Below are 142,352 nucleotides of genomic sequence, written 5' to 3'. Positions count from 1 at the left end.
TAGGAATTAGGAACTTCATATATAGTGACTTACAACGACATGCATGCATGCATGCATGCATTCAAGCTAGTCTTTTCAATCATAATCGTTGTTAACATATGTTACGGCCTGGCCCAAAACTCGCACGGGTCGACCCGACCCGAGTTTTCGCCGGCCCGATGGCTCGCCCTCCACCCGACCCGAACACGTGTCCTGTACGGCTTGTGCACAGCCGTGTGACAACACCCTCGAGAGTGTGGGCCTGCCCACTGGAAGGGCCCACTACTGACATGTATATAAGGGGAGACTGGCTCTCCCCCCAAGGTACGTGACATTCACACATCATTCCCTCTCCGCCTGCACATATTCTGACAAGGGCGTCGGAGTGTCTTTGCAGGTGGCACCCCCCCTTTTTCTCATCAGAAGTGCTCGGGACCTCGCTCACCCGGAACCAGGAAACCACGGCCAGACGAGCTCCTCCACCATCCGAAGCATTGACCTCGGGATCCTAACCCGAACCGTCCGGTACCCGACCTACCGAACATTGGCGCCGTCTGTGGGGACCTGACGTTCATGGATTTCGTACTGGTCCAGACTGGGACCGGTTCCGAGGTAGCGCCTCCCATACTCGGGGGAGGCACCGTCGCGATGGAATCCCGGCAGCAGCAACGATCGCCCACGAGGGATGCGACGCAGACTCACGAGAGACGCCCCTTCGGGGGGACGGGTGACAACCACGCCAGGATAATGCAAGAACTACGCCACAGAATGCAAGACTTAGAGCGCAGATTAGCAGAAAGAGAGCGCGACCAACGCTCCCCAGAGCGGAGCCCCACCCGTTCCCGTTCGAGAAGCCGCTCGAGGCGCACGCCGAGCCCCCATTGCGAGTCGGAGAGCACTGAGGAACGGATACGCTCCAGAAGAAGAAGCCGCGACCCCATTATCTACGCCCGACACGAAAGGCGGCGCGCGTCGAACAGAGGCGACGAGGAACGTCACCGCGAGAACAATGAGTCGAGAAGAACTGCCCGAGGACCTGTCATAATAGGAGCGACCCCTTTCCACCGCTCAGTACTCGAGGTCCGATTACCAAAACATTTTGACAAACCGACAGACATGAAGTATGACGGAACACAAGACCCTCTAGAACACTTGACGGCCTTCGAGGCCAGGATGAACCTAGAAGGGGTGGGAGACGAGGTCAGATGTCGCGCTTTCCCGGTCACCTTAGCGGGCCCGGCAATACGGTGGTTTAACAACCTCCCGCAAGGCTTGGTGACCCAATTTACCGACATCAGCCGCGCCTTCTTGGCTCAGTTCACAACTAGGATTGTCAAAGCCAAACACCCAATCAATTTGCTGGGGGTGACACAGAGACCCGGAGAGCCGACCAGGAAATACCTGGACCGTTTTAATGACAAGTGCTTGGAAATTGACGGTCTGACGGACTCAGTGGCAAGTTTGTGCTTAACGAACGGGCTGTCAAATGAGGATTTCAGGAAACACCTCACCACGAAGCCCGTCTGGACGATGCAAGAGATCCAGTGCGTGGCCAAAGAATACATTAATGACGAGGAAGTCAGCCGGGTCGTGGCTGCCAATAAGCGGCAGCCCGCCTACAACCAATCCCGGCACTTCGAAGCCAGAGAAAGACCAAAGGAACACGCCAAGGACGGCGGTCCGAGCAAACCATCCAAACCGTTCCCCCGAGTTGGGAGGTTCACCAACTACACCCCCCTTACGGCATCGATCACTGAAGTTTACCAACAGATAGCAGAAAAGGGGATACTGTCGAAGCCCCGACCACTGAAGGACAGGACGGGAGGAAACAAGAACCTCTACTGCGAGTACCACAAGGGTTACGGGCACAAGACCCAAGACTGCTTTGACCTAAAGGACGCCCTCGAGCAAGCTATCAGGGACGGCAAACTCGCCGACTTCTCCCACCTTATAAGAGAACCAAGGAGACGCAACCGGGACAACGACAACGAGGACAGATCCCGACCAACAAGACGGCGCCAGGAGCCAGAGGGTGACGACCACGGCCTCACGGTGGTAAACGTGGTGACGGCCAGGAATACCGCCCCGAGGTCGAAATCGGCGCAGAAGAAAGATGCCAAGGTCTTAGCGATCTCCGCCCCACCTGGTAGAGGTCTTAAGGGTCTCCCACCTATCTCTTTCGGCCCGAAGGACCAATGGTTCGACGAAGCGTCGGAAAGTCCGCCCATGGTCATCACGGCTAGGGTCGGAACTGGCCTCGTCAAACGAATCCTGGTAGACACGGGGGCGGACTCAAACATCATGTTCCGGAACGTTTTCGATGCCCTGGGATTGAGAGATTCCGACCTGACGACCCACCAACACGGTGTGGTAGGGTTAGGAGACCACTTCATAAAGCCGGACGGAATCATCACACTCCCGACCTCTGTGGGACAAGGGCAAAGACGAAGGACAATCATGGCAGACTTTGTAATATTACGAGATTCAACGGCCTATAACATCATCCTGGGGAGAAAGACGATTAACGACCTGGGGGCAGCTATCAGTACGAAACTACTGGTGATGAAGTTCATCACCGATGACGGATCCGTGGGATCCCTCCGGGGCGACTTGGAAACGGCAGTCGCTTGCGACCATGCCAGCCTTTCTCTCAGAAAAAAATCAAAGGAGGCGTCAGGAGTTTTCCTGGCCGACCTGGACGCCAGGGTAGACGACAAACCCAGACCAGAGCCAGAAGGAGACTTGGAGAAGTTCAGAGTCGGCGAGGAGCACGATAAGTTTACATTCATAAACAGGAACCTCCCGCACGAAATAAAGGAGCCTTTGATGGAGATGATCAGGGCTAACGCCGACCTCTTTGCCTGGACGCCTGCCGACATGCCAGGAATAGACCCCCAGCTCATGTCACACCACCTGGCCGTAAAAACAGGAGCCAAACCAGTGGCCCAGAGAAGGAGGAAAATGTCGCAGGAAAGGGCGGACGAGGTAGCCAAGCAAACGGCCAGCCTCTTAGAAGCGGGATTCATCCGGGAATTGGATTACTCGACTTGGTTGTCGAATGTGGTTCTGGTTAAAAAACACAACGGGAGGTGGAGAATGTGCGTAGACTACTCTGACCTTAACAAGGCTTGTCCCAAGGACTGCTACCCCCTACCTAATATTGATACGCTCGTTGACGCAGCGGCAGGGTACAGATATCTGAGTTTCATGGACGCCTATTCAGGGTATAATCAGATACCGATGCACCGACCTGACGAGGAAAAAACGGCATTCATAACGCCAGGAGGCATCTATTGTTACAAGGTCATGCCATTTGGCCTAAAAAACGCAGGAGCCACATACCAAAGGTTGATGAATAAGATATTCAGCGAACTCCTGGGCAAAACAGTGGAAGTTTACGTAGATGACATACTCGCAAAAACCGCCCGACCTGACGATCTTCTGAGGGACCTTAACGATGTTTTCTCGTCCCTACGACAACACGGCATGAGGCTTAATCCACTCAAATGCGCGTTCGCCATGGAGGCCGGAAAGTTCCTGGGCTTCATGATCACTCAAAGAGGAGTGGAAGCCAATCCCGAAAAATGCCAGGCTATCCTTCAAATGAAGAGTCCGGGTTGCATCAAAGACGTCCAAAGACTCGCTGGGAAATTGACAGCTTTGTCCCGTTTCCTCGGCGCATCGGCGGCAAAGGCCATACCTTTCTTCAACTTAATGAGAAAGGGAGTGACGTTCGAATGGACACCAGCATGCGAAGAAGCATTCAACCACTTCAAGCAAATCTTGGCGGCACCACCGGTCCTCGGGAAACCCAGAGCCGGAGAACCACTCTACCTCTATCTATCAGTAACCGAGGAAGCGCTTGCCGCGGTCCTCGTCACAGAAGAAGCGAGGACACAACAGCCCGTCTACTTCGTGAGCAGGGCATTCCAGGGACCAGAGCTGAGGTACAGCAAACTGGAGAGAATGGCGCTGGCACTCCTGGTATCCTCCCGAAGGTTAAGACAATACTTCCAAAGTCACCGTATAGTTGTAAGGACAGATCAGGCGATTCGGCAAATATTGCAAAAACCTGATTTGGCTGGAAGGATGATGACCTGGGCCATCGAGCTCTCACAATACGACCTGCAGTATGAGCCTCGACACGCAATCAAGGCACAGGCAATGGCTGACTTCTTAGTGGAGGTAACGGGCGATCCTTCCGAGGAAACGGGCACACGGTGGAGGCTTCATGTGGACGGAGCCTCCAACCAAACGTTCGGAGGAGCAGGGGTCATCTTGGAAAGCCCAGCAGGGGTCATCTATGAGCAATCGACCAAGTTCGAGTTCCCAGTGTCAAACAACCAAGCTGAATATGAGGCTCTCCTAGGCGGATTAGTACTGGCTCGGGAAGTCGGGGCGACAAGGGTCGAAGTATGCAGCGACTCCCAAGTCGTCACCTCGCAGGTAAACGGAAGCTACCAAGCCCGGGACCCCCTCCTCCAAAAATACTTGGAAAAGGTTAAGGAAATGATGAGCCAGTTCCAGGAGGTCGTCATCCAGCACGTTCCAAGAGAAAAGAACACACGAGCAGACCTTTTGTCGAAGCTAGCGAGCACAAAGCCAGGATCGGGTAACCGGTCGCTCATCCAGGGCATGGTGAAGGAACCAACGGTCGCCCTCCACCTGACGGGGGCGAGCCCCTCATGGCTGGACCCCATTACCACCTTCCTGGAACTCGGCAAGTTACCCGAAGATGAGAAGGAGGCCAAAGCTTTAAGAAGGGAGGCGGCCAGATACGCAATCATACAAGGACAACTATTCAAAAAGGGACTCAGCCAGCCCTTATTGAAGTGTTTGCACCCCGACCAAACGGACTACGTGCTTAGAGAAGTCCACGAAGGGTGTTGCGGACATCACATCGGGGGCAAAGCCCTAGCAAGGAAGCTCGTCCGAGCAGGATACTACTGGCCAACAATGATGAAGGACGCGAAGGAATTTGTCACAAAATGCACAAGGTGTCAACAAAACGCCAACTTTCACAAAGCACCAGCCTCCGAGCTAAGCTCGCTAACGACTACGCGTCCTTTTTCACAATGGGGAGTCGACCTCCTGGGACCCTTCCCGGTCGGCCCAGGACAAGTCAAATACCTCATTGTAGCCATTGACTACTACACCAAATGGGTAGAGGCCGAACCACTAGCCACCATATCGTCCTCCAACTGCCAGAAGTTCATGTGGAGGCAGGTGATAACCCGTTTCGGCATCCCAGAGGTCGTTATCTCGGACAATGGAACCCAGTTCACCGACAAGAAGTTCATGGAATTCCTCTCTGGCCTGGGGATAAGGCAAAAGTTCTCCTCAGTAGAACATCCCCAAACAAACGGGCAGGTAGAGGCCGCAAACAAAGTCATCCTTCTTGGTCTAAAGAAGCGCCTAGACAGCAAGAAGGGAAACTGGGCCGACGAACTCCCCTCCGTCTTATGGTCCTACCGGACAACCGAGCAAAGCGCCACGGGGGAAACCCCCTTCCGCCTAACCTATGGGGTCGACGCGGTAATACCAGTTGAAATCGGCGAACCAAGCCCCCGACTACTACTCGCGGGCATGAGCGAAGCGGTTGAAAAAGACTTAATCGAAGAAACAAGGGAGATGGCTCACCTAACAGAAACGGCGCTGAAACAAAGAATGGCCCTGCGTTACAACGCAAAAGTCCTCAAACGAGACTTCGAAGAAGGGGACCTCGTCCTACGACGCAACGACATCGGCGTCCCGACCCCAGGAGAAGGAAAGCTGGCGGTAAATTGGGAAGGCCCCTACAGGGTAAGGGAGGTACTCGGCAAGGGCGCTTACAAACTTGAAAAACTGGACGGCAAGGAAATACCCAGAACATGGAACGCAAGCAACCTAAAGAGGTTCTACTCCTGACCCACCGGCTCAACGACCAGAGAGCCTAGCCGGAGAGTTAGTATTCGCCCTATCCACATGTTAATTCAACTTGTTTACTTACCTTGTCAAATACTTACCCAACTGTCGAGTAATTTTTACTTGTTCAAATTTTTTATCTTTCGTTAAAACTCTCTTACTTGATATCTGTTCCTCGTGACCAAAATCTAAAACGGCACCCCGGGACTGATCACCCCGGGAGCCAGACGGCTCATGGGCCTCAACCAACTCAACGACTACGCGACCGAACCGGTCCGAACTACTACCAAATACGAAAACGGCAAGACGGGCACAAGACATAAGCCCGCCCAGATTAAACGGTAGCACGAAAACGACAACACGACAAAATAATGAAACGATGATAACTAACAAAGCATCAAAACGTGCAACGAACACGTAAAATTGTTCAAAGCAAACAAAACGACAAAGCATCAACAGGTTGTTCGACAAATACATTACAAAATATCCTAAGTTATAAGACCTCACTTCCTCGGCATATCGACAATTTTCCCGTCCTGGATAGTCTTAAAAACACCAATTGACGAGATCTCGAAATCGGGAGCAGCAATCTTCAGCTGGGCCTTCAGGGCATCCTCGGTCATCAAGATGGCACTCTTCCCTTGCTCCTTGGCCACCTTAAGCTTCTTCTTAAGATCAACGGCCTCTGCCTTAGCGGCCTTCGCTTCCGAAATGGCCTGCTCCCGTTCCTTTTCCAAAGCGACAACTCGACCCTGAGCGGCGTTCAGTTGATTTTCTAGTGTCATCTCACGCTCAAGAAGCCGAGCCACGGTCTCATCAGACGCCTTCAGCCTCTCCGCAACAAACGACGACTTCTCCTCGGCGGCATTAAGCTTTCCCCCCATCTCGGACAGCTGACCCTGGAGGAGCTCAACTTGAGCCTTAAAGTCATTATTCGCCTTAACAGAAGACTCAAGCTTCCTCCGAAGCGCCTCCATACCAGATAGCTCAAACTCAGCCTTCCGAGCTATCACGGCCCCACGAAGCAAGGTGCGATACATCCACCTCGCCTGTCCGGACAGCTCGGTCGAATGAAAATGCTCTTCCGTCCCGGGTATCAACTGGGAGTCAATGAACTTGGAGGCATCAAAATTCCTCTCCATCACGGTAAGGACCCCTTCCGGGCTGGAAGACATCTTTCGCTTCCTAGGAGTATGGATAAGCTCCACATCGCTATCCGGTTGAGGGGTGCGAGTCACCTGCTCGTCAGCAGGTCCCTCCTCATGAAGAGGGGAAGCCTGATCCCCCAAGCCCTGCTTTCCCGACTCTTCGGCATCCTGAGCAGGGGAAGCTTGGCCCGTTTTTTCCCCCGATGGACCCTCCGACTTGCCGGCGTCTTTCCCTTCGGCATTCTCATCATCACTAGCATCAAAAAAGGTCTTCATCAGGTTCTCAAGACCAGTCACGGTAGCAGACATTTCCATTGCGATAAACAACAAAAACGTTAGCCGTCAAGCCGACAAACAAATAAAGCAAGAAACATACACAAACAAGAAAAGGAACTCACGAATATAGCTCCGACCGGCCTCCCGTTCACCCATGAGAAGGTGGGGGTTCACGGGATTCTTTTCAAAGATAGCAAGAAGAACGTCCGCTATCTGCCTATCTACAGCCGACAACCTCTTGTACGACACTTTCACAAAAGGATTCGACCCCGCGCCAAAGCTCCAGTAAGTCTGGATAAGGCGCTCCCCCTCTAACGACAACCAGAACGGATGGCGACCCTTAACGGGACGAACCTTGAAATACTTATCTTTGAAGCCATGGTAGGAATCCTCAAAGAGGCTAAAAATCTTCCTACCCTGAGCAGCACGGAAAGAAAGAAACCCCTTTCTTGCTTTCCCCTGCTTGGAAGGATTGGTAAGGTTGAAATAATAGAGAAAAACGTCCACCGAAGCCGGTAGCTCCAAGTACTCGCAGACCATCTCGAAGCAGCGGATCGAAGCCCAGCTGTTCGGATGAAGTTGAGACGGACAGACGGATATCCGGTTCAGCAGCGCCATTTGGAAATCGGAGAACGGTATCCGAACACCGACTTGTGTGAACATGGACTTGTAAAACCAAATCCAATCGGGAACGCGAGGAGAATGGAAATTGAGCTCATAAATACGCTCACGAGGAAGCGGGACAATGGCCTCGTAGTTGGCCTCCTCGTCAGTCCCCCCACATAGGTAACCGGCTTGCCGGAACTCCGTCAATTCCTCTAAGTCCATCTGGTTGGGTGAACTCCTTATATCATCAGTTACCCAAGCATACGGGTCGTAAGCCGCAGCAGATCCGGAAGACCGGGAGACAACACGAGGCATACCTACAGCGGGGTACCACTCCGTTAGTCTATGAGGTCGGAAGCTCGAAAAAACTCAGAAACTACATCTTTCCAACTCAATCACAACCAGATACGGCTAAAGACTGCACCTACTTCACAAACCACCCAAAAAGCCTACCCTGGAATGGTACCCCCTCTCCTAACCCACCTATCCCAACACTGAAAAAACCTCTTAACAAAAATAAAACCAGCCATGCAATAGATGCAAACAAAAATCACACAATAACAGAGCATAACGCAGACAACAGAATAGAGAAATCAGAAGATTACCTGGAACGATGAAAGAAATCTGGGCTGGAAGTTGGAGCAGGAAGGAGTTCGCGCAAGAAACTTTGGATGTTAGGGAGAGAAGAAGTTGGAAATGATAAGAGTGGGGGGTGGATAGGGCGAAAACCACTTAAAAACCACCCCCAAAGAAGCGCGAAAGGAAGCAGGGGTAAGATAGTCTTTACGCACGGGTTTTTTCAAATCATTATGAGCATTAAATGCCCAGCGCGGAAAACGAAACGGCAAACAAATGCCACAGCAAATCAAGGGACACGCGCACAAGAGACGCGTCCCTCTTACGACCAGACGACCCAGCGACAACACACGAAGGTAAACGTCACGCGCCACCCATGGCCCTCACGACCATCGCTGACGCGTCGGGGGCACTGTTACGGCCTGGCCCAAAACTCGCACGGGTCGACCCGACCAGAGTTTTCGCCGGCCCGATGGCTCGCCCTCCACCCGACCCGAACACGTGTCCCGTACGGCTTGTGCACAGCCGTGTGACAACACCCTCGAGAGTGTGGGCCTGCCCACTGGAAGGGCCCACTACTGACATGTATATAAGGGGAGACTGGCTCTCCCCCCAAGGTACGTGACATTCACACATCATTCCCTCTCCGCCTGCACATATTCTGACAAGGGCGTCGGAGTGTCTTTGCAGGTGGCACCCCCCCTTTTTCTCATCAGAAGTGCTCGGGACCTCGCTCACCCGGAACCAGGAAACCACGGCCAGACGAGCTCCTCCACCATCCGAAGCATTGACCTCGGGATCCTAACCCGAACCGTCCGGTACCCGACCTACCGAACAACATATACATTATTATTTGATAAAGTATTAGGAGGCAATGTATATAGTGCACAATATATATAATGAGAATTAAATTAAAATTAAAATTAAATTATAGTTAATTAATTAATTTTAAATCATTTTAAATTTAAAATTTAAAACAAATTAAGATTGTCTTCAATTATACATACATAAAAACCTATTATATGAAAGAAATCTATTCTTTTTGTTTATTACTCAATCCCTCCCTTTCAAATCCTAATTCCTCTCCGTCAAACTCTAAACGTCGTGCCGTCCTACTCTTAACAATTTGACCGCCGCCACAACCACTACCATTGACGCAGGAAGGGGTGCGAAGGGTAGCAACATGCCGTCATGCCACCGCGCCATCGTTTCTTCTTTACCCAACCCTCCCATCGACGACGCCCACTCCCTCACCAGCAACATGCTGTCATGCCGTCATGCCTCCCTCACTGCCATCGAGTTAAATCATTTAAACATAGTGCGTGGGAGGTATTTTGATCAATTTGGTAGTTATTTCTTATTAACTAAAGAGAATGTTTATTTTACTATGTATGCGAATGGTTCATTCATATGAAAAGTGGATGTATATTTGGATTATACCATTGCTCTTTTGCTTGATTTGATGAAAAGACCATCTTCATTTTAAGAAAGTTTTCATCCAATAATTAGATCATATGTTGCTAATGTTTTTATCCAAGGAAGTTTTTATTAATAATTTTGTCTGTGTTTTAAAAGAAGGAGCATCAGATCTTGAGGATGTATAGCACTAACTCTTCAGCTCATAATCAGAAGCACAAGTTTTTGGAAATTTAAGATGAACAATAGCTCGCAATATTTATATCCATGAATTAATTTAAATTTTGTTTTCAACTGATAATTGATGGTTATTTTTTTCGTCTGGCAAGTATGTCATGATTGAAAGATATTCTACCAACACACTCACTCAGGTTCATAAAATGAATGAACAACCACATGTTAGTCCTTATCAACTCTCATAAACAAAATATCAAGACTAGTACTCCAATTGGTGAATTAGTTCAATAAACATTTTGCATTGGAAAAATAAAATTCCTATATATAGACATAATATATTGGATGGTTATTTAAATATGGAATCGGATGGTCACTTTCTTAGACAAAATAGATGGTTATTTTTTATGCCTGATAAGCAAGTCATTATTGAAAGATATTCTACCAACACATTCAGTCAAGTTCAGAAAATGAATGAGCAACCACATGTTACTCCTCACCAATTTCCTAAAACAAAACCTCAAGACTCCAACCAGTAAATAAATTCAATAAGCAATTCTATTGTAATAAATAAAATTAAATATGCTACTTTTTCTCCTGTAGACATTTTTAACATGTAGTAATCCTTCGGCCCGTTGTCTCAGTGTTTTCGTGCTGGGTGCTGTGAATGGTGAAGTCACTTTCTTACGCTTGTTTCGTGGTATGTTGCGGCATCCAGGTTCAACTTTGTCTTCCAAAATCGAAATCACCTGATCAGCTCAATTCAGGGTGCATCACAATATCAACAAGCGCACAATATGTCACAATCGACCAGCAACACAAATTGTCCACTGCAAACACCAACAAGACTCCTAAATTCGCGTAATTCATGACAAAACTACGAGTTCATTAAAGAATCTAAAAAAGGCATACACAAAACACTAGCTTAATTGGAGCTTTAAATGACACAAAAAATCAATATGCCCAATTGCTATTAACAGGTATATAGAAAAACTATGTTTCTAAAAATCCAAAAAAAAATAAAAAAAAATAAAAACGATCACTTGAGACAAAAACAACCATCCGGATACATTTTAAAGTAACTATATGTCTTATGTGCACTAATTAAATAAGCTCAAATAGGGACGCATCAAGATAACCACAAGCGCACAAAGCGTCATAGTCATCCATTAGCAATCGTAGGTCGTTACAAACACCTAGAAAACTACTTAAATTATGTGGTTCATAAAAAAATTACCGAATTCTCAAATGAAAGTAATAATACAAAAATACATAATTGAACTAAATAAAGGCTTTAAAGGAACTCAAATACCAATCTGCAAATTTGTTTTTTAGGGAAAAAAAAACAAATGAAATAACACTAAACAACAAAACAAATATGAACTATTAAGTCATCAAACAATGAAAAAAGTAAAAAAAAAAATACAATCCAGCACAACCATATAAATGACATACAAGCATATGAAAATCATATTACTCAAATCAAATAAGCACAAGCCATTTACTTCTACAAGCAATACAAGCACGTTCACTTATTAAACTTATTAGATGAATTGTCACAAACTACCATAAGAAATGTCATACATTTAACTTGATAAACATTAAAAAAATCAAAATTAATTAAAAGTGATCATAGAGCGTTACAATTAGTAACTATTCCTAACTATGATTCAAACAAAATCTTACCTAACAAAATCATAATTAACAAAATCTACATGATTCAAACAAGCCAAGAAAAATCAAAACAAACACAAATCAATGGCTTGAAAACCAGGACCACTGTCCTTACTTATTCGAGCATGAACAAAATTTTTCGCGCTAAAGAAAACACTAACGAAGCCATCAAGAGCATCAACTTGAACAATACGTTTCCAAAAAATTCAAATCCCTACCATGGTGTTCTAATTTAGAAAAACAACTTGATCAAACCCAGCTACAAATTCTACGCATGAACATCGAGTTACGAGCAAAATAAAATTCATCAGATAAGCATATTCATTAACCAACCTTATCAGCAGTGGGAGATGGTGCCGTTGCAGCAAACAGGGTCGAGCTGTTCACCGTTAACCTCAAGGATGAGATGGAGGCAGAACGGAATCACAAGGATGGTTGCTGCCGTGGGAGAGAGGGTCGAGCCACTCACCAGAACGCGCGACCAAAACGACGACAGCGGGAATTGAACTGCGACACCGACAGATGAGATTGAAACCTGTGATGGGAAGAAGGCCGACGTGAGGGAGGAGAGGCGTGTTCCACAGGCTGAAACGCGCATGTAAGAGAGGCCGGTTGATTGCGGCAGAATCTACACTTTGATGGGGGCTGGATGTTCGGTTGAGAATGGGGTGGATCAGGGGCTGAAAGGTGATGCAGGAGACGCGGTGTCAGTCGGCAGGGCTGCGGTGGGATGGTTATCGAGGGCAGTAGATGGCGATGACGTTGGCGCCCCAACTATCGTTAAGATAAGGACCAATTACAATGTAACACATAATGAAAGTTAACTTACATGTTATTTTAGAGGGGGTTAGGTAGTATTCACACACACACATATATATATATATATATATATATATATATATATATATATATATATATATATATATATATATATATATATATATATATATATATATATAATAATTAAATTTAGTGCACACCTATTTTTTTTGTTTTCAAATACATGTTTGCAACTTTTATTGATATTTTCTAATAATAATAATAATAATAATAATAATAATAATAATAATAATATCACTCAATCACTATTAAATAATACAATAATGTATATGTTTAACAAGGATTATGATGGAAAAGACTAGTTTGAATGCATGCATGTCGTTGTAAGTCACTATATATGAACTTTCTAGGTGTATATGTAGAATATATGTATTTAGCCGACATATCCATAAATAGGGCACACTCCCAATTCACATCCATCCAGCCAATTTGGCAAGTTGCTTAACAAGCATTAGCTATTGGCTAATTATTATTCCAAAATATTTAATAAAAAAATATTATTTAAAAATAAACAAAATTTATTTTATTTAAAATTATTATTAAAATTAATAAATATTAAATAAAATAATTTTTTTTAATTTTCCTAACATTATTATTAGTCACCCTCGGATGATGAGTCATTCAGAGAATAGATATATTTCCGCCTCATCAGTCACTATACTATTATTAATTGGTCATATGTATTAATTATTATGTTTTTAATTTGACTTTTCTTTTGTGTCCAAAAACAAAATTGACTTTTCTTTCGTTTATTAGAAATGCTCATTGATAAGGAATATACGCTTATATTAGAAAATCTCATGTACTATATATATCCCCTACTACATTCATCTTTTAAATTTATTGTAGATTCACGCAATAGGGAAACTCTCAATAATATATAAGATTAATATTTACTATAACAAAATTATTTATTCTAAAAACTTAAAAATAAATATTCAAACTCTAAGTATAATAATTCATCATATTTAATTTAAATTCAGTCAATTTTTCATTCAAAATATTTTAATGATGTAAATCTTTTAAATGACTTGGTTGATACTCATCAAAAATAAATTACGCCAGAATTTATTATATATAAATAAATTGATTACAATTTTAATTGAAAATAATTACACTCATATCTTATTGAATAATAAAATAATAAAACCTAAACTGAATCCTAGTTAAACATCATAGTAATAATCATAAAGAGAAGTTAGTTGTATGGGTGAACAAAACATGACACTAACTTGCTATATATAGTGTATAATTATCTCAGCTATATGTCACGGCCTTGGATACACTCCAATGCTACTGTGTCGACACTCGGACTTACTCAACTTCTTGAGTTGAGACCAAATCAGTCAAACCCTCAATACTTAGCAAGAAAGCTAAGAATGCAAGAGAACACAAGAGAAATGAAGTTTTGGTGGAAAGAAAACTTTATCACTCAAATGTGGTTACAAATGATTCACACACCCTTACACTAACTCTCACCTCCTATTTATAGCCATCCACCTCCTCAATGGATGGTTAGCATTAAATCTAATCAACGGCCTAGATTAATCATCTAGAATCTTCTTTACAAATATCCATCATACCACAACTTTCTAAATACTTATAGATTCTTCCATACTACTTTTTATACTCTTATATACATCCACACTCTTCTAGAATACTCTATGGTCTTCCAGAGTATTCTAGAACCTTCTAGAGTATTTCGGAACCTTCTAGAACATTCTAGAAAGTTCCGGAACCATCTAGAGCATTCTAAAATACTCTAAAAAACTCTACCAACACTGTTAAATTTCCTCCCTCCCACACAACCTCTCTTCCCAGTATAGCCAGCGCTTCTTTTTGCTATGGATCACTTCTTACCCACATAATTAATGGGTTAATTTGGTTATTAATTTTTTTTTTAAAAAAATATATCTTTATTTAATTACGTGATGGAACATATATTTATATGTAAAATATAATATAATAAAATAAATCTATTCAAAATATTTAAAAGTATAATTAAAATCATGAACATACAAATATAATAATAAAATTTGTACTCCAAACAAATAAATATATTTTTTTATCATACATATATTATTTAAAAAATAAATATATTATTAAAATTAATAACATAAATTTAAAATGATAAAATTTAACTTTTTACTGTATTTTTTATAGTATTTTTATTTTTTAATTTTTAATTTATTAGTACTTTATTATTTAATTAATAATTAAACAAATTATTTTTATGAAAATTTATTTTTTGTATTATATTAGAGAAGAGGCCAATATAACAGTTTAAAAAATAAATTGTATAAATATTTAAGAGATAAATATGAAATACATACCTAAGTAATGTTTAGTTTGGTTATTAAATTTTTTTATTAAAACAAATCTTTATTTAATTACACGATAGAACATATATTCATATGTAAAATATAATATAATAACTCTATTTAGAGTACTTAAAAGTATAATTAAAATCAGAAAAAATATATTTTTTATCGTACATAAATTATTTTTAAAAAAAAATTGTTAAAATTAATAACACAAGTTTAAAATGATAAAATCTAACTTTCTTACAAGTATTTTTTATAGTATTTTTATTCTTTTAATTTTTAATTTATTCGTACTTTATTATTTAATTATATTTTACATATAAATATATGTTCCATCACGTAATTAAATAAAGATATGTTTTTTTAATAAAAAAATTTAATAACCAAATTAACCATTAATTATGTGGGTAAGAAGTGATCCATAGCAAAAAGAGGCGCTGGCTATACTGAAAAGAGAGGTTGTGTGGGAGGGCAGTAGATGGCGATGACGTTGGCGCCCCAACTATGGTTAAGATAAAGACCAGTTACAATGTGACACATAATGAATGGTAACTTACATGTTATTTTAGAGGAGTTAGATAACATTCACCATATTTTATATATATATATATATTCGACACTGATAATTAATTTTAATATACACTCGTTTTGAAAAGTATTATTGCTGCTTTAAACAACATCTTAAATAATGTCGGATTGTACGTCTCAAGTCTCAACTAATTGTTCTTTTGGCATATATATATATAAAGGAAATTTATATATATTGCGTAAATTTTTGATTGCGTAAATATATAATATTTTTGGAAAGAAAAAGATAAAAAGATATTTGACTTTTTAATTTAATGAGCACTAAATTTTTAACTAATTAAAAATATAAAAATATTTTTTATTTTTAAAATGTGAGATTTTTTTAAAAAATTTAAATATCTCGCACTTTAGAAGATGAATGATATTTTATATTTTTTATTAGTAAAAGATTTATTTGTTTTTGAATTAAAAAGTTAGACACATTTATTATTTTTCGATTCTCTATTTTTATTTTTTATTTTTATATTTTTTAATCCAAAAGTGTTTTCTCACGCTTGCATGGAAGTGTTGTGAAAAGTGGTCGAGCTGGTTGTAGAATAAGGGAGTGACTCAAGAATGAATATTGGAGGAGAGAAATTTTCTGCAGTCTTTTCTTACTTTGGCAGAGAAGACATAGAGAAAATAAAATTGATTGATCAATAATCTTTGTTGATCTTACACTACAGCTATATATACATTGGATAGAGCTACCACCTAGAGGATTAAGTTATGGTTAGCCTAAACTAATTCAGTTAGGAAAACTAGCAATCAGTTCTCACGTGTTAGGTTAGTTGCAAGTCATACCAGAAGAGAGAAGAAAAAAGAAACAGTTAGCCAACTAATTAAGCTTGATCATATGGGTTAAGTCACACCCTCTCTCAAGCTGGGCGTGTGAATGTCCAAGAGCCAAAGCTTTTGTAAGAATATATGTTGTTTGCTCTGTAGTTCTAATAGGCAATAATTTTGTTACATTCTCCTTCGATTTGTTGTGCACAATGTGGCAATCTGCCTCTATGTGCTTCGTTCTTTCGTGAAAGACAGAGTTAGCTGCGATATGCAGAGCTGCTTGACTATCACAGTATATGGCTATTGGTTTTGCCAAGTTTAGTTTCAATTCCTTTGTCATGAAGGTTATCCACTGAGCTTCACAAGTAGCCGCTGCCAAGGCTCTATACTCTGCTTCTGCTGAAGAGCGTGCTACCACGCTTTGTTTCTTGCTTTTTCATGTGATCAAGCTTGTTCCTAAAAAGAAATAGTAACCAGATACTGAGTACCCTGTCACTTCAAGGTCTGACTTTGTAGAGAAAAATAGTCCTTGAGCTAGTGCAGATTTCAGGTAATGCAGCACTCTTAATCCTGCATCAAAATACTTGTCGGTGGGGCATTCAAGGAATTGGCTTAGCTTTCCTACTGCGTAGCTTATTTCTAGTCTTGTATTTGCTAAGTAGAGTAATCTCCCTATCAGCCTTCTATACTCAGTGTTGTTGGCAAGTAGTGTTCTCGTTGATTTAGAGAGTTGTGTTGAGTAATCCATGGGTGTTGTAGCCCCTTTTGCTGCTAGCATTCTATAGTTCTCTAAAAGTTTCAAACAATACTTTCGTTGATACATGGTAATGTCCTCCCTACTTCTTGCAAATTTGATGCCAAGAAAATATTTTAATTTACCAATGTCTTTAATATGAAATAGTTGATGAAGTTGCTTCTTCACAGACTTTATCTCATTCATGTTATTTCCTGCTAGCACAAGATCGTCGACGTAAACTAATATGGCAGTGAATGAATAAGTTGTACCTTTAGTGAAAAGACAATCATCATGTCTATACTGTGAGTATTCATTGGCTGTGACAGTGGATGCCAATTTTGTGTGCCATTGGCGACTGGCTTGCTTGAGACCATAAAGAGAATGCGTAAGTTTGCAAACTAAGGAAGGATCCGAGACATGAAGGCCAGGTGGAACGCGCATGTACACATCTTTAGAGAGGTCACCGTGGAGAAACGCCGTATTTACATTAAGCTGGTGTACAATCCAGCATTTTGCAGCAGCAATTGCCAAGAGAAATTCAGGGTGTTCATTTTGATCACATGACTAAATGTGTCAAAGTAATCTTGGCCAGGCACTTGTGTGAAGCCCTTAGCAACCAATCTCGCCTTATACCTTTCTATCGTGCCATCAGCCTTTAATTTTGTTTTGAATACCCATTTAGACCCTGTAGCTTTCTTCCCCTTTGGTAGAGTAGTAAGAAACCAAGTGTTGTTCTGCTTTAGAGCTTCTAATTTTGTATTGATAGTTTGCTGTCAGCAGGAATATGTAACAGCCTCTTCATATGTATTTTGTTCAACTAAGGCTAACAAGGCTAGTGATAGGTTCCTTTGTGGACATGACAGAGAATTATAGCTAATGACACTGGACAATGGATACTTATAATGAATTTCAGGATTTGAAGAAAATTGGAGAGTTGAGATTTTATTCATCAGTGAGCAGTAAAAATCCTTAAGATAAGAGGGAGGTCTCCTCTCCCGAGTTGACCTTCTAGTAGGAACATCAGCATTGTGTCTAGTTTGTGTTTGTGATGCATGTTGTGTTGTAATGTCAGTTTTAGTATCTTGTGTGTGAAGGGCAAGAATGCCTATGAGTGATGGTTGTGGTGATGTGGTGGGTCTGTCTGTATGTGGCTGATTACCATTTTGAGTTACTGGTTGTTGCAAAGTGTATTGTGCAGTCTGCTCATTTTCAAAAGGATCTAAGAATGCATGCTGCGAATTTTTAAAGACTGATGCATGATAGGTATGCTGTGAATGTTGAATATCAGATGTATGATAAGTATGTTGATTTTTATTTTGTATTTTGAAAGGAAAAACTGATTCATAGAAGTGTACATCTCTAGAGATGAAGAATTCTCTAGTATTGATACCATACATGATGTGACCCTTCACTCCATCCTTGTGACCTAAGAAAACACATTTTCTTGCTCTATGATCTAACTTTCTTCTATTTGTAGAAAGTGTAAGCAACATAGGCAAGGCATCCGAACACTTCAAAGTAGTCAATAGAAGGCAATTTGTCAAATAGGATTTGATATGGGAATTTTTCTTTTAAAATTGGTCTTGGAATCCTATTTATGATGTGAATGGAATGTGCAACAGCATAATTCCAATAGCACTGGGGTACATTTGCTTGGAACATAAGTGCTCTAGTGACGCCAAGAATGTGTTGGTTCTTTCGCTCAACAATGCCATTTTGTTGAGGGGAAGCAACACAACTTGTTTGGTGTACAATACCCATGGCTGCATAAAATTGTGGCATTTTGAATTCTAATCCATTATCAGATTTATTTTTTTTTTTTTACAGTTTTGTAAAATTGTGTTTGAACTAGTTTTACAAAATTCTTGATCAATTCTGCCACTTCAGATTTTGCTTTCATAAAAAACAGCCATGTGTATCTACTCTTGTCATCAACGATTGTGAGAAAGTAATTATGTCCAGCAGTTGATACATGGTTTATTGGTCCCATATGTCTAAATGAATTAGATCGAATATATCATTTGTCTTTGACAAACTATAACCAAATACTAATCTTTTTTGTTTTGAAGAATGACACGAGTCACATGGATTATTATAAACAGAGTTGTCTATGAATGAGTATGATTTTTTTATTACATCAATTCTATTTTTTTAGGTAGATGCCCTAGCCTATTGTGCCATAATGTGCCTAATTCATGTATGTTGTGTGAACTTGTGTTGTGCATGCATAAAACCTTTGCTGGTGCTGTGCTCGATGTGCCAACTAGGTTTAGATCCTCAAATGCATAAAGTCCATTTCTTTACTCAGCTTGACCAATTATCTTCTAAGAAAAGCAATCTTGAATCTTGCAAGTCATATCATCAAATACCAATCCACAGTGAAGAGATTTGATTAGTTTTGAAACAGATATTAAATTGAATTTAAATTGCGGTATGAACAAGACATCGAAGAAAAGAAATTGTTTTGAGAAAACTATAGTCCTTGCAATGAAAGTAGAAGTGTAGTACCATCAGGCAATTTTACAATTATAGGTTTGATTTGATGATACGATTAATATGACTCTAGAGAAAAAGAAACATGCTCTGTTGCTCCTGAATCGATGACCCAGGAGTTAGATTTGAAAACATTTAGAGACATCACATAAGCTATACCTTAATTAGATGGAAGTGCAACTATTTGGTTTGTTTGATTCTATTGCATATCTGGCTGCTGCAGTAATGATATCAATGCGCATTTTTGCTCTAGAGTGAATTCTAACTCACCCTTACTGGCCTCTCCTTGGGTGTTGCTGAATTTTTCATTATTCTCTTCAGCAATAATGTTATTGATCAGGCTCTGACTACCTTGCTTGAGATGATGAGGCATCCCATGCTTTTTGTAGCACACATCCACTAAATGACCTAGTTTGCCACAAAATGAACACTGCTTTATAGCTCCTCTGTCCCTTCCATGGCTTCTTCTTAGTGCTCTGCCTCTTCTCCTTTCTCTATTTGGGTAGCTGGAGTTATTTGAAGCACTGATCAGTGCTTTGCTGTTATTTATTGGTTCTAGTGTATGTAGTTGCCTCTCTTGTTGGAGCATCATTAAGAGGACTTGATGAATTTTTGGAAATGGCTCCATCATCATGACTTGTGATCACACGTTTGAGTATGCTTCATTCAATCCCTTCAAGAACCTTACTACATATGCATCATCTTGATATTTTTTGACCTTCATCAGTCCACATAAGCAATTGTTTGAGTCACACACTACGCATTAAGGAATTGGCCTTAGGTTTTCAAGTTACTCCCAAATCACCTTTAATCTTGTGAAGTATGCAGTTATTGTAAGGTCTCCTTGCTTGATTGATGAGAGTTCATCATCAAGCTCAGCAATTTTGAAAATATCTCCCTGACAGTACCGGCGCTTGAGATCTTGCCATAAATTGAAAGCTACATTGTGCCACATTACACTCTGTGCAATTTATGGACTCAATGCCAAATTGATCCAAGAAACTACATAATTGTTGCAACGATTCCATACTTTGCTTAGAGGATCACCAGGAGCTGGTTTCACAATTGTTCCATCCACAAATTTTTCTTTATTGTTGGATGTTAATGCTTTCTAGATTGCTCTTTTTCAGCTGTGGTAGTTGTTAAAACTCATGATGAAGATTAATGGTGTTCTTCGACAATTACCAGGATGCAAGTAATACGTATCATTCGGATCGCTGAGGGGATTGCCATTGTTTCTTGCCGCCTGTGCTTGCATAGTGCTGATTTGATTAATCAGATTTGCGATAGTTCGCAAGTCTATGTTTGTGAATGTTTGATTCTGTTCTGGCTCCATGACTGGACGTGAATCTCACAAATTTTTCTTGAGTTTAGGGAGTTATCTATGGATCTCGGTGTCGAAGATCCATATCTTTTTCTCTACGATCTCGTTTGATCGGAACTTTCACTTCGACCTTGATGTGGAATCGGCGAAGCGATCAAGTTCTCATCAAAACTCTATCGCGTGAGTTCGGGAGAAGAGGGAAGAAAAAGGAAGAAGAAGAACGATTGAGTGAAGAATTTGTGAAAGAAAAGAAAAAATTCATAACTTTGAGAATTTTTAGATTAACCTACTCTCTTGATTACATAAATCTCTCGACCTTGATTCCCAGCACCACGCTCACCGTACCATGTGAAAAGTGGTCGAACTGGTTGTAGAACAAGGGAGTGACTCAAGAGTGAATATTGAAAGAGAGAAACTTTCTGCAGTTTTTTCTTACTTTGACAGAGAAGACATAGAGAAAATAAAATTAGTTGATCAATAATCTTTGTTAATCTTACACTGCAGGTATATATACATTGGACAGAGCTACCACCTAGAAGATTAAGTTATGGTTAGCCTGAACTAATTCAGTTAGAGAAACTAGCAATTAGTTCTCACATGTTGGAATAGTTACAAGTCATACTAAAAGAGAGAAAAAAAAAGAAACAGTTAGACAGTTAATTAAACTTGATCATATAAGTTAAGTCACGAATATTGTATAACGTAATAAAAGTGTATGCGACTAAGATTGAACCGAATTTAATTAAATTCCAATCTAATCTCAATATTTAATTTTAATAATTCGCATTATTTGTAATAAAATAAATTATTTTAAATAAAAAACACCAATATAAAAAATATTAATAATTAAAATTAATATAATATTTTATTATTAATTTTATCGTAAAAAATATATTTTAACCATTAAAAATAACTTTAAATCAGATCAGATATACTGAATCTGGCCCAAAAAATATATCAGATAAAATAATAAATTCGAATCGACAAAATATGCGTTCAATCTAATACGCAGCGGGTCTTGAACACCCTAGAATAAATCATTGGAAAAATCATCATTTTCTTAATAATTAACCAATTGGAAATTATAATTAAAGTGTTCAAAAATAAATATCTAATATATATATGTATTGTATTAATTATCAACTAACCAGAATCGGTTGGGGGTTTAATTTAGATAGAGTTGATGATAAGGTTCCGTGCAAGTGGAAGTGTTCATTAGATGGGTAGACTTTTAGAAGACTCTCCTTCTAATTAGTTAGATAAAGTAGGTCGCACAATTAATCTTGTGTTAGGAGCCTTAATTTTTTTCGAGGCCAAGCAAGACAAGTTTTTTTTTTTTTCTTTTTTCATATAATAATGTTATATATCCATTTTTTTAAATTAAATTTAACTAAATTAGTTTAATATAATAAAAATTAATTATGATTAATATTATTTTAAATTTTATTATTTAATTTGATTGAACTTAGTTTATATTTCATAAAAAAATTTAGATGTGTAATATTATTCTTTTCATAATAAATAACTATTTTTTTTCTTTTTTTGAAAAGAAAGTTTAAAAAATTCATGGATACTTAACTCAAAATAACACAACATTTTTTAGAAATATTTTTACAAAAAATAAGTATCATAAAACTACTCATTCTAAAAATTTAAACTAATAAAAAAAATAATATTAATAATTATATCTTAATCTGTAGACCTAGGATTAAAGTACTTTAGAAATAAAAATAGTGCTTCAAATTAATTTCTCTGTGATAAGTTGTCGTTGTCGTGTTGTAACTTGTAAGCTTGACTATTTTATATAATCGAGTTCTTAAACTCTTCTCTCATTTTATGATCAAGAGCTTTAACCAACGTTTGAAAAAAATATATATATATTGGATCTTCTATTACTTATATTGCCAAATATATAAAAAAGTATAATAATTTAATTTTTAATTAATTAATATTAATCAATTCTTTTATCATAAGATATTTTTTTTAATTTTTTTATTTTTGAAAAATTTAAAACTAAAAAATAATTTCAAAAAAATAACTAATACCAGTGAAAAAAATTAACTCTCTAATTAAATTCATATTCTCTTAATCAAATTTATCACTCATACCATTGGAAAAGATTGACCTTATTAATTAGGTGTGTATGTAGGTGGAAGCAATGGAAGATTGTGAATTCGCTATCGATCATTTATTTTTCCCTACTTATTTGATCTTCTTCGTTTACTAAGGTGAATAAGTAGGAAGAAAAATAATTAATATTATCTCTATATTTCACTCTTTCTGAAATGAACAATTGATTATGAAAAAAAAAAATCAATTGGATAACTAAAACAAAAACAATGATACATATACATGTTGAAAATTCAATGCTATATTCGGACAATTTTTTTAAGAAAAAAGAAAATATAGTAGTCCTAGCTATATAAATTATATTAAAATATTATTTCAATTAAAAATATATAAAAATAATAATACCTATTAATTTTAGTTAATATTTAAATTAATCTCTAAAATTTGATTTGAATCTCAAATTGACCTTTAAAATTTGAGGAGCAAATTAAAGATTAACTCTTACTAATTCCTCCAAATATCAATATCAATGCAGATAATTAATAAACTCTGATCTGTGCTAAGGATGGCAATATGTACCCTACTCGCGGGTACTCAATTCAACCCCACCCAGTCGGCGGATAAGGTTGTCAACTTGATCCACAACAGGTAAAGTAGGGTGCGGGTAGGATTATCGTGCAGGTCGGGTAGGGTGCGGGTTGCCTCAATCCTACCCGACTAACCCGCACCCTATATATGTATAAGTTATATACTTATATAAAAATATATTTGAAGTGGATGTTGAACCAAAGACCTTTCACTAAATGCAAAAAATTCTTAGTCATTAAAAAAAGATCATTAATTGATAATTTAATATTTTTTTACATAAAAGTCAGTTCTATTTTAAATTATCATCAAATTATATAATAATATTGCATCTTTTTTTTATAACCCACAGATAAATTTAGAATTGACTTCAAACCCTACCCTAGCCTACCCATTTCTACCCCTATCTGTAGCATTCAAATCAAATAACGCTCCATCACCCCCTCTTAATTATCTTACCTATTCTTAGGTAATGAACGAACAAAAAATTCCAAAGGTTGACTTCTTCATATCATTCATGGTTGAAATTAAAGCTTGTTAATTGAGTCATACTATGACTTGACTATTTGAGTATTGACTTTTTTAATGTCTTAACTCTTAAAAAGTTAAAAGTGGAGTTTACAAAAATAAAAAAGAATATTAATAGTTAAATTTTCAATACATTTTTCTAGAATAAACGGTTATTTAATTTCTACCCATAATTTTTTTGAATAATAACAAATCTATAAATAAAAAAATAAAACTAAAGACATACCCATAAATAGAAAGTGGAAATAGATCTATAAGAGATCTACACTCTGTTACAAAATGAGTTCAAACTTAAAGTATTTTAAAAATCTAAATTTATTAATAAATAAAATCAAAATTTATAAATTAATTTTATTGATCCGTTAGGTTTATTTAGGTTTGTTAAAACATAAATAGATATAAATATCTTTTATAATTATAAATTTTATTAAGTATTTTAAATTTATTATAAATATTTTTGCATATTTTAAATATAATAAAAATTTAGATATTCTTATAAATATTAAATTTGGTATTTTATATATAAATAATATTTTATTAAAAATAATTTTTTTAATAATATTTTAAATATTTTTTTTGTAAATATAAATATCAAAACCTTTTTACAAATTTTAAGTCGGTCCAAATATAATAACAAACTAAACTTAGTACTTAAAAAAAATTGTTAAGTATGATTTTGGTCTCTAACGTAAGGGCCAAAAATTAATTTTGTCCCTAGCCTTTTTTTCGCAACAAAATGGTCTCAAAGGTTTCAGTTTGTTTTAAAATCGTCCCTCGGACGATTTTACCCTTGTGGTCGTTAGCTTCCATTATGACCGTTTTAACAGATATTGATAATGTTAATTAATATAAAGAATAATAAAAGCAGTAAAGAAAATAATGAAAGTGAATGAATGTGAAGTGCAGGGGCGGATGAACGGCGGCGGCTTCTGCTGAAGCTCGAGGAAGAGTAGCAGTGCTAGGGTTCAGGAGACATCGTCCATGGCTTCCCAGAGCTCAAGAGCCTCACGTTTTCGTTTAGTTGCAAAGGAGTTGCTCTGCGGCCTAGTGAGAGGCCAATTTTGCAAACTTCATCCACGAAAGATAACTCGGGACGAAGATTTTGGGGTTGCGTATACTATGAGGTAAGGTGTCCTTCCTATTTTGTCATTGTGGATCTGAGAATTTGGAGTTTGTTCATATGTCTCTGTGGTTTCTATCAGGTTCAAAATGGCTGAGATTTCTTCAAATGGACAGATCCGGAACCTAGAGGTGCTCAGCAAGAGGTTGAAATTGCAAGAAATAGGAGGAAGATAACGAAATTAAAGACAAGATTGAAGGATGTGGAGAGGAAGCTTTGGGTTGTTGCTGCTCTATGTATTGCTGGCTGGGTGGCATTTTTGTTCTTATTGGTGCAGAATCAATATAACTTAAAGCACTCAAATGGAATTCATCTAGGTTATAGATGATTTGGTAGGGAATGTTATGAGATTTGTTGTGTTGTAGGGGTAGAATTTGAGGGTATTTTGTGATGTTACAATGGTTTAGGTGTGTAGCATGTTTGAAGCTGTTTGAATTAATGAAGGAAAGTATTGTTTAGTGTTGCCCAAAATGTCACCTTGTTTAATGGTGAAGTTGTGTTATTTTGTAATCTAAATGTAGTTCATAAGTAAAGCACAAAAGCATTAAATACACGACCTAAAAATTCAGTAATTAACTAATGGCATATTTCATTTGATGAGCAGTTATAACAAACACAAGTTAACTGTTTTCTTCCACAGGCCTAATACCAAAATACAGAGAAGCAACACTCAACAAAAGTGTCCTCAGACACTTAATACCAAAATACAGTAATGAAAGCAATGTAATTAAGGTAATGTTCTGAGACTAAATAGCCAATACCAAAATAAAACACTGCTTACAAAGTACTAACACATGATTAACAAAAGAGTTACATGCAAATCCTAAAGATTTCTCCACTGAAATGGAGGTAATTTGGCCATCAACCTCAGCTTCTGCTTGTCCTCCAATTATATGGTCCTGCTCCAATTCATCATTGTCAATTGCATCCTTATCATCCAAATCACTTGTCACAACCTTTTTGCCCTTCTCCGCATTTGAGTCCTTCGGCACAGCATTATCTTCACCAAATCCACTTTTATAGTCATAGACCTCCTCACTGCCAGTGAAGTGGATGTCTTCGACACTATTTTCCTCTTCATTAGATGGCAAGTATGTTGGGTCATCACTGTCTTCGCCACTACTATCATGGTCACTATCCCCCTCCTATCCCTCTTGGCCTAATTCCATTCCACCGTCCTTATTCTGGCATTCGGCTTCAGCCGCAATCCCAACTCTATTAGTCTTTTGTACGTTCCCTTCAAACACCACTAACTCCAAACCACCACATAAAGGTTCCTCACTCTCGCCGCCTCCAGTTTCTCCCCCTACGTCCAGAAAATCGACTTCCGGAAACTCCTCGGCATCCCCAACCTCATGCACCACAAACAGATCAACAAAGCCTTCTCTTCCCTGCTATGGTACACATTTTAATTGCCTCTGTGTCACCTTTCAACAGCTTCAACTGACTCTCATAATCATCCGCAGCTGGGTCTTTGTACCATAACGCGGCGATGGTCGACTTCAAGTATCCAAGCTGCCTCAGCTCCTCGTATGCCTCAAACACACTCCACAGATCGCCGTCAATGTCTTCAACGACTGTAGCTTGACCCTTCAAGTACTTGAGCACACCGTTCTCATATCCGAATGCCCCACCATGGTGCACCCGCATATTAAAGAGCGCCATCTCCTTCCCGTACAACCCTATTAATCAACACAGGGCGTTAGTAAACCAACTAAAAACAACAACAACTACAATCAGTGCAAACCCTAGCCTTCCACACAGCTTCCCACGATCCACATTAAACCCCACAACCGTTACGTCCATCAACAAAGGAGAAATTGCATTCAAAAAATGCTTACCTCGCCAAGAGCTTTCTGTAGAAACGAAGGCAAGTCAACAATGCAGGAAGTTTTTCGGCAACCTCGCTCGAGCTACCAACGTCGGACAGTCCTGGGAAGGCCTTCGAAGGGTTTCACACACACGTTTTACTCTGCAATCCTTTTCTCAAACAATGGGTTGCTTGGGGAAGGCGAAATGATTTCGCGCGAAGGAATAGCAACCAGCAGAAAAATTTTTGTCTTAAAAATTTATTTTTGGGCGTAAAGGACGATTTTAAAATAAACTAGAACTTTTGGGACCATTTTGTTGTCAAAAAAAGATTAGGGACGAAATTAATTTTTGGCCCCCTACGTTAGGGACCAAAATCTTACTTAACCCTAAAAAAAATTATATAGCCAACTATAGGCCAAGCCCAAGTTATTTAACTATTTTACATATCTAACCTATTAAAGATGAAGCTTAGCCTAGATTAGTCTATTTTTACACTTACCTATAAAAAAATATGCTCTGTTGACAAAACTTTGCAAACACTAAATTTTTGTTAAACCTATTAAAAAAATATTTGAAAAACAAATAAACATCAGCCAAAAATTATTTTATTTGTCATTCATTAATTATCTCTGAAATAAATAAATAATATTAGATATAATAAGTGTGTAATTATAAATATTATATACATAAAATTATACAGGGGTGGAGCTATATATTGCGAAAGGGGGCGACAGTCTCTCCTAATTTTAATTTTTTACATGTAAATTATATGTAAATTTTAGTTTAGTCTCCCTCAAAAATTTATTTTAATATTATTTTATTGTTTAAATATTTTTAACCCCCTCTAATATTTCTTCTAGCTCCGCCCCTAAAATTATAGATGTTAAATTAAATAAAACCTAGCATTATTATAAAAAATTACTTAAATTTTTTTAAATACATCCCCTAATCTAAATATAAAAATAGCTTTCCATTTATAACATTTTTATTGATTTGTGACCATATTTTGTTATAAAATATAAAAATAATAACAAACATCTATTGAAAATTGACTCTTTTAGCTTCAAGACAAAAATTGTATATATGAAACGATAAATCTACAATTTCAGGCGCTTCTTAATTTTATTAGGCACTCATAGAGAATATGATGTTTGCCAAACCAAAAGTTTCATTAATAATGGAGAAGTACAACCATACAAAGAGGCTTGGTTCCTTTCCCTTTCTTCGGAAGGTGTAGAAGATCACACATAACTAAATATGAGAATTAACTTTTTGTTTTGGGTAAAGAAATCATGAGTCCATTGTGTGTGCTTATGTAATTTAAGCAAGAAATCTATATATATGGGACTTTGATAGCTACATTGATTTCGCCACAGATAATGTTGCTCCCAGAACACTGCTGGCTTTTAATTATTTCTTTCTCCAATTCTTTATTTTATTTTAGAACTCTATGTACTTTCTTTTTTCGAATATAACTTGATGACCCTAATATAAATAGGCTAATATAATTAGGTAACGTCTTGTGATGGGGGCACCTCTTTATTGATAATATATAATTCAGATAAGATATTCCAAAAAAATTTGTAACTCTAATAATATATACTGCGCCAAATCCAATCCCGACGCCCATATTCATGGCGGTCCGGTTAATCGTCGATATTTGATTTTGTGGCGGTTTAAAATCGCCGCTAATAAAAAAAACCGCCATCAATTCATACCTCCCTTATAATGTGATGAATAATAATTATGTTACATGTATATTATAAATAATCAACAATTAAATCAACTATTTATATAAAATAATATATATTAAAATATATACACAAATATATAGTGATCGATTTTTAGTTGCAAATAGCATTTTTAATTAAAAAATAATTATATTAAGATTGTTTTGATATTTGTTAAGTATAATCTAGTATGTTATGAAATTATTTATTTTAAAAATTTAAGTAGTTATATAAATAAAAGTGCAATAATATAATTATTTATCTAATACGTTCTTTACATATAGAAATTATTTGCGTGAATTTTATATGGATTTTTTTATTTTTTTAATTTATTTTATTCTAATATTTTTTGGAACAACAAAAAATAAATCCTAAGCATTTTCTCATGTGATACCATATCTTATCAAATCAACCACTTATCTTAGAAGTAGTTTCCTTACATGTGTTTTTTTATATATAGAGACAGGAACAGTAGCACTAGCATTTAATTTCTCCGAGTTTTATAATGAGCAATTTTACATGGAGCAAATATTACTAATATCTATATTTATATAAATTTTGTACATAAAAAATATATAATTTATATTTATATATATATCAGAATTTATACATATAAATTAATAAAATTTATTTATTAAAAATAATTTAATATTTATACTAATTAAATAATAAAAAAAATATTAAAAATCACTAGTCCAAAAATTTTTGTTTTATATATATATAGAAAGAGATTATAGCATGTATTAACAAGAGTTTATTAGAAGATTTACACATTCTTGTCTTTTTTTTTGTTGCCCACGGTATCTTCCAATCCTATAGGCTAAGGACTAATTCATTGCAGATTGGAGTTCCATTTAAGAGTCTGTTGTTGGCCAATGGGTTGCTGGATGCACAAAACGAAATTCGAACCCCCGACACTTATTTAAGCGGACGAGTGAGCTGAGCACTCGACCAACCCAAGTTGATTTTTTTACACACTCTTGTCTAGAATTTGAATAGTGAAGGATTATGGCATTAAATGAGACAAAGCAACCACTTTTGATGCTTAGCCAGAAGCACGTACGAACTTTCCTTCATTATCTCACACTGCACCCATCCCTTCTTATAAATGACACTCCCCCAAATCAAAGTTCTAATCCCAAAACACAAACACACTCTCTCTTTCTTTCTCTCTTTATACATGGATCTCATCACTTTACTAACCCTCCTTCCAGCATTGTACTTGTGTTTCCTGATCTGGAACTTGTTCGATCAGAAAAGGGACCAAGAGTGCTACATATTGGACTACCAATGTTACAAACCTTCTGATGATAGAAAGCTAGGCACAGAGTTCTGCGGGAAAGTCATCAAAAGATCCCAATCCTTAGGCCTTGATGAGTACAAGTTCCTCCTCAAAGCCATTGTTAGCTCCGGCATTGGTGAGCAAACTTATGCTCCAAGAAACGTCTTCGACGGCCGCGAATCAAACCCTACCCTTATCGACGGTACAGACACACTATCAGACTATCTGTAATATCATCTTTACATAAAGACGTCTCCTGTCACTTAGATTATTAAATAACTAACAAGTTAAACTAATTTTTATTATAATTGACGTATATTAAAGTGACTAACTAATTACAATTGAGTCTATGGTACGTACAGGTATTGTGGAAATGGAGGAGTTTTTCAACGATAGCATTGAAAAATTGTTGTCGAGGACAGGTGTAAACCCATCGGAGATTGATGTGTTGGTTGTTAATATTTCAATGCTGGCGGTTCTTCCTTCTTTGTCGTCCAGAATCATCAACAAATACAAGCTAAGGCATGACATCAAGGTCTACAACCTCACCGGTATGGGGTGTAGTGCTAGTCTTATTTCTTTGGACATTGTAAAGAACATTTTCAAGTCGCAAAGGAATAAGCTAGCACTCTTGGTAACTTCAGAGAGCTTGAGTCCAAATTGGTATTCAGGTAACGAGAGATCAATGATTCTCGCTAATTGCTTGTTTCGCTGCGGCGGTTGCGCGATTTTGTTGACGAACAAGAGGACATTGAAGCACAAATCAATGTTCATATTGAAGTGTTTGGTGAGAACTCATCATGGAGCTAGAGATGAAGCTTATGGTTGTTGCATTCAAAAGGAAGATGAACAAGGTAGACTTGGTTTTCACCTTGGGAAAACCCTCCCAAAAGCAGCAACAAGAGCTTTCATTGACAATTTGAGGGTGATTTCACCCAAGATTCTTCCAACAAGGGAATTACTAAGATTCTTTGTTGTATACCTAATAAAGAAAATCACAATGTTGGGAAAAAATAACAATTATAACACTCTCAAGGCTAGTTCTGGAGTTATCACAACGACGAAATCGCCGTTAAATTTTAAAACCGGCGTGGATCATTTCTGTATCCACACCGGAGGTAAAGCAGTTATAGACGGAATAGGAATAAGTTTAGATTTGGCTGAGTATGACCTCGAACCGGCGCGAATGACTCTGCACCGGTTCGGGAACACCTCAGCCAGTAGCCTTTGGTATGTTCTAGGGTACATGGAGGCAAAGAAGAGGCTGAGAAAAGGTGAGAGGGTGTTCATGATAAGCTTTGGTGCTGGCTTTAAATGCAATAGCTGTTTGTGGGAAGTGATGAGAGATCTCAAAGGTGATCAAGAGAATGTGTGGGCCGATTGCATTGATAACTACCCACCAAAATCATTGTCTAACCCTTTCATGGAGAAGTATAGTTGGATCAATGATGTTGAGGATGAAAGCACCGCTGAGATCCCTGATTTTCTCAAGTAAGCTCGTCAATCATTACAAGGTTTTATTAATTTATTTTCATATTCGGTTAGAATTGTAAGCATAGGTGTATTTATTTTGTATCATACATCGTCTGACTCTTGTTAACACTTCCAACGTGCATATTGGTAAATATGTGAGTGGATTCGATGTATGATACAAAATGAATATTTTATATATTTAATTTTTCGATGTATTTTTAAAGAAAGGACAAATTAAAGGATGGGGCGAAGGGGAGGCGCTTATTTTTTTGTTTACTTTAGATTATTTTTTCACAAGCATTGATGTTAATGTGTATTTTTTAGTAAATTTTTATGTAAACTATATACTTGCTATTGTTTAATTATATATTTCTCTCTCAAGGAATGGTGGTTATAAATCCAGAAGAAGGAAAGTGGTGTTGTGTTGCTTCTATATATACATTAGAAGGGTATATACTATATATGTATTCCTCTCCCCCTCTCCTTCCCTCCCTCCCTTTTCTTTATGTAGCTTTTGTTTGTTAGTATTTAATGTGTTTGTTTTGGGCAATGTGACAACAACAAAAGGAAGAAAGAGAAAAAGAAAAAATAATAAGAAAAAAAAGATAAATAAATTTTTTATTTTTTAATTTAAAAATACATAAATTTTTAATTAATCAAAAGTATGAAAATATTTTTCACTTTTTAAAATACAATATATTTAAGTTTTTTCATCTAAAATATACAAGAACAAATCAGTCTATCAGATGGATTTAGATGTCTTGCGTTTTAGAAAGTGAAAAACCTTTTTGTATTTTTAATTAATCGATGACTTATTTATGTTCGAGATAAAATGTGATAGACATATTTATTTATTTAGTCAAATAATAATAAAAAAAATTAAATCATTAGAATATTTTATATAATCTTTCAATGACATTTGTTTTTAATTAATAAAAAATATAAAAATATTTTTCACTTTTTAAAATACAAAATATCTAAGTTTTTCTATATAAAATATACAAAAATAAATCGGTCTATTAAATGGATTTAGATATCTTACGTTTTAAAAAGTGAAAACTGTTTTTGTATTTTTAATTAATCGATGATTTATTTATCTTCGTGATAGACATATTTGTCTATTTAGTCAAATAATAATAAAAAAATTAAATCATTAAAATATTTTATATAATCTTTTAATCACATTTATTTATTAGATGATGATTTACATATTTAATAAAAAAAATAATTATTTTTACTAACATGACATTACATAATTTAATATATATAAATTTGTTTTAAATTAAAAGGGCATCAAAATTAAATAAGTTTCTACCATCCTACATATATATGAATAAGGATTAAATTTCTAAGATATGAAATTATGGTGAGTGAATTGAAGAATGGGCAGAGAGGAGATGGAGTTGGAGAGAATTGGGCCACAGGGTTGATGATGAATTTGCCTTTTATTCACAAGCACCATCAGAGGGGTTATGAAAGATTCACATACATGTGACAAGAACACATATACATAAACATATAAATGGACCACCACCACCTTCAGCGCCAAAACAGGCCTCAGCACTAGACAAGCATTCAATTTCTAACACTGTCTCATAATTAATTTTACCGTGTACTACTCTTATAATTATTATCTTTTTAAAAAAAAAAAATTCAAATGTATAGTACTAATGTACTATAGTTCAATTTGAAGAAATTTCATCTCATATTAAAATTGAATCAATAAAGTTTTTAGAAATCAACTTTTTTTAACTGGAAGATACAATTGAAAGGTATCTCTCATAAATTTTTGGACTAAACTCTTTTAAAGTGAAAAAAAAAAAAAGAGATTAATTATTCTTAGACCAAGACACTGAGATGCGATTCACACGATAGATATTATAAAGTTAATTATAATCAATTTTTTACTTTATAATTTTTTTATTTTAAAAGTTATTTTCCAAAATTTTTTTAAAAGTATATTAAGTATATAAAAAAATTATTCATATAAAATATATATTAAAAAATAAAATATATATCGAAAATAAATAATCAAACACCACATATATTTATAAATACACGATGATTTATTTTGTGTGTACATAATAATTTTTTATTTTTATATGTATATTTTGGTGGAAACTCAGGTGCAGTCGACTTCACGTGAAGTTGATACCTGAGAGCCGTTAGATGATTTATCTGATTTGACTAAATTTTCATCTAATGGCTCTAAAATATCAACTTCACATAGAGTCGACTTCACCTGAGCTTTTACTGTATATTTTTTCAGTTAATGTTGTTGGTGGTGATGGAAATTTGTTGACTTTAAAGTGGATATAGCATGACCGAACACGCGATATTTTATAGAAGCAGACAATTTTACATCAAAGTACGTATTGCGTAAATAACATGTATAGGTGAGCCTAATTAATTATGCGTGAACAAATTAAATAGTAAATACTATACTATATCAATGACATTCGATTTTTTTAGAAAACCTACTTTAAAAAAAAAAAAACAACATTCAATCAACAAAGTAGTAAACTTGTCAAACAGTAATGGTGAAAATAGTTACAAAAAAAAAATATTAACTAAAAAAAGTTGATAATCTTTTCTCAATTACATATATATATATAAGGGTAAGTATGGTTTTGCTCCCAAAAGTTTAGCGTCAAAACTAGAATACTGATTTAGAGGAGGTAATTGTTGGTAGTGGTGAGGGTAGTATTTTTGTCTAAAAAAATTAAAAAGAACGATTTTAATACGAAAAAAACGTTAAAGACAATTCTAAATCGAAAATTAGATGAGGAACGGTTTCGATTTTCAGCCTCAACGTTAGAGACCAAAACAATACTTACCCCTTTTTTTAAAGCAGGGGTAGTTTAGGAATTAAATTAAAAATTTAAATAAAAATGATGATTTTAATACGAAAAAAAATGTTAAGGACGATTTTAAATCGAAAATTAGATGAGAAACGATTTTGATTCTAACACTAAACTTTTGGGATCAAAACCATACTTACCCCTATATATAAAGTAGTTCTACAGTCCTACTAATTAGTATGAAAGAATATTATCGCTAATTAATGAAAGTTAGCACAGGTGGTTAAATGTTCGTTCGAAACAAGTGAATAGTTATTCGTAATTGTTGTAAAGGATTCTTTCTAGAAGATCTATAACTATTTTCATTAACATCAATATTATAGAATTAGTATAATTTATTATTTTTTAATCAGTCATTAACTAGCAGTATTTAAAAGTATTGGTTAAAAACATAATGCTAGACTCTTCGACTAAAAATGGTGATTTCTTGACAAAAAATGTTAGCCGATATAAATTAAATTTGTTGATCCTTAAACTTTTTTTTTTTCCCTAAATGTTCGAAAGGTATGTACTGTGTTTTTCCTTAAAAAAATATTATGATTTATCCTGAAAAAAGAAAAAAAATATGAAGGAAAACATAAATAAAAAAATTGATGTATTTATTTTTATGAAAAATTAATAATTAAAATTATTAGATAATAAATTAGTAGTTAAGTTTATTTTTTGTTTTTTATTTTTATTTTTATAGTTTTTATGACGTGATGAATAGTTAGTTAATCAGAGCAGTTAGGTACGTAGCATTAACACGATATTGGCTTTCTCAAACTCATTGATCCAGCTAGCTTTGTAAAGCAGGGAATGCATATTATATTGTAGAACATTACTGGCACATTGGAACAGCATATATATAAAGATCGGATTAAATATGATGCATGGACGTTCAAACAGACACGAAATCTGACACGATATAAAATATAGACACACAAAATTTTATAAGATATGGAGACACAAGATATATATATATATAATATAAAATATTTTTTAAATAAATTATAATAATATTTTAATAATTTATTAATTTTAAAATATAAAATAATTTTATAATAATTTTTAATTTTTTTTAATTATATAAAATATTTAAATATTTTTTATAATATATATTATTTCTAAATTTATTTTAAAAATACATATTAAAAATAAAGTTGAACATGATACGTAATGATATTTAAGTGTATTTAAAGATATCTGACGAATAATTTTTTATTTTTTATTACAACATAATTGAACTCAACAAACACATGTATCGAACAAATATCAATAAATGTTATTTTAAAATATGTGTGACACGTAAATATAGTAACTTAGTGAAATGGCAGAACTTCATAAATTAATACAATTTGTTAAATTAGTTGGGGGGTACAGTGATGAATAATTATGGTTATTATTGTTGGCCTGATTAAAAGTGGAAACTATTAAGAGATTGTCAGTCTCTCACTTACCATAGTAATATCTTCTATTTTTATCTACGATTTAATTTACAGTTTCAAAGACAAAATAAGATATGCTACCTAAAAAATGATATAAAAAGTAAAATAAAAATATTATATATACACTAAAAATAATTACCAAATTATTTATTATATATTTGTATATAAATATATTTTTTAATTTATTTTTAATATATATTTTATACTAATAATTAGTTTAGTAATTATTTTTTGTGTATATATAACATAATTAAAATCAGAAACATAAAAATTAATATTTTTATATTTTATTAGTAATATGCTAAATATAATCTAAAATAAATTATAAAATATCTATTTTTTTTTTTATTTTCTTTCTCATACAAATTTAAATAAAAAATATAATTATAAAAAATTGAATATAATAAAAAAAATTTGTTAGCGTCTTTATTTTTTTATTATGAATAAAAATATAAAATATATAATTTAATATTTTATTAAAATATATTATTTTTATTTATCAATTTGTATCTCAGTATCTTTTGCTGATTGTTCTAAACAAACAAAGCTTATAAATAAAAAGGTAGAAAAAGTAAATGTAAGGTATTAAAGTTTGAATGAAGGATGAATGATACATATATATTTGTGGTATGTATATCACAACAGGTACACGCACAAAGCGTGAAGAAAAGGGAAATAATAAAGAAAAAGAAGCACAATAATGAAGAATAGTAGCAGCAGTAGTACTGTTAAAAAGTGTTAATCATTAAAGTAGAGAGCAATGAAGAGGAAGATGAAAGATGAGGCATGATGAGTTGCCTAAATGAAATGATTCAGCATCTGCAGATGGAAACAAAGGCCACAATAAATGTATGCAAAAGAAAGCTCTCAGGGGAGTTAGTTGGCCAAACACAACACAGACTAATTAAAGTGAATGTGATGCTAATTAAAGGGGTCTATGGGAATTTGGTGAGGATAGGTATTTACTACTACGGTTGGTTTTAGTTTGGAGATAGAAGAATGAAATTTAAACCGATTAAATTTTAATTGGTTTTGTTGGTTTGAAATTGAAATTTTTTGTGAATAAACCCGAATTGATTAAATTTGGGTTGAAATCGGTCTGAATAGTCAAGTATCTGATTACATATTTTTTTAAACAGCAAACTTTTGAATAGAGTTCAGTACCGCGTGATAAGTGCTTCAAATGCTTGTGACATGGAGAGTTCAAGAGTTATTTAGAATATATTTTAGTTTATATTTTTAGAATATTTTATTTAATATATTTGTATTTTGTTTATTTAATTACTAGATTGGGTCTTATATTTATGGATTTTAAGTTTTTTCTTTGTTTTAATCTAATAAGATGTTATAAATATCTCCTCAGCTATTGTAGTCATAGCATAGAATGATTTAGAGGTTTGAAAACCCCCTTTTTTTTAGTTTCGTGATGAAACTATGGTGTGGACAATTGAGGTTGAGGAGTCCCTCTCTTGTTGCATCGGGGAATTGGGTAGAAGGTTGAGGAGTCCCTTCGATTCAATTCCCAAACTATGGCGTTGACAAGTTAGGTTGAGAAGTCCCTTTTTTGTTGCGTCAAAAAATTGGGTAGAAATATAGTGATTTTCCTTGTACTCAATTTTAATCTATCTTTTTTGTTTATATTTCAATTATAATTTATCTTTTTTTTATTCAATTTTAATTATTATCTTGTTTATTCTATTATTTCTTTATCACCACAACAGATTCCTCTTTGACCTGTTGGATTAAGAGATATAGTCAGAAACCAAAACAATAATCAAGTACCTCATTAAAATAAAATTAAAAAAATATGTAAATAATATATAATAATAATAAATAAAATAAAAAATAAATACATCATAAAAATTATACTTAAATAAATATTATAATTTGTATTTGAGAAAAATAAATTTGTATATATATTATTATATATTTTTTAAATTAATATAAATCTAATTAAAGTCAAATTTAATCGAATATATATCATCCAATTACACTTCATTAGCTATTAAATATATAACCAATATAATTGGTTCGGGCTAGTTTATCGTTTCAATTACCCGTAATCGTGACCATCCTAAATATATTAAACATATATCACATATATATAATATAATATTAACATCCAATTCATATCATACACATGCCTCCATAATTATTATTACTAATATATTGTTCCTGAATTATTCGCCGAATGTTTAGCTGAGAGAGTACTACTTCAACGATTCTACTCCTCCTCCTTCCATTATTGGTTGTTGTGTTTGATTTTTATATTGTTTGATGATAAATTATTTATAAAAATTTAATTTATTTTATTTATAATAATACAAAATGTAATAATAAAAAGTAATTATGAAAAATGAATATTAGGTTTTGTAACTTTTGTTAATATTTTTTATAAAAAATAAAAAATACATTAATTTAATGTTTCAGAACCTAATATTTCTGCTTATATCTTGTCAAACCTAATGTGTATATCCATATACAATAATTATAATAGTCAAATATAATTTATTGTATCTGAAAACAAACGCATATACAATTACAAGAGTCAAACATCATGTGAAAAACATACAGCTGAAAATTAAAGAACTAGCCACTAGCTAGTCAAGCTTTGCTATCATATATATATATTGGAAGTAAAGCTATAAATTATGAATGAATTCATTTCAAAAACATTTGGAGAATGGTAAAAGTCAAACAGAAAACTACCTTATAGAGTTATAGTCAAATTAAGGGAACATGAAGAAACAATTGTTAATAAATTGTACGTTCAACTATATTATTATTCATTTTTTATTTTTCAGAAAAATCACTAATTAAACAACTAACACAATGCTCAACCTGGAAAATAGACCACATCTTCATTATTGTACAACAATTCTAACTGAACATATATTAATTATATAAAAGTCCATATTAGTAGTTCTAACCTATATTATTATTATTATTATTATTATTATTATTATTATCAACTAGAATACCAACTAATTCGTTGAAAAAATATATCGGAAACCTAATAAAAAATCCAAACTCATCAAACTCGTTGAAAAGATCGAACATCCAAAATTTAACCCAAAAAAAATCTAAAATTATTGTATAAAAACTTCTAAAGCAAAGAAAAAGAAGAGAGATGAAGGGAATAGTAAAGACGCGTGTTTTTTTAGCATAAAATTAATTTTTCAAATTTAAAAATCAAATTTTTTTTTAAAATTAACTGCTTAACTATATATATATATATATATAATTGGTTCTTTAGACTTTCTAGCTATTATTATTAGCATGTTTAATTATTTTATTGATTCCTACAGTTTTGCTGAATTTTTAATTAGGTTTCTATATTTTTTTTTTAATTAAGTTTTTCAATTGAGTTCCTACATTTTTGTTTTCTTTTATTTGAATCCCTACACCAATTTTTTTTTTTTTAGTTGGGTCCCTATACAATTAAGCCAATTACTACCAAGAGGGACCTAATTGAAAAAAAAATTTGGTGTATGGACTTAATTAAAAGAAAAAAAAAATATAAAGACCTAATTGAAAATTTCACGAAACTATAGGTACCAACAGAGTAATTAAACCTTATTAGCATATTGTTAGGCATGCACTTAATCCATTTTTGTTTGCTTTGGTATATATCAATCAATAATGAATAATGTGGGTAGACTTCAAAATGCAGCTATCCAAGATAATCACGGAAAAACCCATGCTACTTTGTGGGCGTATTAAGGATTAAGGATATGCTACAATAATATCAACAGTTATGTTAACATCAATACACATCTTCACAACTCAAGAAAATGAAAGGCTGTTCCCAAAGAAATTAAAGTCAATGATATTAAAACAATGAAAGGACGACAATGACAATCAAAATGTATCACACAAACTTGCATTGTTTAATTAAGCGCCTCTTGTTGCCAGAATAAAGGTCAATCGATTTAATGCATGCATTATTTTTGTTATGTAAAATGATTGAGTAATCACCATTTATACTCGCTCATGCATTATCACTCGAATAAATAGTTATTCTATACCTAACCAAAGCTTAATTACACTCTATTCATGATTATGATGAGTATACATATTATATAATAGAATCTAATTTTCAAACTCGTATATCACTTTCATGGTGATCTATTTGCATGTGGCATTAAAAACCATGTTCTTGTTCATCGATAGTATCATTTAAGTGGGTGATGTTTTCATTTATCTAAAAAGTGCAGCATATGTTAATGTATGAGGGTTTCTATAGATGTGTAAAGAGCATAGTAAGAAGATTCCAAACTCATTTTGACGTCAACCATTTAATTACTTAATTATCAAAATAGTTCCATTTATATGGTATTTAATTATATTTTAAATAAAAAATAAAAAAGAGAAATATATTTTGTTTGAATAATATTAGTTAAAAAAATTCTTTTCGTATGATTATATTACTAAAAGAAAGTGCAAATTAAAATAATTGTTTATATTCTTAAGTATATATATATATATATATTTTTGTCCATATTCTTAAATATTTGATAGTTAAAATCGTTGATTCGATAAAATCAAAACATTTATTTAAAAAAAATTATTTGTACACTAAAATTAACTATCAATGTATTTGTATATAAATATATATGTGATTTAATTTATTTTTAATGTTTATTTGTATTCTAACATGTATTTTATAGTAGCTAATTTTGGTGGCTGATTTTAGTGTATACGTGATATAATTTTTTTTTTCCTTTACAATATCCGTTTATCCGACGGACAAGGAGTAATCCACCGCAAAAATTAAAACATATATCAAATAATAACATATTACACTTATAATCATATGTATTTTAAAAAAAAAATGGACAAACTTATTTTCATGGCCTTTCCATCTAACATAGAAGCTCCTTCATTAAGCCCAATTAGCAAATAGGAAGCCCAGTAATAGAGGCCCAATAGGAAGCCCATTGTATACATGAGGCGCAAGCGCAAAAGCCCAATCAACGTCAGTCGCATTCTGAATGTGCCAGCCACATGTCCAAAAAAAAAAAACGTGAAAGCCAATATCTTTCAAGTTTCAACGAAGAGCAGAGTGACACAGAAACGGAAACTGAAAAATAAATCAGAAAAACGACACCAACAGAAACTCTAACTTGAACTCTGTGACTCACTGAGTTCGTTCGTTCGGAATCGTTAACCGTTGTACTTGCCATGGAGAATGAGAACAGCAACGAAACAACGAGTAGCAGCAGCAGCAGCATCGTGGATCCTCTTTCCTTCAAGCTCCTAGTTTCGTGTCCCTCTCCTCTCTCACCATCACAGGTTCTCTCTCTCTCTCTCTCTCTCTCTCTCTCTCTGAAACAAACCATTGAAACTCTAAAGCAATGTGCCTCACTTGGATCCTTTTCTCATTAAGGTTTCTGCTTCATTCAGCGCCGATTACGACCGGGTCCCTCACCCTGACACCATCTTGGAGAACTCCATCTCTCAGGTCCATCACACACTCTTCTTTATTTTGATTTGATTCCTTGTTTAATTGTTATCGCTTTTCGGTTGTGTAGATATGGGAGCAGAGAGCTCAGAATAACAAGTCACTCTTCAATGGAAACAAGTTCAGGGTATGTTTTAGGGTATAGACTATAGATCAGGTCACACGTCGGAATGGATGCTATGTTAATTGTTAAGTGTAGTAATTTTGAGCATATAGTTACATGAATTCGCCAATTAGCTGACATATTACATACTAATTCATAATTTATATGTGTACTAGAACGCCATAACTATACTTTTCATATAAATTATTTTACATTTTGGCTTGCTGCGTATCCGTATTGAAACGTATTGTGTTTTATGTAACTATGATTTTGAGGACTTATCTATGTGGTTTGTGGTTTTTTTTCCTGGACTGTTCCTAACAGAGTGTGAATTGCAGTATGGAGGGTATGAATTGAAAGATGGAGGTGGATCCAATCATGAACCTCATTTGTGCCTCCATCTAGGTTTGACAGATTATAGGTCTCTTCTCAATGCCCCCTCTTTTGTATGTTACATTCTTAATTAGCATGGTTAGTGATTAAGAAACTAAATAGTTCTGTAACTTTCTTGATGTTGATCTGCATTTGTTTCAGTGATCATATTAACATTACCTTTTTAACTAGCCTGATTCAATCTTCATAGATTGTTATAGAAGAGTAAACAAATGATGTGTGAATGTGGTGAATTAGTTGTGCAAGGGCATAAAAGCGGTATTGAACTGAAAAAGCATGTGAATGATGTATTTCCAGCAAATACAATGCATTCTGTGTTTGTTTGACACCACTTCAAGCGGAGTTTAATCTTAATGCTATTGTTTCTTTGTATTTCTATTTCAACTCTACTTTCCCCCTTTTCTTGTAACTATTGGCTAAACTGCTTTCAGGACTTTTGTGGGAACAAACTTAAGTCCTCTGTGGGAAAGGTTTCTGGTTCCATCAGAAGGTAAATCATTACAGTTAGTACTAGTTTATCATGGAGACGCTGCTATATCTAACTTCCGTGCTGAAGATTCATCACGTTAATGTCCAGTAATTTATAGGGAAGGAAGCAAGGAGATGAAGGTTGAGTTAGTGTTTGAAAATATGATCTCTCCCTAGTTAGCCAGAATTCCTTACAATTAGTGTTCAAACATGTTGTCTCTGTCTAAGGATTAGATTAGATGTAATCAAAGGCTTTATTTTCCTCTGTGCCTCTTCCTTCTTCACTTCTTATCTTTTAAATCAAAATTAATCAATTTGTCTTGACCTAAGTCGTCACATCTTTCTTTTCCATCAGATGATCCTATTCGTTGTCAGCATACCTCCAGTCCGCTAGGAAATGGTGCAGTGGTGGAGACAATAGACAAGAAGATAATTGTTTTACAACGGAGTAACAATGTTGGTGAATTTCCTGGACATTTTGTGTTTCCCGGAGGCCATCCTGAGGTATATAGTAGTGAAAGTTGCTTCTAACTGGTAGAGCAGTGGTAAATTTCTTCTCAGCGATAATTATGAAACCAGAAGTTAGTTATGAAACTAGTTTTTGATTTGTTTCTCATATTATATGCACGATGTATTCCTTTTGTTCATGTAATCATTTTATTAGTATGTAATCATTACTGATTAGGAGCCAATAACTTATCCTAAATTATGAAAAATTCAGAAACATCAGTCCTTGGTGCACATGGCTTTACATGGTTCTCTTTCTTAATGATCCACAGCCTCAAGAAATTGGTATAACTTCCCATCAACATGGCAAGGAATCAGTCAACAATGAAGTTTCACGGGAGATGTTTGACAGCATAGTTCGGGAAGTTGTTGAAGAAATTGGAGTGCCAGCCTCATCCCTTGTAAGTTTCATATGTACTTCGATATAATTATGAACACAAATATATAGCTTTTTCCTTTTGAGTGAGTGAACTTTAGGGATTGAATAGCTTGAAAGACTAAGTATCCAATTTATATCTTTCGACTGCCATGTAGAGCATTCCAGCTTTTATTGGCATATCTCGCAGGGACTTGAATGTGAGACCGGCTGCATTTTTCTTTATCAGATGCAATCTTGATTCAGAAGAAGTTCAGAAGCTTTATTCTAATGCACAAGATGGCTATGAATCAACTCAGCTTTATGCTGTCTCAGTGGTAAATCTAAAGCTTGTTTTAAACTGTTTTGCCATGAATTCCACTCATGATAATTATGTGACTTCTCTTTTTCACAATTTCGGTGTTGCCATTTAACTTTAAGAGCATTTAGTCTAATGCATTGAAAACTATGACACAGCTACTTGATTGGTGTTGAATTGAATACTCAAATGATATTTCAAAGCTTACCATTTAAATTATTGTTGCTAAATTTTTAACATTTGAAAACTTCAACACTTTACAACCAACCTTGAAGCCAAATTCATTACTCTTGACTTGTTTTGATGGATAGTTAATTAATTCTAGTTTCTTGCTTAACCTTGAAGCTAGCATTCATTCACTGATTATTATTGTATTTGTTAGGTTGAGTTAGAAAGCATGACTTCTAGGATGCCTGGCTGTCATCGCGGCGGATTTGCTCTCTACAAATTGATGGTTGAAGCTGCCAACACTACTTCTTCAAAGTTTTTGAGCACTTACAGTTTATAAAGCATGTGGTTGAATCAAGATGGCTTCTCAAGTGTATTTCTTGAGTAAGTTGAAGTTGGTATTGCTGAGTTAAAGCTACCCTAGTGCAGTAGTGCACCCCAAAAAGAAAAACTGCATAATTTAACCAAGCTCAATTCGTTCAGCATAATTTTATACAGATTTTGTATTCTTGCCGAAATAATAAAAGCCAATCTAATTTTGTATCTATGTACACCGAATACAAAAATGCTGTGTTCATATCCCAGTGTATATACCTAAAATTTTGATTGAGAATACTGTAATAATCCTTGCCTTCATCACCACTGAGTGACATCAATGTATTTGAAAATAATATTTAATACATGACTTCTCATATCTCAATTTGGAGCATATTTAATATGCATTTTGAAAAAAATGTATAATTTATAATGCTTAAAAGTTATATATAAAAAAAAAAAACAAACAAAATAGTTGCATAAGTTTATAGAATACATATAAAATGTTCTTTAAAAACATACACAAGTATTTTATAGATTTTCACTTGGTGTAAGGAAGAACCTACATATGGAACTAGGCTAGGGTGGATGTGGCTTCTCAAATCCAACAAAGTTCACTTTTCACAAGAGTTCAAATGTCTCTCTTAAATTTATTATGTATCTCACCTAATAATTTTGTAATTATGCCTCGGATAAATTCTCCCCGTGATATGAACATTGATTCTTATGAATAGGTATGCTAAATATTGTAAGATTCTCAGCATTATTTTCACTGCAAAACCAGTGTTTCTTTCACGTGGATGGCTGGATGCTGTATATACTATATACCACTTCACCTATGAAGTAAACATAATTTGAAATAGCATTCTTCTGGCACCGGATTAATTTAGCGGTAATGTTAGAAAGACAAAAAACAATTAATTCAAATAATTTAAATTTGTCTTATATAATATTTATTTATTATAAAATGTATTAAATAAAGTCAAAAATAATAAATTTTAATCGTTTTTTGCTAATATTTTTTTGTTACCAAATATTTTTGTTAACTTAAACCATATACTATTTGTTCATACCCTGGCCCAATAAATAGGACCCAGGATCCAAGCAAAGAAGCCCAACCCAAAGGGGTTGGCCCTCCCCCAGTACCGGCCTTCATCCTCAGAAGTCGGTACTGAACACGACCTACTCCAAAGAAGTCGGATACGAGGGTTAGCTGGCAGATAACACTCATTCGAATGAGTAACCGCCCCTAGAAACTCTCTAACCACTTCATAGAGCCATATCTTAACCTCCCTAAGATATGAGAACGGTTATCCACCTAAAAAGGTGGCACTACTTCAGCGGTGGTTATTGGTTCACCTCCATAAATACCCTGACATCCCTCAGGTATCACTAAGTCCCAATACATCCTCAACTTGCTCACACTCTTGCTAACTTAGGCATCGGAGTGTCATTGCAGGTACCACCCCCATTCTCCCAGACGCGCAAGTCGAACGGAGGAACATTGAGTTTCAGGTGCACCAGTTGGCCACCTCCCTCACACGTTTGGGTCAACCAACGTCATTTGGCCCACTAATCTCCGGTTACCCATCGTAACATTGGCGCCGTTGCCGGGGACCCGAGAGATCGACCAGTGATGGCGGAAAGATTCCCTGAAGAAGGTCATGTGGAGACAGATTCTGATCAAGAGAATTTGAACACCGGAAACAATGAAGCAGATCAGAACCTCCACCAGGAAGCTAATGATCAAAATAAGGAAGGTACTTCCGGAATCAAAAATCCGAAGGCAAACTCCTCGGAGGGGCGCGAGTCAGAAAAAGAAGGACCCCCTCTCGCTAGTGAGCTTATGGGGCTAATTCACAGCCGCCTCGAGCAGCTAGAGCAGGAGCGGGAACGACAAAGGGAAGCTGAAAAGAACCTAAAAGAGGAGATGGAGCGACGAAAAGAGTTAGAAAGAAAACTCTTAAAGTTAGAATCCTCCCTCAAGGGTCGGAATTCCCAAGGCGATAGAGAAGATTCTCCCATAGGAGAGAAAGATCCGTTTAGCGAGGACATAATGAGGGCAAAAGTTCCGAGAAACTTTAGAAGCCCCGATATGGACCTCTACGATGGAACCACCGATCCAAAGCATCATCTGAGCAACTTTAAAAGTCGGATGTATCTGACCGACGCTTCAGACGCTACGCGATGCAAAGCTTTCCCGACAACTTTGTCCAAAGCAGCGATGAAGTGGTTCGACAGTCTCCCTCCGAGGTCAATTACCAGTTTTGAAGACCTCTCAAGAAAATTCTTGATGAGGTTCTCCATCCAGAAGGACAAAGTAAAACATGCACCAAGCCTCCTGGGAATAAAACAGGAGGTCGGGGAGTCCTTACGGGCCTATATGGAAAGATTCAACAAAGCATGTTTGGAGATTCAAGACCTGCCCACCGAAGCGGTCATCATGGGGCTAGTCAATGGTCTTAGAGAAGGTCCCTTCTCACAGTCCATATCAAAAAGACACCCCGCCTCTTTAAATGATGTACAGGAAAGAGCTGAAAAGTACATCAATATGGAAGAAAACGCTAGGCTAAGAGACCCGAGTTTGCGAATCGGACCCCCTCCCTCAACGAAAGAAAGGGAGAGGGAAGCGAAGAAAAAGGAAGAGCTCGGCCTTGATAGGCCAAGAAAATATCACTCTTATACTCCATTGAAAGTTCCTGTAGTAGACGTATACAGAGAAATTTGCAATACTGAAAGACTGCCTCCCCCCAGACCCATCAAGAATAAAAAAGGGGGGAGCCGCAGTGATTACTGCGAGTACCATAAGATATATGGACACTCCACAAACGACTGTTACGACCTTAAAAATGTGATAGAAAAGCTAGCCAGAGAAGGTCGGCTTGACAGATATCTCATAGAAAGGTCGGATGGTCATGGAAAAAGAAAGCGAGAAGATGCGGATAGAAGAGACCCACCGCCACAAACTCCGGAGAGACATATCCATATGATCTCAGGAGGATTCGCGGGAGGGGGACTCACAAAATCCTCCCGAAAAAGACACCTCAAGAGAGTCTACCAGGTCGAAGAGGGGTCCCCCGATCTTCCGACCATTTCATTCACAAAGGAAGACGGGCGAGGAGTAATCCCTGGGCACGATGACCCAGTGGTAATTACTATGATCCTGGCAAATGCCCATCTACACAGAACCCTAGTAGACCAAGGAAGCTCAGCAGACATCCTCTTTAAGCCCGCTTTCGACAAGCTAGGTTTAGATGAGAAAGAGTTAAGAGCCTACCCCGACACCTTATACGGATTAGGCGACACACCGATAAAGCCACTAGGGTTTTTACCCCTCCACACCACCTTTGGAAAGGGGGAAAAGTCAAAGACTCTGAGCATAGACTTCATAGTCATCGATGTGGGGTCGGCTTATAATGCTTTAATCGGCAGGGCTACCCTTAACCGACTTGGAGCGGTGGTATCGACGCCCCACCTGTGCATGAAGTTCCCGACCTCGTCGGGAATAGCGACGGTGAGGGGAGATCAGAAGCTGGCAAGGAAGTGCTACAATGAAAGCCTAAACCTGAGAGGAAAAGGCAGAGAAGTCCACACAATAGAACTCGGGGGAGCAAGGGTTAAAGAAGAGCTACGACCACAGCCCGGGGAAAAAACTGAGGAAATTCAGGTTGGCGAAGAGGAAGGAAAAAACACTCACATAGGAGCCAACCTAGGGGAAACCCTAAGACAAGGGTTGACTAGGCTCCTAAGAGATAACTCCGATCTCTTCGCCTGGAAGGCCTCCGACATGCCTGGGATAGATCCCGAGCTCATGTCTCACAAGCTCTCGGTCAACTCAGGGTCTCGACCTGTACAGCAAAGAAGACGCAAGCTCGGCCCAGAGCGAGCCCTAGTAGTAGAAGAACAAGTGCAGGCGCTCCTAGAAGCCGGCTTCATTAGAGAAGTCAAATACCCAACATGGCTAGCCAATGTAGTGCTAGTCAAAAAACAAAATGGTAAATGGAGAATGTGCGTCGACTACACCGACTTAAATAAGGCATGTCCCAAGGACCCCTATCCACTACCAAGCATTGACGCCCTAGTGGACTCTAGTTCGGGGTATCAATACCTGTCATTCATGGACGCCTACTCAGGATATAACCAAATCCCGATGTACGAACCAGACCAGGAAAAAACATCATTCATCACGCCCAGGGCCAACTATTGCTACGTGGTCATGCCATTTGGATTGAAAAATGCAGGGGCCACATACCAGAGGCTGATGAATAAGGTGTTTGCCCCCCACTTAGGGAGCTTAATGGAAGCCTATGTCGACGATATGCTGGTAAAAACCAAGGAAGAAGTGGACCTCCTATCCGACCTCTCACAAGTCTTTGATACCATAAGGTTGCACGGGATGAGACTAAATCCTGCAAAGTGCGCCTTCGCGGTGGAGGCAGGAAAATTTCTAGGATTCATGCTAACACAAAGAGGGATCGAAGCCAACCCCGACAAGTGTAGAGCTATCCTAGAAATGAGAAGCCCGACTTGTTTGAGAGAGGTCCAACAGCTGAATGGCCGACTAGCAGCTCTCTCCAGATTTTTGGCAGGATCAGCACTAAGATCCCTTCCACTGTTCTCCCTATTGAGAAAGGGACACCAATTTGAATGGACTCCCGAATGCGAGGAGGCGTTCCAGGAGTTCAAAAAGTTTTTGAGCCAACCTCCTATTTTGACCCGACCTATAGCCGGAAACGACCTCGTCCTCTACCTATCCGTGGCAGACAAAGCTGTCTCAGCAGCCTTGATAAGGGAAGACGAGGTCGGTCAACACCCAATCTACTTCATCAGTAAAGTTCTACAGGGCCCTGAGCTAAGGTATCACAAATTAGAAAAGTTTGCCTACTCCTTAGTAATAGCCTCTCGAAGGCTACGGCCTTACTTCCAAGCTCACACAATAAGAGTCCGCACGAACCAACCCATGAAGCAAATCCTCCAAAAGACGGATGTTGCAGGAAGAATGGTTCAATGGGCAATAGAGCTCTCCGAGTTCGACTTGAAGTACGAAACTCGGGCGGCGATTAAAGCCCAATGCCTCGCCGACTTCATTGCAGAATATGCAGGGGATCAAGAGGATAAACCAACCACCTGGGAACTCTACGTGGATGGATCCTCCAATAAAACAGGAAGCGGCGCAGGCATAATATTGGTAGATGAAAGGGGAACCCAGATAGAAGTTTCCCTCAAGTTCGAATTCCCAGCTTCAAATAATCAGGCAGAATACGAAGCCTTGATCGCAGGATTGAAGCTCGCTGAAGAAGTCGGTGCTACGAAAGTGATGGTATACAGCGACTCCCAGGTGGTGACCTCTCAAATAAGTGGGGAGTACCAGGCAAAAGACCCAACTATGAAAAGGTACTTGGAGAAAGCCTCGGAGCTCTTGGGGCGCTTTGCAGAAACCGAGGTGAAGCACATAACTCGGGATCTAAACAGCAGAGCAGACGCCCTATCCAAGCTATCAAGTACCAAGCCCGGAGGCAATAACAGAAGCTTGATCCAAGAGACCCTCCAGGAACCCTCAGTGTTAAAAACAGAAGATACACTAGAAGTCTTTGAAGTGGTCGGATTAAACCTCGGATGGATGAACCCCTTAGTCGAATACCTAAAATTCGACATCCTCCCTAAGGAGGAAAAAGAAGCCCAGAAAATCCGAAGGGAAGCACAACATTATACTTTGGTGAAAAATGTTCTCTACAGAAGGGGGATATCAACGCCATTGTTAAAGTGTGTACCGACCTTAAAAATCACCGAGGTGTTGGAAGAGGTACATAGCGGAATCTGCGGGAACCATCTCGGAGCCAGGTCATTGGCCAGGAAAGTAATCCGAGCTGGATTCTACTGGCCAGCCTTACAGAAAGATGCCACAGAATTTGTGAAAAAGTGCCAGCCATGCCAAATGCATGCAAATTTCCACGTGGCTCCCCAGAAGAGCTCATTAGTATCACTTCTCCATGGCCCTTTGCAAAATGGGGAATGGATTTGTTAGGTCCTTTTCCCCAAGCGCCAGGACAAGTTAAATACCTAATCGTGGGAATAGATTACTTCACAAAGTGGATAGAAGCAGAACCACTGGCCACCATCACTGCACAGAGGAGTCGGAGGTTCCTCTACAAAAATATAATCACAAGGTATGGGATACCTTATTCCATTACCACAGATAACGGAACCCAGTTCACCGACTCCACCTTTAGAAGCCTGGTAGCCAGTATGAAAATTAAACACCAGTTCACCTCGGTGGAACACCCATAAGCCAATGGGCAAGCCGAAGCAGCCAACAAAGTCATTCTGGCAGGACTGAAGAAAAGGTTACAAGACGCGAAAGGGGCTTGGGCTGAAGAGCTCCAACAAGTACTATGGGCTTACAGAACAACTCCCCAATCCGCCACTGGAGAAACACCCTTCCGACTAGTCTATGGCGTAGAAGCCATGATCCCAATAGAGGTCAATGAGCAAAGCCCAAGAGTGATTTTTCACGATGAGATCAAGAATATACAGGGACATAAAGAAGAACTCGACTTGCTCCCTGAAGTCCGAGAAGAAGCTCAGATAAGAGAAGCAGCATTGAAACAAAGGATGACTACAAGGTACAACAAAAAAGTCATTCGAAGGAGTTTCACCCCAGATGACTTAGTCTTAATCAGAAACGACATTGGGGTCAACAAATCTGGGGAGGGAAAGCTCGCCGCCAATTGGAAAGGACCATACAAAATCAAGGAGGTCTTAGGAAAAGGCTATTATAAGGTGACCGACTTAGGCGGCACCGAGTTACCAAGGTCATGGCATGCTTGTAATATGAAAAGGTACTACAGTTAAAAGCAAACCCTACTCCCTGATGTACTCTTTTCCCAGCTTCATGATTTTTTCCCAGAATCAAAGGGTTTTTTCTGAAGAAGGGTTTTTAACGAGGCATCACAGTAGGGGCTAAGGGAAATAAATTAGCAAAAGCCCTTAGTAGCAATAAGGTACCTCCTCAATTAATAAAGAACTCTTCCATTTTAAAAATCTCTTTCAAAATTCCCTTTTAAATTTTCTTTCTACGAAACGCGCCGATTTAAGCTCGACAAAACGTAAAAATCCCATGAACCGACCTAGATGGTCGTCAGGATAAAACGACGAGGTACAAGTCGGTGTAAAGAGGCTATAGAAGTCGATCATGATAAACTCGGGATCGGTCCGACTGACAGGGCGGAATGCGAAACCGAGTACAATTAAAATGAATCGCAAAAGTAGCCTAAGTCACGAAAAACTCAATAAAACAAAATTGAGTACTAGGAATACCAAAAGAGATAAGGAAAAACTAAGAAAAAAGGCTGCTTTAAGAATCAAGGGAATTCAGAAAAGCAAGCAGGTCCCAAAGAAAAGATTTTCTCCACAAAAGATCAAAGAGTCAAATAAACCACGAAAAGCATGCGCGCATAAGGTAACTCAAAACCCTTATCCAAAAAGGGCATTTATTTAACGCTAAATTAAACCCCTGTTAAAAGGGGGCATCACTGTTTTGTTTACGGCCTTAAAAGGCCAAAATTGTTCAAAACACCAAACAAATAAATATAGAGAGTTCAAAAAAAAAAAAAAAGAGGGGCCCACAAGCCGGGCCCCGATAGCCAAAAATCACTTTTTTAGATCACCACCAGCAGGATCAGGGGGAACGCCAGGGGTAGGAGTTGAAGAGGAAGTCGGAGGAACGGTAGAAGAACTCGGAGCGTCCTTAGAGCGAGGAGGGGACTCTACGATCCTCTGCCCCCGAGTCTTTAAATCAGACTCAGATTCCACTATGGGGACAGGAGGATCCACGATGGCACCATCAATAACAACCTTATCAGGGTCCAAAGGAGAAAGGTCCAAGTCAGGAGCAATAACCCCGACCTGTTCCTTGAAAATCCTCCAGGCTTCATCAGCACCATCCGCAATAGAGTCCTCCAACTCGGTGTAGGCCTTCCGAGCGTTCAGTAAGTCGTTCTTTACAGACACAAGATCAGCAAATAAACTATTGTAGCTGGCTTGCGCTGCCTTCCTCAACTCCACCTCCATGTTGCATTGGGCTTGCAACTTCTGCCCCTTCTCTCGGAGGCTGTTCCTCTCCACCTCCAGTTTGGCGACTTTCCCCTCCAACTCCTTCTCATGCTCCTGATATATACGGAGCCTACCCTCCAGCTCCTCGACCCTCGAGGTCGTCCCTAAAGAGCTGATGGGAGTCTTCTCAAATATATCCAAGAGTTTGCCACAAAACCCCGCCGTCTTGAGACTCTCCTCAACCACAGTAGTGAGGTAGTGCCGAACAGAAACATCATCCATACTCATACGAGCATGAGGATAGATGTTCTTTCGGACGAACGCAAGAGCGTCCGCCTCACCAGAAGCGCCAGACTCTAAGGTCTTGCGCTTCTTTGGCTCTGGTTCGGGAGTAGATCGGACGGAAGGGGGTGGCAGAGAGGAAGTAGAGGAAGAAATTACGATAGGCTGAGAAGGAGTCCCAACGTTCCGAGGAGGAGGAGGAGGAGAGACAACCATCCTAACACCCCCAGACCTGGCTCGAGACTTTGCCTTGGCTTCCTGAACCCTCTGGTAAGACTCTTGAGCGTTTTTCTTTGCCATCTCTACAAAAAAACAAATTGGTAGCCGAAATCAGACAAAGTCGGTAAAAGAAATTGCAAGTCGGAAATAAGCAAGAAACACAAAAAGCTACCTAATTGTGACTGGACAAAGGACGGCGACCCCTGGAGAAATTTTTTAGTATCCAAGTATGGGGCCCTCCCCCACGCTTCTCGGAGGAACCCCACAATGGCTGCTTCTACCTCAGTTAAATCATCCAGACCATATTTCTCGCAAGGGGAGGCCTCCAGCCAATATAAAGGAAATCGGGGAGAAGAATGATCATCCAGGAAAAAGGGGTGGTGACCCTCTACAGCTTGCACTTTGAAAAAGTAGTTCTTGAAGTCATGAAAGGACTCGTCAAAAAGGGTAAAAAGTCTCCGACCTTGTATGGCTCGGAACGACACCCACTGTTGTTTATTGTTTAGCCCACTGAAGGGTTTTGTCATATGGAAAAGATGGAAGAAAATCTTTAAAGAAGTCGGGAACTCTAAAGCCTGGCTGATAAATTGATAAATTTTCAAAAAACCCCAAGAGTTGGGGTGAAGCTGGGTGGGAGCGACTCGACAGTGACGCAAAACAGATATCTCAAAATTCGAAAAAGGAAGAAAAACACCCAAACGGGTGATCATGCACTCGTACATAAAGAAAAAATGAGGGGCCGCCTCATCGACTCTTCCAAAACAAACCCGGTCTTCAGGACCCGGGACTACCAATTCGTATTTTGGTTCGTCATCCTCAGAAGTACAAATTCTGTGATGAGTGCGAAGGTTGGTAATGAACTCAGAATCGACTGAGGGCTCCTCCCCTAAGACCGTGACATCAACCCAATGAGAGAGAGCATCTACAAAAGCCATTTCTTTTTATAAAAAAGGGGGGTAACAAACCTACAAGGGGAAAAGAAATGTCACCAACACGGTCTCTAAAGGGAGGAGGATGCGAAACTAAAGTCTACAAATCAAATTTATCTACAAAGGCATATTAAAGAACTAACCTTTATCCGGAAATAAGGGTTGGAAGCAAAAAGCCTTTGAAGACGCAAGAACGCAGCACGAACGAAGGCAAGGAAAATTTGAAAGATCGCAGAAACGAAACAACGAAAGAGAGGGAAAATATTTATAAGAACGTTAGGGGCATAACGGTAAAATCGGGGCAATCATTAATAAGGATGCACCGTTACCAAGGCTATTAAATCCCTACGCACACCCCTAACGGACACGACGCTTGATTAGACGTAACTGTCAGAACCAAAAGGTCACGAAAAATCACGTCGGTTTTCAAACCATCACATCGGTCCTCTCACAAATCGGCTACGACCCCGAGTTGAATACTCGAACCCAACTCTTAAAAATAAATTGGGCTCGAGTAGGGGCACTGTTCATACCCTGGCCCAATAAATAGGACCCAGGATCCAAGCAAAGAAGCCCAACCCAAAGGGGTTGGCCCTCCCCCAGTACCGGCCTTCATCCTCAGAAGTCGGTACTGAACACGACCTACTCCAAAGAAGTCGGATACGAGGGTTAGCTGGCAGATAACACTCATTCGAATGAGTAACCGCCCCTAGAAACTCTCTAACCACTTCATAGAGCCATATCTTAACCTCCCTAAGATATGGGAACGGTTATCCACCTAAAAAGGTGGCACTACTTCAGCGGTGGTTATTGGTTCACCTCCATAAATACCCTGACATCCCTCAGGTATCACTAAGTCCCAATACATCCTCAACTTGCTCACACTCTTGCTAACTTAGGCATCGGAGTGTCATTGCAGGTACCACCCCCATTCTCCCAGACGCGCAAGTCGAACGGAGGAACACTGAGTTTCAGGTGCACCAGCTGGCCACCTCCCTCACACGTTTAGGTCAACCAACGTCATTTGGCCCACTAATCTCCGGTTACCCATCGTAACACTATTATTAATTCATATTCAGTACCTGCTCAATAATTGTTGGAGTCAATGGTCAACAACCGGAAACATAAATAAAGTGGACAATTATATATTGTCTTTGGAATACATATAATTATCTCATAGTAATTAGGGTTTAATTAACATGTACTTTACACATGTTAAAATCATTAGTTATAAAAGTTTCTATAAGAAAGGATATAAACTTTAAATTTTTAGCCTTTTTGTTATATATTTATTAAAATAAAAAATTCATTTTTTTACTAATAATAATAATAATAATAATCTTAATAAGATATATTAGCTAACTAATTAATGCACACTGCTTTGTATTCTATAATATGCAGATTGCAGAAATCAGAATGCTATTTCTGAAATGTGAAATGGGAGTGAGTGAGTGAGTGACAGCATTCTCTAAACTTTATTCAGGCCCCAAAGACCAATGGATGAGCATATAAATTAGAAAGTAGTTGAATCATAACGCGCAATCCATGTTGCACGTGCACTGATTACATTGTATTATTTTTTACCAAGATAGGAGACTCAAATCCGCAACCTCTTAATTGAGTATGGGGAGACTATGCCATTTGAAGTATAACTCATTGGCGTATTATTGACTACACTTGTTTTTACATTTACAGGATTTTAATTATTTGATGAGCATATCTGTAATAAACTTTTTATATTTTTATAAGTTTAATTTGATGGTTTGAGAGTGTAAAAATATTTTATAGAATTGTTTAATGACATCAATTTTTTTTTTATGATTATTAATGCGATCAATAAAAAATAATTATTTTTATTGACGTAAAAATTCATAATTAGATGCGGGTGTAAAATTTTTTTATACTAATAATGACCAAAATTAAATTATATTTTTATTTAGTCTTATATGGCCACACATTTCAATTAAATTTTTCATCCATGTTTTAAACAATAGTGATAATTAAAGATAAAAACAAACAAAATCTGTAACAAGAATTTTTCTCTTACCCACCAGTTGTTTGTCTTGCATTTAGTTGTTTTTTGCTTGTTTTAGTGTTTTATGCATTATTCATTATTTTTTAACTAAGTTTTCCAATTTCCACAGAATAATAATAATAATAAAAGTGTTTATTCGGCGATTTCGTTTGGATGCTTCTTGTGCAGCATGTCATGTCCATGTGGGCTTACTTAGCTCTTATTGTGCTCTTTTTTGTTCTTTTGGCTAAATAATTTTATAGTAATTATTTACTATTAAGTAACCAATAATATACATAGTTGTCTTCGCCGCCCAAAGCAAAATATACAACTTGGTCATCTTAAATTTCTTTCCCTTTTTGTCCATTGCATGCTCCTAAAATGTCGTTTATATATTGAACCTCATTGGTCATTTTTGTTAAGAATAATAAAACATGTAAATATATCAAAAAATATTTTTATTTACTAAGATTAATTGTTATGTAATATTATTTTTAATCATTTTATATTATTTGAAAATAATTAAATCATTGTTAAAAAAGATTAAAAATATTGTAATAGTTAATTTTTTAAAATATATTATTTTATAATATAATTTTTTATTCAAATATTTATGAACATGTATTTTGTTTAAAATATTATATATAATACATACAAATGTTAATTTTTTTTTATTTTTTCACACTTTTAAACAAATACTTTTAAATTTTTTATTTATATTCTTAAAAAATAGAAACAGAAAATAAACAACATTATTTTCACTTTTTTAAATATAAATAAAAATTTATTTCTACAAATATAAAAAAGTATGAAATGACATGAAGATTATATAGTTAAAATTAACATTTCTATATAATTATATATAATTTTATTTTCATGAATTATTTTTTCTTTACATGAAATCAATATTTCAGCTATTATTACAAAGTAAGATCCAAATAGGTAAAACTAATTATTTTTATTTTTCACACAATGATCGATGTTATTTTAACAACGTGGTTGTTTACAAAAAAAAATGGAACTTATACAAAAATGTTTTTATTTAAAATTAATAATTAAAATATTAACATATATTATATTAATAATTAAAATAAATATATTAAATTATCTAATAATTTTTAATTTATACAGTAATACAATGATGACATCATTAGTAATTACTAATTAGTACTATTGTTTTGCATATTTGCGAGTGAATTGAAATACTAGTGTGTGAAAGTCTCTAAAGTTGGATTTTATTTGACTTAATTTCTCCTCTTTATTGGCAATAATATAATTAGCCTAATATTATTACATTTACACGATGATATTATTCAACACGATTACCCTTTTTGAAAGAATTTCCTTGTGTTTATAATTAAACTTAAGAAATTAACAAGCCCGGGGCTGTGATACACGTTTACCATGTACTTCGTCACTGAAATAATTGACCACTATTCTCCCTTTGTTTTAAATCTAATTGAAATGTCAACTATTATAATTGGAGTGTTGAAATTTGTTTATGAACATAAATTGATGGCACAAAAGAATGGTGGAAAATTTCTTAGATGAAAATGACAGAGTTTGGCTTATATGTAATTTTGTGTGTTTTAATTTTGCATCTTATCTCATTGTGGGGTAGTGCTTATTAAGACTATTTAATTTGATATTTGTAATATTTAAAATGCTAGTAATTTCAGTTACGCGCACAAAACCACTAGAAAGCAAATGAAAATAATAATACTAAATTACTAATTGGTTTTGACCCTTAGCTTGTCCATCAACCATTTACAGCTTTGGATGTTTGTATCTTATCATTGGTTGGTGGTAGCCACACGTATTGGTGGTTTCATACTGATGATTTTATTTATTCATTATATACCACTTAAAAAATTACGGTTATTACTAACAGCACAAGCCCATATATATATATATATATATATATATATATATATATATATATATATATATATATATATCCAAACTTAGAACAATTAAAAGGTGTTAAAAAATAGCTAAACCCTCTATTTACTACTTTTAAGCTTAATATTGATAGCCAAATTATTTACTACTTGACTATCTCAAGCAAATTATTATTATTATTATTATTATTTTTGAACAAAGGAGCTCAACACAAAAAAATGGAACGAGAGATCAAACAAACAGAAAAATTTGTAGAGACTATAAAAAGATAACTATCTCTAGTGTCATCTCCGACATTACCATCAACAACAAAAGGGATTCAAGCTACTCCACTCTCTAAAATTGATTAAAGATTTTTGGAACACCTCCTTCATACTCCCTTCCTTCTTATTGAAAAGCCACACATTTCTTTCTAGCCAAACGTTCCAAATAACCGAAAAAAAAACATATGAGCCACTTATTGCGCTCTCCCTTCCTATTAGCAACACCTGTTCAGCTCTCAAAGTGTTCTTTTAGCGAGACCAGAAAGGACCATCACAATGACACAATCTCCCAAAGTCACATAGCCAATAACACCACACCTGCCAAGTAAACTCACAGCCCAGAAACAAGTGGTGAATATATTCAACGTCTTTTTTACACAAAACGCATATGTTATCCACCTGGCTAATTATTATTATTATTATTATTATTATTATTAAAGGAAAAAAGAATTAATAGGCACTAAATGTGATTATTAATCCACTAATTAAAAAAAATTGGATTCCCCATTCACATAATAATAATAATAATAATAATAATAATAATAATAATAATAATAATAATAATAATAATAATAATAATAATAATAATAATAATAATTTATTGGACATATGAGCACCAATTAGTAAAATTGTTAGTTAGCTATAACTAATTTAGCTAGAGGTTGTTAATTAGCTCTGATACCATAATAGAAATGGAAGAATACAAAGAAGAGAGAGATTAACAAGAGATTTGAATTGAAAATTGAAATAGAATAATTATTGTACTATTTTTCAGTTCTTTACAACAGAATCATAACCTTCTATTTATACAGCAGAATTTGTTAGAGGACCTTATTTCTAAAAAGTTAACAACCTCTAACTAAATCAATTATAGCTAACTAACAGTTTTACTAACTGTTACTCATATCTCCAATATAACAATTTTTTTATTTTTTAGTTTTGTTCCTCTTTATTTATTTATTTCATTATATAATAAACATAACAGGATATTCCGATATGAGTATTTCTATTGATTTTGAAATGTAAAATAGTGGGTTAATGTTTAAATTCGTCCCTGAAAGATCACGTGATCTTCATTTTCGTCTCCGAATGATTTTTTTAATCAAATTAGTTCCTGAAAGATAAACTGTTAGTTAAATTAGTTCTTCCGTCAATTGGATGATGACATGTCACGTTAAGTGCCACGTGGCATAATGACGTGACATGCCACGTGGCAGGTCAGTAACACGTGGCATGCCACGTGTCACTTGACATATAAAAAAGTTTTTTATTAGTCAAAATAGTCCTTGAAAGTCCAGACGTAAGTCATTTTCATCCTCTAAAATTTTAAAAATTAGTCAAACTAATCCTTATATAATTTTTTTATAATATTAAATTTATAATATTTTTTTATACTACTAATTTTAATATTATTTTTTAAACCTTAATAAACAAAATTATCTTTACATAAAATAATAAAAATAATTAAATTTTTATAAAGTTATTTTGTCATTTGTATTTTAAAATTTTACATTTTCAAATTGTAATTTTTTATGTGAATTTTTTTTATTTAAATGAGTTTATCAAATTATTGTTGATTATATATTTAAAAATTTAATATTTTAAATTTTACTGAATAATATAGTAATTATTTTAAATTTTAAATCTTTTAAATTTTTTAAAATTATAACTTTATTATTATTTAATTTATACAGTAAAACTCAATAATTGAAAAACTGGTTTATGATATCACTTTTTGAATCTTAATATTCTAATATAATTTTTTAAATATTTCATTTAAAACAAAAAGAATTTTATTTTAATACGAAACATATCTATTTATATAATGTACTAGTGCGGAGTAGCCTGTGTTATGCATAGGTATATAATCTATCTCATTGATTTGTAAAATTAAAAGAAAAATTATATAATCTATCTCAAACATATGAAACACAAAAATTTATTATGATGTTTGCACGTATTACGCTTAAGAAGCAATTCGTTTATAATAATAATAATAATTAACCAACAAATTTTCAATATTTTGTAAAGTTTGGAATTGAAGCAAAATTTGTGGATTTTCTTGAATTTTGACTCTAAGTATCACTACCATTACATCCTATATATAAGTAATATCGTAATAGAAAAAAAAATATAGTAGAAAAAAAATAGTGGAATAACTTTGTTTAGGTTAACGTACATAAATTTTGATTTTGAGCATATAACTTTGTTTAGGTTAATAAATATATACATTTCAATTTTGAGCATATATATATATTCCAGCAAAATGTAGTAATGTAAGAAAAATATTTTAGAATAGAAAAGAATAAGAGAGATTTTGAGAAGAATTAAAGGAGAGAGATAATTTTATGAAGAAAAAATAAAAAAAATTATATAAGGACTAGTTTGACTAATTTTTAAAATTTGAGGGATAAAAATGACTTATGTCTGGACTTTCAAAGACTATTTTGACTAATAAAAAACTTTTTTATATGTCAAGTGACACGTGTTATGCCACGTGTCACTACCTGTCACGTGGCGTGCCACGTGGCACTTAACGTGACACGTCATTATCCAATTGACGGAATGACTAATTTGACTAACAGTTTATCTTTCAGGACTAATTTGATTAAAAAAATCATTCAGGGATGAAAATGAAGATCGCGTGATCTTTCAGGAACAAATTTGAACATTAACACGTAAAATAGTAGATAATTCATAACTATTATTTTCTTATTATTTTGAGTAACATAGTCCATGTTGAATATTTTTAACAGTCAAGTGCCCCATATCTTAATAGATTGGCGTAAATGATTATTAAAATTGAATATGATGATGATGATGATGAATTGATGATGATGACGATGAGGCCTTGACAAATGACAATATCCCCACCTTATTTTACAATGCATAATTGAAGTCAATGAGATGCAGCAACCACAGAAAGTCTTCAAGTGTAGTAGATACTTTATATATATGAAAGTCTTGGTTATATATCTAAATCACATTCAACTACCTCTCTGTAACGGCTGCATATATCTCTTTATCATTCAACTAGGTTACTTACTACCCTATTAAACTCATTCTAGAAATGTATTTTTTTAATTTCCTAATTTTCTCTTTCCCCTTTTTAATTTGTAGTTACTAATTAATGCTGTAAAAAAATTACACAATTATCTAAGCAAATGTATTAAGATTTTTAATTAGTAAATATTAGAGTCATATATATATATATTCTCTCTTAATTCTCTTATATCAAATATATCATTACTATATTATTTAAATTGTTGTATATAAATACAATTTCTCATAAAAAGAGATTATAATAAGGAACTAACATTAATGAGTTGGAAAACCATTCAAAATGTGTTATAAAGCGGAATTGAGCCACATCAAGATGCAAAAAAGAAACCAATAATAGGGACTTTATAATGTGTATTTAATTAATCTTTTTCTATCCAAAATATAGTTCATAATCAACAAAATTCTACTACCAAAATCGACAAGTTGAATTATCTTATAAGCTCTTATATACATGGGGGTGGCATGCATTATTGAAGGAATTTAATTTGATGGGCATGACTACAAGAATATACACATAGATTTCTTATATGCAAATTGTGATGTAGAGATTATAATTTATAGCCGTAAATTATGGCAATTATTCTCTTAGATGAACAAATCAAGGACATGCTATAATATTACTTAGGATTATGTTTTTTAAGTTGTCTATGGTATTCTCTAATTCGATAAGTCAAAGATTAATTTATTGTAAATTTGAGTTCTTTTTGAGAGTTTGTGTTAACTAATAAATTACTGCATATACAAAAAAAGATTCGAATATCTGACATTTGTTTAAACGAACGAATGAATTGATCATTTGATCGACCTAAATTGGTTATTACTTAGGATAATGCTATGTTATGTTATGCTATGCTATGTAGTAGTATATTAGTAACACAAACTTAGCATCACATGGGAGTTTAACTATATAGTATACTTTTTTTTTTTCAGTGTTTGTCGGGTAAGGTCACAAAAATGGAGTAGTGGAGCATCTTAATTTCTCAACCACCATTGCTTAATGCTTGGTAGTACTATAAATCAAGTCGCGCGTGTGCTTCACGCGGATAACGAGTTCTATGTGTGTCAATTGTCACTATCAAGGCCATTATTATTGACCCGAATTAATATTCAGTTAATATTTCTAGATGATAATATTTTAAGGACAAAAATAATAACATTTTACTTTTCTTTTAAAATATTCAAATTCCAATTTTTTTCTTTCGGTTGATACTGCCATTCAATTTATCACTCCGGATTTTGTAAACTTAAAATATTCATCTCCATGAATTTCTTTCATCTCAATCTTCATGCCACTATTATTAAATTTTTGTCATAACTCATAAGTTTTATTTCTATAATTATGCTATCATAAAAAAATAATTATTAATCATTTATTGCATATAAAAATATATATTTGACATTTTATAAAAAAATATTATTATATTAATGTAAATAAATTTAATTAATTATTTATTAAATATTTAATTATTATGATAATTAATTATTTAATTTAAAAATATATAAATTAATGTGCATAAGTATATATTAGTGCATAATAAATATTTTAGTGATTAATTTTTAGTGTAATAAATTATTTTTATTATTTTTATGATAAAACTATGTACAAATTAAATCATAACCCCTTTCTTGGTAAATTTTTAAATCTTAACTAAGTTAATCAAATATTTTTTTAATAATTGCATATTAATTTATTGGATGTGGGCTGCCACGACCGTCCAAAAACGACCATTGGAAGTTCAATTGAGTGGGCCATATTTGTGACGTCACTTCTCTTTTCCTTTCACATTCACATTTACTTTCACTAATTCTGCTTATCCTTCATTGTCACAATGGCCCATTCAATGACATTGTCAAGCAAAGTTAAAGATTATCAACCGAGATTGAAATTACCACCCTAGAAAGAAAAAAAAAATGAGACAATTAATTTATCTTGGTCTGATTAATTTATTCATTTATTTAAATAAATGTTAGATTTAAATTTCATTTTATACATGTAAATTAATTGATTAATAATAAATTTTTAAATAAAATTTAAATTCGTAACAGATTAGTTAGATTATAAAATACCATGAAAAACTCTTAAAAAAAATTGAGGAAAAATATAATGTTGTTAAAGTTTGTAATCAGCTATGATGCACGGAAACAGGACACGACACGACACGGGACACGTCGACATGCACATTTTAAAATTTTATAAGACATGGGGATACGCATACATATAAAATATAAAGTATTTTTTTATATAAATCATAATGATATTTTAATATTTATTGATATTAAAATATAAATTAATTTTTTAATAATTTTTAATGTCTTATTTTAATTATATCAAGTATTTAAAATATCTTTTTATTTTAATAAATAATAATATATACTATATCTAAATTTATTTTAAGAATATATGTTAAGAATAAGACTGGACACGCTGACACGTGATGGTATTTAAATGTGTCCAAGTGTGTCCGAAGAAGAATTTTTTATTTTTTTATTGAGATACGATTGAACACAATAGACACGTGTGTCGGACAAATATCAATGAGTGTCGTGTCCAAAATGTGTCCAACACGCGGACACGACAATTCAGCGAAATATCTGTGCTTCATAGGAAATCACGTCAATGCAATGGGCTCCCTTTTTTATCGAGTTTAATTATATAATTGGATCGCTATCAACATGTCATAATATGAAGTGCACCTTTAGCTACTTGCATTACATTGTGCTAAATTACTAATAAGGTTGACATTTTAAAAGTAAGTCTTAACATATTTATATTAAAATATGAAAATTGCACAAGAAATATTAAAGTAATCGACGGTATTTTTTCTCAATTCTCATACGATGTTAAACATTTTAAGATTATAATGTAAGAAATAATTTTTTGGTGTCTAAACATAATCTAACAAATATGTTAACAATGTTTTAATTTCAAAAATACATATATTCGAGATTTCAATTGTAAAAAAAGAATAGCTACAATTATTCATTATGCACAAAAATACATATATAAAAAATATTTTATCCATTGTAAACAAATTTGATTATTTATTTTAAAAAAATATATAAATCAACATATATAAAATTATAAATATATACAAATATATAATAACTAATTTGGTAATTGATTTTTTATATATTAATTTTTTTTTGTTAATTTTAATTATTTACTAATAACATAAAAAGTGTTATTTCATCATTATCATGGATGACTGTTTAATTAATAAATATGAAATTTAGTTGTATTTATGCATGAGCAATGTTACATGGTCAATACTTATATTTACAAAAAATTTGCACACAAAAAATATATAATTTGTAATTATATTTACTAAATTTTTGTACATATGAATTAATATAATTTGTATTATATATTTTTAAAATGGAAAAGTATGAGGAGCCAATGAAATATTTGTACAATGTACACAATGGAGGATTAAGGAGTATTAGAGATATAACCATTAGTGTCACCTTTTGCCATCAATTGAAACTTTTGGGATGAGTGATATCATAACATGGTATTAGAGTTTTGGATCCGAAAGGTCAGAGTTCACCCCAAAATAAGTTTAATGAATGATTATTCTAGATAGTATGGGGATGTTCATTTTGTAACTCAATAGTCCATTGTACAAATAATCTATTGACTCCCTAACAGAACTCTTTTAAAATTTATACACATAAATTAATAAAATTTACATATTAAAAATAATTTAATATTTATACTGATCTAACAAAAATATACTAAAAATTACTGCCCTAAAAAATTCTAATATATTTATTGATATCACAATATATATGATTAACAAAATTTCGCGTAAAATTGTTTGTTCTAAATCTACGAAAATAACAAAAGTAAAGTAAAAAAAGATAAAGATTTGGATAAGGAAGATAACAGAAGAAGAGGTTCAGTTACAGAGTCAACGGCATATAACTGTTCGGTCAAGCGAAAGAGAGAAGGAAATAGAAGCCACGCGCGTAAGTGTGCGCGTGGATCTGTTATTTTCAGTTTTTTTTCTCATTCATTGGACACACTCGTTTTTAGTCCATTACATAATAACAACACAACCTTATGTATGTTCTTGTCTTTGCCCACCACTTTCTCTGATTCTCTCTCTCTAAATAATTTTCATCATATCATATACTCTCTCCTTTCATCATCACCAGCTTTTAATTTCCCTTTGATTTTGATTTAGATTCACATATAAAGTAGTTGTTGTTGCTTACATGTGTCTTAATTCTTACTAATCTTATTATATAAACCTCTCATAATTATTTATTATTATTGGTTCTTCTTTCAGACATTACCTTTTTTCTTTCTTTTGCTTCAAACCTTTGTATATATAAATACAATCTCTTCCTTTCAATTCCCGAATGTTCGTTACAGGGTGTATGACCAACCTCCCCACCATGCCACCCTCTAATTTCAACCATCAATCATGGTGCTAGAACAAGAACAAGAAGAAGAAGAAGAAAAAGAAGAAGCACAACGAGGTTAGATTCTTTCTTTATTATTATTATTATTTTTTTATAAATTTTCCTTTTGTATAAGTTATGCAGCTTTATGGTTCCTTTTATATATACAATGTTTGGTGTGAGTAGTTCTGAACCCAGGTTTTTTTATGATTCTGGATGCAGGAAGAAGTATCAATTAATCAACAGTTTCTGGAACATATTATGAGAGCTAAGAATTGATCTGTGGAGCATTTTGATTACTTATTTGGTTTTGGTGATGGTTGGGATTATAATCTCTCCTTTGAGTTGCTTCAAGGAGATGATTCTTGCTATCTGGGATGAAAGATGGTAGTTTTGATCTGGGTTTTTGCTGGTAGGAAGAAAAGAAGGTTCTGAAATTCTATAACACTAGAATTAGTTAGGGTTCAATTTAGAAAGGGATTCATTAAGGTTGTTGAATTCAATGGCTACACCAACAGTGCAGCAGGAAGCTGCGGCTGTGGCCGCTACTCCAAGGAAGAAAATGACCAAGCAATTGACCGGGAAGCGCGACGACACGACCCTGCACTCGGCAGCGAGAGCAGGGAACTTGGCTCTCATAAAGGACACACTTAGTGGTGCTGAAGAGGGTCAACTTCATGAGTTGTTGGCAAAGCAGAACCAAGCTGGGGAAACAGCCCTTTATGTTGCTGCTGAGTATGGTTATGTTGATTTGGTTAAGGAGATGATTCGGTATTATGATCTCGCTGATGCCGGAATCAAGGCTAGGAATGGTTTTGATGCACTCCACATTGCTGCTAAACAAGGGGATCTAGGTATATTTCTTTGTTGTTTGTTGTTTTTGTGTTCAATTTGGTTTACATGAGACCTTGTTTTGAACCTTTTTCTTGATTGATTTTGCAGATGTGTTGAAGATCCTTATGGAGGCTCATCCTGAATTATCAATGACCGTGGATCCCTCGAACACCACGGCTTTGCACACAGCCTCGACACAAGGGCATACTGAGATAGTGAAGTTTCTATTAGAGGCAGGTAGTAGCTTGGCAACCATAGCTAGAAGCAATGGGAAAACAGCTCTGCATTCTGCAGCAAGAAACGGACATTTGGCTGTTGTAAAGGCACTTTTAGAGAAGGAGCCTGGGGTTGTGACACGGACCGATAAGAAGGGCCAGACCGCACTTCACATGGCGGTGAAAGGGCAGAATCTTGAGGTGGTGGAGGAGTTGATAAAAGGGGATCCCTCATCAGTAAACATGATTGATAATAAGGGTAATACGGCTTTGCATATTGCAACCCGGAAGGGTAGAGCTCAGGTAAATTAAGATTATCCTTGCCATTGTTGTTCTAAATTTTATACAAATAGTTCATATGGATTGTTCTGAATTGGGATGACAATAAATAGATTGTGGTTTATATCATCATCTCCCTTATATGTCCTTGCATGTTTGGAAATTCATTGGGAGGCCTAGAATTGATTTTAGGAGGAACTGAGAATTGAGGAAGTTAAATTGAATTTGTTGGTTTTAATGTTGTTTGATCTCTGACCCTCATGATCAACTAGAATTGATTTTAAGAGAAGCGAAAATTTTTAAGACAGAATCATGATCAACTTGGGTTGGTCGAGGGGTTAGCTCACTCGTCCGCTTAAGCAAGTGTTGGCAAACCTTAAATGGAGTTCAGATCCGCAGCATATTAGTTCTTGGTCTGTCGGATTGGGGGTTACTAAGAAATAAAAGTAAAAATAATGCAGTTCTAGTTAAAGGCAGGGTCTGAACTATGAGTTTTTGTTTGTGCAGATTGTGAAGTTGCTTCTTGGACAAAAAGAAACAGACACCACAGCAGTTAATAAATCCGGCGAAAGTGCATTAGACACTGCTGAGAAAACTGGGAACTCCGAAATCAAAGCCATACTTTCGGAACACGGTGTTCAAAGTGCCAAAGCCATGAAGCCAAAGCCAACAACAGCAGCTAGAGAGTTGAAACAAACAGTGAGTGACATAAAGCATGAAGTCCATTATCAATTAGAACACACGCGCCAGACCAGAAAGCGCGTCCAGGGAATCGCCAAGCGCATCAACAAGATGCATGCTGAAGGACTCAACAATGCAATCAACTCAACCACTGTGGTTGCTGTCCTCATTGCCACAGTTGCCTTTGCAGCTATCTTCACAGTTCCTGGCCAATTTGTTGATGATCCAAAAAACATTCCTAAAGGGATGTCCCTTGGGGAAGCAAACATAGCCCCTACGGCTGCATTCATCATTTTCATTGTCTTCGATTCCATTGCGCTGTTCATCTCCCTAGCCGTCGTGGTGGTGCAGACCTCGATCGTGGTCATAGAGAGCAAAGCTAAGAAGCAGATGATGGCTATCATTAACAAGCTAATGTGGCTGGCTTGTGTGCTTATCACTGTGGCATTCTTGGCACTTTCATTCATAGTTGTTGGAAAAGATCAAAAGTGGCTTGCAATTGGAGTCACAGTTATAGGAACAACTATAATGGCTACAACATTAGGATTAATGTGTTACTGGGTCATTAGGCACAGAATTGAGGCATCAAATTTGAGAAGCATAAGGAAGTCTTCAATGGGAAGCAGGTCAAGATCATTTTCAGTTTCTGTTATGTCAGATACTGAGATACTAAACAATGAGTATAAAAAAATGTATGCGATTTAGAATTATTTTATAGAGAGCTGCTAAGTCATGTTCTCTTTTTTTCCATGGCTAGTTGGAGCTATATATCAAATACAAAGTGAAGCCTTCTTAATGTATATATATCACTTTGCTCATCCATATCTATTTCTGTCTCTCAATATAATGGGCTCATTTCTTTTTCTTCTAGTACTTGTTTTATAAAAATAATTATTTATTTCATTTTCTGAATTATTTGTTTGTGTTTCCCAGAATAAAAAGAAAATAAACATTTTTTTTTTTTGCATTTTTTAGAAGTAAGTAGAGGCTTGCTTCTATTTTTGACAAAAGTAGTTGAAAAGGGAGATAATTTAAAGATTTGTTATGGTTAATGCTTACAATAAATGCTTTCTTAAATTTATCTTTATAATTTTTTAAAAGACAATCTAACCTTATATTATTAATTAAACTAATATATACACACACACTACAAAAATACTATTTTAGCTTAAATTAAATATTTTATATCTTAGTAAAATTAAATTTATATTCAAATATTGAATACTATTGTAAACTATGAACATTATTAGTGTTTTAGTAAAAATATTTAGAATATTTTATTGATTATTGATTATGTGCATGTTTGGGCGCCATTATTTTGTTAAGAAAAGATCTTTTTTCAATGAAAAAAGATCTTTTTTTATTTTTTAACGTGTTTGGCAAATTTCTAGTAGTAAAAGTAAAAGCACTAGTAAAATAAAAAAAAGATCTTTTTTGAGAAGCTGTAATTTACATCTTTTTTTAAAAGATCTTTTTTCCTTAAAAAAAATTGTTTTTCATGTAATAAATGAATAAAAAAGTACTTTTATATTGTTATACCCAAACATAATTGATAGATAAAAAGACCTTTTTACATAACATATCCAAACATAAAATTACTTTTACTTCTTTATAAGATCTTTTAAGAAAAGATAACTCGAAAAAAGATCTTTTCTTAAAAGCTTACCCAAACAAGCCCTATGTAAAGAATATTAAATAATGAGTTATCTAAAAGTAATTATTAATATAATATTTTTCTAAACATAAGAATAACCTTTTGAAAACTCTCCAAAAGAGAGAAGAAAAGCAAACTTTGGCACCAAAGCCCCAATCTCCATTATTCGGGGGATCATCAACACGCCGAACTGAATTTGAAAGCTTAAAATTCGAAAATCGAAAGCAGTTTGTGCGTGTAATTGAGAACAGCCATGGACGAAGAATTGCTTGAGCTTCAGCGACAATTCCAATTCGCTCAGCAAGCCAAGTCCAGCATTCGATTATCTGAGCGAAACGTCGTCGAGTTGATCCAAAAGCTTCAACAACTCCAAATCATCGATTTCGAGCTCCTTCACACCGTTTCTGGCAAAGAATACATCACTCTCGTAAGCTTCACAGTTATTCACGAAGAAACAAAACACCGATTAGTTTCCATTTTTCAGCATTTTTTTCTTCTTAATTTCAAATTAATACTACTCTTTTGTTTATTTTGATGCACTGTGATGTTATAAGTGATGTTAATCGAATTCAATTGATTTTATGCGATCGCGAAATGTTATCAGGATCAATTGAGGAACGAAATGGTTTCTGAGGTTAGAAAATTAGGGCGCGTTTCGGTGATTGACCTTGCGGACACTACTGGTGTTGACTTGTACTATGTTGAGAAGCAGGCTCAGCGCATTGTGGCGGATCACGCTGAGTTCATGCTGAATCAGGGGGAAATCATGTCCGAATCGTACTGGGATTCGGTCGCCGAAGAGGTTAACGAAAGGCTTCAAGAATGCAGCCAGATCGCGCTCACGGAACTCGCTGCACAGCTTAATGTTGGATTGGACTTGGTTGCGTCCATGTTGGAGCCGCGACTCGGCACTATGGTGAGTTCACTGAGTGTTTTGTTAGCTTCGGAATGGCGATAGATGTTGATATGTTCATTGAATATCTTGTGTCTGTTCTGTCAACTTTAAACTGCATTGGAGCTGTTTTGATTAGATCAGTGAGTGTTTCATGTTGTGTTAACTTTGGAAATTGGAATGGCATTGGAGCTGTTTTGACAAGTTCCCCTAGTGTTTCTCATGTGTTATGTAACCTTTGGAATGACATCGGAGTTATATTTTATGAGTGTTGTTGATCTTTGGGACAGGTGAAAGGAAGGCTTGAGGGAGGGCAATTGTATACTCCCGCCTATGTGGCCCGCATGAATGCAATGGTTCGGGGGCAGCAAGGGGAATCACAGTGCCAACAAATTTGACGGTGTTGTGGAGCTCATTGCAGCAGTTACTGCAGGAAATGGGCGGAACCGGTGGTGTGGCGGTTGATGGATCTTTCTTCCAATCTTTGTTTAATGGACTTGTGAAGGAAGGCGAGATTCAAGGATCAGTTCGTGCAGGAGTACATTGGACACCAGCTGTAAGTGACATGTTTCAATCGATTATGCATTGTCAAAGTGATGTCTAGATTAAGGTTTTATGGTTTCTTTCTTGGGCCTTTGTTTTGGTTGAACCCTTGATGATCCTTCTCTCAATGTTTGGTTGGCAACAATTGGAAGCATTTTTAAATTCTTTTGATGTATTGCATTTCCAGTTTTTACTCTTAATCCTCTGATTGACAGTGTCCAACGTGGTAGTATTAAATTGCTCTGCTATCTACGTTGGTGCTAATAACTTAGTTCCTCTTTCAAACGTTAAGGGAATTTATTATGGTTTTCACTTCTTACATCACATTACAGGTGTTTGCCATTGCTCAGAAGGAATCTGTGGATTCATTTTTTTCACAGGTATGACTCACTTCTCATTACTCTGTTTTGTTGACCATATTCAATCTTTTTTATATTTATAGTACATCATCTGAGCTAGATGGCTGTATAATCTTTTCCAGTTGTATTCTTTGTCTTTATCGTTCATGTTGTGCTGCCTTTCATTGCATGCTTTAGAATTCTTTTATCAGCTATGAGGTTCTGCACAAACTTGGAATCCCACAGCCCATTCAGTTCTTGCAGGTAAGCAACTTGTCACCATTTCAATTCTTTTTTCCAAATAAAGAATACAATGATCATGCACCCACTCCTGTTTATTGAGTTAAAGTATACACTCTTTATAGTGCCTTAATCTCTTAGTCTGCTGTCCCTTAAAGACTGACACATGTCATTCTTTATTTATCTTCACAAATTGAAGTTCTTTTGAATTAATTATCATGTTGCTCGTAGTTTGTTATTTTATTTTATTTATGAAAATATTTTTGTTTTCGTATTTTTAAAGATTTTATCTGAATCTAAAAATACCATGCAGTGTATAGGATATAACATATGTTACATGAATATCTTATATTATACCATTTGTTTGCCTAGCTTATGTGATGAAGTCTAAGTTTGTGCAATCCAATTTAGTCCAGATATCCTGAAGGAAAACCTCTAGTCACAACATTTGTTCACCAATCTATGATTGACATGTTAGATGCTGCTACTGAGGATGCTATTGAACGTGGTAGTTGGTAAGGTCCTTATTATGTTCCTTGTGTACCTTTATAGCAAGTCATGTTTGTTCCTTGTGTCCTGACATAACAGTGTCGCAGGAGTGATTCTCTTTCCTTGTTGCCCTCATCTTTCACACCTCAAGATGCAGCTAAAATGCTGTCCCTCTGTCAATCTGTTCAATTGGCTCTCAAGGTAATATTTGAGTTTGATTACAATCTACATCGTAAAATTTATGCTCCCCTCATCTGTTGATAAACATAATTTACCTTGCAGTCTAATAAAGCGCACATTTTTGGAGAATTTTATGTATTAAGCAGCAGCTTTATGAAGGTATGGTGATTAATATAAGTAATAAAAAGGTACTGATGAATAAAAGATCACTATCTGCTGCTATTTTTCTCATTGGTTTCCTGGTGCCATTTTTTCCTTTCTATAGGACATATGTGATCGCGTGGTGAAAGAGTTGGAGACATTAGGCGTTTCAGGGTCTTTTGGCTCTAAGATGTCTGATGATCTACAAGTAACCAATGAAGCAAAAGGATACGATTCAGGAAGGTTGAACGAGTCCAATGAAATGGCAAGTGATGCTGGGGCCAACAAGCATTCTGATAAAGGGTCCAAGAAAAAAAAGGGGAAAGCCACTGGAAATGCAGCAGCAAATCTATCTGAAAGTGGTCCAGATAACCAGGAACAGGCATCCACAAAATCTAAGAAAAACCAGAGAAAGAGCAAGGATACATCGTCACAAACATCAGATTCAAAGTCAGGTTCAAGGAAAGAATCAGTTAAAATGAAGGACGACCATCTTAGTAGTCCCTCAGAAGAATGGATCGTGCAGAAAATTACTACCCTGTTTCCCGAGTTTGAAGAACAAGGTCTGTTGATTCTGACTTCAAATCTTTCCTTTCTTCCTATACAAGTTATTCTGTATTCTCAAATGCAGTGCTATAAATTTGACAGGTCTAGATGATCCTGAAACAATTCTTGAGCCTTTGGCTAACAAATTAAGGCCTACAATAATCAGTTCTTGGATGGAGAAAAGGAAGGCATTACTAACAGAAAATGCAGACAGAATGAAACGATTGCTTGATAATTTGCAGAAGAAACTTGATGAGGTTTGCTAAAGTGGCACAAACACAACTTCTGTGGTCTTTTATACATACAGTTTACTATCTTAATTGTTTTTTCTGTGTTTCCCTGGTGGCAGTCTTTCTTAAACATGCAGCTCTATGAAAAAGCCTTGGAATTGTTTGAAGATGATCAATCAACTTCTGTAAGTTCTGTTATGTTTTTTAGAAGTTCAATTCTTCTGTTTTCATTGTTGAAATGTGCAAATTGACATGTAAATGATGGCAGGTTGTTTTACATAGGCATTTACTAAGAACAGTAGCAGCTCCTATGGTGGATATGCTTCTTCATGATCTGGTAATTCTACACAATGAACTGTTTGTAAACGTAATATATATCTTGAGGGTTTAATATGGTCTAAAGCAATAGATTCATCATCTGCAGGATGAACACAACAAATTGAAGAATGGTGTTGAGGTTCAGGAGGCTCCAAGTTCTGAATCTATTTCAGTTAGTCCTGGAGACAGAGTTGCAATTGTAAGAATAAGATGTTATTTGCATCAACGTCTGTATTGGTATTGTGTTTGCTGCTGAGCATTAGCAGGAGCCATAGAATGAGTACTTACATTTTGTTTATTATTTCCTTTTGTAGTCCAAGAGTTTTCCTAGACCTCTTGCAAATAAGGCTCTTGCTGTTGTAGAAGCATTGGAGGGAAAGGTTGGCATTTCTAATTTTGCAACAAATCTTGTTGTTAAGGTTTATGTAATTCATTGTCAACCATTTTTCAATTTACAGTTGCAACCAGTTGGGTGAAAATATCGTTTTTCTTAAGCATCAAAACTATTATCCTCTCTGATTTGTGAACAGTATAATTAGAAGTTGAATTTGAATGTTCAAAACAGAATGTTGAAGTATTCATGGACGCATTTAGAGCAGTAACTGAAGAGAGGTAATGTGTCTATTATTTTGTTGAGCTTCAGGAATGATTTGACCTCCAGTGCTTCTGTAGTGATTCAAGCCTTGCAATGTGATTTGATCTTGAATATTCTTTTTTTCCCTCAGTGCATTGCCTTTGAAAAGACTCGACAAGAAACTCGAAAGAACACTTTTACATTCATATCGTAAGGTATTTATGCTTTCACCCGCATAAAGCTTTATCAGAATTTGTTTGAAGCTACTAGATTCACAAATATACTGTCAATAACACTGGTAATGTATTAAATATCAGATTGGTAGATCAACTGAAAATTACCCAAAATATTTATGAATAAGTTCTTTTCAGCTCAAAGGAAAATTCTAATTTAAGTCCTGAGGAACAAATTTCCAATCAGGGGAAAATATTTATCAGAGTTGGCCTACCATTAACTTTTGTTATTGAATATCAGGAATTAACATCCCAAGTTTCTGCTGAGACTGACCCTGTATCCCTTCTGCCAAAAGTTGTGTCATTACTTTATATCCAGGTAACTTTGGTTGCTTCCACACCCCCTCTCTCTTTCTGAAGCCTCCCATCTCCTTACTGTTTTCTTCCACTTTTGTACAGGTTTACCATAAAGCTCTTCAAGCCCCTGGAAGGGCGATCTCTGTTGCTATTTCCCAATTGAAGGTATGTTCTCTCTCTGTGGGTTAACATCACACTGAATATGAATATTTTAGGCTTATTTAGATTGTATGATTGTATCTATGATGGTAATATAGACAAATTTTGGCACCTTTGGCAGGACTGTATTTCATGCAATCATATAATATTTTACATTATCATATTTCAAAAGTCTTCGGAGATTTATTTTTTCACGTCTTAAAACCTTTCAGGATAAGCTCGATGAGTCAGCACACAAGGTATTGACGGATTATCAAGCTGCTACAGTGACTCTCTTAGCACTGTTATCAGCTGCACCTGGTGATGTGAGTATTACTTATCAAGCTTGCTTGCATGTTGCATTTTGTACATCTATTGGCTGAGTTCATTTAAAATAGTTGTCCCCACTAAATGAACTTAGTTCAAATTAGTAAGTAAACTAAGGGAGGAAATTTTTTTTATTGAAAAGGTTAAGATTTTAAATTTCGTAGAATAATATATGTATATAAATTTTTATCTGTAATAAGTAAAAACCTTTGCATTCTTGGTTTCTTAACAAATGTCCTGCTTGTTAGGAAAAAACTTAAATTTTCATCGACATTTCAAAAAAGCTAGATAAGAATTCTAGTTTTCATCCTTTTAATGAACTCTTTGCACAAACGTTTTTAATAGAATCTTTTATCTTTAAAAAGTAGAAACAGAAACCACTTACTCAGTTAACTTTACTCTGAAAAGCCGACCATGCCGGCAATCATGAAGAAGCAAAATATTCGTTTTTCTTTTAATATTATGATCACCTAATTTCAATATCACTGAATAATTGGAAAATGTATACATTGTAAATTACCATGTTTTCGCCCCCATGTTTTATAGGAAGACGATTGTGCATCTGATAGAATTTTGAGTAAAAGGGAACTTCTGGAGAGTCAAATGTGGGATCTCAAAAGCTTAGTTTTGACCAACACACAACAATCTTCATAAATAACATATCACACCTCAATCAAGCAGGGATGCATTTCACACAACAATTATTCAGTGATGTCTAGTTCCTTAAGTGAAAGCTTATGACAATTGTGTAGACTAGAGAATTTTTACAATTTTATTTTAGACAGTACAAAGATCATTTTTACTAATTCATCCCGCATAAAGTTCGATACTCGGGTGTTTTCCATACTTAAATTTCTGCTTAACAAACTTTAGATATTCTGAGCCAGAGCCTCATTGATATACTACCAAATAATTTGGAACCTAAAGACAATTTTTCATACCCATTTGTTATGGATTAGATCACTTAAAATATCAAGCAATATTCTAATTGATTTAATATGAAAGCCGAAAGAGCTATATAATCCGAAATGAAATAAATACTTTTACCACTCCGATGAGTATGATGTAAACCCAACTACAATCGAACAGGGGAAAGGGCAAATTATGTCATGCAATGGGAGCGTAAATTTGCAAAATTAAACAATCCTATAATCAACTTCCACTTTGTACACACAAATCATTGGCCAAAAACAAACTCTTAAATGAAATTCTAATTCGCAACAGATTAGTCTTTGACTGGTCAGATTGAGATATCCTAACAAGTTAAGATTAATTAAATCATTATTCAGCTAGCTGTGAACTCTGAAGCATAATTCCTAGGAACCATATCAAATATTGACAAAGGTGCTTTTCTTTTCTGTGCATTGGAGCTAGGGGGCAGACAAAATCCGTCAGATAACTAGGTTATCGAAATACCTATGTATCATAATTCTTTTGTTCAAATTGGGGCAGTTAAAGATGAAATGCTTGGATCACTCAAGCGACATATAGTACGAGAAAGCCCAAACTAAAGGAATACTTATGCTAATGACTTTCTGAGGAATTAAAATCCAGAATGAAAATTTACAGTTGAAACTCTACAATAAAGGTTCTGATTCCTACTCAATGCTGTGGTAGAGGCGGTCTCTTTTCCAACATTTCATAATGTAGAACAAAGTTATCCTGCAAGGATTTTTTTTTCATTAGAGGCCAGGGATAAAAGGAAAACAATTAAACATTGGAACACGAGAAATAGTTTTAAGAACACTACGAATACTATTATGTATAAAGCTAACCTTGCGAACAGTTTCAAATGTGTTTGGATCGAAACAGTGATAAGATCCTCTCTCGTATGTGTTCGTTTTAACAAGGGGCTCCATGTTGGGAACTCTTATAAACCAGAAACGATTCTCTTTGTGATAATACCAACCTCTATTGTGCCTGAAAGCAACAACCACCTACCTTGTTAGAAATTATTGATCAGAGGAAAACAATTTAGATTTTAATTCAGGAGTTCCTGCCAATATACGTTTTGCAGTAGGAATACTCAAACTCCGTGACTGATTAACAAAGAAAGGTTAGCAAGTATTGACTGAATTAACCATTAATTGCTCCCAAATTGTAACAATCCCAACATAATTGGGAAATAAGCCCTAACCACAGAAAATAAAATATAAATAACAAAAAAAGGATGAATTGGAGGGTATGTGCATACAGCTCATTTGCAGCATATAATTGTGCTTCGTCTTTGGGCATGCTGCAACCAAGAAAAAAAAGTGGTTAATTATAATACTAAGCAAGCCAATTAGAAACCGAGTAAGATGTAATTGCAAACCTGTAGAATATGTAAAACAATGTTTCCACCGAAAACTTTGAAAAGTAACCTTGCTGCATCATGCAATAAGCAGTAAGCCTAATGAAGGATTTGCAAATAAAGAAATCGATTCAATAGCATAATTTAAAAACCTCACATGTAAAGCAGGGGGCTGCTTTGCGTAATAACATTGTGGCACATTAAACTCTGGATCACCCTTTGCAGGTTCATCAGACCATGGAGACCCAAACGTCTTGTGTAGATTTTCCGATGAATTCAAATTTAATCCAAGTGTAGTAAGATCAATTCCAAGTGCAAGAGATGTCAAGTCTGGATCACTCATCCTGATCACACTTAACAAGCCAAGCAAACCAAATGGATCTGGTGTGGATTGTGCAGTTTGCATAGCTTTCATGCCCTGATCCCGAAACGACTGATTTACGGCTGACATTTGAAGGCGGAACTGCGACTGATTCTGGTGCTGTTGATACTGCTGGAGGATCTGGTCATACTGACCCATACTAGAGACTGTATTTGGAGAATTTAGTGGCCTTAATCCAATCCCAGGAGGTCCACTTGCCTAGAACCAATCCAGAAGTGGTTAGGATGGCTGAAATCTTGCTTCAGAATGAATATTAAAGTCAAGCAAACTAGAGAAAGAACGAGGCTTATTCATTACAACAGCAATTTAGAGAGCATGCAGACCTGCGAATGATAAGTTGAATGTGTAGATGGAAAAATATCTGATCCATGTAGATGGAGAAGATCCTGGTTGTTTACAGATGAAAATGAGACACCACCACTACTCACCGAAGGAGCATGTTGTTGTTGCTGTTGTGTACGATGTGATGAATATGTTCCCCCCAAGCTAAAACCAGCAGACCTCCCCATCTGCATATTACAAGGATAGAATAATAAGTGAGGAATATATATATATATATATAAAGATTTCTTAGTCTTTAAACATGCAACTCACCGGGAAATGTTGAGATTGCATCATTGGTACAGCATTGTCATGAAGCTGTTCTTTCTGGTGCATATCCATAGCATAATCAGCATTGCCACCTGTAAAAATAAATAATATAATATGGTTACTGAATTAAAGATCTGCGAACTAAGGTAACCAAAAATAAGGAGAATCACTAAGTTGTCATTTAATCAAAGCAATCAAAGCTCCAACAGTGTGGCATCACGAATTCGTCTTAAGGAGAATCACTAAGTTGTCATTTACGAGACATTTTAGCATCCTCACTAGATCTATAACCGATCATTTAATCACTTGATGAGATACAAACCAGGAAACCATATGCTTATTTAACACCTTACACGACTTATAATGTCAGAATATAATAAACAAAGCAATAAAACCAAGCACCAAAGGAACTAAGGTAGATATGCACGTAAATCCATCAAACTTTTCAAAAGAGAAAGTGCATAATTCAGTCTATAACTCAACTCTCTAAGAAGAGACTCTTTAAACAACAAATCATAATGCAACTATACAAAAAAACTATTTGATAACATAAAACAGCCAAAATTGCTAGAAAGAAATGCACAACAGCCAATCAGGTCACATATCTTCTCCAGTTACTACACCTTTGAATCCTGGCAAAGCTGGGAAATCTTCATTTTGAATACTAAACTCTTGGTTTTGTTGAACGATGGGACTAAGACCCTGCTTCCGTAAAGAACCTGAGACATGTTTGTACAATAAATCATCATAAAAGAAAGTGGACAAATGTCTCAAATGCAAAGGAAAATTTTCGTTTGCATACCCAATTGTCCTTGAGGCCCTCCAGCAGAACTAGGTCGACTAGTCAGTTGAGGGAAGTCATTCATGTCAAAAGGAGAATTATCACTCGAGTTTACATCATTCAACATACCCATAACATGGCTTTGTGAAAGTGGACCACCAGCATTGGGATAAGAGTTCCCTAGCATTGAAATCACCTGCGGAGATCCTGAATCAAGAAGCTCTTGTCACCACTAAAGAAATACTTCAAAACCTATGGTAAGCTCAAATGAGTATCAATCATAGGAAAAATATTTATGCATTCAACATGCATAAAAACAAATATAAATGATTTCATCAAGCATATTATATACAAATCTAAAACAACCAGCAGTTCTTTAACAGTTTTCAACATGTGGAAGCGAACAATGTGGTTGCATAGAAGAAGGCCAACTAGTTGGACAAGCTGAACCAATGCAAACAGAAAATAAAGTCATCTTCTATATGGCTGCACTTGGACACTCATCATGCACAAAGCAAATGCAATTAGGGGACAGGGGTCACTGCATGAGAACATCTTTGTGGATAAGTATTGCTTCAACACCATTATAATGGACATCCATAAAAATACGTACCTTGTGGAAGCACACCACTCATCAATCGATTCTGTCCCTGTACTCCTAAGCCAGCAGATCCACTGTTTGCACTCAAATGACGGGATGTGAGACCAGGTACAGACAATCCTCCACCAGTCCTTCCAAGGTTCCCCCCTCCAACCATGTTTCCCACAGAACTTGTGATTCGAGGACCTGCATTTCCCAAAATTTGGGATACTCCCAATCCTGGAACAGCATTTCGGTTACCAATTGCAGCGGATGTTGGAAGAATCCCAGGAATAGAACCTCCAACTCCATTTGTGCTACTACTAAATCCAGGGTTTCCTACAACATTTATACCTCCTCTATTGGCAACTCCCGAGTGTCCATGGGCACTTCCATGAGATAGCTGCAAAATTTAATTGAGATAAATGAACCCCTGATAAATTATGTAACAGTAGGAAAAGGATGATAGGAAGAAGAGTTGATATTATGCACAATATTCTATTAACTACTCTACCAATCTATAGTGTAAAGAAACAAACAGATGACATAACAAATACCTGAGATAATGCAACAGGCAGATTGTTGGAACCAAACCTTCCACTAGAAAGGCTACCTGTTTGTTGCTGAACACCACCGGATGGGACACTATTTATTGTTGAGTTTCTTGATGTGAGTGTACCAGGCATGTTGGGTACATTAAAGCTCCCATGAATATTGTGCAGTCCTTGAAGGGATCCTGCACCAAGAACCTAGCAATTATACAACTAAATGGGACGAGAAAATGAATTAATGCCAGCAAAAGCTCCCCACCAGTATGATGAAAGACAGGGGAGGCTGCACCAGACTGACCAGAGAATGAAGTAGCAAAAGACCTCCCAGCACCATCTGGAAGATTTGAAGCAGAACCGTTCAGAGAAGACTGCAAGGAAATCTCAGTTAAAATTTACTTTTGTGATAGACATGTAGTAAAAGGAATAAAATCAAGACATGGGAACCAACATCCTAGGGAAACTGTACTAGACTGGAATTTAAGCACCTTCAAGCTAAACAACATGCATACAAGAAAGCGACTAAGTTCTAACACTCATTAAGTAACAGAAGTTAATCCCCAGTATAAGCCAGCTAATAGTCTGTCTGGTCAATTCCTAATAGAAAAACCCTAGTTTTCCTAATGCAACCAAACAAGCAGTTATTCAAACTATCCGAGAAAATTATAGTAAAAAGATCTGGTAGCCATGACAATGCAAAGTAATAAAAAGGGAAAGAACAAAAATTGAAAATCTTCTCCAAATGACAAAGAACAAAATGGGAAGCATTTCAAGGTATAAGGGAATACATTAAGTAGCCCTGACATTGCTCGAATTTCAACAGGCCAAACTATAAGTCATCCCTTTCCTGAGTCCTCCCCCTTGAACACCAACCTGAAGAGCGTTTTCCTTGCAACAAATCAACACAACCTATAGAGGATAAAAACAATAACTCGTAAGAATGAGCAAACTCTATATTTGTCCATAGGAGACACCAATAACTTACTGAAGCAGAAACCACAGTTAAAACTTAAAACTAATTATCAACACAGGACTGTCATACTAGAAAATAAAGAATCAAGAACAATGACTTAACCAAACACGTGGCAACACTGAAAAGTAACAATACATAAAAGAAATGACAGTGTTGAATGAACACACATTAAAACCAAGAAAATCCGCCAGATTCCTAACCTAAAACACTTAAACCAAGCTCGCAAGCTAAAAACACACTTCCAAATGCACATTAATCAGACATCATCCAAATTGCAGATTCCTCTATCATCTCACATCTTAAATTGAAAACAAAAATAAACCAAACGACAGTTCAATTGACGACAAATAGCTTCAGTTGCACGAACAAGAATTAGCATTAATAGCAGAAAATTAAATTCGAAGCTTAAGCACTGGAACCGTAAGATCTAAAACAGTAAAAATGATGAGTAGCGCAAACGCGAAGATCTAACTTCTAAGAGAATGAAATGAAGGAGTTGTAAGAGAGAGCACAGTAGATCGAAGCTGCGAACGAGTCGACTCGGCGATACCTCAAGGAGCAGATCGGAGCTGCAAGAAGGTTCTGAGTCAAAGAGCGAGTTCGTGAGCCCTAAATCGAAAACCAGAGAGAAAGATAGAAAGCGATAGGTATGAGCGAGAGAGAAAGAGAGAGAAAGGAAGAAGAGAAAACAAGATAGAGAGATAAAAGCTTCGGGTTGGGTTTGGGTTTGAGTTTGGGTTTGTGAAGACAGAGACAAGCGTTTGCGAATTTCTGTGATAAGTGGAAAAACGAAGGGGGAAAAATAAAATTATATATAATATATAATATATATTCAAGTTATATATATAATTAAGTATTAACTGCTGGTGAGGATTCTCCGCCAAGTCACCAACACCTTGGGCCTCATTTTTGAAAAGTTTATGCCACTTGAGAGTTGAGACTTGTGAGATTCCATGGAGTTATTCAAATTCAATTAAATCCAATTAGAATTGCTAAATAAATTTAATCTAATTGAAAAAACAAAAATACAATATGCAAACTAAAAATTTGTTATTAAATTAATTACTATATATTCATGTATAAATATAAAAAAAGTATTGGTAATCAATATTAATTGTGTACAATGTGTACAATAAATTAAAAACAGATAAAATTATAATTAAAAATTAAATTATTAATAAATTATTTAATTTTAAATTTTAAAATTTGAAAAATTAGAATTAGTATTTAAATCTATTCACGGTTATTCCTAATCTTACTGTAACTTCATATACACGTTCAAAACTCACAGTCATCTTTTCTGATCCTCACCTCGCATCACTTGCTATACCGACGCCACCGCATCCTCCCACCGACACTGTCCTCACCTCTGCTGGTCAGCTCCACGCGTCTCGCCCTCCGACGCTCAGCCTAACGTTGTTGCCGCTTTTTCGCGCTTCTCTCTTCCGAACCGAATTCACTTTCTCCCATTCCTTCAAGCCTCTTCTCATCGATGATACCATGCTCTTCTTCTTTGGATCCAAGCATGGTTAGCTTCTTTGAGATTTGAGCCCTATGCTTCACAACAGTGCCGCTTTCGTCATGCCTAGTCTTTTAAAACTATGTTTCACCCCAATAGTTGTTTCGTCTGTTTATTCATCATCTTCTTCTTCTATTTGAATGATCAATTTATGATGGTCATTTTAGTAGGTATGCGGATAGTTATTTTAATTTTTATATAGATGATTATTTTGCTTGGATTTGGTTTAGTTATATATAATTGAAATATGTTAGATGTTCAATTCATTAGGTCCTTAAGTGGATGGCTATTTTTACTAAGGGTGAGTGGCGTGTGGTAGCGACGGTGAAATGAGATGATTATCGGTGAAATGACTAACGGAATTTTTTAAAAATTTAAAATTTGAAATTGGAGAATTTGAAATTTGAAATTTGATGTGAAATAATTAAATGAGAATTTTTGAAGTTATTATTCATTTTTATTAAACTAAATAATCAACCCATTGTACACATTATCAAGATTTTTCATTGGCTCTCTAGCGAGATTCATAAATATATATTATTTAACTCATTTTTAATATGTATTTTTATGGTAAGAATTAATTTGGTGTCTATTTTTTTGTACACGTTTAGAATGATTGTTAAAAAATTTAATCAAAATTATAAATAATGTATTTGTATTGATTTATTTTTTACTTAAAAGTATGATGATTTGGTGAAAGAAACAAGTATTTGTTATTCCTATTAACGTTATTTTTAACTGTTTTAAAAATATTTTACGTATTAAATTGTGTGAAATATTAAATGTTTATGACTTAATATTTTGTTTTAAGTTATTGTTAAATGTTAATACTAATAGCGTTTGTTGAATACTATATTAACTTTACCTTTAATTTTATAGAAGAACCATTTTTAGAAAGTCAAATTTTGCTTTAAAATTATAGTGTCGTTCAGTGCCATTATGGTAGTATTGAATTTTTTAAGAAACATATACTCATATATTATCGTAGAGGTAAATATCAAATCGGTATTCGAAAGATTTTGACACTAATAAAATAGTACTTGATTTTTGTTATTAACAAAATAGCTCTTGAAAGATTTTAAAATTTGATAAGCGTACCCGCAAGTTCGCCGGAGTACATCTCCGACAAATACAATGCTGACATGGCCACTACGTTTTGATGACATGACAAAAATCCTCTCCAACCCTAATCCTTCTCCTCCCCCTCCTCCCTCCCTAACCCTAATCTCCCGTCTCCAATGCACTTTTTTCCTCCCTAATCCAAAATCTCAGTTTCTAAGCTCTAATTCCCTTCCCTTGCCCCTTTGAACCCTAATTCCCCATTCCCAATGCATTGTCTCACACTCTCAACTCACTCTCCTCCAAAACGGTAGTGGAGCTCAACCTTCTCAGTCTTACAGAACTAGTGTCACCGACACCGCACTGTCGCTATCTCGTCGTCGAGTCTTCTGCGTATGCCAGCGTCGTCTGTCTTCTTCGTCGGCCTCGTCTCCATCACCTCTGCTCGCTGCTCACCGCCAGTTGCTGCTCGTATCTGCTTGCTGCTCGCCCCCAGTTGCTGCCCTGCCTCCTCTGTTTCTGGTGTTCTTCTTCTGACCTTGTCTAAATTTACTTCTTGCTTCGGTGGTGTCTGTATTAAGCTTTATTTTATTTTGATTATTGTACATGAATTTGTTTGCTTTCTCTGAGTTTTATTGTTATTAATATTTTTGAATTATAAATTAATCTAAAAAGTTGGGACAATTCATGATCTGGGACAATTCTATTGATGTTGAGGTTATTGTTGCTGCAAGTGATGGTGTTGAGGAGAGAGAGAGGAGTGTGCGTTGGGAAATGTGGAGTAGTGGAGATTGCTGTTGCTGTTGCTGTTGAGATTGTTGTTGCTGTGAGTGGTGGGGTTGAGGGAGGGAGGGGTAGTGTGCATTGGGGAGGGGGAGTGGTGGAGGTTGTTATTGCTATTGATGTTAAGGTTGTTGGTGCTGCGAATGGTGGTGTTGAGGGAGGAAGGAGAGAGTGTACGTTGGAGGGGGGTTGTGATGGGGCGGGGGCTGCGATGGGGGAGAAGTGTGTGTTGGGGATGGGGTTACGACGGGGAGGGAGAGGGAAGGGGAGGGAGTGTGCGTTGGGAGGGGACTTTGGGGGTGGTTTGCCAGGTCACCAAAATACGGTGGCCACGTCAAGATTGTGCTTGCTGGAGATTTGCTCCGGCGAGCTCGGGGACACACTTGTCAACTTTTAAAATCTTTTAAGGATTATTTTGTTAATAACAAAAGTCAAGTACCATTTTGTCAGCGTTAAAATCTTTCGGATACCGATTTGATATTTACCTCATTATCATATAATATATATTATACAAAGAGCTCATCTCTAAGTTATAATACAAATATGCCAACGAGTCATAATTTAAATGACATAATCTCTCTATTTTCACTTAGATTTTTTGAATTCGAGTCTCACTCTTAATTTAAAAAAAAATTATAATACACGTATGCAAATACCTACACGAGTGTATTTTTTCAATAGTTAGAGCTTTCCCAGAGAAAAAAAAACGGTTTCTTCAAATGTGTTTTTCTTTGTAGAAAGAAAAGATTTGGGGGTTTATTTTAGATAGAACTTATCATTATAGGAGATCGAGATGGTGGTGGTGGTTGAGACGATGTTCATGGCTGCGGACCTACGGTGGTGGCAGAGTCAATGACGAGTGGTGGAAGAAATAAGAGATATTAGAGTGTATTTAGTTTTTGTTTTTATTTTCTGTATTTTTTGTTTTATAAATTTTTGTTTTATTTTATGAATTCTGTTTTCACCTCTTATTTATTTTTTTTTTTACAAAATTCAAAAAACAAAAATCTACCACAAATAAAAATGCTAAGCGTACCTGATATAGTGGAGCATATTTCTTGGATATTTTGGTGGTCTATACAATTTGTTTAACCATAATGATTAAGGTATAAAACCTTTGCCCTTTTTTTTTTTGGTCTTGAACCTTTCCCTTAAAAAAAAAATCCATACTTTTTCTTTTTGGGAGACAATCCTTACCGAATATAGCAAACCTAACAATTTCTCTATTTTTGGACCGTGAGGCTTTGTAGCTTTGCTCATGGGTGATGGGTCATGGCTCTTATAATAAAATATCTTCTTCCTATTCTTTTTGTATATAAATAATTTCATGACAACATATGTTGAAAGCCCACTCAGAACTCTCAGGAATGATGAAAGGACGGAGAGACCATAACTTGATCCATTGTCAGTTTATCACACTAAAGGAGGCTTATTTGTGCAAAATGATAGTTCACTAAACAGCAATTGACTAACTTGGCCCAAAATAAAGCTATCTCCCAACAACAACAAAACTAACTCGACCAGAAATTTTTCTCTCAACTGGAGAGCAAATTTCTCTCAACTGGAGAGAGTTGGTACAAGCAGGAGTTCTCTGTAAGAGAGATTATGTATCACAAAACACAAAACAACCATTATGAACTAGAACCTGTTTTATCAACACAAAACAACACATACAGAACCTACACACATAACAATATATCTACATTCCGCAACATCCACACACAAGACCATCAGCTTAGCACAGCTTCGAAGACAAGAGCATCAGCAGAGTTAAATTCAGCTAGTATGGCATTGTTCATCAGTGACTCTATAGATGGAAAAATAATAACAATCAGACAGGAAGAGCAAAAAGGTTTCAAGCCGGAGTGCATCAACATAGTTGAAAAAGTCATAACAGATAAAAAGATTAATTTCAAGACAATCAAGAATGCTTTAATGGGAATATGGAGAAACCTGAAAGGATTATTCATCTCTGAAGTGGCACGAAATAAAGTGTTAATAAGCATTGAAGACAAAAGAAGAGGGCAACAGATCTTAAAAGGGGGCCATGGAGTGTAAGGGGCTATCTGATTAATCTAAAACTGTGGACACAAAATGAGTCAATACATGAAGTGGATCATAGCTTTCTAGAATTCTGGGTACAGATTCATGGCTTGCCTTTGGAATACATGAATGTTGAAACAGGCAAATTTATAGGTGAGAGAATGGGGATAGTGGAGGAGGTGGAGGATCCGATCAAAAATAATATTTTGGCAAGGTCTTTTCTCAGAGTGATAGTGGCCATGGAAGTGACGAAGGCATTACCTACTGAATTTTGGATGAGAAGGGATAATCTTTCTGATGCTAGGATTCACTTCAAATACGAAAGATTGCAAGATTCATACTGCTTGAACTGTGGAGTCTTAGGGCATGGAAGAAAAGAGTGCAACAAGGAAAGGGTGACGGCCTCATGGAACTCAGATATGCCTAAATACACAGCAGGAATGGGGTCAGTCAAGCAAAAGCAATATATGTTGTAACGGAGAAGGAGGAGGAACAGTGCAATGAAGGAGAAATAGAGAAAGGAAGGGAGGCGCGTGGAAGAACAGAATACAACATGCATGTGGTAGAGCTACAGGAGTCTGCAGCCAGTGGAGTAGGTATTGACCAGGCAAAAAATACTGAGAATAAGGGAGAGAAAAATTCTGGAAGTCAGGAAAGTAGAGAAAAAGTAGGAATGAAAGGAGCGGAGCAGGTGGGAGAAATCCCAAAAAATCAGCTGACTAATGGAGGAAATCAAGGGAAAGAAGATCAGAGACAGATGGGGATATTGGGTAAAGCTACACAGCAACAAAGAGGCAAAGAGGCCAAGTGGAGTATAGACAAAAATGGGTCTGGCCCAAAGAAGGCAGGACAAGACTTAGGAGGCATAAAATTATTTCAAGAAGGAGAGCCCACTAAAAAATGTCCAAGCAATACAGATTATGAAGAAGAAAAAAGCTACTCATGCACTAAAGGCCCAAGCAAGGGTAATACAAGGCTGCCAACGTATACTGGGTATGGGAGTAAAGAAATAATGCAACAAGAAAAAGCTACCGAAATAAAAGGGGCCAAGACAATCAGGGAGTTATTAAGGGAGAAATTTGGGAAGAGAAATGAAGCCAATATAGAACAGAGGATGATTGAGCATATGGAAGTCACAGTAGCGGGAACTAGGAAGGAGACACAAAGTGAAAGCATATGGAATTATAGAAAACATAATATGGAGGAAATGGGAAAGAAGAAAGCCAGGAAAACACAAGTCCATAGAGATGGTAAGGGAAGCTTCTACTTGGTGGAGTTGGCTAGTGAAGATGATGAAGAGCAAAAGCAGCAACACGGTAGGGAGAGTACAGAAAACTGGGAAATTGAATTGGCAAACAAGATGCAATACAAATTAAACATTAAAAGGAAAAGGGATTCGATAGAGAGGCTCATAATTCTGGATTCAGATGAGACAGAGATGGAATAGCAGACCATGATAACGAGAAGCAAAAGGGGCAAAGTTGAGTACAAGACCGAAGGGAGAAGCACCAGAGAACTGACTATCAGAGGTGATCACAGCAACTTTTTTTTTGATATGGCTGAGGAGACGGGCCAACACATGCCCCACCTAGAGCTATGAGTGTTATAAGTTGGAATTGTCGCGGGGTTGCAGCCCCTGCGACAACCTTAGAGGCTCAGAACCTCTGTAGAAAATTTAAACCAGATATTTTGTTCTTGATAGAAACAAGGGCCATGGAAGGTAGAATTATGAAACTTAAAAGGAAGTTACATTTTGAGAAACACTTTTGCATCGAACCCCAGGGCTTGTCCGGTGGTCTATGTCTTTTGTGGAATAAAAATATTGATGTTAATGTTTATGCATGGTCTAATTATTATATAAAAGCTAAAATAAAAAAAGATAATAACTATGACTGGAGCTGCTGTTTTCTGTATGGGAACCCAAAATTTCAACATAGAAAGGCTTAATGGAAGGAATTGTCAGCACATAATAGGTCAACAGATGATCCACAAATATTTATAGGAGATTTTAATGATATTTTAGAACAAGAAGAGAAAATAGGATTGCACCCAAAGCCTCGAAGTCAAATAGAGGAATTTAGAAAGTTTATTAATTATAACGAACTGATGGATGTAGACTTAAAGGGTGGTAGATTCATTTGGTTCGGCAACCCGAGGAATGGATTTGTCACCAGAGAGAGGTTAGATAGAGTCTTGGCAAACTGGGCTTGGCGTATGATATATCAGAATCCTACGTGAACTGCTCTACCGGCAATTAGCTCAGACCATTGTCTGATCCTTCTACAGCTAAAGCCAAAGGGAAAAAGCTCCAAGCAGTTCAAGTATGAGGTTTATTGGGAAAACCATGAAGAATGCAAGGAAATTATCAAAAAAGGATGGAATAATAATGAAAATCAACAAGGAAAATGGGAAGATCTTTCAGGCAAAATAAAGAATTACAAAATTGAATTGAGCAAATGGAGCAAAAAAACTTTTAGAAGAGCAGATAGGAAGATTAATGGGCTGAAGGAAGAGCTAAAGCAGCTTCAGGAAAGAGACCTAACTGAGGAAGTTCAGCAATGTATTATAACTGAAGAAAAAAATTGAAGACTTATGGAGGAGGGAGGAAAAGTAATGGGGCCAATGATCCAGAATCAAATGGTTGACGTGGGGTGATAAAAATACTTCATTCTTTCATGCTTCAACAATACAAAGAAGAGATCGTAACAGAATTGAAAGATTAAAAAACCAAGAGGGACAGTGGATCTGTGGAAACGAGGAGATAATGTCTTTAATTGAAGAACATTTCACAAATCTCTTCACAACAACAGGTGGAAGGAATTTCGAAGAAATCATAAGGAAGATTCCGAGGAGAGTAACTCAACAAATGAACGAGGAGCTACTACGGGACATCACTGATGCAGAAATTAAAGAAGCGGCATTTTCGATGGGTAGCCTAAAGGCTCCAAGTCCAGATGGTTTAAATGGACTCTTTTTTCAAAAGCATTGGGATGTAATTCATAAGGAAGTTATCGTCGTGGTGAAAGAGGTTTTTACAACCGGAACAATGCCAAAGGAAATGGGAGAAACTACAGTTGTGCTTATACCGAAAATCAAACAGCCTGAAAATTTGGGTCAGTTGAGACCAATAAGTTGCTGCAACTTTGTCTACAAGATCATAACAAAGGTAATTGTAATTAGGCTGAGAAAGATACTAGACAAGATAATCTCTCCAATACAAAGTGCATTTGTCGGTAGAAGATACATTCAAGATAATATTTTGATCGTGCAAGAAGTGTTCCACAGCCTTGGAAAAAAGGGGAAAGGAGGATCACAAAGTCTAGCAGTCAAGTTAGATATGAATAAGGCATATGATAGACTAGAGTGGGATTTTTTGGAAATGGTGTTGCAAGCTTTGGGCTTTGATCATAGATGGGTCAATATTGCTATGGAATGTGTAAAAAGTGCCTCTTACATGATTAAAGTAAATGGAAACCTCAGCAAGGTCATTAATTCACAGAGGGGCCTCAGGCAGGGCGACCCACTATCTCCGTATCTTTTCATATTAGCAGCTGAAGTTTTTACCATTCTCATGGAAGAGGCATACAGCAAAGGAGAAATTACAGGTTTCAAGGCAGCACCTAATGCACCTGCCATTACACACCTTTTGTTCGCAGATGATTGTATAGTTTTGGCTGAAGTAAGAGAAGATGAACTTTATCAAATCATACAAATTTTGAATCAGTACACGAAGGCATCGGGACAGATGATAAACTTGGAGAAATCGGGGATTATATTCGGAAGCCAAGTTCCTATACAAACAAGGGTAAATATTGAAGAGATATTAGGAATGCCTACCTGGGAGGAACCAGAAAAATATCTTGGGCTACCGGCACAGTGGGGAAGATCCAAAAATAAAGCACTGACATGGATAGAGGAGAAGGTGATGAACAAGTTAGAAGGCTGGAAAGAAAAATTACTAAATCAGGCGGGTAAAGAAATCTTGATTAAGTCTGTGATACAAGTCATTCCAGCATATGTTATGAATGTTGTGATGTTGCCGAAGAATTTCTGTCAGAGGATTTGTGCAAGAATAGCAAAATTCTGGTGGGCAAGCTCCGAAAAGGAAAAAGGGGTGCATTGGAGGAGTTGGACAAAAATCAGCATGAGCAAAGAGGAGGGAGGCTTGGGGTTCAGGGATATGCAAAGTTAGAAACAGATTAACGGGAATCCTGATGCCACTTGGGTTAAAATACTGAAGAGTATATACTTTTCAGAAATAGATTTTTGGGAAGCGAAGGAGGGGAAAGGAGCATCTTGGGCCTGAAAAAGCATAATACAAGGAAGAGACTTTCTAAGAAGGAAAGGAAGATGGAGTATCGGACAAGGCAAATCAATTAAAGTAAGGGAGGATAACTGGATTATGGGAATGACCAGAATTCAAGCAGCCATAAACACAACGGTGGAAAGAGTGAATGATTTAATGGAGGAAAGTGGAGGATGGAATGAAAACAAGATCAGACAAATTTTTCCACAAAACATAGGAGATATGATTATGAATACACCTATAAGCTTGATCAATAAAGAAGATCGAATAATATGGCCCTACAGATATGATGGAACATACACAGTGAAGACAGGCTATTATGCGGCTAAGATGGAGAAAAGAGAACATGAAACAGGTTCAGCATCATCAAGTACAGATTTGAAGGAACTTTGGAGAGGAATCTGGGGAATGCGAGTCCCAAAAAAAATCAAAATGTTTGCTTGGAGGACTACACATGATATAATTCCAGTAAACTACAACCTTTATAAGAAGAGAATCATAAGAAGCCCTATATGTCAAATTTGTGGAACTGAAGTAGAAACAACGGAGCATGCACTATTACTATGTCCCTGGATGAGGGCTGTGTGGTTTGGAGCTCAAAGTCAATGTATCCCAACACCAGAAAAATGTTACTTCATATGGAGAATGGTTACTAGAGAACATGAGGCAAATTAACAAGGAAGGTAAAGAATCGAAAGAAACTATGATAAGCAAATTGGGATACCTAAGCTGGGAAATTTGGAAATCTAGAAACTGTGCAATTTTTTGGAATAGCAACATAGAACCAATGGCAACGATTACAAAGGCGAGAATTTCGGAAACAAAATTTGTAGAGGCAAATAAAATAGATGAACAGAAGCAGCCATTCACAAACAAAAGAAATAGCATTGAAAATAGAAATCTGTATAGAAGAAGGGTTACCTGGAGGCCGCCAATAGGAGACAGGCTCAAAGCAAATGTTGATGGAGCTTTCAGGAAGGAATCCGGAAAGGGTGCAATAGCTGTTGTAATTAGAGATAATGAAGGAAAGGTGGTAGCAGGATCAGCTGAAATAGTTAGAGCAACATCAAGTCTATCAGTGGAATCAATGGCATTAAGGAGTGCTCTTATTCTAGCAAAAAATTTACAATTGAAAAATATCCTATTTGAATCGGATAGTTTACCTCTCATCCAAGCAGTGAAAGTGAAAGAAACTATCGGTGAGATAGATCCGATTTTGAGGGATATCTATGTCCTGATGGAGGGTATATCAAATAGCGGTTTTACGTGGACACATAGGGAGAGCAATCAACTAGCACACCAAGTGGCAAGCCTTGCAATAAATGGCAGACTGAATCGAAATTGGACCTGGGACCAACCGGTGGAAATAAGAGGGATTGCAAGAAGAGAAGCACGTATTACTTATAAACAGGCCATGACTGAGCAGCAACATTTTCAACACAATTTTCAAGCTCTGCAGATAGTGAGAAGATAGTAATATGACACCTGAAGTGTCGGCACTAAATATCTAAAGACTCTGAACCAATCTTGCATCATGGCATCCTTGGAAGTAGCAAGAATCAGACTTGCGGGAGAAGATGGATTAGAGCTGTGAATCAACTTCAGAATTTTTTTGGTTTGCTGTCTTGGTGCGATGAAGGCGTCATTATTGAGGACACGATTCCTCTGCTGGCTGGAGGTCCTTTAAACGGCTGAAGAAGATGGAGATCCAGCTACACCTCCCCTAGTGTCGCTAATCAGAGATGAATAAGAGTGACTGCCACATATGAATTACAACATACCAGCTATCAGGACAACACAACCAGGAAACTAACTCTTACTGAGCCGGCGGCAACTTACCCGGAGAGGATGACATCTGCCGAAGTCCAAGTGAAGGCGCGCTTCCCGTCTTTGGCTTGGCATTTCAAACAGCGCGAGTTCGAGGGGGACATAGTAGTAGTGATGATAGTGAAGACTCAATAGTAGTGACGATGTTGAAGACCCAAGTGAAAGCTCCGGCGAGTAGATACAGGGAACGAATGGCATGAAGATAAGATTCAAAAGTTTGGGGAAGGAGGATGCATCCAGCGCCGGGTCCAAAATTGGGTCGTGCATAGGGTTGGGAGTTCTGGTTTTCTGTGGTCTGGACTTTTTGTTAGCCTGGAACCTGACCAAAAAAAAAACTAACTCGACCAGGAGCATCTTCAATGCATCGCCTTTCGGCTATCAACTTCACGTGAAGTCGACTGCACCTGAGTTTTCACCTTCAAACAATTATTAGGAAGTTTGAATATTATCTTATATATATAATAACTCATGAATTTTATAACAGATTAGTCATTAACCTATTTATACAAAACGAACAAAAATATTTATCTTGTATCCTATAAATATGTTAAAGTTATAAATTAAAAACATTTTTATTAGAAACACAAAAAAATTAAATTTTCAATACATTTATTTTGTTTACAATAACTGCAGTGTATATACAATAACATACGATATATTTAAGATTATACATAATGATGAGAAATATTTCCTTTATTTTGATTATAATACCCAATAACGATTTCAAAATTTTCAGAAATAAAATAACAATTTGTCCAAGAAGGTATAGCATTGTAGGGTAATCCACAATCTACTTTTAGCTCTTGCCAAGCATACACCTCATTTTTTATGTTCTGCAATAACGAATGAAAATATTTCAATTATTTTTAACTTTTAGGCTTTTAGCGTTGGTGTATGTTATGATGAAGAGAAAAAATTATGAACAGATAAAAAATTATTTTCATAAATAGATAGATATATATTTAACTAAAAAAATATTCTTTTATTAATTTTTAAAATTAATTTACATACTCTTCTTTATTCTTTTCACACAACTTTTTCATCATAGAATTATTTTTTAGTATTTTTTTTAATAACTCTCAAAAAATTCATTATTAACCAAACCCTTAACATAATAACTATTGGCCTAAAGTCTATAAAAGTCGAAACACACATGTTATCTGATCCGATGTGATCTAATCTTAATGAAAAAAAAAAAAAAAAAAAACAATTTTTTTTCCAGGCTACTGAAAACATTAAAACAATGTGAGAACTGATGTGGAGTGAAGACAGATTAATTATCAATTATATATTTGGAAAATGCATGAAAGTGGCCATACGATATTTAATTAAAAAGTGTCATCACTATCTTAGAATCTCATGCTTATCTTTCGTTATTTCTTTGCCCTGAACAAATGGCATTATTATAGCATGCATGCTTCTACTATGGTCCACTACTCACCAATGGCATTGCAACCAATATTTTTATTTATTTGTTTATTAGTTTTCGGGGTAGATCCTTTTCAGTGAAAAAAAAACTGGATAGTGTGTAATGTTTAATTTAACTATTTATTATTATCTTTTTTATTTATTTTTGATCTCACTTATAAAATTAAAGATAAAAAATAAAATAAAAAATAAGAAATCACACTGAATTTTGTCAAGTGTTAAAAAAACTGGGTAGAAACTATTTCCATTAGCTTTCTCATAATAGTGATAGTGGAATGATCAGAATTCAGAACAAATTTGTTAAAAAATATATATTTACGAATGTTTGGTTCAGAATTAAAGGGAAAAAATTAATTGCGCTTCAGAAAACCATATGCAATCCAATTATTTTAAAAAAAATGTTGCTTTCCCTATACGACATATAATATAATTGTTGCATGCCACGACATTTTCCAATAAAAATATCACCTTACCTTATCTCCTTCGAATAAGAATTGCTTATCTTTGTAATCTTCGACTTTTACAATACGTGCATTTTAGTATGTGTTATGGCGTTCCAAAAAATATTACCAAAGTTAATGTTTTTTAATTATATTAGGTGTATATATTTATATTAATTATTAAAATTAGTTATTAATATAAAATATATATTAAAAATAAATTAAAATACATATATATATTTATACATAAATATATATAATAATTAATCTTAGTACACATTGCATATAATAATTTTTAATTTTTTTATTATTTAAAATATAAAAAAATATAACTTTAATTTTTTAGTAATACTTATATATGCATCTCAACCAGACATACTGATGAAATTCACTTTTATAATAATGATCATAAGTCTTAAAGAATATTTATATATTTTTATATATGCATTATTTTAAACATTAGTTACACATTCATTTATAATTATATGGTAACTTCATTGGATTCATTCTTTTACAACATCTGAAGAATGTTAATATTTTACTTACCAACCTCCTTTATAAATAAAGAGTAAAGTAATATTTTGGTGGTTCAATATTTCGATTAAATTTTAATTTGGTTTTTAATATTTTAAATATTTTATTTTAGTTTTAAAATTTTTTAAATAAATTTAATATTGTCTTATCGTTAAATTTAATTCGAATAATTAACGAAATAACTTTTATATTAGTGATAATTAATAATCTGATTTTCTTTATATACTAAAATCGAATGTTATATTGACTCTTAAATATGTTAATTGTTCGTATTAAATTTAACTGTAAAATAATATTGAACCTATTTAAAATTTTTAAAATTAAAATAAAAAGTTTAAAAGGTTAAATTTTAAATTAGGATTTGTATTTTTATTTTATTTTCTTTTTTCTGGTCAAAGGCTGCAAAGTGCAAAACTGTAAACCAAAGTCCAAAAACAACCGAAGATATGAAAATGAAACGTTTATATATGTTCATTGTATAACAAGTTACAAAACTTAGCAGTAACACATCTTTTATTGCTTTCCCAGCCAGATATCATTATTACCAACTCACCTATCTTACCTTATTGCATTTCTCTCTCTTTCCTCTTCTTTTATTTTATTTAATTTGTTGATATTTCTTCACACAAAATCACCTCAGAAGTAGTCTTAGCTGGTAGTATTTGATTTCAATTTTGTACCACCAACCCTTTGACCATGTTCTTCAGAACTCTCTTGCAGTTTTGCTTTTTGTTTTTTTTTTCCCCTCTGCTTGTTTAAAAATAAAATAATAAATAAATTGAGTGCATAGAAGAATCTAGTACTAGTACCATATTTATGAAAGGGAAAAGTTAAGGTTGTCAGTGTTAAGTTTCTTTTTCCATACCAGCTTGTCCTCTCATATATAGATTCTTGTTGAACATGCTTGTGATTGTGATTGTGATTGTGATCGTGATCTTCTCTCTTTACCATTTCCACTTTCAATCCTTTTCAAAATAAATAACAAAAGAGTACTCCAGATTTGTGCCTTCTGTGCTATCTGCCTTGTGTTCATCATCATCATCACCATGGAGGAGCTGAAAGCCGTTAAATTTAAAGGTGCCATCTTTCACTCTACTTACTATTGCAGTTTCAGATTAGTTTAGTAGTTTAGAAACTAGAACCTTATTATTCTTTTTCATTTGTTTCTATTATTGCATGTACCAGTGTGAATGAAGTGTTCTTCCTAGGATTAAATTACAAGGCTGCAACTTGAAAAACTGGGGTTTTGTTTGAATTCCTAACTGGATACTATGATGTGGAGTTTTAGAGAACTTGGTTTATTAACATGTGCCTTGTCAATCTTGCCCTTATTTTGTTCTGCTGGAAAGTTTGTGCCTATAGATAATTACCTTATAGACTGTGGATCACCTTCCAATACTACAGTAGGTAGTCGAAATTTCGCAGCAGATAGCTTTTTTAAGAATTTGGTTTCCACCAATCAAGACATTCTTGCTAATACCTTGAATTTAAATGGTGATTCCCCTCTCTATAGGACGGCGAGGATTTTCGTCGGATCCTCTGAGTACACGTTCCCTATTAACCAAAAGGGGAGACATTGGATCAGGCTTTATTTCTTTCCATTTGATTTTGGAAAGTACAAATTGAGTACTGCAAATTTTGCTGTTATCGGACAAGATACTATACTTCTTGGTAACTTCAGTGTCCAGAAGAATCCTGTTATGAAGGAGTTCTCTTTGAATGTGAGCTCAGACACATTTGTGATCACTTTCATGCCATCAAACAACTCAATAGCCTTTGTCAATGCAATTGAAGTTGTTTCAGTTCCAGATGACCTCATTGTTGATGATGCTTACACCTTAAAACCATCATTAGCACCTTATTATGGGTTGTATTCACAAGCATTAGAGACTGTTTACAGGGTTAACATGGGTGGTCCCAAAGTCTCTGCCGACAATGACACCCTTCAACGAATTTGGGTTCCGGATCAGAGCTTCCTTATAAACTCAAACCTTGCAACTAGTAATTCAAACATTGCTGCTGTTAAGTACACAGAAGGTGGGCCAACCGAAAACACTGCTCCACCAGTTGTCTATGGTACTCTTAGACAGATGAATTCGATGTACGATCCCCGGTTTATTTTCAATGTGACATGGCAGTTTGATGTGGATCCTGGATTTGAGTACTTTCTTAGGCTTCATTTCTGTGATGTAATCAGTAGAAGTCTTAATGAACTCTATTTCAATGTTTACATTGACTCTTCTTATGCTGCCAAGGATCTTGATCTCAGTACAGAAACTAATAATGTTTTGGCTGCTCCATATTTTAAGGATTTGGTTACTCTCCCAACTGTTAGCAACCGAATTCGTGTGAGTATCGGTCCATCACTGACAAATACAGAGTATCCTAATGCCATATTGAATGGGCTGGAAATCATGAAAATGAACAACTCTATGAACAGTCTTAGTACAGCTACAATGGTGCCTGTAACAAGTGGTTCTGGTTCGAATTCTAAGAAAGTTGGGGTGATAGTTGGTTCGATTCTCGGGGCATGTAGTGTGATTGTCTTGATTGGAGTTTTATTTGTAATATACATGAAAAGGAGGAAGTTGGCACAGCAAAGACATTCAAAAACATGGATTCCAATATCTGTCAATGATGGAACTTCTCACACCATAGGAAGTAAATATTCTAATGGCACAACAGCAAGTGCGGCCACAAATTGTGGCTACCGCATTCCTTTCTTGGCTGTTCAGGAAGCTACAAACAGTTTTGATGAGAATTTGGTTATCGGCATAGGTGGTTTTGGCAAAGTATACAAGGGAGAATTGAGTGATGGAACTAAAGTTGCAGTTAAGAGAGGGAATCCTCGGTCGCAACAGGGTGTAGCCGAGTTTAGGACTGAAATCGAAATGTTGTCTCAATTCAGGCATCGACATTTGGTGTCACTGATTGGATATTGTGATGAAATGAATGAAATGATATTGATTTATGAATATATGGAGAAGGGAACTCTTAAGAGTCATTTGTATGGTTCCGGTCTTCCAAGCTTGAGTTGGAAAGAGAGGCTTGAGATATGCATAGGAGCTGCTCGGGGACTTCATTATCTTCATACCGGCTATGCAAAGGCGGTAATTCACCGCGATGTGAAGTCTGCAAACATCCTACTTGATGAGAACCTTATGGCAAAAGTAGCTGATTTCGGGCTATCAAAAACTGGTCCGGAAATTGACCAGACTCATGTTAGCACAGCTGTCAAGGGGAGCTTTGGATACCTTGATCCGGAGTATTTCCGAAGACAACAACTAACTGAGAAGTCAGATGTATATTCATTTGGGGTGGTACTCTTTGAAGTTCTTTGTGCAAGACCGGTCATAGACCCTTCCCTATCGAGGGAAATGGTGAACTTGGCAGAATGGGCGTTGAAGTGGCAGAAAAAAGGTCAGTTGGAACAGATCATAGATCCTACATTGACCGGGAAAATAAGACCGGATTCTCTCAGGAAGTTTGGCGAAACAGCCGAGAAATGCCTAGCTGAATTCGGTGTTGATAGGCCTTCTATAGGAGATGTCTTGTGGAATCTAGAGTATGCTCTCCAACTTCAGGAGGCTGTTTTTCAAGGTGATCCGGAAGAAAATAGCACCAACATGATCGGCGATCTCTCGCCCCAGATCAACAATTTTAGCCGCGAAGAAAGCGTTTCGGCCGCCCAATTTGAATTTCCAAGCCTTAATGATCTTTCTGGTGTTTCTATGAGTAAGGTGTTCTCACAGCTGGTGAAATCTGAAGGGCGATGACTTTCAAATATATATTCTACACGTCTTTATAAGTTTTGCATTTCCTGCATTTCTTAGTATGTTTTTTGGAATTGAGGCACTTCGTAGATTTATAAAGTAAAAAAAGACCAAGTCTACCAAGCATATTTTGCTCAATTAGTAACAAGTTAACAACACATCCTTACTATGTTTATGTATATGGTTTTGTGGGGCTTTGGAGTGGATTATGTTGATAATGAAAGCAAAGTTGTGTTACCGTATTTCTCTTATGCCTTCAACTATACTTTTTGTGAAGTAAATTATGGGAAATTGAGAAATCCAAAAAAAATTACCATAAGCAAGATAAGCTAAAGTTAAATTTCTCTAAATCATTTGGGTGCTAAGAACTAATTAATAAATAATAACTAAGAAAATCGTCAGTGGTACTTGTTTCCTGCAAGAGAATACATGTATTATCAAGATTTAGACCAAGTCAACATCTAACGCTGAATCAATATGAAACACCAAGGGGTTCAAACTAACAGAGATGAAGAAATGTCTTGCTATCGGAATGGGAATACTAGCGCTCACTCCTACTGTAAGGTTTCGAGCGAGAGAAACCTCAGATCCTAACTACCTGGGAACCAAGAAAGAACACAAAAAATAAGAAAAACGAACAGAGAGAAAGTAGTAGTTGCAGAAGATCATCACCTAATTCTCATGTTGGAAGGTAAACAACGAACTCAGGATTAGCAGCTACTTTTGAGTGATTATGTTTTGGTAATGTTCGAGCAAATGTGTTAAAGGTGTTTTTTAATTAGAGTGAATATTGGTTTTTTATTGGGAGTACATGACACTTTGCATGTGTTAATTCTCCCTATAAATAAGAGCAATGCTAGGGAACCAAAAGGGTATTAGCCAAAAATCAGCCAAATAACTTTGGGTGAATTCAAAATCTTTACGAATTAATATATATGGATGTTTCTTCTGCTAAGTATCAGAATGTTTCTTTTTCATGCTAAATGGATGTTATTTTATATATTTTTCGAATTTTTTTGTATTGCAAATGGGATAAAAATTTCATATTTTTTTAATTTTATAGATATTTAATTATTTTTGCTAAAATATAATTGGATGTTTCTTTTGTTAAGTATTAGGATGTTTTTTTTCCATATTAAATGGATGTTTTTTTATAATTCTATAATCGTATAATTTGCAGAAAATAAAATTGTTTAATTTTGTATCCTTTGTTTTATTCAACATCAACAAAGTCTTATTTCATTTAAAAAAAAAAAACCCGCCTTGCTATTGACTACATTGTGTGCGATGAAAGCAATGTATTTGTCACTAACAACAATGGCAACATGGCCAAGATTCTTGCCGGTCGAAGGAGGTATATGGGTCACAAAAGAACTATCAGACCAAATGCCAAGAGGCTTAGCACTTTGTTCGTGGAGCGGCATCAGATGGACTGGGACACTTTCGCCGAAAAGGTTAAGGCATCTCAACGAGGATTCATGGGAGAGCCAGATGAGATCAGGAGGATTCATGGGAGAGCCAGATGAGATCAGGCCTGGACGTGGCGGCACCTCCAGCAACATTGGTGAGAGAGAGAGAGGTTTGTGTGTGGAGGTGGGTAGGTTAATGTGAGAGAAGAGAAAGGCTTTATAGATTTTAATTAGGTTTACTTAATTAATTTTAAATTTTTTTAATTTTGAATTTAAAAAATTTAAAATTAATTATTAATTTAAATTAACATGATTTTGTTTAGTTTTTGGCTAATTCCCTTTTGGTTCCACATACTTTTCCTATAAATAATTATGTATATGACTTGTGTAAACGTCTTGACTTAGCATATAGCCATATACTTTTCATAAAAACAATTTTTGTACTTCCTCTTCAAAATACATGTAACAAACTAATTCACAACAACTTAAATAGATTTTGACTTGGTCTAAATCTTGATAATACATGTACTTCCTTACACTTTCTTACATTTCCTAATAATCCACTCTTATATGAGTTGAATGTTCCTAATCAAATATGAAATGCCTCATATTCCATTTTATTATTGGGATACAGCAATTATTAAGAAAAATGCTGTTAATTCATTCTTCAGCTATTAATTGTCAAGTTACTTATTTGTTAAATAAATTTACAATTCAAATGAAGTTAAGAAAGGAAACCAACCAAAATGCTTATTAACAATGATACATAACCAATAAAATTTATTATTTTTTTATCAATACTTAATTGAATATAAATTCTAAATATTCAATTATAAATCCTAAATCATATGGTAATGTTAAGCAAATAATAATAATAAATTATTTAATTTAATTTAACATCTATATATATATATGCAACATTTATAATCACACATGTATTACATTTAATGTTATTCATTTATTACAGTTAATCAATACAAAATCAAATAACTTTGGATTGATTTTTATTGTCTCCTAAATATTTTTAAAATTTTAAATTCTAAATTATAATAGTATAAAAAGAAAATGAAAAAATATAAGAAAACAATGGTTTTTTGAAATCTAAACAATAAGTTAAAATAGAAAAATTAATTTTAATTTAAAAACCTAACTTTTGAATTAATTAGATATATGAGGAGTGATAAGAGACAGCAGAATTTGTGATGTTTAGCCATCAATTAGCCATCATCAATATTTTTAATGGTGTGAGATGAGATCTAATAGTGTAGGATTAATTATTTTTCCCTTAATGGTTAAGTGCTGGTCAGATTTTAACAAAAGTGTTGTCCCCTAAACTTTCTCTAGATATAATTCTGATTTTCAAAATGTTGTTCATGCCGTTCGTATCTTTTATTGTTATATTTGACGAGATTGAAATAAAATATTGGTACAAAAAGTTGGCTAATATTAATAAAACAATTCTCCTATGTTACCAATAGCATTCTGCCGCCAACTTCTGCCAACTCTTGTTTATGATTGTGTTTAATGAGAGTGTTTTTGTCGATGTGTCTAATAAAAATATTTTTTTTATGACTGTGTTTAATGAAAGTGTCTTTATATATGTATTTTCTGAATGTGTCTCTTTATACATATATTTAAAATATAATAATTAATTATTGTTAGTAATAAGTTGACAAATAATATATTAGTACCCTATATTTTTTCTTAATAAAAAGTGATGGTATTTCTATCAAATTTATGTATGTATATGTATATACAAGGTAAAGAAAAAATTTATATATGTATATACTAGGAAAAAATGATCGTAGAACAACCGAATAGTGGTCCAAAAACATGTTTCGGAACACAATCAGTCAACAAAAATAACAGCCCAAAACAATATTGAACAAACTCCGTGATTGTTCTCCAGCATAGCATGCTTAGCATTCCAAGGAAAAAAAAAAACATGCCTAGCTAGCATTCCCCTGTTATTGTTGACCCAAAAACAGTCATTCCTCTAGATTTCATACTTGCTTATTTTTCATAGTAGTGATGAGGATGCTTAAGAGAATTTATTATTTAAGAAGATACGGACATATATTGTTAGGATGTTATATTTGTTGTAAAAAAATTATTAACGAATACAAAAATTAATTACCCAATCATTATATATTTATACAAAAATATTATTCGTATATTAAAATTAATCATTAAAATCAGTTACTAATGTATTTATATATGAATATATATGTGTTTTAATTTATTTAATATATATTTATATTTTAACATATATTTTATATTTGTGGCAAATTTTGATGACTAGTTTTAATATATACATATTATAATCGATATTTATATATATTTATACATATTATTACACACATTTTTCAATCACAAAAATTGATCAAATTTGCCAGAGTCGAATCAACTATTCTTTTATAGTAGCATAGCGAAACAAAAAATTAACGCCAAGTTTATATTTCTCTAAGGTAGTTGATTTTTTTATACATATAATTAGTTGATATTTTTACAAAAAAATGGGGCTAATTTTTCATCTAGATATAAAATGAAAAAAAATTGTTGTATTGGAAAATTATAAAAAATAGTCCTGCTATATATTTAAGTATTTTTGTCAATTAAATTAGCAAATTTAACCAAAATTATTCATACAACGTGTATGTGAATCACGCACTTCTTATTTTTTATATTCTTTTTTTTGTATGATTCTTTTTCATTATCGTTCTTTTGTTACAACAGTTCTTTTTTTTTTTCTCCTCCTCTTCTGATTATTGCACAGTATTTTTTTATATTTTTTAATTCTTATTAAGTGGATAAAACAAGAATAATTATGAATCGGTAACATAAAAAGAATAAGAAGAATAATATGATAATAATAATAATGAAGAAGAAGAGGACGAAGAGGATGAAAAATTTTAAATTGAGCATAAGTAATCTAGAAAAGTAGCACCGAAATTTGTTTAATGTGACACATAAGATTTCTTAATTTTGATACCAAAATTTTTTAACTTTTACATAGATTCTTGTTAAACGGGTAAAATAAGAAAAATCACGAGAATGTATAAGAAGAAGAAGATTAGAAGAAGAAGATTCTTGAAGAAGAGTTTTGAATTGTGTAAAATTTATTATAAATAATGCCGAAACTTTTAAACTGCGATACATGAAGTTTCTTAATTTTGACACCGACCATGACACAGGTTATTGTTAAGAGAATAAAAAAAAAGAATTATGAGAATGTGAAACAACAAAAAAAAGATCACGATCAAGAAGAAGAGAATTTTGAATTTGTATAATTTATTTTTTAATATGGCACAATAAATTTCTTAATTTTAACATTGAAATTTTTTAACTATAACATAAAACATTTTATAATCAATTTTTTTTATCATTGAACTAATTAAGTGGTATTGAATTCATATATAAGATTATAGTCATTCCTATGTCATTTGTAACAAATTATTGTATTTTTTGTTTTAAAACACATTTGAATGTATTTTATTGGTTGAGTGAATTAAGAATTTAGATCTATGGTTGTTTAAAGATTTCTTGTACTATTTATTAAAATTTCAATGTCATTTTTAACAGATTTTTTGTGTTATTAACCAAAAATTTGTGTATAGTATACTTTTTGTTATTGTTAAACTAATTGTGTGATATTTAACTAAAAAGAAAAAGATGATAATAACGATAATGATGATGATGATAATAAAAGAGTAAAAAAAAATCAAACAAAAAAAATGATAAAAAAAAGAGAAAAAAAAAAGATAAAAAAAAAGAAATAGTGATAATAACCATAATTATAATAATGACAATTAAAATAAAAAAATATAAAAAAAAAATACACATATATAAATTTGACCTGTTAAATTCGATTAGAAAAAAAATTTAATTGTCTAACATTTTTATATAAGAAGAAGAATAATAATGTAATGGTACTGCTTGCCATGTGCCTATGAAATTCTTTGTTATTATTATTGTTATCACCATATCATCTCACTTTCATCCTTTTTGCTTATACAACATATATAACATTAATTTGTGCTTTATTATTAGTAGTAGTAGCAGCTAGGCATGTAATTCTTTGTTCTACTTTTGGAAGCGGTCCCTCTCTAGTCTAATTCTTCCTATCAATCTTTTATTATTTATTTATTAGCATTTGTTATTGCGTTAATTAACAACTCTATCTTGGATGTTCATCATCATGATGACTGAGAAATAAAGCCTTTTCCAACATTCTAGGCGTTGCATTATTATTCATAAATTGCAGCTGAGTATCATGGTATCCATTATCTGCAGACACATATAAAATTAAAAAATATTATTTATATACTAAAATCAACTACTAAAATTAGTCATTAATATATTTGTGTATAAATATATATATATAATTTAATTTATTTTTAATATATATTTATATTTTAATATATATTTTATACTAATGACAGATTATGATAACTAATTTTTTGTATATATATATGACATAGTTGTATAATATAATATAATATAATATTTATTTATTGTTGCTAGTTGAGAATGTGGGGTTCCAAGATTTAGAATTAACAGTGTGGGGAAGGAATAAGGATATTCCTTGAGAATGATCATCTTCAGACATATATGAGTGAATAAGTTTTTGTGGTGAGTGGTAAAAGTGAGTTCTAATAAACTTCAAATTTTGTCACTAATGAGAGATTTTGCTAGCTCTTTTGTGCAATAGAGTTTTGAAAGAGAAAAAATGAAGAAAAGAGAAAATGAATTATATTATAAACTTTAATAAATTACTATTTTGACCTAAAAAAACTTTTTTTTTATCACATATACATCGAATGAAACAAATGACATATTGGTTTTCAAAAATTTTTGCTCTACAAAATATATGAAATATAGAATGACATGCTGTAAAAAAAAAAATTAGATATCAAATTCTGATAAGGTATTTTACAAATTTGACCACAAAAAATAGATTCTTCCATCTTCTAATTTTTATAATTTTATATTAGATAACTTTTTTTAGTTGATCTTTTTTACAAAAATGGTAAAGAGAATAAAACTGAAAATTAAATGGATCTAAAAATCGATTTTTTTTTTCTCAATTTTTCTAAATAACTTTTAAATGATTAATCAAATCTTCCTAAAAATATGATCATAATGTATGAGTTGTTTCTCACTTATAAATAAAATAATTGTACATTTTATCACACTATAAGATAATTTTTGAAAGGTCAAAGTATTTTTTTCTAGGTCATTTTATCAAAAAATTAAATCTTTCGAGGAGCAAAGTGATTGTTTATATATACCAAAATTCACAAACACAATCTTAATGTGCAATATTTATATTATTGCTATATAAACCAAAATTAAAGGATCCAAATCATAATTATGTTTATCAGCACCTTTAAATTTGAACTTTATATTATCAATTATTTAAAAAGATTCTTATATAAACAAACATTTAAAAAAGTTTGTCTTAAAAAATATGTAATGAGATATTTGGTTAATTTAATTTAGCCATTATTTTGGACAAATCACTTATTTAAGCCAAGAGAATAAAAAAATTATACGAATAAGCCAAATCAAAAATTAGTTCATGAATCAACCAATTCACATTTTTATATAGTTTGAATCACTCTAATTCGAACTCCATCCACATGCAATTCGAATCATACTGATTCGAATTACCTACACACGCACATATCCACTAATTTGAATCAACTTGATTCGAATTACACCCACACTAATTCGAATTAGAGTGATTCGAATTACACACAGACACGTGCACATAGTAATTCGAATTGGACAGATATATTTCTCGAGTAATAATTATTATGTGTGTGTTTCGAATTATTATGTGCACGTATCTGTGTAATTCGAATCATCGTGATTCGAATTAGTGGGTGTGTACATGTGTAGGTAATTCGAATCAGTACATGTAAATGAAATTTGAATTAGGGTGATTCGAACTATATAAAAATGTGAACTAGTTGATTCATGAACTAATTTTTTATTTGACTTATTCGTATAATTTTTTGATCACCTTGACTTATTTCAGTGGTTTGTCCCATTATTTTTCATTTTCCGATTTTAAAATGGCTCCCATAAACCTATAGTGGCTAACACAGCGCCGGCTGACAAAGATTAATAGAGCCTCACCCCACCTTTATTTGTATGTATGTTTCTTATCTTAGAGGCTTAGACCCTATATTATATTATTTAGTAATTAAATTAATATTGTTATATTTATAACCTTTAAAGAACAAAGGGTTCAAAACCTTAGCGCCAATCAATGTCTCCATATTCAATGATTATTGAAAAGTTGAAAACATAGCGGCTTTTGAATTTAAATTAATCATTTATAAAGAAAGCAAACTATAAAGTTTGCAATAAAATATTTCACAGGTTGCCCTACCCGCTATAACAAAAAAGCAACCAATAGATTTGAGATATTTCTGGAAACTTGAAAGATTTTAGATACAATATTAAAAATATAATCATTTATATTACTTCATTCTATTAAAATATTTTTTATGAAATTAAACGTTTAAATAAATTTCGATGTTGATAAATTGGCCAATGTCAAATCCATCTAAATTATATGTAAACATGACAAATCATTTAACATTTAAATATTAACTATTTTACAAATTAATAATAAATTAATAAATATGAAAAATAATATAATCACAAACCAAATTGTGAAATGATAAATATTATTGACCATATAATAGTGAGAATTTTTCTTTACTCGCTAATACCATAAAATTTTACATTTATCTCTCAAGCTCAAAAAATCTGGAAGGACTACTTGGCTTAGCTTTCTCCACCTCACTCTTTTCTGCACTATGTATTTATTTCTGATAAAAAGTTGGCATTCTTTATAATGTCAAATATTATTATATATTGTTAAGAAATGACTTAATTTTGATTCTTGACTTGATTGATTTATTAGGAAAGTGGGCATTCACCATCTTAAATAATAATTTGCTTTTAGAATAAGGAAATTGTTTTGAAATATTCACTATTTCACACACTTTAATTTGTCCATTTTATTACAAAATTTAAGTGAAATTAGATACAATAAATAAGGTGAATTCACCCATTTAATGTGTCTAAACTAAAAGATAAAGAAAAATATTATATATATATATATATATATATATTTCTACGATAAAAAAATTGATGTGCAAAAAATAAAAAATATTTAATTTTATTTTAAAATATTAAAAAAAATAAAATGACACACCTTACGTAATAATTATCCAACTACTGATAAACACAAATTATTTTTTTTTTCTTACTATTTTCTTTCCATGATAGCATGCACCATGTATATACAAAACTCTCTTTTATATCTCATGTTAGTTAGTAGTAAAATTAAATGATAAATAAAATAAAGAAGCTCTATCACATGCTTTTAACCCAAATGATCTAGGTCTAGTGGTGAATAAAATCATATCCAATTTCACTTCAAAAAAGGTAGCATCTACCCTAAATCAAGTGATGATCACCAATCCCCAATTACCTTACTCCTATCCCTCTAAACCTTTTTATACCTACATATAAATAAGTAAAATAAATATTTTAAAAGAGACTAAATTAAAATTTATATATAATTATAAAAAAAAAAATTGAGATTTGGGAGGAGTCATTACCCCCTTTCTTTGTGAGAGGCTCCGCCCCTATTCAGCTCCCACAAATTCATTGAACAAAATAAATAGGATAAGTCGATAAGATAACATTATAAATACTTCACATATAAAATTAAACCCCCAAGAGGCAAACAATGTTGTTAAATTTCTTTAATCCAATAATATTACAATAACATTGCTACTGATGATGATCATGATGGAGGCCTAGCTAGTCATCTATAAAGAGATATAACAAAAAGCATTGAAAATTAAAACTTCATCCTACATTATATCAAGTCTAGAATTGCACATGGTCACATCATGATTCAAATAAACCATATTTACATTACCTAATTTGTTTATAGGCTCACACCACAACAATAACACTCTTTAACAAAGAAAGAAAGAAAAAAAAGGGAGGAAATAGAAAACAAATAATTATAGTGATTCTTCATTGACATGCAAATTCAAATATTTTAGTAGAATACACTGAAAGGGGAACTATCTTGTTGCTCTTGATGATGATGAGCAGCAACATTTGCAGGGTCTAAGGAATCAAATAAATTGACCCAATTATTCTCATCTTCTTCATCTTTTTCCTCCCCAGCAGCACCAAATTGGCACCATTCAAGTGATGGAGGGTTTCTCACAATTTCATCATTCTTCGCAAATCGTCCTCTGATTCGCGGCCGGCTATCCGCCAATGTTTTTCTACAAGCATACTTGATTCGATTTCCAGAAAAGAACAATTTAAATGAAGTGTGTGTCGACTCAGTATACGAAATAAAATAAAACAAAAATTGCAAAATATGTAACACATTTCTACCTAGTGGTGTTATAGTGGTACAGTAATTTGTGCAATATGGTGAATTGATCCTTAATTTCCACTGATTTAATAGTAATGCTATGATATCATAGAAGAAGACAAATAATTTGCCAGAAAAGTATGATGCTTCAAATGTGACAAATTTAAGGTTTTGCTGTAATACCAATGCACTATATATGAGTCACTAACACTTTGAATTAAATTAAATCAGAACCATGTATCTGTAATCTTAAGATATGTTTTTGGCGGCAGGGATAGATGGCTCTACTGTGCATTATGAATATGAAAATTTTTCAAACTTTCACTGTTTTCCTTCCATTTCAATTCTCTTATGATTTTAGCATGATATGATGGAAGAAAAAATAATCAAATTGGAGTTTATGTTATTGTAGAAAAATACTAATGATAAGTTAGCCCCACAAAAACCCTGTTTATATTAAATTAGTCCAAGTCAGTCTCAAATTTTAATTATTTTGGTTTTTTAGTAAAGTCATTGATAGATTCTGATGGAACATATATATTTATGTTTTTGAGACTCATCAATAATAGTAATAAATTAAAGTGTTAATTAAGGTAATAATAACCTTGATTTTCTTGTTGAAGTTCCTCTGGTTTCTCTTGATTCTGTATCTCTCAATTCTTATCTTCTTCTCTTCAGGACTATAGGGACTGGCTCTGCTCATTGCTTCTATTATCATACTACTCTCACTTGATAGTGAAGTATCTTCCTGCTCATCATATAACAATAATGTTGCATTTTTTTTCCATTAATTAATTTCTTCAAAATGTTCAAACAAATAAATAGAATTTAGTTATGCATATACTATTTATCATCTTAACTAACACTAAATTTATATTATTATTATTACACAAAAGATCTATTAATATAAGAATTTAACTTTTAATAAAATGACAGAGATGTGCATCCAATTATATAACGAGATTTCATTAAGAGAATGAATATAATTGGATGATTGTGTAAAAAAATTTATGTTATAAATATATTAAGATAAAAATTTAGATACAATTAACTTCATATAAAAATAGTCTAGGGGCCAGCAACTTTGTTAAATTCTGGCTATCATGTAACCAGTAAAGAAAAGTGAATCATTGGATAAAATCTTACACCAATCTCACACTATTAAAACTATCTTGATGGCTATTTGATGGCTACAAATCATACAAATTACTGGTCCCCTAACATTCCTCAAATAATAATTGAGAATTGTTGAATAATTAAATAGATTTAACTAAATTATTATCTAACAATTCTCAATTGGTAATTTCAGGTGACTGAGTTTCCACAGTTTATCAAATCTGAACTCTTTAATACAATAGTAATAATACAAAGACATAAAGATAATAATTAAAAATAATTAAATTATTTATCCTGCTTAACACAACACATGTTCACGCATTAGCTATAGTGTTTGAATGAGTTGAGAATTAAGATGAAAGTACCTGAAGATCACCGGTGCTGTAAACCCTGCGAACGGGAGCGTCATCGGAATTAAGAAACTCGCAGAAAAGAGCAGAGAAGGATGGATACAACTGATTACGGTTTTGGTGGACCCCACTGCTATTGTTATTCTGCAAGAACAGCGAGTGGCTACTCACGCTCTTGTGCATCTTCGTGGCGCTCACGCGCTGACTAGTGGTGTCACCGCAACTCGCCAACGAACTCGGCGTGCTACACCCGCTGCTTGCGCTCATGCTCGCTTCCGACTGGTTCGTCATCATCAATTGCCATTGATGAGATGCGGCTCCGCTCGACGGCGACGAATGCATTGCCGTTATCATGTGATGGAAATGGTCGTCGTTATTGGCGTAACAGAATGTGCCGTTACAGTTATTATTGTGTGTATACATGGCGCGTGGGGGATTCAATGATTGATTATTACTCCAAATTAGAAAGGAAAGAGAAAGAAGAGTGAGTGAGTGAATGAATATGAAAGCTATTATATATGAGTACTCGCTACATATTCAGTGCTCAGTGTATAGTAGTGTAGTGCATAATAGATGCAGAAACAAACAAAAATAAAAATTTTCTAAAAATTATTTATTATTGAGGGAAAAGGGGAGAAAGAGGTGTGGGGTAAGGAACGTGGAACATGACGTCATCTTCTTTATAGCAAAATTGAAGAGTTGACTTAGCTTCCTTCCTTCTCTCTTGTTTCATCTGTCGGACTCGGACTCTTTTTGGTTATATATATATATATATATATATGATTTACAGAAATATAAAAATTAAGATGAAAACTCAGGTCTAATCGATTTCACGTGAAGTTGATAACTGAGAGATAAAAATTTAGTCAAATCAATCAAATCATCTAACAGCTTTCAACTATCAACTTCATGTAAAATTCAATGCACCTGAGTTTTCACCTTATTTTTATATTTCACCTAAAAATAAACATACACTACCTTTAACCATTTTAATTTCCCTTAATCAGATATCACATTTTAGACCCTATGTAATCACCGTCACTATTGTTAATAATCAGAATTTTGTTTTCAAAGTGGGCTTAATTACGGGATTTACCGACAAATTCTGTTTTGCAAGGCGTATCCATGACTTAAATAAAAACAAATTAAGACAAATTGAAATGGGAAATGGGAGATGACTCCTCTGATATATGTTACTGCTTTGCTAATTTGTCTTTTGTGTATTCCGGTGCTTCACACTATTCCAGATTTCCAGTCATATATAAAAACTAGGTTAGAATTTTAGATTGTTTTAAGGTTGTTTTTAATTAAGAATTATTAGATGATTTGATATGTTTAATTAAATTATTATTTAATAATTTTAATTAATAACTTTACATAAAAATAATTATACGAAGAATTAATGTACACAGTTGTGTAGGTCATCCAAATATTGCATGCATGTGAATGAGTTACGCGTAAAGTGTTAATTAAAGTAAACTAACCCATAGACACACAAAATTAAACTGTGTAGATGCATCTTGAACTCGCCGGTTTTTTTTATGCGGTTTGTATCGAACCGGTCGATTCATTGATTTTCACAAAGTTTATAATTCTGTTCGAGTCAAACTGATTCTCTTTTATTTTTATAGCTATGATTTGGAATGATGCTTAATATAATTGGGAAATAATAGCCATGTATAATCAACTTGTTAGTAGAAATAGAATAATGATGATATCTTATTTGGCTTCCACGACCATCCGTTTGCTTAGAGCAACTCCAATGGGGAGTGCCTATGCAATTTTTTCTGAGTTCTTCCCTTTGGAGCAAAATGAAATAGGTCCTTGCACAAAGCTCAATAGAGTAAAGTCTCTCTTAATAGAAACTGGAAGTAACAAATAATAACTTGTCATTTGGCAAGTTATTATTTAAATAAATAATTATATAAAATTTTAATTAATTATATTAAATAATTATATTTTTATTTAGTTAATAATTTATATTAATTATTTAAATAATAATTAAATGGTAGTTAATTTATTAATAATTATAATAATTAATTAAATTAAATAATTGAATTTTTATTTAATTAATGATTTATATTAATTATTTATGTTATAATTAATATTGAATATTATTTATATTATTATATTAAATTAGCCGTTGTAAAACTAGCCATTACAAAATTAGTCGTTGGAAACTAGCTGTTACTATGTTACTGTTATTATTAATAAATTAATATTTTGTTACTCTATATATACCAGTTAGATACACTTCTATTCTCACACTTTCTACTACTCTTCTTCATCTTCTTCCAAATTTACGAAATCAAAGTTCTGCTAATATTATTTTTTGTTCGAAAAAATGGATCCAAACCAACTCAACTCTTTCTTCAATTACTTACAAAACTTTTCTCAAATTCCAAATACCCAACCATCTCAAACCTCAAACTCTCAAAGTTCCAAATCAAAACTTCACACTACCGAATACATTTCAAAATCCAAATCCACAAAATCTTTCTAATTTCAATTTTCAAGCTCCTTATAATAATCAATTTCCTATATTCCAACCGCAAAATCAAAATTCACAAACACCATATTTTCCATTTTCTTCCATATTTAACCCCTCTATATATTGTGTATTATTGTTATATATGAATTTATTTAATATTAATATTTTTAATAATGAATTATTTTTAAATTTATAAATTTAAATTACATTATTCAAAAAAATTAATTACATTACTTTTAATTATTTTAATTAATTAATTAAGTGGGACCACAACAGGGACTAAAGTTAGTTCCTCCTAATAGAGAAGAGAGAGATGCTTTGAGTTCCTATTTACTGTTTATAACGCAAAAGCTGATATGGAGTTACTTTTTATGACAGGTGGACCATAAATAGGAACTGGGATGATAACAAAAAATTAATTTATTATGTTTTTCTTTACGTATAATAACAAAAATATTTGATAATAGAAAAAGATAAAAAATAGTTAGAATTTGTCTTATTTAATATTTATTAATTATTACTATAATTGATGAATAGTAAATAAGACAAATTCAATTTTTTTGTTTCTTGCATTATATGTATCGATACTATTAGAAAAACAAAAAAAATTATAACTTATCTTATTTAACATTCATTAATTATTGTAATAATTAATAAATATTAAATAAAATAAATTTTACTACTTTTGACTAATTTTGTTTATCAAATATTTGCACACATATATATATATATATATATATATATAAGTTGTAAACACTATCTAATTATGTTAATTTCTTTTGTGTTTATATATGGGTTTTAATTTACATTAGGCTATATATAATATACCCTTTATATACAAATATAAACATGATAACATTGAGTTGGTCTAGTGTCAAAAGTTTGAATTTTATGTGTATGTAATAACTCATTCAACAACGATAAATCTTTAAATAAAATTTTGATCCGCAGTGAATTATTTTTGAACCTGTCAATCTTAAAAATACCATGAGAAAAAAATACAAACATGATTAAAAGATCAAAAATATATAATCACGAGATTTAATTCAAGCAGGTGCAATGCTATCTAACTAATAAAATTTATTATTTGAGACTAATATTTAGTGAATAAATATATTTTTATACATAATATTAAAAACATTATGGCATTAATCAATTTTGAATCATAAATATTAATTTTAAATTTTAAATTCTAATAATATAAAAATATAATATTAAATTAAAATATTAATATCAATAAAAAATATTATCTCTAATTTTTTTTAATGAAATAATTTCCCCAAAAATGGTCAAAGATATATAAGCATAAAGGGGATTTTTCATTTGCATCATTTTGTCTTTTGTGAAATTGTGACTGGAATAGTTCTAGCGACCACTATATATAATATGTATACAGAAAACAGAAACGACAAATTAAGAAAGAATAATTTCCCATTTCAGTTTGTCATAGTTTGGTTTTATTTAAAAAATGGTAAGTACAGTTTGTAAACAGTAGTATTAGTCGGTAATGCATATGGAAATCCAGCTTAAAACCCGGCTATATATTGAATCCGATCGGATATTTTAAAAAAATTTCGATTTACATTAAATATATTATTTTTAATAGTTAAATTTAAAAAAAAAATTTAAATAAATCTAACAATAATATATAATAATTATGTCTGATTTATTTATATTAAAAATTATTTTTATAAAGTTATTATTGAATTAATTTTAAATTTTTTAAAATTTAAATATCAAGATATATTTGATGCAAATCGAAAATTTTTAAAATAAAATTAAAATAAAATAAAATTTAAAAATATTTTTAAAATTTTTAACAAATTTTAAAGATAAAAAATATACTTTACTCGTCCTGTTTTTACACTCATGATATATCATTGTTGGTAGTGCAATTTGTAATTATTTTCCGAAAATTTTCAAAAGAGTTTAGACGTCTTTTCGAATTTTAAGGGGATTTTATTGAATTCAAACATGTTTGTTTATTTTCTTTTTTATATTTTAATTTTGTGATAATTTTAAATTTCAAGTTTTGTATGCTATTTTTAATATAGTTCCTAAAGTAAACCATAAAAACCACCATTCTAACGCTTTTTTTTACTTGCTATGTTTATTATTTTATACAGATATATTGCCACATATATAGTCGAAATTCTTCAACACTCTTAATCACAAGACTTACTCTAAAAAATACAAAAATCTATAAGATATTTATTCACGTAAAGATGTATTTTTTTTTTTGGTGACTACGTAAAGATGTATTTACATAAAGACAATAAATTATTTACTATGATACATGTCAACACATTAATCATTATCTTCGAAACAAAACATTTTTATGCGAGTAGTCATGTATTTCTAATACTAATAGTTGGCTTATTTATTTATCTGTGGAAATTTATGTTTTTTTCTTTTTGTCTTTTAATTTTTCAATGAATTTGACGAAAATTGACGAAAAAAAGAGAGTATTTTAGAAAAAAAAATTAATCAGTTAATTTTTATAATTTTATCAAATTTATAATTAAATCTTTATATTTTTTTTAGCTATGTGTTTAAATTATTTTTAATTTTATAATTAAATTTTTGTTAATATAAAAAATATTAAAATTAATAAAATATTTTTTTACAAATTAAAAGTATCTATAATTAAAAATTTAATTAAATATTTGATAATATATTTTTTAAAAGAAATATTTTATTAATTTTAATATTTTTTATATGAAAAAAATATAATTACAAAATTAAAATATTTTAAGATATATAAGTGTTATCTAATCTAACCCAACCGTGGTAAGACCCCACCACCACTTTCTCCACTCCTGACACTCCATGTGACAATATAGAAGACACACTTGCATTTGAAAAAATTATTTCATTAATTGAACCAGGTAATTTCTTTCTCCTTTTAATCATTACCTTGATACGAATTATTTTTAACTAGCTTGTTTTCGTGGATTCCTAATTGAAGCTGAGTTAGGATCATATAAAATAATATAATTATATATAATATAATATAATTGTATATGTTTAGTTCAATGCCTATGTTTGTTATGTTTGAGGTCATAATTATAGTGTCGTGAGTGACATAAATATTTAATTATTTCTATATGTATTTATAATTTTATTAAATTTTTAATTAAATTTATATATTTAATTTAATTGAATTCTTATACTGTACTATATATATTAGATTTTGTAATTAGGCTTTTGTCATGATAAAAATGTTGAAATTAATAAAATATTCTGTTAAACAAAACGAATATATCTAACATTTGATTGAATATTTTATATAATTTAAAAGAATATTCTATTAGTTTTAACATTTTTATTAAAATAAAGACTTAATTATGAAATCTAATATAGTATATGAACCTAATTAAAAAATATAAAAATTTAATTAAAAATTTAGTAAAGTATAAAAACCGACCAAATAATTAAACTTAAAATAAATTATTAGTTCAATACCTATGTTTGACCAAGTGATGATAATAAAATGTTGAGCAAATTATCTCAAATATCATCAATAGAACTTTTTTTATTTGGCATCTTTTTTTATAATAATAGTTATTCAGTATGCGGTGTCTGTATATAAAGAGAGAGTTGAAATCAAGAGTTTCTTTTTATTGTTTATGCCCCTATAATTCAGTTTTAAAGTTAAATAACATTGGAATAGAGTAGTTTACCTAAAATCTAAATATCTCCTTCTTTTTACCCTTTAAGGAAAACGTGCAATAATGTGCACTGGAAAATATTTTTTTACATGCAAATATTAGACTTATTTAAATTCATTTCAGCTCTAAAATAAATTTAACAGATGATGGTTGCCAAACATAAATTTCATGAAATTAATCCGTGTGGCTAATTAACCTCTTAATATTTAATACCTAGCAATTATCATTCTTTCATTATTATTAATAAAAACTTTGGGAGTTATCCCTCATAAAACATGACAAGCAAAAATTAAAATAAATAAAGAAATGAAGTACCTTAGCTTTTAACTCCTATCCTTTAATCTTTTTTTTTTTTTTTTATCTTTTAATTCAACAAGTCAATGATTAGTCTAATCGATAAATTATTCTGTATTTAAAATAGGATTTTTTTAATACTAATTTAAGTGAACGAATAGGTTAATTATTCGACCAACTCGAGTTATTTTCTATCCTTAAAAGCTATTGGGCTCTATTTTGCTAGTTTTGGTATTATACCTTAACTTGGGCTACTAAAAATGGTGATGTGAAATATTTCTATTTTTGGGTGTATCTCTATTAACAAAATGGATTTGCACTCTTTTTTGGGTATGAGCAAATGTATGATCCTATATGAGTCTAAGCATCCATAGACACACAAAAAACAGTTGTCTAACCATAACCAAATATTTGTACAATTTAGGGTCTTATATTTTTTTTTTTTCAATCTTGTTACAAATTGAGGCTCAATTTTATGGTTATGGAAGCCTTGTATGTGATGTGCCCGGATATAGATTCATGGGATACAAGACAAATCTGTGGGACAGCTTTTTGTGAGTGTCAGGATGTAGAATTCGGACTCTGCGAGTTGTTTAATTTAAAAATTTTACAGAACAAATCGGATGGTCCGATTTGAAATTAGGAAAATTTGAATTTCGGAAGAAGGAAATCAGACCCTCCGTGTTCTTTGTCTTTAACAACTCAGACCGTCCGTTTACCATAGAAAAACTCGCATAATCCGAATTCTGTTACTCTAACACCACACGGATGTGAAACATCTGTGTTCTTCATATCCCAGTCCAACCCCATTATTACCTTCATATTCAAATTAAAAAGCGACAAATTGATGCCCAAAACAAAGCTTTATTATTTACATATTGAATGTTAGGTTTTTCGTCAAGATGATTGAGAAGATACATGACTTAAGGAAGCATGGGTGTGTGGGGACCTAGGATCTTCCTTCATAGTAGGTTCAATTTGAATTGTCCATTTCAAAATGTAGCATGCGTTGTGATGTTGATGAGAAGAAAGTGACCAAAATCAACAGCTACAAGAGGACTTGAATCAAAGATTGGTAGCAAGAAAAGGTAACTAAGTTATGAAACGTCCTTGTTTTGGTTGGTCAATAATAAGAATTGATCCAACCCAAGAACATGCAGTTAGTTTATATAGGTTGAATTTTGGATCCTCTATAGCTAGCTACCTAGTTCAAAAGTTTGCTGGCAATAATATTACTACTTTGACTATAGAGTATATAGGCTATAGTAGAATAATAGAAATGATTTGGAATTCGGAAGAGACCTTGCATTTGTCGGAAATAAGTGTATATGTACCATAAAATACTATCATAAATTATTATTATTATTATTATTATTATTATTATTATTATTATAGAATAAATTTTCGTAATTTATGATCATGTCTTCAATTAAAAATTAAAGACGAATAATTACGATAAAGATCGTAATAATAATGAGATATATATTTTTTAAATATTTTTATTTAAATTATTCTTAATCGTAAAATTATTAAAATTAGGACATTAGTAATGATTTGAATAGATTAATAATAATAATAATAATAATAATAATAATAATAATAATAATAATAATAATTATTATTATTATTATTATTATTATTATTATTATTATTATTATTATTATTTTTGTTGGGTGAAGATTAATAGATTTTTTTTATTAAATTATAGAGATATAATTGTTGAACGGACTCACTTTGAGAATTTTTAATAGTTATGGTTACCGTATATTTATTAATAAAATATTCTCACGATAAATATAATATTAGATTTTTTCTTTGATATGCAACTATCATGATAATTAATGATTTTGGACACCTAATTCTCTAAGGTACTAGTTGAATGAATATTGGGGGATTTAAATACTTGTAAAATTAATAATTAATAATCAATAAAAGTTTTTTTTTTAATATTAAAGTCTTAAATTTTTTTTTTAAATTAAGAGTAAAACTCAAACTTGAGACTTTTAGGTGAAAATGAAAAGACTATAATGTCATTTGAGTTATACCTCATTAGCTAAAGTCTTATACCTTTTAAGAATATTACTTCTAGGTAATTTATAAATGTAAAATATCTTCATGTATTGAATTAATTTCCAGAGTTGAATTAAAATTATTTAGTTTCTATTTTAAATAGTGTATTAAAATCTATATGATCCAATCTTATCAAGTTATTCACCTATAAATATTCATGTTTGAAGCATTTTTCGTCCTTCAAAACTAATTTCATACACATAAAATCTCAAAATCATCTTTAAGAGTCTAACCCCCCAAACCCTATTGGACTCAAGTTAAGGTGTTAAGTTGTAAAGGCCAGAAATCTGAATAGAAAAAAAAGCACATATATGATATATCTGTTAACAACGGTTCGAGTTGTAGCAACTTATACAACATCGTAGTTTAGTGGTTATAATTTTTACTCTGCAATAGGTGCATTATGATTCGAGATTTGGTTAAAGTCTATAGTGAATAAAAACTTTTTAACATTGAATGTGTGAATATAGTGTGCGTGAGTATTGTAATATTATAATATATATATAGAATTAAAAGCTGTCTAACTCATTTTTTTTTTAAGTTATAGTAACTTATTAATAATAATGATGATGATAATTTTATCCAAGTACCTTAAATTATAACCTAAGGTCACGTTTATTGATATGATTCAAATTTAATAAATAAAATGCTGAATTGTTGTGTCTATTAATACACTAATATTTAATAATATATAATAGTGCATGCAATAATTTGGTATGTTTGTAGTTGTTTACGGTATTTTTTAATTCAGCAGACAAATAATTAATTTATTATGAATCTAAATTTTATTTAAGAGTCTGTCACTATTGAATGAGTTGTTACATGTATAAGATGAAATTCGAATTTTTGATACTTATTTAAGCGGATAAATAACTGGATCAACTCAAGATGCGATAAACGAGGTGGGGTTATGCTTACATGGAAAGTCGAACTTTTTACTAATGAAGAATAGAGGTGGGGTTTATGCTTGTTTGGAAAGTTGAAGTGATGCCAATGCAATCAACACAACTAAATAAACCCATAACCATCTCTCTCTCTCTCTCTTCTTTTTTTTTTTTTTTTAATGTATTTGTATTGGTTTGTGCCTTTGTGGCCTCTTTATTTTTCAGCAGTTGCAAACAGTTTCTCCAATGTTATCATAATTCTTTGACCCTTTTTTGCTGTGGCCACGGACTCTGATATAGATTGACACACCATATAATAATGTTGTTACTTAAAGGAATTTATCAATGTAAAAATTATTTTGATTCTTTAGTTAATAGTTTTATGATCGAGTTTTTTGAGAATAGAAATATTTTTTTTTTTACCGAAAGATCTATGTTTGAAACTACTACTAGTGTGCTTGATAGTTGATACTATTACATTTTAGAGGGATTTATTTAGTTACCTTTATAAAAATTAAAAGAATATATGATAAAATACTACATGTACAAAGCGAGATTCAAATCCTTAACACTTGTTTAAGTGGACGAGTGAACTGACCACTTGACCAACCTAAATTGGTTATAAAATATACATACATGTTTACATACACATTAAATCTATTTTAAAGCATACCAAAATTTATGCATGATTAAATCACAGCTGTGTCTAATGCATAAAATGTATGAAATAAGAAAAATGTTCAAATCCATTATTTAATATTGTCAACGGACAAAAAATAAATTCAATATTTAATTAACTTGTTAAAAATTAGAGGATAATTTAATTGGAGCATTGTTTTGGGAAAGGTATCATATTATATATTATATTATTTTTTACATTACCAAAAAATTAGATATATTTTTTATTTGTATGACCTCTATCTTAAGTTCGAATGTGAGACTTAAATATATTTGGTAGTATGCCAAAATATAGTTGGATAACAGTATAATTTTCTTTTATTCAATATTTACTATAATTTTTTATTTTTAATATATATATATATATATATATATATATATATATATATATATATATATATATATATATATATATATATATATATTCGGGCAATTTACATAAATAAATTGTTACACATTTAAAATTACGCAATTACATTATTTTCAAAATGAAGACGCAAATACATTGTTTCATATATCTATAGAAACCGCTACTGTCAGTAGCTGTTTACATAAACACATAATCCGTTACTGTCAATCGCGGATTACGTTCAAATGTGGCAGCACAGAAACCGCTAGAGCCTGTAGCGGTTTATGTACATAGGGCTTCGTGCGTAAACTGCTAGAGGCTATAGCGGTTTACATTGAATATAAAAACAAATAGTAAAACTAATATTTATCTAAAAAATAATTACAAAACAAATAATTAATGGTATATACTATTTAAATAATATCATAAATAAAAAAATTTAATTTATCATTTCACATTATAATTTAAAAAATATAAATATGCATATAATAAATTTTTTATTTGTATTTATTATTAAATAGCAAATCAAAGAGTGAATACGCACTCTTTTTAATAATAGCAAATATTTATATTTATTATTAAAATGAGGGTGCTCACCCTTTTAGAGAAAACAAAGAACATGCTATCTATCCACCTCACTTGTCAATTTTAGAGAGTGTAACATCATTCATATATATATATATATATATATATATCAGTTTAATCTTTGAAGTAGTTTATAACTTAATATCAAAATTTTTATAATTAAAAGATCTAAAATTTAATTTTTATTATAAAACATAATTTAATATAAGACAAACTAAAATCGAAAGAAAAAAAAAAGGCTCCTTCTATAAGTGAGTGGTGGTGCTATTATTATCTAATAATGAAGTCATGAAGCTAAGAAATGGTTATGGAGGATTCCGTGATTCCCTCGTAGAGTTACCCTCTTTAATTGACAAAATTATTTGGGATTTGAATGTGTCATGCCTTGTCATTTCATATACATTAATACCACTATAATTAACATTAATTCTAATGCAAAATCCCCTTTAATATAGAGGATTTAGTTATATATTAGCAAGACTCTAAAATTTATTTGGTTACTATCTTTGCATAATTACATTTAGATATATACGATATTAACTTACTTCTTCAATGTCTTGATTTGTACCAAAATAATGTGTTTTAATTTAGAGAAATAGATTACAACACATGATGATATCACAAAAACAGTAATATTATAGAAAGAAACAAAAAAAAGTCAGAACTTATTTTATTTAGTATTTATTAATTATTATAATAATTAATAAATATTAAATAAAATAAAAGTTAACTGTTTTTGAATAATATTTTTTTATTATTAAATATTTTCGTAAAAAAAAAAACCTTATTGATTTTAATTTAATTAACATTATTACTCTTAGGATGTAACATAATGGAGGACTTAACGTATACTAGCGTATAATTTACAATTTTATACAAATTTTAGAGGACAAACAATTTTTTACTAACAAATGTCTAGTATACTAAGTTCTAAACATTTTAAATTTGTTACTAACAATTAGATTAAAAAATCCTACTAATAAAATAACAAATGTGAATGAATCTTCACTTTGTACTTTTACATACCATATCTCTTCCGCTTCACACGCTACCCAATGAAGAAATAGAAAAAAAAAAATCCAAAAATATAAAGAAAGAAAGAAGATCTAATAACCAAATTAGATTAGTACAGTGGTTAGTTTATTAGTCTGTTTAAGTAAGTCTTGTGTATGCAATAACTTATTAGTTAGTGATAAATTTTTAAATGAAGTTCAGTAACACGACGGATTAATGTTTGACCTCCCAAAAAATACCTTGAAACAAGACCTAATTGTTTCAACTTTAATCTTTCAATTCATGTGGGGACAGAAATTTCTTAAACAACAAACAGTAGCATCAATTGCACACATGAAAGAGTAAAAGCGTATTATAAAATTCTCCATGTGGAATGAATAATAATGATGCACATGAACGATTCATGTATGTCAAGTTCTTATAGGATGATATTTTATTTGATATATAGTTATTAATGCGTTATCATCATATCATGATGTAGTATAAGATAGATACATATAAAATAAAACACAAGATAGTGAGATACCTTTGTCACTATTAATAGGTTCAATTCAACGTCTATTCCAATAATTATTGAGATAGATGGATAGAAAGTGATGGATCAAAGAAAAGTGAAAATTGGATACAAAAACCATTTTATTTTGGAAAAGTATATGGAATCAAGAAGTGATTAGCCAAAAAATAAATAATTTAATTAATTTATAATTATATTTAATTAATTTTATTTGTTTTTAATTTATAATATTTGATATTAATTGCTTCTCATCCCAAATTAAAATTCTGAATGATACGTTGGAGAAATAGGGGCAGAAATCACGGAACTTTCAACAATCCCGATTCTTAGTATATAAAAAAATTTATAAAATATATAAAAAAATGTCCATTTAGTATGAAAAGAAATATTCTGATACTTAGTAGAAGAAACATCCTAATGCTTAGCATAAACACCATTCACGTAGAGGTTTTGGATTCACCAAAAAACATTTGGTTGGTTTTTGATTGGTATCCTCTTGGTTCCTAGCATTGTTGTGAATTTCACTAACTTTAATAGGTATGTTTCTATTATATAACACAATATAAGAAATTTTTGGATATGGACCGATCAATTTTTTCTTACGATAAAATGAAATTTGTTGCTAAGTCATTTTTTAAAGTTGTTAAATAAGAAATTAGAGATTAAGACGAAAAATTAGGTTTTGGAGACATTTTGAAAAACTTTTAGTCGTTAAATTGAATATTAATAATAAATTTAATGACCAATTTAGTAACTAACATAAAATTTAGGCTAAAAACGGTTGGTTCCTACAAACCAATCTCTAACGAATTGGTTTCTAAATTAGTCGCTAAGTGTAATTTAACAATCAAAGTTTGAACAACACATTAAATCACTCGTTAAGGATTTAGCAACCTATTTTGCTTGAAAATTGATAATTGTTTTCGATAGTAATTTCTTGTAGTGGCATATTATTTAAGTTTGATTTCTTTAGTATACTATTATCTATAGGGTAATGTTAACATGAAGAGTGAAAATTTGACGAAGAACGAAGATTATTTGTTTTGTTTACAGTAAAAAAAATTAAATTCACCAATAAAAATTTATTATTCTAAATTTAGTAAAAATCTTCATTTTTTTTTTGTTAAAGTGATGAAGATGATACAAAAAAGAGAGAAAAATAAAAATAGAGAAAGGAAAAAAATTGAAAGAATGTTATATTGTCTTAATATTATTAACTAAATAATTCTTATATATCAATGCTGCTGAGTTTAACAACTACTCTAATAGACTAAGGGCCCGTTTGAAAAACTTCAAAAGTAATTTTTTTGAACTTTTGACTTATAAAAAGTGATAGTATTAATATTTTGTGCAATTTTTAAAATCAAACTGCAGCTTTCTAAGAAGCTATTTAGGAGAAAAATGACTTCTCTCGTAATACTACTACTTTTTTATCACATTTTTATAAAATAAGCACTTTTAAAACTAAAAACCCAAATACAAAATAACTTATTTATAAGTTACTTTTAATATAATTATTTATTGCTTAAATTATTTTTTCAAAAGTAGTTTAATTAAGTTATTTTTTTAAACTGGACCTAATTAACCTTCTAACTTGTAACTAACTTCTAATAAAAAAAAAAACCTTTTTAACTGAATTTTATACTCCTAATATTTTTCAGCTAATTTTACTCTTCACCAAAAAAATGTCTAAATGTTTAATTTGATAATTCATTTTTTAATTGGGGGCTTCAAAACCCCTTCAACTGTTTTTTTTTTTTTTTTCACCCTTTTAGGTTTTAACCATATGATATATGCCATGACACGTTAATGGTTGAATGTTTTAAGTTGGAAAACATTTAAAGTGGAGCAAAGTAAGTAGTAGATATGAATAATTGGTGGACGGTTGAGAAATGATTACGAAGAACAAAGATGTGGTATGTGCACAAATGTAAATGCGATGTATAATGATATCAACATCTTGACAAGCTACCACATTACAATTCCTTCTCATAAGTAATAATAAGTTCAATTCCATATATTTGTCTTTTCCAATATTATTAAATAATATATAAATTATACAATAATATTTTTTTATTTATTATATCAACTTTGATTTTTGATCAACAAAGTTTTAGTGTTATATTTTATGAAATAATTTAGAGAAAAATCCAAAATAGCCATTGACAATTACTTCGAAAGACAACGAGGTCCTTGACAAAAAAAATTCAATCCGGTCCCTGAAAATTACATCGAAAGGATAACGAGGTTTCTGTGCAAAAAAAAAAAAAAGTCAATGTTATTTTTTTTTTGCACATGGACTAATCAGTCCAAAAAAAAAATCAAGAACCGGAATGGGTGTTTTTTTTTTCTTGAAGGCCTCGTTGTCCTTTCGAGATAATTGTCAGAGGCCGAATGTGGTATTCACTCAATAATTTATTAGCAGTGTACTAAATTTTCTATAAAATACTTAAATAATCGAATATTATATAACTTAAATTTTATGATGGATCGGCTAATATAATTTTTTTTTAAAATACAAAAATTCATGTCATTTATGATTTAACACATACACTATCCCCTCCTTTTTTTTTTCTCATGTAAAATAAAGAGAAGAAGATAGATATGACCCTCCCCTAATGAAACAGATTTCATTGTTATTATGACATTCAAGATTAAATGCAAGGAGATGAGGGTCAAGTCAATCTTCTCAATGAGACAGTTAGCCTTCAAATTACCATTCATAAGATAGATACCATTGCATGTGAAAAGTGGAATGTTGAGTCAAAAACACCCTCAGCTGACATGACATGGAAAATATGCTTCATATCGCATTGAGTAAAATGATAAATAAATTCTTAAAAATTCAAATTTTGAATAAATTGGTCTTTAAAAAATACTAATAAAGTCTTTTAAAATAACAGATATGAATATATTATCTTTAAATTAATTTCTATAATTATAATAAAAAAATTTAATTTAAATTAATTTATTCACATTTATGATCATAAACGATTTTATTAATATTTTTTTATAAATTAATCTATCCAAAATATAAATTTTTAAATATTTATTTATCACTTTCCTTCACAAAATTTCAGAAGCACGCTTTTCAGCTAAGGATTCGTTGCATGCAAAACCTCTAAACCTCTATGCATGCTTCTTTGATTATTGGGGCTATCATTTTACAAAATAATTGTATATTGCCCTTATTATTCTATGATATGTATGTTTCACCAATTATTTACCTGTTTGCTTCTATTTTTTTAGAATTCATTTAGTTATTAAAATTTAATTTGATATGTATAAATATATGCTTATGGTTAATTATTATAAAAGTGATTTTGTAAAATCAATATTTAGATGTCAATTAATTAAAAATTGAAATTTCAAAATTGTAATAAACGAAACACACTATAAACAGGGATGGATCAAAAAATATTATTCTGGAAGGACCAATAATATATATAATATTAAAAAATTATACAAAAAATTATATAATGTAAAATGTATTACAAAAATATATCGATAGAGAATATATTTTAAAGTACAAAAAATATGTATGTACTTTTTATTAACGAAGTGGTCGATTTTTTGTATTATAAAATTTATTGATAATAGAATTTGTGTCAAATTTTTCAGCAACTTTTTTTTCAATATAATTAAAAGACAGTTAGCAAGAAATTAATATTTCATTTTGTTTATGAGTTATTTTTCACAATATTCATCGCTGAAAAAGATCTCTCAGTTGTAATAGTTGAAATAGAGAGAATTAATACCAAATGAATCAAGGACACTCACAAGAAGAAAAAAAAATCCACTTTATGGGATTTAAAAAAATTTATTTAATTAAAAATATTAGTAATAATATATTTTCAGATTTTTTTAATATTGTTACTTATTTTTTTAGATATTATAAATCATTAATATTTAGATTAGGTTGGACTTTTATTTATATTAGATTAAATACTAAATAAATTTTTTAAAAAATTAAATTATACTTAATAACTTATTACTATTAATCTTTTTTTAAAAAAGTTGGGGGCTGAGGCCTCCACTCGCCCCCGTATGTCCGTCCCTAACTACAAATAAAGTGTTACAACTCATTTCATTCATCTAAAAGCTCAAGATACGATCAATTACTAATTAATTCCCAATTAAAATCTTAACCTTCTAACATTTTTTTAAATCACTATTATCAGTCACGACGAGAGTCTAAGATAATTTTGTATGGTGAGAACTAAGAAAAAAAAAATGTTGTGCATATATATAAAAAATTAGTTATTAAATACCCATTTGTTAATTATCTTCATCTCTACGGTAGAATGAAGAATTTTTTGCCTTAAAAAAACAATCACTTTGACATTTTTTAACATGTCCTTTTTTTTTTTTGGCCATGACTTTTGATTTCTCTTTTGTCGAGCGAACCTACAGAAGCGACCCAACGGGTCAGAAAATAGGGCCGTTCTATACAGTAAGTCTGGTGTCAAATATTTGGACCCAACAATATCGATGGGCTTTCAACCAGGAAGAACAGATAGATGGGCCAACAAATAATTAAAACAAAAAATTAGTGATGATATGATATGATATATTTCTGTAATGTAATTTTGGGCATCCAGCCCCATTTAGTATACCAAAAATAAAATCATTAGATAACCAACTTGGGTTGGTCGAGTGGTCAGCTTACTCGTCCGCTTAAGCAAGTGTCGGGATTTTGAATCCCGTCTTGTGCATGCAACAACCCATTGGCCAGCAGCAGACCCTTAAATGGAACTCAAATCCGCGACGGATTAGTTATTGACCTGTCGGGTTGGGGAATACCGTGGGCAACCAATATATATATATAATATCATTAGATGTCTAAATATAAATTTTAGGGAAAATTACACTGTACTCTCACGAACTTAGGTGATATTACATTACATACATTAATAATATACATACAAGTATAAACTAATCTTGCATGATATTTAAGTTATATGGCTTTTATTATTCCCATATTTTATAAACAAAATATATGGGAATGAATTTTTGATACTACTATTAGTTGATTTTTTATTGTAAAATTATTTTTTTTTAATCTTCATTTTTTAGAGAATTTAAAATTTAGAGTTTAGAATTTAATATCTAAAATTTAAGATTTAGTATTTAGAATGGTCGATGGTGGTCAAAAGTGAAATTGTGGTGTTGGAAAGGAGAAAAAATGATAATGAATATAAGAGTAAAGTAATAATTTTAAAAAAAATTACGGAAAAATAATTGATCCTAATTATTGGATTGTTACCAAATATAATACGGATTTTATGGTGTTGGTTGGGGACGGAAGGCACTCATCGCATTATCCAAGTTAATTGTCTTGGAAGGCAGAGAGTCTCAATCATGAATTAACCTTCTTGCTGTAAGTAGGGATAATGAAGTAACTTGAAAATGTGGCAAAATGAAAAAGGCTAGTTATTAGTGGTAATTAGGGGTGTATACGGTTTGGTTCAGTCTGAAAATTTGGTTTGAGTCTGAATTATTTTTGTACATATTAGTCTAAATTCGAAGTGGTTTGGGTTTGATTTAAAAACAAAAATAATGCTCGAAAAAAATACTTCAATCTAATCGGACCATAGTTCGGATTACTCAGCATGGTCCGGTGAGGATACATATTTTAAAATTATTGTTTTGTGTTTAAGAAGTCAATATTTTAGACTAATACATAATATTTGTATTATTTGTATATGACTTACATATTTGGTGTTATTAGTATTGATTTATGATTATGCTTTAATTTTAAAATTTGATTAGTATTTATTATATTTTTCTAAATGAATTTCATTATATGAAATAATTTGTTGGAGATTTGGAGCTTTTTTTCATACTAGCATTTAAGAAGATAATACGTTTTGTCTTGAATTTGTATTTTCTAACTAATATTGTGTAATATTAATTATAAATTAATCTATTTATTTTTAATAAAAAATAATTGTGAAACTAGTGATAAAATTGTAAAAGAATAGAAAAAGAAAAGAATGCAAATTTTTATTAATTATTGATTGAATTGTATTGAATTGAATTGTATATGAAGGTAAAACTAAATATATATAGAGCATTGGCCTAAGAAAGATAAAAGCAAGACTAAAATTGTAATTGAATTTATGTATTCTGTTAGGCTGAATTTGTGGGTCACGAGACTTCTTTATTGTTGTCATGGGTTAAGGTGAAAGAGTAGTTTAATACGCCCCCGTGGATAAGTTCCGATAAAATTGTTGAGAAAAGCGCGTTTGACGTGGTGACGCAGAGGAAGATGCGTGCGGCGGAGCTTGAGCTGCCGGCGGCAAAAATATAAAAGGAGATGCTGCGCTTGAGCAACGATCTTCAAAAAATCGTGCGGTAAGCTTGAGCTGCCAACGACAAAAATATAAAGGGAGATGCTGCACTTGAGCAGCGATATTCAAAAAATAAAAAATAAATAAAAAATAAAAAATAAAAAAAATAAGCGTGTAAAATGCAACAAGATTGATCTTTAGAGGGCTGATATGGCTCAAGAAGATGAGTTTGGTGAAGAAGAGCATGAAACCATCAATGGCAGTACAGCTGTGCCAACTTCTAACTCAAACCTTGAAGAAGTGGCTAAAGCTACCCCGGAGAAGCCTACTTTGCCTAGGGAGCAAAGAGAATACATTAAGTTCATGAATGTGAGGCGTAAGAAGGATTTCATGTGCTTTAAGAGAGTTAATGGAAAGTTTGTTAACATCCTTGAAGGGCTCGAACTCCACACGGGTATTTTTAGTGCTGCTGAACAAAAAAGGATAGTCAATTATGTTGCTTCCCTGCAGGAGATGGGAAGGAAAGGGGAACTGAAAGATCGGACATTTTCGGCTCCTCAAAAGTGGATGAGGGGGAAGGGACGTCAAACTATCCAATTTGGATGCTGTTACAACTATGCAGTGGATAGAGATGGTAACCCACCTGGTATTCTTCAAAGTGAAATGGTAGATCCTATACCTGAACCAGGCTCTGATACCATGATAAAATTGTAAAAGAATAGGAAAAGAAAAGAATGCAAACTTTTATTAATTGTTGATTGAATTGTATTGAATTGAATTGTATATGAAGGTAAAACTAAATATATATAGAGCATTGGTCTAAGAAAGATAAAAGCAAATAAAGATAAGATAAGAACAACTAAAGATAAGATAAAGAAAAGATAAGATAAGATAATAAAGACTAAAATTGTAATTGAATTTATGTATTCTGTTAGGCTGAATTTGTGGGCCACGAGACTTCTTTATTGTTATCATGGGTTAAGGTGGAAGAGTAGTTTAATAACTAGAAAAGAGATACAAAGATATATAGAATTATAATTAAAGGCTCGATTTTTATCTAGTTTTTACCTTGTATAACTGTGGTCCGAATGTATATAAATTTCATCGGATCTAGAGTTGGACTAAGATCTAAAAAATAGACTCGGTATAAATTTAAAACCAAATCTAAATTAGAATAAACTCGATTTTATCCGACCCATATACACTTCTAACGGTAACATCTATATTTAGTACTTAGGAGGAATCATATATATGGTAAAAGGTGGTGAGAAAGTAACTTCAATATGAGCAGCAATAAAACACTTAGGCCCATATCGGCCCAACCCATTACTCATATTTCCTCATTAGTCCAACGAAATATATAAAATACTTGAATAAATAAATAGTTACGTAGAATACTTCAATATTTATTTCAATCTTAAATCAAGTTAAGTTGGTCTAATAGTTAGTTTATTAGTCTGTTTAAATAAGTGTTGAGAATTTAAATTCTACCTTGTGCATGTAGCAATTCTTTGACCAGCGACAAACCCTTAAATGAAGTTTCGATTCGCGACGGATTAGTCCTTAACCTAATGGGTTGGGAGATACCGTAAAAAAAAAAACTTCAATCTTGAGAAATACATAATATATATTTTGTTAAAAGGTTAATATATGCATTTATTTTAAATAAATTAAATTTTATTTCATGTCTTCTTATTTCAAAACACAAAAATGATAAACTTTAGTTTTACCTGAAAATTCCTTGATAATATTTATTATGATAATATTTATTAAGGTGGAATTCAACATATTTAATTTGGTTGTTGTCTAATTCACCAGTATTAGACTTGAAAATGGGAGAAAAAAATAGTTTATAATACTTAGGGATGCATCCTTTTTGGTAGCTTCCAAAGTGTTATTTTATCACTTGACATTAGGTGGGAAAAAATTGAAGAGAAAATTAGGTTTACTATCACATCTTTGTCAATGAGGACTTGTTAAAATGTCAAAGTTAAGAGATTGATTTTAGAACATAAAGCAAGAGTTTTCAGAATCATTCCTTTGGCCTTCTTTAGTACTTTTCTTTTTTTATTACCTTAGAATTTAGGTCCATACTTAATTAATCTGCTTCGTTCATTCATTCTATGGCTTGAAGACAATGGACAAAACACAATCAGTAATTAAGAGAACAACATTATACAACATTAAAGTATGTTAGCACATGGCATTATTGTTCTAGCTAGCTAGAATCTAGATGCTATACTTTGAACGTTAGGGGTTATTATTGTCCATCACATAAATTTGACCATTTTCTATGATATGGAAAATTTAGTAGCCTTAATGCTTCAGCTATATACATAGCCACTACCTTGAAAGCAAAATATTACCAAAATCTCCATTTTTGTACTATGAACATTTTTGCTTAGTATCTTTACTTTTTCCACATGGCAATTAATTTACAAGACTATAACAATAATTAACTATCATGTTATAATTAATTTGGAGGCCTAATCACAACCCATCTTATCCTATATATATGATCAACATTACCATCATTGTTGTCACTGAAATTAGGGTTTTTTTTTTTTTTTTTACGAGAATGATTAAAGAAAATACGGGTGTACATGACCGGATGAATCCGGATTCATATTGATCTGAATCCGGTCTTAAATAATGATCGGGTCTATTTTTAAGATCGTTACTCGACCTTAAATATGATAAAATCATACAACTCTTGGATCATACTAAAACCGGATCGAAATTGATAAAGTTCGGGTCTTAATAACCTTGATGTCAACAAATTATTATCGAGAAATTGATATCCATATTTGAACTTGAATTTGTCTATAAATTCTAATTTCGTGCTTTTTTGATCTATTTTCTAATTCAATTAAGTGTGATTAAAAATAAAATAATAAGCCATAATTAATATAACATCATATTAGAATTAATTTAAAACATATATACATTTTTTAATCCTCCTAGAATGCACATGGGTCAAATAAAGCCGGATTCACATTGACCCGGATCCGACCATAAATAATTATTGGATCTATTTTTGAGGTAATTATCAGACTTTAGACCCGATAAAATCATACTAAATTAGCCTCTAAAATATTCGGAATTAGACCTTCGAATCGAGTCGAACAATGTACAACCCTAAAAAAAATATAGTTTGTTGAATAAAATAAAATAGTAATGTGCTATATTATTTATTTTACTTCCCACGTGTGATATATAAAAGTTGAAAGGAAAATTTTCACACACTAACATCTTTTAGTTGAACATATTATTTACTTGGGTACTTCTCTTTCTCTCTCTCTCTCTGAATATATATTGGTTTCTCACAGTATCTCTCAACCGTCCATTTAAAAGTTTATTGTTAGCCAATGAATCGTTACATGCGTAGGATTCGAACCCCCTAACAGACACACGCACAGACACAGGCACGCACGCACGAAGGCACAGACGCACACATAATGTCATATACTGTTACTTCTTTCAAAAGTTTAAGATAATAGAAGAAAACAATATAAATGATTATACATTTAATACTCATTCTCAAACAAGCGATTTAGATTTGCTTCCTTTTTTTTTTCATTTTATGCTATTTTTTTTTTTTTTAAGGTTCACAGAGGATTGAATTCTAAATCATTTGAATATAGAGTTTTGATACTTTATCATGATACTATCGACTTAAACTAAAAAAAATAGCATCATGACATATAATAAAAATATGAGAGAGGTTTGATGTATAATATCTTTAATTTTAAAATTTTTTATTATATATAATCTATAAAATATATATTATAATGTCTAAAATTTAAATCCATAATTTTTTTAGTTTAAACTTAAAATAGTTACCATCTTAATTAATGTCATCATATTTGCTACTGTTATATACATTTTATTAATAAAAATATAAATTAGTAAACAATAATATCTATTAATATGTATCCTAATTAATATATCCTAATGACATCGTGTAGGCTTTGGTGTCTGCATGGTTTGCAACCTTTAGGGGAGCAATTTGTTGTTTTGTTAAAATTATTATTATTAGTGTGAAAAAAGGGCAAGTGGATAGTACTTAGTAGAATAGAATATATAGGAAAAATTTTAAGTGTACCAAAAAATATTGGTGTTTTAGTCATTGATTTTAATTAATATATATTATATGTATTTTTTATAATTTAGATCAATGATTAAAATAATTGAAACACCAATATTTTCAGTACACTTAAAACTTTTCTATATTTTCAGTACACTTAAAACTTTTCTTATAATATAAGACTACAAGAGTATATTTTCAAAGAAATTGAAGCTGCAAGAGAATCAGAACCCGGCATCTGTGAATGTCAGGCTAGAGAAAGATCTAACACTCTGCAATGCTAATTATTTTTTATAGGATAGATAAAATTGTGTAATACATTGATATGAGTTTAAATTGGTGTAATAACTTAAATTTGTACTCATGATTTGTATAACAAAAAAAATCGTAATTCGCAATTTTATAAATTATATTTTTTTAATTTAAAAAATTAAAATTGTAACTCACGATTTCTGATTTTTTCTGTCTAATTTAAAAGTGTGATTCACGATTTTTAATTTTTTTTTTATTTTCTGTCTTATTTAAAATTGTCACTCACTATTTTTTATCTTACAATTTTCTATATCATTGTATTACACTAAAATATCATAATATTAATAAAAATTATTGATAATAATCTAATATAAAAAAAATTAGCCACTTTGTAACCATTCGTTTAAAAATGATTGATTTTTTACTTAAATAATAGAAACACAATTTTTTTTAGAGAAAAAACCATATAAATTTTTACAATAAAATATGGAAATTCGCTATTTAAAAAAATATGAAGGAAATAATAAGAAATGTGTTGAAAGAGGAAAAAATACGTATTGAGAAGAGAAAAGTAAGGAGAGAAACAAAAAAAAAAAAAACAAAAAATATTGATCCTATTTTTTAGAATTTTTACACTAAATTAAAAATTTGGTTCAATAATAGTTTATTCACCTAGCACTATTTAAAGAAACAACTAAGTTGGAACTTCAACTTATAAAAGTTGAGAACTAAAATGAAAATAAAAGTCTTGTTTTATATCAAACTTGAAACCTTGTTATATTCCAAGTAGAGGTGTATGTGTATTCAATTTTATTTAACTTATATAGTCAGATTTCATATATGTTGAGCTATAAATCATCTTTCATTTATCTTTAATTTGGTTAACAAATCTGTATTGATTTGATATACGTGATAAAAATGCATGAAATTATTATTTTGAAAAATAATAAATAAAATAATAATAATGTAATAGAAAATGAATAAATACATAAAGTGTATGTAAACATATCAATATATTATATATTATATCGTTATTGAATAAGTTTAATTGAAGGAAAAAAAAACATATTCTATGGCAATTAGGGTAGAGTATGTGGAGAGGAGTGGGTCATTGGATTCTTTGATGGGTATTTTATTTTTGTTAAAGATATAATTATTAATGTTATTTTTTTTGGAAAGTTTTGGGCCAGTAATTTTTTAAAAAGTTGGTCAATATTTAACCATCAAAAGAAAATTGAATGATTTTACACAATTGGATTTAATCTCACACCATTAAAAATACTATTGATAGCCAATTGATTGTTACAAAACACAAAAGTTGCTGGCCCCTAGCACTCCTCATTTTTTTATCGATTTAATATTTTAGAATGAGTAGTTTTATAATATAATATTAGATTTGTGTTTGAAAGTTCAAGATTTTGATTTTTGGTGAATCTCAAAAAAAAAAAAAATAGCATAAGACAAATAAAAAAAAATTATGTACAAATTAAACAAACTAAAAAAACCTTTTATTAGAGATATAATTATTAATATTGTCTTCTATTTAAATTTTTAAGATGAATAGTTTCATGACAACTTTCAATGATTTGGTACATAATTATTATAGATTTGCTTCTCACATGGTTGATGGAATTTAGTGACACAATTTCCCCATATTAATACAAAGCTTGTGACACAATATTATCCCAATGAACTTACTCCTAACAACCCTGGGCCTTAGATTCAACTAACACATGTAACAACAGTCAAATATTCAACGGTTTGCTTAATTTATGATATAGGTTACTTCTGGCTATAATAAGGTTGATAAGATTTCTCTTTTCTTTTATAGAATTAAATTTTTATGTGTTGATAGTATAAAAATTTTGGAAGAGTTTTAAGTGTATCGAAAATATTAGTGTTCCGGTTATTTTAATTGTTGATCTAAATTATAAAAAATATATATAATATATATTAACTAAAATCAACGGTTAAAATAACTAGAACATTGATGTTTCCGGTATATTTAAAATTTTTCCAAAAATTTTATGTATATTATCGATCAATATTATTATAGTAGTAAAAGTAATTAATTTTTAAATTATTATTTAAAAATTATTTAAATATATACATTTAATTAAATGATTATATAACATTATTTATATTATTAATGTATCAAAATTTAAAATTTTTATTAGGTTTTTCAAAGAAATTTAACTTATACTGAAAGTGGAATAAAGTAGTAAATAATATACTTTATATTTATGAGATTTTTTAAGGTTTTTAATTTTTAACAAGTGAATTTTGTTGACATTTTAGATAGGTTGATTATACACTATACATAGATTTTAATAAAATTTTTATTCTTTTTAATCCTGCATGGAATAGTCTTGGGTGTTCACATTTATTTATTTACTTGTGTTGGTTAAATCTATTATAATTTTTTCATGAAATTAAATATATGTCTATGAGTCTATCTCAAAAAATCAAAGAAAATATGTCATTCACCTACCAGACAAAAATTACGGTAATATAATTTTGTCAATAATATAAAAATAAAAATAGTACATCCAATATATTAATCATTAATTTCCGTGATCAACAGTTTATTCTTAAGTGAATGACGAACTATTAGAAAAAATAAAAAAAGTTAATCATTAATTATCTGATTGCAAGTGAAATGTTTGCTTTAAGAATTTAACTAATATATACTTTTTAGGACATATGTGTGTTAAACTTTTGTTTTAATTAATCAAAATGGAAATTTCCCGTGGCCACCCCCAATTACTTTATTTGATCAAATTTATATTCACATAATCACAAAGTTAAATGCTATTTTGTTGCTAGAGTGCAAGGTTTCGAGGAAGTATATACCCATACCACAATTTTACCTTATTTCTACAAAATTATAGTTATTTATTCGTTTTTAAAATAAGTGTCTTTATTTTTTTTAAATTATTGGAAAATTAATACATTCAAACAAACATAAGTTTTAAAAGCAAAAGAGACTATTTTTTTTTTTACAAAAGTATATTATTATCATCAGGATTTTGTTAATCAATGCTTTTAAGATACTTATTAAGATTATTAATTGAATATTTTCCATAAAAAATATAAAGTGAAAATTCTCGATGTATTTATTAAAAAAAACAAATTTAAAAATTACTAATAATAATAATTTTAATAAGTTAAAATTTTGTTATGTATTTATTAGCAAAACTCTTATTATTAATACACATATTAAAGTTAATAATTAAAAACTTTTTATAATTTAATTTCTAATGTATTTATTAAAATAAAAAATATAAAAATTTTCACTAATAATAGTTTTAACATTTAGCTAAACCCTAATTTATATAAGAAATAAATTTTTGTGCTTTATAGGTGTTTTTTTGTTACAAAATATACCTTACTCTTTAAATCTTTGTGAGTCCAATGTAGAAAAAAAAAGTCACTTTCCAATTCCCATTTATATTTGTTTTTTTTTTTTGTCCACGGTATCTCACACCCCGACAGGTCAAGGACTAATCTATCGCGGATCGGAGCTCCATTTAAGGGTCTGTCGCTGGCCAATGAATTACTGCATGTACAGGATTCGAACCCCTGACACTTACTTAAGCGAACGAATGAGCTGACTACTCGACCAACCCAAGTTGGTTTGATATTTGTTTTTTAGTTGAGTGCTGAGCAGAGGTTGTGTGTAAACTAATTTTGCAATGGGTCCCTTGGCATGCTATTTAGGGCAACTTTCCAGAGTTGTACAAATCTTCAGTACTGATCTTCATCCCCTGTTTGACTAATCAAGTGATTAAGGGACATAAATACAACTAAATTATTACATCTCATTATAGTGTTCTCAAGGGTCACTAAACCTCTTGTAATTTCTAAACGGTAAAGGAGGAACCATACCACACTAGAATAAAAATAGGGTAATTTATTTTAATAAATTAATTAGGGATAAGTTTTATGCAGATATTTTAAAAAGAAAAACCGATTATACGCAACTTGATACATATATGTAAATCGAATTAGTCCAATTTAATTTATTAGAATAGAAAAAATATTACATCGTTTTTTAGATGTGGGATAAATTTTTTGATAAATCTAATCAATTTAATCTGATTTACTTGTTTAGAATATAGATAGTAAATTGAATCAGTCTAATTCGATTCACAAATAAATTTAACATTAGGTTTTGAAAATATTCTATTTTAATAAAAGCTTATGAAAAATAAAAATTTTTCCAAACCACCAATCTAATTGTGAACAATAAAAACTTTATTTAATAAATAGTAATTTTTATATCATATAAATATTCAAATATTAATTTTATTTATAGATAAATTTATTAATTTTATAAATAAAAATAACAATTTACTAATTTTACATAAATACAAAATTAACTTTTGTTTGGTAGATTTTAATAAAAAATACTAAAAAACCAGAAAATTTAATTATTTTTAATTAATAGTTAAATATTAATATTTAAAAATATAAATAAAAAATTATATTATTAAATTGTTAAACACTTAAACTAAAACAATTAACTAAAAAAAACAAATTCTACTAGTCCTCATATATTATTTTAAAGGGAAAGAATGAGGAATCAATAGAATATTTGTACAATGTGTATAATGCAGGTTTAGAGAGTATTAAAGATATAATCATTGGTGTTACTTTTTTTCATTAGTGTAAGTTTTCGAGAAGAGTGGTATCATGACATGGTATAAAAGCTCTAGACTCAAAAGATCAAGAGTTCAATTCTTGATAAACCCTAAAATCAGCTTAAACTTTTGGAATGAGATAAGTGATTTTATGATATAAAATGTTTATTACCTAATACGTGGATGGTTATTCTGGATATTATGGTCTAATTTAATTTAATAAACTAGGAAGAATTTCAAAAGAAGGAAATAGAAAGTAACCGCACACAAATACAGAAAAAGAAGCAATTGGTTCTGCAGTGAAGTCTCTCACTCACTCACTGGTCACTGCAAATTCCATCTATTATCTCTTCTTATTATTCCAACGCCGGCAACTCTTTTTCTTTTTTTCCCTTTCCTCTCATTTTCTCTCTTCATTTTCACCCTCACTTCATTCCACTCTTTTTCTATTCTCTTCACAATTTCATCGCGCATTCTCCATTCTCGATCCAACCAGCACACACACTCCGATCAACAATGGCGGATCGCAAAACAAATCACTCTTCAATTTGAACTCAGTTTCACCTGCTTTATAGCGATCGCCATTTTCCCAAGCACATTTCGAACTTCGAAGCTCGTAACGTTTCTTTTTTTGTTTTTTTTTTCACGAAGCTTGTGTGTGGTGGTGCAATGGAGCAGAGGAGAGGAGGACTAGTGTCGTTATCGCCGTCGCAGCCTCCGCGCTCCGGCGGAGACAAGACTCCGGCGTCGGCGCGAGATCTGCGATCTGCGGATGGTCACAGCAAACACGATAAGGACAAAGGCGTCAATGTGCAGGTCCTCGTTCGTTGCAGGTTCGCGCTGAGTCAATCTCGCTAACTCGCTCTGAGTTCACTCGCTGAGTTTAGTTTACAACTCTGGAAGATTGAATCATCGGTTTTATTTTGTTTTGTTAGGCCGTTGAGTGAAGACGAAGCGAGGCTGCATACGCCGGTTGTGATTTCTTGTAACGAAGGAAGAAGAGAAGTTTCCGCAGTGCAGAGTATAGCTAACAAGCAGATCGATAGGACATTCGCATTTGATAAGGTTTTTGTTTTGCTTTTTTTTTTTTAATATCACATGATCAATTTTTTTCCCCTTCGTTTTCAATGCTAAAAATTGAAAACTCAAGGAATTCAGCGTGTCTGGGTATCGATTATTTTGGAGAAACTATAGTAGCATTTTATAATTTTGGAAGCTTCTGATATTGATGTGTTTTAAACCGAGAAGAAAAAAACCTTCTAATCTAAAGACACAATGCTAAATTGTATTTGCTGCTATTTAAATAATGGTGCTTTTACTTAAGTTGAATTTAGCTGCTGCAATGTAACCATCATTTCGAGAGAGTTTTTGTATATCACTGTCTTTTATCTGGAAACTGGAAAAGACAGTGTCAGAGTAGTAATGCTTACGAGAGGCTTTTGTATAATATTCTAAATAAACCCAGCTTAGATAAGGAATTTTTATGAATTTCTGCATTTAGATTTACGGAATAAAACCAGTCACATTGTTGGAGTGACTACGAAATACCCTCTCACTTGTCACTTGGCTTGTCCTCTATCGAAATTAATCATAACAACTAACATCAAACTAGGAAAAAAAAAAAACTTTTTTTTGGTTATTTTATCATTTTTTCAATTGCACTCAAGCGATCATTCCAATTTTGGTATGCTTTGGTGTAGGTTTTTGGTCCCAACTCCGAGCAGATAGAACTGTATGAGCAGGCAGTGTCTCCTATTGTGAATGAAGTGCTTGAGGGCTATAACTGCACCATTTTTGCTTATGGTCAGACAGGGACAGGGAAGACGTACACAATGGAAGGAGGTGCAAGAAAGAAGGTGATTCATTTCACCTGTGTCATCGCTCTTTATAGTATTTATCTTGTTCTGTGTGGAATCAATTCCTCTCTCTTTTTTTTTTTTTTTTTGACTTTGTAGAATGGAGAATTTCCAAGTGATGCTGGTGTCATCCCAAGATCTGTGAAAGAGATTTTTGATATATTGGAAGCTCAGAATGCTGAGTATAGCATGAAAGTAACATTTTTAGAGCTTTACAATGAGGAGATAACAGATCTCTTGGCCCCTGAGGAGACCTCGAAGTTTGTAGATGACAAATCTAAGAAACCTATAGCCCTTATGGAGGATGGGAAGGGGGGTGTTTTTGTCAGAGGATTAGAAGAAGAGATTGTTCGCACTGCCAATGAAATTTACAAGATATTGGAAAAAGGTTCTGCCAAACGGCGAACAGCTGAGACTCTTCTTAACAAACAAAGCAGTCGTTCTCACTCCATCTTTTCTATCACAATTCATATTAAGGAGTGTACCCCCGAGGGTGAAGAAATGATTAAATGTGGGAAGCTGAATCTTGTGGATCTCGCTGGCTCTGAGAATATTTCACGTTCTGGTGCAAGAGAGGTATCACATGATTATGCTTGTTTGGAACTGTACATTCAAATGATATGATTTAGGAAGATATCACAGCCCTCTCTTTTTGTGCATACAATAAGATCGACTACTTTTTGGGAGTAAGGGTATTGACATTGTAAAAGTTATGCACCCGTTGACTAAATTACAAAATTGAATACATGCAGGGTAGAGCAAGGGAAGCTGGGGAGATAAATAAAAGCTTGCTTACTCTAGGCCGAGTAATTAATGCCCTAGTTGAGCACTCAGGCCATGTTCCATATAGGTACGAATAACTGAAATTTGTCTGGCTAATTCTCATTGAAATCTTTTGATTCACTTTTCCAGCCTGGGATATCATTTTTTCATTAAGATGTATTGTTCTATCAGGGATAGCAAATTAACAAGATTGTTGAGAGATTCCCTGGGTGGTAAAACCAAGACATGCATTATTGCCACAATATCACCCTCCATTCACTGTCTGGAAGAAACCCTTAGCACCTTAGATTATGCACATCGTGCTAAAAATATCAAGAACAAACCAGAGGTCACTTTCATAGTTCTTTCTTCCTTTTTTAGTTGGGTTGCCTTTCATCAAGGATCTGCATTGGAACACATCTAATAGTCGGAAGTTGATAATTTTGTCAGGTCAATCAGAAGATGGTAAAATCTGCACTCATTAAGGATCTGTATTCTGAAATTGACAGGCTGAAGCAAGGTTGTTGACCGTTTTAGATTAACATTATTTCTGTTTTTATGTCACTTCCTCCCTCTTTCAAGAGATCAAATAGCATGTTGATCAACTATTCTTCGTTGGTGTTTAATATGAAAACAATGTATCTTTTATTTATCCTTTGCAGAGGTATATGCTGCAAGAGAGAAGAACGGAATCTATATACCACGTGATCGTTATCTTAATGAAGAAGCAGAGAAGAAGGTTATTTTACCTGTGTTCTTAATATAAATTGAAATTAGTCACACTTATGGGAAATTTGATAGTTTTTAATCTATTTGTCTCAATAGGCCATGGCTGAAAAGATAGAACGCATGGAACTAGAGGCAGACTCTAAAGATAAGGTATATGCTGTCATATATTTTTGCAATATAGTCATTATAATTTCTTGGTTTTTGAAACATGCCTTATAACTTGCAAGCAGCAACTGATGGAGCTTCATCAACTTTACAATTGTCAGCAACTTTTGACTGCACAGTTAAGTGATAAACTTGAAAAAACTGAGGTAAAATTCAGGAGACACGATCTCAAACTGTTCTTTGATAATCTGTTTTGAATCTTATCTTGGTTGAGATTCAAACTTACTTTTGGTATCTGTAATCTCAGAAAAATCTGGAAGAAACTGAGCGGTCATTAGTTGATCTTGAGGAAAGACAAAAACAAGCAAATGCAACAATAAAGGAAAAGGAATTTTTGATATTAAATCTACTTAAATCTGGTTGGTGAAGTTTAATCATTCTGTTTATTATGTGTCAACCTGCTTTCAGATTGGGTATTTCCTTTTCCAAACCATTTCTGGTTTGGTTGTAATCATTAGTAATGTAGTATGTTTTACTTTTCCTTTGATGATTTTAGATTTATCATCCATTTAATTTTTATTTTTTATATACATATAGAGAAAGCACTTGTGCAGCATGCCATTGAGCTGCGGGAGGAGCTTGAGAATGCTGCATCAGATGTGACAAACCTGTTTTCTAAAATTGGTTAGTGTTATTCTTTTGTGCCTTTTTTTTTAGCATCAGTTGAGGGACAAAGTGCCTCTGACATGTGGTAAATTGTTTATTCCAACCATAGAACGGAAGGATAAAATTGAAGAAGGAAACAGAATACTTATCCAGAAATTCCAGTCTCAGTTGGCTCAACAGCTTGAAAATCTGCACAAGACAGTTGCAGCCTCTGTTATCCAACAAGAGCAGCAGCTGAAGGAGATGGAGGAAGATATGCACTCTTTTGTATCTACAAAGGCAGAGGTTGGTTTCCATATGCGGCATTATGCATGTTACTTAAATTTTCTGAGTAACAAACTTTGTTTTGGTATGTTTCATGAAGGCTACTGAAGATCTTAGAGAACGGGTAGGAAAATTGAAAAACATGTATGCTTCTGGCATTAAATCTTTGGACAATTTAGCTGAGCAGCTTAAGGGAAATAATAAGTTAACTTTTGAGGATTTGAATTCGGAAGTAGCAAAGCATTCATCTGCCTTGGAAGATGTAAGTGTCTTTTACCCTGTAGAATTGGTTCAACTTTAGCTTTCTTGCTTTGTTTAACATGATATGTATTTCAGCTTTTTAAAGGAATTGCCTTAGAAGCTGATTCATTACTACATGATCTTCAAAGTAGTCTCCACAAGCAAGAGGCCAAGTTAACTGCTTATGCTCACCAACAAAGACAGGTGTGTGATTTATTATTTATTGGGTAAACTTTTAGTTAGAAATGCTAAATTTATTTTATTTCATGTAGGCACATGCTAGATCAGTGGAGACTACCCGTACTGTATCTAAAATAACCGTGAACTTCTTCGAGAAATTAGATACACATGCATCCAATCTAACCGAAATAGTGGAAGAAGCCCAAATTGCCAACGATAAGAAATTATGTGAACTTGAAAAGAAGTTTGAGGTAATTCTTGTGCTTTTCTACAAAATTGAAAAATGAGAAATTGCTATCCGAACATGTTGTGCTCCTTTTCTTTTTAATTTAGCAAGTCTTATTCCTTGCTGGTGCAGGAGTGTGCTGCTTATGAAGAAAAACAACTACTGGAAAAAGTGGCAGAAATGCTAGCAAGTTCAAATGCTAGGAAGAAAAAACTGGTATCTGTTGTTTTTAAACTTGCTTAACTTACCTATGGTT

The 142,352-nt window shown here is 32.9% G+C and overlaps 9 protein-coding genes and 1 non-coding gene across 18 annotated transcripts in view; 8 read left to right on the top strand and 2 right to left on the bottom strand.

Moving 5' to 3' along the window:
- The first annotated feature begins 29,777 nt into the window (after window positions 1-29,777).
- Window positions 29,778-31,804, top strand: LOC112736584 (3-ketoacyl-CoA synthase 12). The gene is made up of 2 exons (XM_025786098.3): window positions 29,778-30,152; window positions 30,313-31,804. Exons 1-2 carry the CDS (start codon window positions 29,849-29,851, stop codon window positions 31,443-31,445), a joined length of 1,437 nt encoding a protein of 478 aa, XP_025641883.2. The 5' UTR covers window positions 29,778-29,848; the 3' UTR covers window positions 31,446-31,804.
- An 8,970-nt stretch (window positions 31,805-40,774) lies between these two features.
- Window positions 40,775-44,188, top strand: LOC112736583 (nudix hydrolase 9). The gene is made up of 9 exons (XM_025786097.3): window positions 40,775-41,006; window positions 41,101-41,175; window positions 41,246-41,302; window positions 41,617-41,699; window positions 42,103-42,161; window positions 42,495-42,643; window positions 42,919-43,047; window positions 43,181-43,339; window positions 43,703-44,188. The coding sequence occupies exons 1-9, from the start codon at window positions 40,896-40,898 to the stop codon at window positions 43,826-43,828; spliced, it is 948 nt and encodes a 315-aa protein (XP_025641882.1). The 5' UTR covers window positions 40,775-40,895; the 3' UTR covers window positions 43,829-44,188.
- A 20,373-nt stretch (window positions 44,189-64,561) lies between these two features.
- On the top strand, window positions 64,562-67,813 carry LOC112736582 (ankyrin repeat-containing protein At5g02620). The gene is made up of 4 exons (XM_025786096.3): window positions 64,562-65,012; window positions 65,157-65,788; window positions 65,877-66,286; window positions 66,770-67,813. The coding sequence occupies exons 2-4, from the start codon at window positions 65,437-65,439 to the stop codon at window positions 67,646-67,648; spliced, it is 1,641 nt and encodes a 546-aa protein (XP_025641881.1). The 5' UTR covers window positions 64,562-65,012; window positions 65,157-65,436; the 3' UTR covers window positions 67,649-67,813.
- An 852-nt stretch (window positions 67,814-68,665) lies between these two features.
- On the top strand, window positions 68,666-74,912 carry LOC112736580 (E3 UFM1-protein ligase 1 homolog). Its single transcript, XM_072211089.1, is given in 21 exon segments — window positions 68,666-69,024; window positions 69,202-69,513; window positions 69,780-69,852; window positions 69,855-70,045; window positions 70,365-70,412; window positions 70,569-70,634; window positions 71,022-71,125; window positions 71,207-71,300; window positions 71,382-71,438; window positions 71,545-71,983; window positions 72,069-72,223; window positions 72,316-72,381; window positions 72,465-72,533; window positions 72,621-72,713; window positions 72,829-72,894; window positions 73,080-73,126; window positions 73,240-73,303; window positions 73,563-73,640; window positions 73,721-73,783; window positions 73,990-74,082; window positions 74,630-74,912. Coding segments are annotated over 21 exon segments (2,460 nt in total). The 5' UTR covers window positions 68,666-68,850; the 3' UTR covers window positions 74,738-74,912.
- Window positions 74,913-75,263: 351 nt separating this feature from the next.
- On the bottom strand, window positions 75,264-81,047 carry LOC112736581 (probable NOT transcription complex subunit VIP2). 8 transcript variants are annotated; one of them, XM_025786094.3, is made up of 15 exons: window positions 80,782-81,047; window positions 80,047-80,167; window positions 79,521-79,629; window positions 79,268-79,446; window positions 79,065-79,113; window positions 78,744-78,950; window positions 78,152-78,337; window positions 77,973-78,068; window positions 77,353-77,441; window positions 77,082-77,267; window positions 76,534-76,956; window positions 76,398-76,450; window positions 76,278-76,319; window positions 75,859-76,003; window positions 75,264-75,745 (listed from the first exon to the last, which is right to left on the bottom strand). In XM_025786094.3, exons 2-15 carry the CDS (start codon window positions 80,062-80,064, stop codon window positions 75,686-75,688), a joined length of 1,842 nt encoding a protein of 613 aa, XP_025641879.1. In that variant the 5' UTR covers window positions 80,065-80,167; window positions 80,782-81,047; the 3' UTR covers window positions 75,264-75,685. The 8 variants fall into 8 exon arrangements, with proteins under 8 accessions (XP_025641879.1, XP_072067192.1, XP_072067194.1 ...); XM_072211091.1 differs by having other exon boundaries at window positions 80,704-81,028; XM_072211093.1 differs by having other exon boundaries at window positions 79,560-79,629; window positions 80,704-81,028.
- LOC112739700 (small nucleolar RNA snoR35) lies at window positions 79,521-79,601 on the top strand. Its single transcript, XR_003170638.1, has one exon. It is a non-coding gene; the product is annotated as a small nucleolar RNA snoR35 (small nucleolar RNA).
- A 13,620-nt stretch (window positions 81,048-94,667) lies between the features above and the next one.
- LOC112736579 (receptor-like protein kinase HERK 1) lies at window positions 94,668-98,185 on the top strand. 2 transcript variants are annotated; one of them, XM_025786089.3, is made up of 2 exons: window positions 94,668-95,247; window positions 95,684-98,185. In XM_025786089.3, the coding sequence occupies exon 2, from the start codon at window positions 95,871-95,873 to the stop codon at window positions 97,944-97,946; it is 2,076 nt and encodes a 691-aa protein (XP_025641874.1). In that variant the 5' UTR covers window positions 94,668-95,247; window positions 95,684-95,870; the 3' UTR covers window positions 97,947-98,185. The 2 variants fall into 2 exon arrangements, with proteins under 2 accessions (XP_025641874.1, XP_025641873.1); XM_025786088.3 differs by having other exon boundaries at window positions 94,686-95,247; window positions 95,356-98,185.
- A 9,052-nt stretch (window positions 98,186-107,237) lies between these two features.
- On the bottom strand, window positions 107,238-109,760 carry LOC112735710 (uncharacterized). Its single transcript, XM_025785224.3, has 3 exons — window positions 109,259-109,760; window positions 108,382-108,525; window positions 107,238-107,693 (listed from the first exon to the last, which is right to left on the bottom strand). The coding sequence occupies exons 1-3, from the start codon at window positions 109,664-109,666 to the stop codon at window positions 107,448-107,450; spliced, it is 798 nt and encodes a 265-aa protein (XP_025641009.1). The 5' UTR covers window positions 109,667-109,760; the 3' UTR covers window positions 107,238-107,447.
- An 18,536-nt stretch (window positions 109,761-128,296) lies between these two features.
- Window positions 128,297-129,623, top strand: LOC140177407 (RNA demethylase ALKBH9B-like). The gene is made up of 2 exons (XM_072210499.1): window positions 128,297-128,752; window positions 129,591-129,623. Exons 1-2 carry the CDS (start codon window positions 128,297-128,299, stop codon window positions 129,621-129,623), a joined length of 489 nt encoding a protein of 162 aa, XP_072066600.1.
- Window positions 129,624-137,333: 7,710 nt separating this feature from the next.
- The window catches only part of LOC112736578 (kinesin-like protein KIN-5D), a 7,031-nt gene continuing 2,012 nt past the window's right edge, over window positions 137,334-142,352 (top strand). The window contains exons 1-17 of the mRNA XM_025786087.3: window positions 137,334-137,901; window positions 138,004-138,133; window positions 138,769-138,924; window positions 139,024-139,500; window positions 139,677-139,774; window positions 139,879-140,035; window positions 140,137-140,206; window positions 140,349-140,425; window positions 140,512-140,565; window positions 140,646-140,726; window positions 140,828-140,939; window positions 141,118-141,204; window positions 141,296-141,471; window positions 141,551-141,712; window positions 141,787-141,894; window positions 141,963-142,121; window positions 142,229-142,312. Coding sequence (XP_025641872.1) covers window positions 137,738-137,901; window positions 138,004-138,133; window positions 138,769-138,924; window positions 139,024-139,500; window positions 139,677-139,774; window positions 139,879-140,035; window positions 140,137-140,206; window positions 140,349-140,425; window positions 140,512-140,565; window positions 140,646-140,726; window positions 140,828-140,939; window positions 141,118-141,204; window positions 141,296-141,471; window positions 141,551-141,712; window positions 141,787-141,894; window positions 141,963-142,121; window positions 142,229-142,312 — 2,352 coding nt within the window. The 5' untranslated portion in view covers window positions 137,334-137,737. The remainder of the gene's footprint in view (window positions 137,902-138,003; window positions 138,134-138,768; window positions 138,925-139,023; window positions 139,501-139,676; window positions 139,775-139,878; window positions 140,036-140,136; window positions 140,207-140,348; window positions 140,426-140,511; window positions 140,566-140,645; window positions 140,727-140,827; window positions 140,940-141,117; window positions 141,205-141,295; window positions 141,472-141,550; window positions 141,713-141,786; window positions 141,895-141,962; window positions 142,122-142,228; window positions 142,313-142,352) is intronic.

The sequence above is a fragment of the Arachis hypogaea genome, chromosome 13 (genome assembly GCF_003086295.3).
Source record: "Arachis hypogaea cultivar Tifrunner chromosome 13, arahy.Tifrunner.gnm2.J5K5, whole genome shotgun sequence".
Lineage (NCBI taxonomy): Eukaryota > Viridiplantae > Streptophyta > Magnoliopsida > Fabales > Fabaceae > Arachis > Arachis hypogaea.
The sequence above is the reverse complement of the archived record's forward strand: the minus strand, read 5'-3'. Positions and strand labels throughout refer to the sequence as shown.

Excerpts from the sequence above, each read along its gene's own strand:
- LOC112736584 (XM_025786098.3), top strand. The coding sequence starts at position 29,849 with ATGGATCTCATCACTTTACTAACCCTCCTTCCAGCATTGTACTTGTGT. Across the intron at positions 30,153-30,312 it reads AAACCCTACCCTTATCGACG|GTATTGTGGAAATGGAGGAG; the intron begins GTACAGACACAC and ends TGGTACGTACAG.
- LOC112736583 (XM_025786097.3), top strand. The coding sequence starts at position 40,896 with ATGGAGAATGAGAACAGCAACGAAACAACGAGTAGCAGCAGCAGCAGC. Across the intron at positions 41,007-41,100 it reads CTCCTCTCTCACCATCACAG|GTTTCTGCTTCATTCAGCGC; the intron begins GTTCTCTCTCTC and ends TTTCTCATTAAG. Across the intron at positions 42,644-42,918 it reads TTCCCGGAGGCCATCCTGAG|CCTCAAGAAATTGGTATAAC; the intron begins GTATATAGTAGT and ends AATGATCCACAG.
- LOC112736582 (XM_025786096.3), top strand. The coding sequence starts at position 65,437 with ATGGCTACACCAACAGTGCAGCAGGAAGCTGCGGCTGTGGCCGCTACT. Across the intron at positions 65,789-65,876 it reads TGCTAAACAAGGGGATCTAG|ATGTGTTGAAGATCCTTATG; the intron begins GTATATTTCTTT and ends TTGATTTTGCAG. Across the intron at positions 66,287-66,769 it reads CCCGGAAGGGTAGAGCTCAG|ATTGTGAAGTTGCTTCTTGG; the intron begins GTAAATTAAGAT and ends TTGTTTGTGCAG.
- LOC112736581 (XM_025786092.3), bottom strand. Across the intron at positions 79,447-79,520 it reads CCCTGTCTTTCATCATACTG|GATCCCTTCAAGGACTGCAC; the intron begins GTGGGGAGCTTT and ends TTCTTGGTGCAG. Across the intron at positions 77,268-77,352 it reads TGCAATCTCAACATTTCCCG|ATGGGGAGGTCTGCTGGTTT; the intron begins GTGAGTTGCATG and ends TGTAATATGCAG.
- LOC112736579 (XM_025786088.3), top strand. The coding sequence starts at position 95,442 with ATGATGTGGAGTTTTAGAGAACTTGGTTTATTAACATGTGCCTTGTCA.
- LOC112735710 (XM_025785224.3), bottom strand. The coding sequence starts at position 109,666 with ATGTATACACACAATAATAACTGTAACGGCACATTCTGTTACGCCAAT. Across the intron at positions 108,526-109,258 it reads ACAGCACCGGTGATCTTCAG|GAAGATACTTCACTATCAAG; the intron begins GTACTTTCATCT and ends TATGATGAGCAG. Across the intron at positions 107,694-108,381 it reads ACTTCAACAAGAAAATCAAG|TATGCTTGTAGAAAAACATT; the intron begins GTTATTATTACC and ends AATCGAATCAAG.
- LOC140177407 (XM_072210499.1), top strand. The coding sequence starts at position 128,297 with ATGGCTCAAGAAGATGAGTTTGGTGAAGAAGAGCATGAAACCATCAAT. Across the intron at positions 128,753-129,590 it reads GTATTCTTCAAAGTGAAATG|CAATTCTTTGACCAGCGACA; the intron begins GTAGATCCTATA and ends TTGTGCATGTAG.